This window comes from Cupressus sempervirens, chromosome 8 (assembly GCF_028749045.1).
Source record: "Cupressus sempervirens isolate cs-2001-9-10 chromosome 8, ASM2874904v1, whole genome shotgun sequence".
In the NCBI taxonomy this organism is placed as follows: Eukaryota; Viridiplantae; Streptophyta; class Pinopsida; order Cupressales; family Cupressaceae; genus Cupressus; species Cupressus sempervirens.
Window position 1 is genome coordinate 66,722,030 of NC_143125.1, and position 114,605 is coordinate 66,836,634.

At 34.3% G+C, this 114,605-nt stretch overlaps 2 pseudogenes; one reads left to right on the forward strand and one right to left on the reverse strand.

The window, feature by feature from the left end:
• The first annotated feature begins 2,397 nt into the window (after positions 1–2,397).
• On the forward strand, positions 2,398–12,919 carry LOC149541639 (disease resistance protein RPS4B-like; annotated as a pseudogene).
• Positions 12,920–15,552: 2,633 nt separating this feature from the next.
• Positions 15,553–67,589, reverse strand: LOC149541640 (uncharacterized; annotated as a pseudogene).
• Positions 67,590–114,605: the final 47,016 nt, after the last annotated feature.

Here is a 114,605-nt window from a genome sequence, read left to right on the forward strand (position 1 = left end):
TAGAGGGTTCATTTGAGAGATGGTTTAGCATTGGTTATCTCCATGTGCATATGTTATTATGTTGGTTAAGTTTGAGAGATGGTTTTATATTGGGCATATTCCTTGGATTAGGAATGGTTATTCCTTGGTTTAGGAATGGTTTTATGAGTTTGATCTTCTTGTGAGAGGCTTACATCCATGATGAGTTATATGGTATGGTTTGGGTGTTGTTGAGGCTTCTTGTTGGGGTTTTATGGAAGAGATCATACTTGCACAGTTTACATCTAGAGGTGTGTGTAGAAGGACATGATACAAGTTATGATTTGCATGGTTTCTCTGGTCTTGGTTATCTTCTTGGATGTTCAATTTTTCTTACATTGGATTTGAGATTGGTTAGAGATTGTGATCACTGATTTGTGCTCATGTATGTCATGTGAGAGATGACATGGTTATTACTTTATCTCTTTCCTCTGTTAGTTGTGGAGAATTTGGGAGACTATTGGAGACTTGTTATGAGAGTTTTTTCTTGTAGGATATTGGTTTATGTATTGTGGATGTCCTTGATACTACATGGATTCACTTCTTTGAGATGTGTTGAGTGGATTGGTTATAGATTTGACATTATCTTTTGCAGTGGGAGCTTCTTGGTATATATGTGGCAGGTATTTCTCTTGAGGCTTGTGATTGCAAGTTGTAGATTGGATATGTCAGTGATATGAGATTCACTTGTTATACCTTAGAGGTATGGATAGTTGGATGGGTTTGACACTTTGCTGTGGGTGCTATTTCAGCTATGGATATTTTGACAACTACAGATACATGTGATTACCTTTGGATCTGGTTTTTGTGCTTGGAATTTCAGTTGGTACAAGATTTTTTGATCTTCTAATGCAACAGTTTGGGTGGCTTTCTCTTTGGATGGCTTCTATGTATGTCCAGTAGCAGTGGCATAATAGGAGGTGAGATCATTCATGTTTGAGATGCTGGATACTTTGATTTTGTTGCGGGTACCAGGATGGAGCACTTGATGTATTTTGATCCATGATGGTGGATGTGCTAGGAGGGATTGTTCCCTTGTTCATTTATGTGGCTACGGATTGACCCTATGCAATGTATACAACAAGTGGGAGATTGTTGAGATAATGGGTGTTGCACACATTGCATAATATTGTTATTTTATTATTTTACTTTTTATTATGTAATGTTGTACCTAGATGGACGTGCAACATGTAAAGATTCTCATGGAATATTCTTGATGGGTTGTATTGTAACATTGTGAAAATATTTCATGTAATTATTTAATATTGGAAAAAAGAATTAAATGCCCAATATTAAATGTGGGGTCAGTGTGTTAGGTAGCACATGGTTTTAGCACATGGTTTATGTAATACCACTTGGTGGTTTTGTGGGACTTGCTACTATATAAGCAGCCACAAGGGTAGTTGTTGTATAGAGAGAGAGTGATAAGGAGAAGACAAAAGGCAAGAGTCGAGCGGGACAAGGCTTGACAGGTTAGCCAAGGGTTGTGAAGGTTGGAAGCATGGCATGGGATGTGTGGATTCATGCTTGTTCACATAGTTTGCTTGGTTGTGGCTATGGCCATGAAGGCTTCCATGGTTGTATGACAATGGTATTTTTGCTGAATAATACATGGTGATGGATGCTTTTGGAGGTTGGGTTTTTTCCCTCAATGAGGGTTTCCCAGGGTATATCTTGTGTCACAATTTTGTGGGTATGTTGTCTATTCTCTTGCATGTGGATTTTAATTCCGTGTTTATTTTAGATCTATTATGGGTTATGTGGAAACGGTTATATTCTTTGTTGCCAAGTTTCCTTACAGGTAGTAGTGGGAACCCAACAATCTAAAGGAAATGCTTCAGGTTGTGCTAGATTACAATCAGCACCTGAATCTAATAAAGCACACAAAGTATATGCTTTGAGGCTCGAAAGCTTTACAGTGAGTAAAAATGTAAGGCATGGATTATGCATACCTTTAAGATAACCAAACACTTGTTTTACAGTTGATTCATTTTCCTCCTGTTCATCCGAACAGGTTTCTTCTTTTTGACTTACATCATCCTTTTGTTCTGCTTCAATCAGGAGCTTGTCAAAAGCACTGAGAGAACTCGAAGCAGCATCAAATTCTTTTAATTCTTGTTGGACTTGATGTATTTCTTTCATAACATTAGCTTTACATTGATGATATGGCTCTGTACATCTACAATAAACAATAGGCTTTCACTACACCATTGTAGTTTTGATGGATTGAGACAGATACCATTACTTTGATAGATGTTGAGAAACTGTCGTAGATGACTCATATGGGCATTATAATCCTGACTAAAGATTAAAATATCATCAATGTATGGCTCTGTACATCTGTACATCAGATTAAAATAACCCTTTACGAAAGAAAATATGGCTTTGTACATCTACAATTCTCTACAGAAAGTTGGGATCTAGGCATATCTTGATTGTGAAGTTTCAACTGGGAGACTCAATTTTTTCCTCCATAAAGAACACCATTTTTTCTGCAATGGTTCACATTAACATCTTTTTGCAAAGATATGCAGAGTCTCCTTGGTACTTAGCTGAGCTTGCTTTAATGTTTCAAACCAAAGCCACAATTATTCCCTTGTTTTACCATGTTGAGCCTTCAGACTTCTACCACATCAAAGGAGGAGTTGCATATGCATTATCCAAACACGAAAAGAAGGGTAGATACGCCGATGATGGCATTCAACAGTGGAAAGGTTGCTTGCAGAACGTTTCAGGGATCATGGGCTATCAAATCAATAGACAAAATGAGTAAGATTGTTAACTAATGCCTTTCAGTTTCTATAACGCACTTCAATCAATGTCAAAATCTAATAACACTGGACACAATTTTGGGGAAGTAGGACAAAATTACCTCAATTACTTGCAGCCCTTTTGAAATTCAATCTTATGTTTCTGCATTTCAAATTTTCAGCAATCTGAATAGGCTATGTTGTGACATTGTGTTCGCCATAATTAAAGAGAAGGGAAAGCGAAAAATTCCTTTGGAAGTTGCAAAATATGCTATGGGACTTGATGAGCTTGTGAAAGATTTCCAATGTCATTGCCAAAGCAATGGGGAGATGAGAGATAAAATAATTGGCATCTATGGAATGGGAGGGTCTGGGAAGACCACTCTCACCAAAGATTTGTTCAATTGCAAACATTTAGAATTCAGTGGATCAAGTATCCTATTTGATGAGCAGGAAAATGATGTCAAAGACAAATTACCTTCATTACAGTGGAAGCTTCTTAATGATCTTTTTCCTGATGGTGAAGAAATGTTTTCTAATACTATAGAAGATGGAACCATAATCAAGGACAACAATCAGAAGACCCCCAAAGTAAAAAAACATTGGTAGTATAGAAGATGGAGTCAGCATTATCAAGGATAATCTTCAAAAGAGTCATGCATCAAATTTACTTTTATAGTTATAGATGACACTGATCATCAGAAGAAATTGAAAGCCCTAGTACCCTTGAATGTCCTTACTCCCAAAAGTTTGGTGACCGTCAAAACCCGTGATGAGAGGCTTCTTTTTCAGGCAGAAGTAAGAGTCCACTATAACATGAAACAAATGAGTCTACAACATAGCAAAGAGCTTTTTTGTTGGCACACGTTTCATAGAAACTCTTGTAAGACTAGATTTGAAGATTTGGTAGACAGTTTTGTAAAAGCGTGTGGAGGTTTACCTCTTGTACTTTGAGTATTGGGCAGGCATGGTTTTGGTAGTTGAAGGGAAATGAGAGCATTCCAGAAATTCATCTGAGATTAGTATGCACATCTTGTATTCAATAGTTCATTGAAGAGCTTCTGATAAACAAATACAAGTGCATACTACTATGCCATAAAAGTGGAAACAGACATAGTTGATTTCCCACGATTAAAATCTTAAAGGAAAGTGATTGCAATTTACAGATCAAAATAAATTTCAGCAGCATTATGACATGTAGATTATTAGTCTATCATCATAGAACTAGAATAATGAGATAGAATAAAGAGCACAAATATACGTGGGGAAAACCTTTCCAAGTAAAAACCCCACGCTCCAAACCATCAAGCTAATGTATTATTCAGCAACGAGTTACAATACATTTTCAGCCTTCACATGGAGATTTACATGTTGCTCCATTCTAGAGAAAATTCGACAGCATAACCCTGAGCAAAAACTTCTCATCTCTCTCTTCATTCTCTACAACAATGCTTTGTACTTAAAGTTTTCATATAAGAGAAAACAATTTCTAAAGTGTCTACATTCAATGGATCTACAAATTATTTTAAAAACTTCCTTATGCACAACCCTTGCATAAAAACAAAGCATATGAATAAATCATTAAAAAACAGAAGCTTTCTGTTTCTCTACTCTAAATTTTTTCTTGTGGAAGAATCCAACTTCATTTAGCAACTTTTCAGGAAAGCATAAATAAAACAATAAACTATGGTAAGCCTGAGTCACCTCATCCCAAGAAAAGACTAATTGGAACTTGCAGGGAGATGCTGTTAAGATGAGGCAACACAAAGACATAAAACAAACGCTTAAGATAAGCTATGATGCTCTCGAAGAGGATGAGAAACAAATTTTTATAGACATAACATGCTTTTTCATAGGGAAGGATGTGAGCGAGGCCATGAGTGTGTGGAAGGCTTCCAAGTGGAGAGCAGAGCATGCACTTCAGGCCCTCCAAGACAAGTGCCTCGTTGAACTGCAACTTTCTCTTGATGAAAGATTTTATCATCATGAGCGAGGATTTGTTGCGAGAAAGCATGATCACCTCCGTTAGATAGTAGGGGCAAGGTCCCAATCCACAAAGGAATCCGAGCTCCCGGGTTGGGCAGAGATATGGCGGACAATGGCAATCCTTGTCGGCTGTGGCGTCGTACAGGTCTTGTATGTGTTTGTGTGGCATTTACATTTACCCTTGACTTATAATTAAGATTTTTTCTAACTCCATAGAAATTTAAATGCAGACTGAAATGCAAAGCATTAGTACGGTAGCGGAAGGAAAGAATTTCAGATATTTTAATGATTATTCTCCTCAACTGACATATCTTTGGAGATTTTAAAGACAACGACTGATTTACAATGGCTTCAACATAAACGTCCCCATGATTGCAGTAATAACGATATTCCTGAGTGGATTTCTCTACAAAATTTGCAATGGCTCCAACTCAAAGTTCCCCATGATTGCAGTAATAAGGATATTCCTGAGTGGATTCCTCTACAAAATTTGCAGTCTTTAAGACTTGAAGGAGTATCACCTACGACCTTGTGGCAAAAGGATAACCAGGTATATACTTTTTCTTGATAAAAAATTGCCCGTTAGTCGAATCCGCTAATAGTTCGTTCTCTTAAGACTTTTTACCATTCAAAAATAATGGTCTGAATCAAAAGAATTGTAAATTTCAGATTCCACTCAAGCTGAAATAGTTGTATTATACTTTCCCAGAATCTAGGTTCGAAGGGACTTTAAATAATGTGGTGAATGCAATTAGAATGTTAAAACATCTTGAAGTTGTGTACTTGCAATATGACTATGGAATTTAAATTTTAGTGTGGAATTGCTCGCTAAGATCTGTAAGAAAATTCACCAAACTGAAAATTTTAACGTTGAAAGGCGATTACAGTTTGAGTAACAGGGGAGAGACAAGTGATGATGAGTTAGCAGGGGAATTCACTTTGAGTAACAGGGGAGAGACAAGTGAAGATGATTTGTTCCCTATGAGAAGCCTTGAAGCCATAACCATGTCTGCTGGACTCAATATAAGTAAGGTCTCAATAAGTGGAAAGTTGTGTCCCACCCTTAAATCTATCAAGCTGTATGACATAGATAATGAAATTGAAGTGAATTTAATAGGGGTAACCACACTCGAATGTCTGGTATTGTTAAGATGTACAGAGTTCAGAAAAGTATCGTGCAATGATCTGTTGCAGCTTGAAATGCTCCGCATTAAATGGTGCGATGCTAAGTGAGTTGCCTAATTTTGGGCGTTTCAGCCGTCTCAAGAGGATCTATATTAATAAGTGTTGGGAGCTGCAGGATATACCAGCTATTGAAAGACTGAAGGGTTTGAAGAGGATCTAGATTTCAAGTGTCCAGAGCTGAAGAATATCAAAGCTATTGAAGAATTGAAAGGATTGAAGAGAATGTGGATTGAACGGTGTGACCAGCTAGAGAGCGGAATTTGTTTTAAAGAATTGAAAGTGTTGAAGAGAATCTCCACCGGGACATGTCCAAGACTGCAAAGCATACAAGGAATTGAATCCTCCATATGTCTGGAGAGCTTTATCATTGCTGCATGTCCGAAACTGCAGAATATAAGAGGTATAGAAGAATTGAAAGGACTGAAGGAGATGATTATTTCCGATGCTTCTTCAATAAGTTCCGCTGAAAAGTTGCATGTATTAAAACAGATATGTATATTTTCTCATTAACTTGCCCACTATTTCCATTTAGTTCAGTTGCTCTTTTGCCATATCTTGTAATTTTTGTAACGGTTGCATCTGTATAAAGTCTTTCTGAATAATGCTGAAAATAATTTAGTGAGAATACTGTGGTTTCAGAGATTGCCGTGGAAGCTTACAATTCTGGTGGGGAGACCGGCTAGAGAAGATGAAGACGAAGACTCATCAACCATTCCATTTTTAAATGCAGATAAAATTTACAGCACATTGTTAATGGTGGATGATTTCTGTGAAATAGATCTGAGTACGGAAGAAGCAGAGGAGATGATCCATACGTTTCATATAAAAACCCAACATTCCTTCGGTACGTTCATCTTTTGCGCTATCCTTTGGGGACCCATTTTAATGAAGAGAGACATTTGTAATGGGACTGAGATTGTCTTTGACGGGAATTTTTGGCTGAAAGAAATAGGACTCTGCAGTTATCGTGCAGATTGGGTATACATTTGCGCTGTAAGGGTCCTTTTGGTTCCTGGAAGATGACAGGGATTGGCTTTTTCAAAATCTGGATTTGAAAATTTGTGCGTTTGTTTCAAAATTTGCAAAATGGAATTAGCATACGAGACTTCCAATTTTGTCTCAAAATCAGGTTTTCCGACTTCTTAAAAAAAGTAGGAATTGAAAATCAAAACCTGGTTTTGTTTTTTAAGGAGTGTAAAAATAATAGATTGGACTATTTTTTGAAATTTGCCTTCAACTCCAAGCGTACGCATAGAAATGTGTCTTCACATGCATCTTCCGAGTAAAACAAACCGTTTCAGGAAAATCTCAAAAATCGGAATGAAGATATACAAAACCTTGATTTGGCTAAACCAAAGTTTGTACAAATCCAGCTTTTTTAAATTCCACGAACCAAACGGACCCTAAATGAAGAAAGGCTCTCAAAATATGACTCTTGGATGACAACTGATTGTTCTATGGAGGTGGTGTTTTTAATGGGAGTGAAGGAAAGCGAGGAAAGGAAAGCCCTCGACATAATGCAGAGCTTATTTACTCAACTATGCATTAGCAATGGCGGCTATCATGGAAAATTTGACAAAGCCCATAGGGGACGTTATGCTGAATGTGATGATGTCATTGACATTTATGATTTGCATGAGCATGATGACAAGGATGATGACTGTGATTGCAATAATGATGATGATGTAAGCTAGTTATAATTGTAATTTTTTTTGTAAATAAGACTAGATATTAAAAATTGAAGTTATTTATTTTTAATTGTAGAGATTATATTTCATTATTATTAATATTTATGAAATATAAATTAAGTTATACTTGAAATATTTATGTATATCATTTGATTATTATTAATTAAGATATGTTTAAAATATAATAAAGTAATAAATAGATAAAGATCAAAGAGTTGTCTTATGTGATTGCACAATCAGAGCGACAAATTTAGGGAAGAACTCTTCATCAGAGATTGGGAGCCCATTTTGCAATTACTAGGATTTGAAGAAGCAGTTTTCAGAGAATGAAGTTTTTAGAAGAAAGGGGGTTTTCTCGTGTTCTTCATGAGATTGCATGTTTGCATGTTAGAATCAGATTTAGGTAGAATCTTGTGATTGATTTATGCAATAAGATTTCTATTTTCCAATCTTTTGTCTACTTTGTATTTGGATAGATTTGTTTTCAAATATTTGTACATTTGTTTGATATTATTGATGAAACCCTATTGTGAATCTTAAATTCCTCTTCGTATCGAAGCTATCTATGTTTGAGGAATGGAGTGTGTGAAACTTCATTTTATAAATTTTACAAATGGGTATTTTAATCAGATGGGGTTTTGGGATTAAAAAATCAAATTTTAGATTGTCAATTCGATTTTTTTTGGGTTTCCCTATCAGAGTATTGTTCATGGTTTTATAAAATAAAAAAATTTATTAGGGAGTGTGGTGTTTGTTTTATTAAACAAATTTTTAAAAAATTAAATTAAATTTGGTGATAGGCTGGGACCATCAATCTCCCCCACCCACCTTCTCACCCTCATGGGAGCAATTTGGTTGTGGTTGCATTTAATAGTTGCTATGGCAGTAGTCTCGCCCTTTAAGGGTAAGTCGACGGGCCTTAAACGGTTATTTTAAAATGCTTTATTTTATTTTAATTTAAATAATTTAATTTAAATGGTATTTAAATTTTAATTAATTTTAATTTCAATTTAAATAAGATTTAATTTAAATTTTAGTTTAATTAAAATTTTATTATTAATATATTTTATTAATAATTTTCTTTTAACTATTAAAGTATGTTAATTTATTAAGTATTTGCTTAAAATTTTTATGCTATTGGCAATTAATTTAATTAATTAATTAATATTTTAATAGGACATTAGAAGGAAATTGATTAATGAAATTCTTTTTATTATTTAATATTATCAAATAATTAGTATTTAATTATTTATTAGTTATTATTTAAATTTATGATCCTTATAGAGGTGTCAGTTTGGTGAGTTAGTGGTAGATAGGCATTCGATTTTAAAAGTAAAATTGATATTTTTATAACTTTATCGAATTGAAAAAATTACATCAAAATGAAAACATGAACCCTGATTGAAATTGAAAACTCTATAAATAGTCATACTTGGAAAAGAAAACTAAAACCCTGGTTATTATTAAATTTGTGTTTGAAAACAAAAATGAAAACTTGAAAACCTATAGTGAACATTGAACTTATGTGTTTTCAAAACTTAAAGAATTATGAAAAGTTACTATTGTATGTGTTGTATGCGATGTGTGGTTATTAGTGTTGGGATTTTGGGTTGACTTAACTTTGACTAGTTAGGATGTTTACCAGAGGCTTGGGGGTTTATTTTAGGATGTCAGGATGATATTTTGTATATGATCTTTTATACCCAACCTTGGTGATGTGACATGTGTATTTCTATGATAAGTTTGATTTAATGGCGATTATTGCTTTCTAGTGTTCTTATGTGAAATTGAGGTGAATAGTGTGACTTTCCTGATATAATCTTTGAGTCTTCAATCAGTTATCCTTGGTTGACTCAAGTAGTTGCTTGTATAGGACTGAGGTGATTAAATCATTTTTTAATTTTCTTATGTCATGTTATAATGTGGATTTAGTTTATGTCTACTTGATTTTGGATAATTCCTATTAGGATGAGCATATTGGTGGAATCTATGATTATGGTCAGTAATATTTTAGTACTTTTTAGTTGCTTGTTTAAGAATTGATGTATGGTTTATAGTCATTTGAGATCTTTTGCTTTTGTTGAGTGTAGGGTAAGTTTTATGTATGTCATGTTGGAAAATGGCTTGGAATGTAGGTTGAGGCCCTAAAGAGGCTAATGAGTAACTCATTGTAGGTTATTTTAATAAGTGATAACATTCATTAAATGGGTTTTAAATGAATTAATAAGATATTGGTACTACAAAAAGTCAATAGAGGGCAGGAGTATTAAAAGATTACTAGGGTGACCTTAAAGCTGACTTGTTAGTATTCTTTGTTTATACCAAAAGATACTGATGCTGCGTAGAGACAGTAGGGGATCGGATTATTAAAACACTATTGGGTAACCTTAGAGTTGGCTCATGCGATGACACTTGCCTACTTGCATAGTAGAGTTCCTACATGTTTATGTTGCTTTTAGGATTAGTTGATACTTGTGTCTTAGTACCCTTTAAGATAGCTTTCTTTTAGGTGATTCCTTGAACGTAGATGTTGGTTTTGACTTTTGAGTTTATTATCATGTTTGGGACTTGAGACTATCTCCTTAGTGGGGTGGGAGTGGATCATTTTGGGTTTCACAAGGTTGGGTGGTAGTACATTTTTTTTATATCATTGAGATCCAACCATTGGATGTTGTTGTTGGATATGTTTGTGCAGATATTCCTTTCTCTCTTATCTTGTATTTCTATGACAGATAGTTCCTATTGTATTGTATTTTAATTCATTGATCATAAGAGATGTTGTATATTATTTTATGATGTATATTCTTTTAGCTTTTCATACCTTGTGACCTATACAGTGGATGATTGTGTATTTTATTAATTGCCAAGTGACATCTTATATAATTATATATTATTTAAATGGATTTGTACTTGTTGTTATTCTTTAATAAGGATGTGTCATATATTGGAGTTCATATTAATTAAAACTCAAATGTGATTCAACATTATGGGACCCTTAAGAATTGTAATATGTTTTATGGTATGTGTTTATGTGAATGTTAATGCTTTTGCTAAATTATATCTATGGTTGCTAAGTTATTATCTTTCAAGAAAAAAATGTTTGACAAACTTAGTGAAATTTTAGGTTAATTTATTTTGGGTTCCCTTGCGAGGCATTACATTTGGTATCAGAGCTTAAGTTTCTACATTAGTAGCTCTAGGTATATTGGAATATCACTAGTTGATAACTAGTTGAACTAAAACAAAACTTGAATTTTTTGTGTATCAATTACAAACTTGAACCAATTGAACTAAAACAAAACTTATACAGTGTTAAGTATCTTTTACAACTTGAACACTTGAAACTTAAGACTCGATTTCTTGAAACATAGTCAAAGGCAAAACTTGTAAAATCCTTGAGTTGGATTTCAGACATATTTTCTTATGATTATGCTTTTGGGTAGTATGCATATATCATTGATCAAAGACTCAAACGTTATATCACGAAAGTCACACCATTCACCTCAGTTTCACATAAAAATAATGGAAAGCAATAATCACCATTAGATCAAACTCATCATAGAAACACACATGTCACATCACAAAGATTGGGTCTAAAAGATCATATACAAAATATCATCATGATATCCCAAAATAAACCCCCCAAGCCTCTAGTAGACATTCTAATTGGTCAAAGTTAAGTCAACCCAGAAATCCCAAAACCATAACCAAACATTGCATATAGTACATACAATACTTAATACTTGTTGAGATGTTATCATTAATACTTGTCAATACTTCTCAAGATGTTACAATGGATTGAAATAACAATAAGAATTGTGATTATTTCTAGAGATGTTTACTTGATCAAGGCTCCCCTGTTAGTGCCCTCACTAGTAATTGGTTCAAATGATCCGTAATTTTCTAAATTGACTCTAGAAATGCTCTCATCCAAAAGATTTTAGCTTATCTCTACAACCTTGGCAAGATTCTTCTTCGTAGAGATATCAAAAGAGGCATGTCTCCCTTCAACTTACTTGCCTAAAACAAAATAATGTGCTGGTGAAGACCACTTTTATATTTATATACCCAAATTTTGAGTTTCACAGTTTGTTTACATGGACTAGTCTTGCAATACAAGAGTGTATTGCCCACTATACAATGGATTTGTGAGAGTGAAATAGTTCGTTTATGCCACCTCACATGTGATGTTTGTGGAGAGAAGATAGATAAAGAGTGAGGTATTCTAGTCAAATGATTTAAATTCAGGGATATTATTAGAATAAATTGTATTTCCAAAAGTATCAGTTTATAATATTGTTAATGGTATGATTGATATTTTTTTAATATATGGAAAATGTTACATGAGAGATGAAATAGAGAGTTTGAATGCAATTTAATATAGGGGAAAGGACCCAACACCCTTACTTCGTGCTCATTAAAATTGATCATAATGATCATAAAAATAGCCAATTTTTTTATGACACCTTTGACTAGTCAAGTGCTTATAACTAAGGTTTCACCTTGTCATAATTTAATTTGATTTTAGTTTTATGTGTGGTAGTAGAATGAGTTCAAATTATCAATTTTCTAACCTCCTACCCATCATAGTCAACTACCCACCCCCCCACCCCCAATCGATAGTTGACCACATCCCAATAGTTGTACCTATTGTCACATTAAATTTTAATCACATATAAATAAAATATACACTAAAAATCTAAAACCTAAACAATATGACATTTATATATAAATATACATATTCTACTTCTATTTACTAATATTCTAATTATTAGTCAGATATTATCTTGTGATTGATATATCTAAATGTATAAATTAAATTAAAAACTCTTTTTTTTGGTTGTTTTTACCCTTAACCTTAAACTCATTTTCCTATCATTATACTATGTTGTTCATATCTCAGTTGATCTATTACCGCTTGGTGCTCTGCGAAGATGCTTCCTCGCACATAAAGAATGGTGATCATACATGGAAGACACCATGGTTCACATGCTCAAGAGGCCACAATTCCAATGCTTAGAGGTATATTTATTTTTAGTGTTACAATTTCTGCCCACAATTGATCGGCTATTGTAAAAATTTCTTCATGAAACTTGTAATCATTGATGAAGGATTATAAATAATTTGTGCAAATTTTTTTTATCATTATTGGGTGTATTTTTTGAATGATATTGTTCTTGACCATATCTTTTTGTGGGGTTTTTATCCTGTCTAATTTCAGATTTCTTCTTATTCCAAAGCCCATTGAAGGCATTGTCTGCTTCCCCATCAAAGACATTGTCTGCTATTTAGAAACTGGTGATGGGCGTTCAACTAGATCTTCCATTTGTGAGGAAAGCTATCAAATCTGAACAATCTTTTGTTTGTTTGTTTGTTTCTTTATGATTAGTAATATTTGATTTTTCCCTATTTTCAGATATATAGTCCGGACGGTGATTTGGTCAAAGTGTTCTACAATGATCAACACTACATAGCAACACTGGAGGATGCATCTGCTACCACACTTAAAGTTGGTAACTCTTGTCATGGAAGACTAGAATTTTGGGCTACTTGAATGACTGTTTTTCTCACATATTTGTGTGCATGTCATGAATGCAAGGCTGAATGTGGCTTGGTCGGTGCACAAAATCAACTGTGATGTAAGGAAAGGTGAATGTATCTGATATTGATGAAGCTCTGATGAACAATTCCAGAATACTGATGAGAGTTGGTTGGTTTGATGGAAATCTTGCCAACCAACCATTTGGAATCCTTGGACCAAGTGATGTTTGTATAGAGGAACAGTGAGAATTGGTTGCAGATGCTTCAAGGCAAGGGATAGTGCTACTCAAGAATGATAAGAGCACTTTTCCTTTTGATCAAGATAAAATATCTTCTTTGGCTATCATTGGACCCAATGCAAATGCTACTAAAGAAATATTGCAATTTTTGTTTGTCTGTATGGATATTTAGTTTCTTCTAGCTAGGAAATTTTTGGATGACCAACTTGATATTTTTGTTATTTTTTAGTGGATAATACAAAAAGGGCTTTGCATTATTTAAAAAAAATCTGGTCTAATTCTTTTTGTCTCCTAAAAGTAACACTGATAAATTCCCCTCTGATAACTTCAATCTAAATTCTTGCTTTTCATTCCTCACATGCTTCATCCTATGGGCTCTATCATGTTATCTCTTAACTTTGAAGTGTTTCTTTATTGATGTTATTCTTGTGCATATAGAAGGTGAATCATATAGATGAGAGATTGTGAAATTGAGAGACTTATGAGCATCCTTTCATTTAGTAGTCAATGAGAACCTAGACTGGCAGAGGGTTGCAAAGATGCCCTGCCATCAAAGGTTCCTCTCTAACCAAGTGTTGGGTTATTCAGATTTGGTAGCCAAGAACTTCTATTTTTTTCACCATTCATTTCACATCTTAATTAATTTTTGATAGATGAATTGCTGATAAATTTTATGTATATGCAAGTTGGGGAAAGAGGGCTTCAACTATCTATAGAATGTCTCTATTGATACAACTACATTGAAGAATTTGAGATCTTTTGAGCAAGTAAGGTCATAAAAGACCTTACTAGGCAATGACCCATCTATCCTTATTTTTTCCTTTTGTTTTGTTTTGTTTTATTTTTTTTTGTAATGGATTTTTTTTGATAATTTCTACTAAGTACAGTAATTTAGTCTACAATATTAATTTTGTTGATTTTAGTGAATAAATGTGATTGTTTCTATAGAAAGTAATCTGTAAATTGACATATGTAGATCTTCAAAGCAAGATTATCATTTATGTCTTTATGAAAATAGATATATTGCTATAATTATAATGACTATCAATAGAACATTACAAAATGAGAAAATTGTCAAGAAAAGGTATAATAGAAGGACTGGTCAATAGGATATAACAAAATGACTTGCTTGTGAAAATAGAGGACCAATCTATAGGATACAACAAAATGACTGGCTTGTGAAAATAGAGGACCAGTCTATAGGTTATAACAAAATGACCAGCTCTATAAATATTCCTTTGAACCATCAGAATGATTAAGTCTTCATTGCATTGTTCTTCAGTTTAAAAGAATCAGGCCTTCATTGTAGCATATGTCTTCACTACAACATCCTTAGTTCACCATGAAGCCAGGGAAGGGTTATGGCTCGTCCTCAATACTATCTACTGTAGGATTTTTTGGACTAACTGGAACAACCATTGGGGTGATGGGATTCATTTTCCCAAACATGTTTTTGTCGAACAACCTACCAATTTGGAATTATTTGATTAGAGAATGAGGGGGGCTCAAGTTATAAGCAGTATGCATGTTGTGAAGGGAAACATAGTTAAGGGATAGAATGTTGTACATATCCCTTGAAATTTGATGATGCTTAGGTAAGGGGGTTGTTGGAGTACTCTGTTGTCCTACTCTATTTGCACGTGGTTCAAGAGAAGTTGCTAAAGAACTCACTTCCCTAATATTTGCAAGTCCCCTACTGACTTTATCTTTTACTAGCTTAGCTCTTCTATAACCCTTCTTTTCTTTCCATTAAAACTCCCTCTCCTTTTGTTGTTGTACCTTTTCTTCTTGCTTCCTTTGTTTTATTATTTTCCTTTCAAGTTTATGACGATCTTTCCTTTTTCTCAACTTAGTTTGATGAATTTTCTTTTCCTCCAACTATTTTTTCTTCCTTTCTTTCAACTCTATAAGTTCAACCTTCCTTTCTTCTTTCTGCTCTCGCAATATTATGTACTCATTAGATGTAAGTATTTGAGATTTTCTTCCCAATCTAAGAGTGGTATTATCAGATGGTTTGAATCTCTTTGTAACCCTTTGAATTGGTAGCTTCAAAAAACTTCTTAATGATCCCTAACTACATAACCTTTGTTCATATTATATCTGAAAGGCTACATATGTCTTTAGTGCATCTAGGTTATGTTTAGCCTATCCATCTTCATCTACAAATGTCTTCAATGCATCTAGGTTGTGTTTAGCTTGTCCATCTTCATCTTCAGTGCATTCTAGATTTGAACCATATTGATTATGTTCAATGTGACCATCTTTACCCTCATTACATTCCAAAACTAAAGTCTCCCAATTTTTTGTTTCAACATAATAATGAACCACTTCTTCTCTTGGCATTGGAGGTGGAGAAGGAATAGATAATGAAATGTCTTCATCTTGAAACTCAATCTCTACTCCCAATTCCATTGCTCCTTCCTTAACCCAATTAGGTGGATCAAACTATATTGGTAAACTCATTTAATCATGCAAGTCATCTTCAAATTATCTCTAGGTAACATTTGCCAGTGAACTTATATTTTCATTTCCTGGTGAAGTTGTATTTTCATTTGCTGGTGAACTTATATTTCCATCTATTGGTAAACTTGTATTTTCATTTGCATCATCTTTCTGTTGTTTTTCCATTTCCACCACACAAATTTTAATAGCTTCACCATCATAACCAGCTAACCTTAAATTCTTTCAGTATCTACAACATCATTGTCATCTTCAATGTTGAATGCATTACTTGGCTTCATGTCATTACAAAGAGCATCTTTATTCAATGGCCAAATTCCAGTCCTTTGGAAGCTAGTTGTAATATTGTTAGGCACAAGGGCAAGTTTGAAAGTTTTCTTGCTAGTTTAGCCAATTTTTTTCTTCTTATTTCTATGTTTGGATGTTTGGCCATCTATTTTGACCTTTCAAATTTGAAATATGACTTGAATGGAGAAAATGCACTTACATCTAAAGGTTGCAATCAATGACTAGTGTGATAGGAAATGTAAGAAGATCTATGCCCAAATATCTTGCCTCTTGAATTGTGGCAAAGGTAACATGACTTCCATGTCCATCAAAAATGAGCCAATGCCTATTTTTGGATGAAGACCCACCTAGAATAGATCTAGCAAAATGATGTAGGTAATTTAAGAAAAGTTGTTTTTTCATCCAAGCATGTAGTTGTGCTACCATGCAAGCTCTTGCCTCACATTTAGCAATGTAATTTTGAAGTCTTCTTTTTGCTTTGAAAAGATAGAAGACTAGTATGCTCTGACCCACGATATTGATACAACATGGTACTGTGATCCATTCTCTACTTTTAGATAAGATTTGGGGTACACTTCTACTTCCCAACTTTGCAATAACTCACATTCCATTATTTCTATCTGTTTGCACAACTATTTCATCACAATTCCATATGTGTATTGGTTCATAATGATTATAATCTTACAATTTTGTCAAATTATTATAAAAATCTGCCACAATACTTGGTCATAGCATGAATGCTTTATCCCTATCTAGATCCTCTGTAGTCTGTATTGTCAAATCTAGATGGTGTTTGCAGAACCCAACCCACCATAGTTTTTGAATGGATTTGGCCTTGTTTGGTAGATGTGAGCCAGATGTGACTTAAGCTAAATTACCTCTAAACCACAACCAAGCTGAGCTAAATCTTTACACCATTGGACAACTTCTAGCTCTTTTTCCAAGGAGAGAATTGTTGAGGGTCCCTTGATTTTTGTTTTTGGGGGTACTGCTAATAGGAATTTCCCACTTCTTTGCTACTCCTCTTATTGAAAAACAATTATCTTCAACATCTTCAATGGCATGTTCCATATCCTCTTCTGTCCATTGATTGCCTTGGAAGGTTTTTTTTTTTTTTTTGACATTTAGAGGATTTGACAACACCATCTAGCCTATTAGTATTCTCCACAACATGATTGTGATTTTTTTTTATCAAGAGTTAGCTTGGATGAATTGTTTTCATCATCAGAGTCAACGACATGTAGTTTGACACCTCATGGATAGCGAGGTGTCAATTTTTAGGTAAATCTTTTACTTCTTCTCTTTCTTGCTATCATAATGCCTAAATAGAAAATGTCATATATTAAAAACCATAAAAACACATTATAGAGAGATTATCTTATAGCAAAAAAAAGTGAAACAAAAATTTTATAGGAAAAATTATTCCTAAGAGAATGACTAAACATTTATCTTGACACAAATGATATGTTTATCTTAAAAATAACACCATATTTGAACTTAACATAATTATTTAGTCACTCTCTTAGAAATGAAGTTTTCATAGATTTATCATTTCCATCATATAATATGTTGTTATCTTTTCTATGATGTGTTTTCTCCCAATAATAACTTCATGTTGTTTGATGGTTTGTAGTTCAATCAGTCTCGTAGAAATAAAATTTTTGTCATAATATTTTTTCAAATAACTTCATACTACACAATGGATTATGATAGATATATCTCTTACATTCCATCATATAATATGCTATTATATTTGGGAATGAATTCACAGTTAATCTAGAAATAATAACATGCATTAAATGATGGACTATAATAGATTTACATGGAAATAAAATTTTTGTCATAATATTTCTACAAATAATTTCATAGTACGCAATGGATTATGACATATCTCTTATATTCCATCATATAATACACTATTATTTTTGGGAATGAATTCACAGTTAGTCTAGAAATAACAACATACAATAAATGAAATTTTTGTTATAAAATTTCCACAAATAACTTCATACTATGCAATGGATTATGACAGAAATATCTCTTATATTCCATCATATAATATGCTATTATTTTTGGGAATGAATTAATTGTTAGTCTAGAAAAAATAACATACATTAAATGATGGACTATCATAGATTTACATAGTGGATCATGACAAGATGTTAATAGCATACATTATATGATGAAAATGATGTTAATATACTATGTGGCACATAAATAACTTTATGATATTAGACTAAAAGAAACAACATACTTTATTTGTTGATCTGGAAGACTTGGTAAACATATTCATAGTTAGTCTATGAATAAACAACATTTTCCACTAACTGAATACGTTATATGATGGACTATAACAAAGAATACAAAGAATGTTGATATAATTCCTTTACTAATTTGCACAACATGTATAATTATATTAATACTAAAAAATGAGTGGTAAAATACCTGGTCTTTTGGGCTTTTGATATCCCAAGCAATTGATGTTCTATCTAGTTCCTTTAAGTGCTCATAGAGAAGTCTAATATTCTAGCAAACTAGCATAGAGAATACAGAGAATATTGATAGATTTTGTGATTCTATGTTGATAGATTATATGATTCTATGCCTACAGATATCCTAAGCAATCGATGTTCTATGCAGTCCCTATAAGTGCTCTGAGCTCACATAGAATGTATGTTCATTTCAACAAAATTCTTTAACCATATGTAGTATTAGTAGATTTTTTTTCCCTCCAACAATTTTGGATTTGAAATTGACAATTGGCTCATTTGTGACTTTCCTTTCAAATCCAACCTCTTTTTTTATATACTAAATTTGCAAAGTGGTTAATCCGTGGTATTTGAAAGTTTGTAACTTGATTAGTTGGCAATTGATTGTGGTTTCCAAGAGAAGACTTTGAATTTGTTTTTGCATTAATTGTCTAATTTTGATGGATTAGGGAGTTCAAACATATCAATGTTTATGATGCAGGTACTCTTAACTTGCTTGTCAAAGACTCTAAGTTGCTTATCAAAGACTCCAACTCTAGCAATTGGGTTGGATATTTGTCAAAGATGGGATGAATTCTCGAAGAAATGTTTTCTTATTTATAGTTGTATATGCATTGGATGTTGAACAACAATACATTAGTAATTAATTGGAAAGAAAATAAGGAAATGATGTCTTATCCATGTGTTTGGACAACCTCTTTCAAAAAGTGTACAATATGAAATACAATATTTTATACATGTTTCTTTATATTGTGTAAAGAGTAATTTGAATAATAAAAAATAACATTTTATATTAGTTTATATGGAACATACAATGAATGTTCTTTATCTAAAAGTGGTATCAATTTTAGTAAATCAATGATATATACAAGAAAAATTTGTAATGAATTAGTTTTTTATAATTATTAATAAATAAAAACTTAAAAATTAGTACCTTATTGTTCAATCAATAGCATATATTGATACTAAAATTAGCTCATAAGATGTTAACCACCCTCACAACTATTGGTACCTGTTCAACTATGGGGTCCTTTCCCCTATTATCTATATAGATTGATTCTAGAGAAATAGTGGGAAATAGTCTAAAAAACTTATTGATATGACTTGTAGTTGAAGTTGAGAAATGACATTAGTATTTTTAAGATTTGCAAAAATTAATTTATAACTTTACATTAAAAATTTAACAAAATTTGCAAAAATATATATTGATAAAGTGTCAAAAGTTTGACGTATGATATTGGTATGACTAGAATTTGTATATAATAACTTGAAAAATAAGATTGTAAATATAACATTTTGGAAGAAAAGGGTAGAATTTCAAAAGGATGAAAAATGACATCAGTATGAGTAGAGTTTGCATTTAACAATATAGATAATGGGAGAATAAGTAGATAAGAATTTGGGAATATATGTAAGTGGTGAAGACATGGAATTTGTATGAAAATAATTTGCATATCATAAATAAACAAAGGGAATTTGATTATAAATTGAATAAAAATAGGTATTTTTTGGGTGATACTATCCATAGCCAGGAGAGAACCAAATGAATCATCAATAACCTAAAATACCCAATAGTTCCAAAACTGTAGGGGTAACTCAACAAGGTGGATCTAGCTTAGAGCCAACAATCCTACATTATTTGGGCATTGGAACCCAATCTTCACTTGCACAGGGAGATACTGTTTCTTAGGTTAGAACCATATATCAAAATTCCATTAGTAAAAGCATAAAGCATATCCTCCTTATTCAATAAACTAAAAATAAATAAGTTTTTAGGAAACACATTGAATTTCACACTATCTTTAACTTTTCATTGAGTTGAGACATGCTTTCTAAGTTGGTCAATAGTGGTTCTAAAAGATAAGTACTTACTCATCAATGAGAGCCCCAATTCAACAATGGACACATTCACTACCTCATCATAGATTTTCTAGCTTTACAAACACATATGTATCTTTTCTTTGTTTCTAGGGTATAATATATTAGTTGGGATAACACCCAACAACTTATTTGTAAAGGAAGAGGATTATGATGTTGGAGAAAGGATACATAAGAGGTCATGTAGATGGTAGGACTATTCTATAGGGACAAACCTATAACATAAGGGATAACACTAGTGAACCCTAACATATGAGAAGTAGGGATAGTGTGCCCCGCACTCCCCCCCCCCCCAACCCAATATTTCCCTCTTGAAAAAGGGGCAAGGATTGGGAGACCTAGGTTGTGTCTCATAACTTGGACTCCATCGATGGATAGAAAAAACTGAAGGAAAAGAGCCATTTCATTGTTATACTTGGTTGTAGTTATGAAAAGAGAATTGAATGAAAATTATTTCCTTTGCATTATGCTTCTCTATATATTTATAATATTTTATGCATAGATATTAGGAAATTCTACTAGCAACATGCTTTAAAATCAAGAGAAATTTTAATCTCCCTTTTCGCACTTCCAATAGATTAAGGTATAACATAACAATGGAAAATATATCTAAATAATCACTCTCTTAAGAAGAAAGAAATTGATTATCAACTTAATGTGCATTGTCATAGAATTATTAAGCACCATCTATTTAAGGTAGCATTAAAAAATTTACATAGTAAAGAGTCAAGAATCTTGTTATGCAAAGTATTTTTCACATTAGTTGACAACTCTATAGTGGAGGGTCAGGCTTAGGAATGTATGCATACTATATTATTGAGATCAATGATATATGTGTGAATGGATATGAAGCTTGATTTCTTAAATAAGTACACTGTGGAGGGATGCATTTTGGTGTTGGATCATAGTTTTGATGGCACTTGGTTTTATGAAAGAATTCATATGTTTGCTCTCTTTGCTCTTTGAATTGAATAGGTGAGATAAATTTTTGATTATTTATTAGGACTAAATATTGTTATGCTATTCAAACACTATTGAGCTAAGGTGTAGGGTAGATTTTCATTATATAATAATATTTATTTGATAATAATCATCCTAAAATTTCTTTAACGGTCAATTATTTTCCTCAAAAGTATTTTGCTACATAACTATAATGTTTCCTTTCATTCTTTTTGGCTAATTTTAATAATACCTTTTCTTATTTCATCAATGGTTGGTAACATTCTACGTTAATAGTAAGATCAAATTTGTTAGCTATCTGTTGTTATATTTATAATATTGTACCTAATGCATCAACTTCTGGAGTCATAACTTTTGACTAAAATATGGGTTTTGGATATAATTTTATAGCTAGTTGCATAAGGAGGATTTATTTGGATTTTCAATGAGCTCAACTTGATAGACGAAAACTTTGAAATTTTCTAGAAGCCTAAAATTTCGTCTTGACCTCCAAAATTGAGTTTTTGTAGATTTTTTTTTCTAGTTTTTGTTCTAGTTTTTTTTTTAATAAATCCAAAATCCATACTCTTGATCTTGTAGATTAGCTGGCAATTCATCTTGCCTTAGTTGGGGGATTTTCTTGGAAAAAATAGGGATTCGTAAGATGGATTTTTGAAATTTCCAAAAATGGAAAATTCCTTTTTTTTTTTTTCTTCTAAAAATCTGCCAAATATGGTAATTTTCAGAAATGTAATAAGTAGGTGTTTTCTTTCATTCTAAGGTAGAATAGAGTTGCAGAAGTTGAATGAAGAATTTAGTATTTTGATAATCTGTGTTGTGTTATTTTTTTCTAAGTATTACTTTGAAAAGGGTTTGGGCTACATCAGTACCCTATTTGTCCACAATCTTCCTAAATTTTCACTATCTTTGGAGTATTGGTCCTAGCACACCTTACATAGATAGACAAAGATGTGAATTTAAAATCATCAATGCTCAAGTACTTTTAATATTTGCATGACTATAATTCACAAATCTTACCCTTTCAAGAAATCCGCTGTTTGGTTGTGGGAATAAGAATATGGGAATAGGAATACATATTCTTGAATTGTTATTCTAGAATAGGAAATAACGCTATGTATTCCTATTCTTGTTTGGTTTAGTCAAAATTTGATGCGAAATTCACAGACCCATAAATTTATGTTTTCTAAGAAATAAAACTAGAATATGAATGCATATTCCAATTACAATTATTTAGGTACAATTGCAAATGCTAATTTTCAGGCCAAAATTGGAATATGTATTCCTATTCACAATTTTGATTTGGTGCACCCAAACATAGAATTTGAAATGTTAAGAATTTACATATGCCTATTCCACTCATATTCCCATTGCCAAGCAGACCTAGACTTCAAATGACTTATTGCACATGTTTTAATTCTATCAATGTCTTGCTTCAATCTTTTTTTTATTAACTTACATTCTATAAAATATTTTGACTAATATAATAAAATAATACTTTATTAATACACTCTCCTTATGACTTGTTTAAACAATTAAAATTTAGTTATTTTCATTTTTTAATAAACTCTATTAAATAAAAGTCAATTCATTTCATTAATAATTCACATATTAAAATATATTAATAATGACTTCATATGATCTCTTCAATTGAAAACAATTATTTCATTTTCTGATATTCATAATCGTATTTACTTTTTCTCCCTTTAATGCTTATTGTTTTCTCAAAAGTGTTTCACAACGTAATATAATGTTGACTTTCATGTTTTTTTGGCTAATTTTAAGTCCCCATTACACATCTTAATGTGAATGTAAAATTATCAATGCTCAAGTGTTTTTAGTAGTTGGATGACCAAAATTTGAAATCTTACTCTTTCAAGAAATATCGAAGACTCCATATGACTTATTGCACATGTTTTAGTTATATCAATGACTTCATTCAATATATGTTTTATTGATTTAAATTCATTAAAATATCTAGACTAGTAAAACAAGAGCTCTGATGAAGCTAGAGTCCCCACCTTATGTAGAAGAAGGAAGATAGATTTGTTGACTTGCAAGTACTTTGATTTTAGTTGCATAGGTACTTTCTTAAATCCGCATTTCATTGAGTTGTAATATTTAATAAAGTGACCTCAAATTTTTAGATCTTAATACATATTGTTCCATTAAAGTTTTAGAATTTTTTTAAATATGTGACATTCTGATTTGATTCTTTTATAGATATTTGACATCAAGATATCATGTCTATTATCGTATTTATCAATTTTCAATATCATGTCCAGTAACTTACAGTCTTCAAAAGTGATCTTTCGTGTCTTGGGTAATCAAGAAAGCAGAAATACCTCTGATTTATCAATATAGAAATGATTAGTCAATGGGTGGGTCTTCTCTTTAGTCACATGGTGTGAAGGTACACAAACAACTTTATTGCAAAAGCATTCAACTTGATTTACACATCTATACAAGCTGAAAACGAGCATTTCAGTTTCAATTTTAAGAGCTGGTTCCATGCTTGGATAGCACCATGATTACAAACTCTTTCAGATTTAATGCATAATATTATATCAAATAATATAAAATATTAGTTTGGAGCACCCCAGATCATATTTCATGATTGTGGGCATGCACATTTGTAATGGATAGAATCCCTGCTCAATCTAAGACAAAGAGAAACTTAGAATCATAGTATGATGAAAGTCAATAATATTATACAATCCTTTGAATATATGAACATAAAAATTCGAGTGACCAAAAATTCATAGAAAATAAATGTACAGTGAGCTCATTAATTTGTCTTTCAAAAGGTGTCATACCATTTTCCAAATCTAAGATGCATTTCTTAAAATTCTGCACAGATTTCCTCAACTCCAATGCCTGATTATTGTTCAATCTATCTCAATTTTACTATTTAAAAATAAATACTATTGACTCCATTGAAATATTGTTCACCTTTTCCAATATATTTTGAAAACAAAAATATTTTATCTAACCAATATTTTTGCAAAAAATAAGATATTATATACGATATATATTTGTTATGTAAAAATCATTAAAAATATATTTTAAAACAATATACATTATATATTTTTATATTTTATATTTCTAATGCTTTTATAAAATGTTTTAATATTCTAATGTATCTTTTCATAAATATATATATAAGAAAAGTAATATTAAAGAGAAAAATAATTACTTATGTGGAAGAGTACATACAATACTGTCCTCTAATAATGGTTAAAGTGACTGTGTGAGTTTTTATAGTACTTTAACTTACAATCATTATCAACATATATTTATGAAAGTATCTTAAAATTATCTAAATATAAATGTCAAATTCCTTCCAACATATATACAAAAGGTCATTGTTTAAATGTGAATTTTCAGTTCTATGCATATGACTCCAACACCACCATGTCACAGTTCATGAAGCATCGTGAGACGTCAGATAGGGATGAAATTTAACAAAGAGATGGCTTCCCATCCTCTTTTCAGAGCCTCTTCCACATAGGTTGTATCTGGTAATGCGGAAGATGACATGCAAATTGTTAAGAATAGTGGAGTCTTTTTCCGTGAAGGATCATATATATCATTAAAAATTGCATTGATAGTGTAAGAAGGAAAAAATTATAAATTTTGGGAATACATATCTTGAGCAAGCTAGAATCTTATACTTTGGCTCAACACTTGATGATAAATTAGACATCTTGGAAATATGGTTCCTATAACCTTCTACTTATTATCCTTCTATGATTAAACAAAAAATAATAATTTCATAGCCAACTCATCCTTTAAAGAGCATCAAATGTTTCCGTAACTCAATCTATTAGTTTTGAAAATGCATGCCCCAAAATACTTGAATAAGAACATAAGAGAAGAACATTTTTTTAAGAAAATTGAATAAAGAGCTTAAAATAAAATTTAATGCTTTAAATGCATATCAATTTCCCATTTCCCATGTAATCTCCCATTTCCAAAATTTACAAAAAGAAGCACTTTCTATTTCTATAGGTCTGGTTTTAGTAAGCCGGGTGATCCTATTTGGGCAATTTTAGCTTCTTTGGTCAAATTGGGTAATTTGATTTGAAAGGAGATAAAGTTTACAATTGGAAAGGAAAAACAATATTTTATTAATGCCTTTTCTCCTCAAGTAATTATGGGAAGCTATATTGGAGATTTTTGGGCAATATGAAGTGAAAATTAACTCCGTTACGCTGGAAGTGTCAATTGCCGCAATAGGGACAATTGAGTAATAGAGTATCTCAAGTATGTGAGCCTGCTCTTTTATACGCCACTTTGAACTCTCTGGCATCTTCAACATAAATGGTGGCAATTCGTCATAGCCAAGACTTACCAGATTTGAGAGCCTTTCCTTGGCCTTGTCCTGAGAAGCAAGCTGCATGTCCAGAAGCTTTTGCAAGAGGAACAATGGTATTTGATTCTCAAGCATGCTCAGATCCCTCATTATTGCATTATTGTGAGTGGCGCTCCTACCAGACGGATCTAAAACTCTTCTCAGTTGCTTCACATTAGAGGATACATGTGAAGATGCCTGATGTACATGTTTGACGTAGAACTACAAGCACCCCAATAGGACGGATGCATCCAAGGCCACCAGTCATGCCTGGGCTTCCTCCGTGTAGCCCAGATACTTGTGATAGAATGCCCTAATCTGCCTCTCATGCTTCTTCATCTCCCCGACTACATGAGACTCGAACGCATAGTCCACAGGAATCCTCTTCTGGAACCTTCGAGTAGCAGCCACTTTGTATCTCCATTTCAGACAAATCCGATCCCCAGTTCATGAAGTGGAGATTCTTGTCCTACGTCTCATGATGCTTCAATGCTCAGATGCATCATTATAGCGGTGGTCAAATACTGGCTAGTTTTGTAACGGAGGGAAGTGGAGGGCTGTCGCCTACGAATGGATTCTTCGAGGCTGATAACAAGCAACACTTGAATCTCACCATCCCAATTTCTAGTCACCATTCCTTCTTTCCTAGCATATGACTAGCAGAAAATCCGAACAAACTGTTCAAAGATGTTCAAGGAGTGAAGCCTATTGGCTTAATAAACTAATATTATAATACACATTTTCTTTCACACTAATCCAATAAATGATCATACCAATAGTCAATCATAGAAAGGGAATGATATTTATTGAAGATAATGTGAAATCTTAAAAAAATGTTGAAGGAATATATAAAATAATTATCTATTATTTACTCGTGAAAATATTAAACATAATGAACACCAAAAACACATGTAGAATTTTAAAGAACATTTATGTAACATAATTTGTATTAAATTCTTTTATAATAAGTTTTAAAAATTTTAGTAATTCTTAAACAATGATCACAAATGTAAAGTTATTATCTTATTAGCATTATCATATCTATAAAATTTTGTATTTATTATATATTTTGAGTTTAAATTTTAGTTAATATTATAAGATTTTATGTCTGATTTCTTATAGAATTTTATTTTCAATCTATAGTTTTTAAAATACAATTTTTAATAATATGAAATAAATAAATAATTACGTTCAATTAATTCAAAAAAGTCCTTAGATTATCTTAACCTTTTTAACAAATTCATCTATTAATCAAAAGTTTCCTTTTTGACCTAAAGCTTAAATAAATTAAATTAAATTAAATTCATCTATTAATTAAATTAAACTTTCTTACATTAAAATGGGTAAATAAAGTTACTTTCTATCTAAAGCTATACGTGCAATGCAATTCCAAAAACTTCGCTATAAAACCCATGATTCAAGCCACATAGGAATCACAATTCATATTTTATATATTAATGCCCAACCTCTCATTGCTTTTCTTATATGTTTTCATTATTTTTTTTTGCCATACCAAATTTTGTTCCACATTTAAAATCCTATCCCCAAATTGGCTTCTCTACGACTCCCTTAAGTCAACGGCGAACTGAATTGGGTGCTAACTGCGGATACTGTCCCTTTGAGATCGACGACTGTATCCTATGTTATAACAATCATAGTTTCTTTGATTAGGCAATGGATGGCATTAATTGCTATATCGAACATCGGATCTAAGGATCTAAAAAATGAGGGTTTTTGCCAAAAATGAAATCAGGGTCAATGGATTATCAACGAGCATTTATTGGCTTGCTATGATGGAAGCAATGAAAACAAAGCAATCTTTCTAAGCAAGAGAATGTTGGTGGATATTAATTTCTCCACCAGCCTGCCATTTCTGGGCAACGTCTATACAGCTACGAAAATGCACTTCCTTACGAAGGAGAGGACTTAGAATTTTTTTTAGAAGTTTGAAAAAGCAATGTAAAGGAAGTGCATTTTCGTGGCTGTATAGCCACGGGCCCATTTCTGAACTGTCCACAGCCCACAATAGCCAACAATCCACCGTCAACAATAGGCAAAATGTTGCATTTAGCCACCCAACACCATTTTAGAATTAGTCTTCAACTGCCAATAGTTGCCTATATTTATTGATATATATTAGTATTACATGTCACGTAATACATGTGTTTGATATTCTAGAGATTTCTTAGATCTCTATAAATAAAGGTCTTACGTAATGTATTTTAGCAGGGCAGTAAGGCAATGAAATAAGTTTTATTTCTATGTATTTGTTTATCTTTGCCTTCAATTTGGTATCAGCATTATGTAAGGATTTGAGTATCAGATGTTATCTGATCATTGTGGATCATGAGTGGATAGAATGTTGTAGTATTCTAAGGACTTGTAATAGATTTTAATTATGCATGAAGTGTTGTAGCACATTGTAATAAGTCTTTGTATTTTACATATTGAATTGAATGCTTATCTTTCAGTTGGTGTTTGTCTTTGATCCACTCCATCCACCTCTTTTAGAGAAGAGGCCTACTAGATGTGTGAGAAGGTAGCAAATGTGTTGAAGAATCAGATATACTCTTGAACTGTGGTCTCTATTGACAAAGTTTATTGTGTCATAGCTTCTCAAGAAGAAATCTTGGTGGAAGTTTTAGGAAAAAGCACTGGAAAAAGTTTCTAAATTTTGATTTTTGCTAATTTTTGTATCAATAAATTAATTTTACCCCAAAAATGATTCATATTGGCCAATCAAAATTAAGCAATTTATGTCTACAAATTAGTTTAAAAATAAATCTATTCTAAAACTATAATAGTTGAATGATTAAAGTTTTACAAGCTAATTAAGACCCTTCCTAGGAAAATTAGTTTCCTGCTAGGGACTAATAAAATAATAATTTATTTATGTACTCTAAAAATGACCTATTTAAAAAAATCTAATCTAATACCTGAGACTCGCAAGTTATTTAAGGACCATCTGAAATAATCATTTCCTTTAGTGCTTTCAGTTCTTCCATACCCCTTATATTCCGCAACTTTGGATAGACAACAATGATGATACTCTCCAGGCATATTAAAAATTCAATGCCTTGTATGCTTCATAGACTTGGACAATGTCCAATCAAGATTCTCTTCAACACTTTTAAAAATTTAAAGAAAATTTCTCCCTCTAGCTGGTCACATTTCTAAATCCAGATTTAGTTCAATTGTTCAATGGATTTTTAATTCTTCAGCTTTGGACAATTTTCAATCCAGATCGTTTTTAACCCCTTCAATCTTTCAATACCTGATATATTTGCAGCTCCCACGACAGTTTTTAATATAGATCCTCTTGAGACATCTGAAATGCCCAAAATTAGGCAACTCACTCATAGGATGACATCGTTTTATGCCAAGAATTTCAAGCTACAACATATCATTGCACAATACTACTCTCAAATCTATACAACAGAGAAACACTAAACATTTTAATATGGTTAGCCCTGTTAAATCCAATTCAATTACATTATCTATGTCAGTCTACATTTAAATTTCTCTTGAGTTAAACTAAATTTTAATTATAAGTCAAGTTTGAATGTTTTAACATCATATAAAAAATAATTCGTATAAAAGTTTTGTATGACACCACAGCCAACAAGGATTGCCATTGTCTACCATATCTCTACTCAAGTGGTGGAGCTAATCATGCATTCTCAAAACAATTCTTGGCTCATATTCATACCAATCAACCCGATGTTGTATTTCAAGAATGTGAAAAAGAAATAAAATAAAAAACTCAAAAATTTGCTCGGCACCAACTATTGCCAAGTGCCAATTTTGCTTGGCACCAATAGTTGCCGAGTGATAGGAGAAGTTGCCAAGTGAGCTTAGCACATGAAGGAGCCAAGTGAACTCAGCATGTGAAGGGAAACTCGACACCAATGGATATCGAGTGAGCTCGGCTTAAACTACAGATAGAAAACTCAACCAAAGACAAGACCAAGTGATAGATTTATAACATGAATATTTTCACCATTAAAACTAGAGAGCCAAAGCTTGAAGCATCCAACAATAATCTTCTCAAATGCAATGAATAGAGGAAGAAAAATGGATTCACGTATGCCTACTTTCTTGTTATTCAACTTTTATTTAAAACATTAGAAAATTTGGGCATTCAGATTCAACCAAAAAAATCCTAAAATAATCCTAAAACTTCAAATTGGTAAAACTTCAAACTTCAAACTTGTAGCTCTAATGGATGCATACAATGCTGCCTAGAGCAATCGCTACTTCACCAGATGAATTCAACAAACAACAAATTTATAGAATGACTAGAGAAGAAACACGTGCAATTGGAAGCACAAATTTTATTTTTTTTGTCTCTGCAACGACTAGATCTACTGATCACTCACTTTCTTCTTCTTTCTCTGCTCTTCTTTGCAACTTTTGATATGTTCAACTGGTTGATCGAATGAATATAGATCATTCCTTTTGTCTTCTGCCAAAAATATTTCCCCCCTCATTTTCAAATTTGAAAACTCACCTACTTGTATTCAATTTTCTGATCATTATTCAATCCGTTAAGTGGTAGGTGGGCATTTGGCTCTAGGGAAAAATGTCAACTGCAATAAATATTCCAACACTCCCCCTTTGTCTCGAGCCAAACAAAAAAGGATCACTATTGATCCAAATCAACTACACCAAGACACTCTCTTAGGTGTACAAAACTTCCAATACCTAATGGCTTTGTGAAAATGTTTGCTAGCTACTACTCAGACTTGCAAAATTCCATTTTGATATCCCTATTCTCCACCAACTCTCTGATGAAGTGATATCTAATCTTTATATGCTTGCTTCTTCCATGGAAGACTAGATTCTTGGACAAAGCAATTGATGAGATATTGTCACAATAAATTGTGGTTCCATCCTCTTGTCTTTCATTCAAATCTGTCAAGATCCTCCTTAACCAAATAGCTTGACATGCTACTAGATTTGCTGCTATGTATTCAGCCTTTGCTATAGATTGAGCAACAATAGGTTGCTTCTTGGATGCCCATGAAATTGCACTTGATCCCATATGAAACATGTATCTGAAAGTGCTCTTCCTATCATCTAGATTTCTAGCCCAATCACTATCTATATAACCCATGAACTTGAAATCATTTTCTGCAGTATACAAAATCCCAAATCCCTTGGTACCATTCACATATCTTAGGATCCTTTTTTCCACTTGCCAATGAGAATCCTTTAAAGTTTGCATGAATTTGGAAATTAGACTTATTGCATGCATTATGTTTGGCCGAGGTGCAGTCACATACATCAAACTTCCAACCATACTCTTGTATAGTGTTGGATTCACACTTTTGCTGCAATCTTCCTTGCTTAACTTCAAACTTATTGCTTTTGGTGTTGGGGCTACCTTACTATTTTGCATTTTGAATCTCTCCAAAATCTACCTTGCATATCGTTCTTGATAGATGAAGATGCCATCATGAATTTTTTTTACTTCTATGCCTAGAAAGTATTTCAAGAGACCTAAGTCTATCATTTCAAATTTATTTTTCATGTCCTCCTTGAACTCACCGATGAGAAAAATATCATTTCCAGTAAAAATTAAATCATCAACATATAAGACAACAATCAACACGTTATTATTTGTTGCCTTGATGTAAAGTGTGGGTTCACCATCCCTTTTTCTAAAGCCATTGCTCATCAAATATGAGTCAATCCTATTGTACCATGCCCATGGAGCTTGCTTGAGTCCATATAGAGCTCTCTTCAATCTATAGACCTTGTGTTCTGCACCTGCAACTTCATAACCAGGTGGCTGGTCCACATACACTTCTTCCTTTAATACACCATTTAAGAAGGCAAACTTCACATCCATTTGATATACCTCCCATTTGTGCTAGGCTGCAATTGCTATGACAACATGCATGGTTTTCATTCTTGCAACTGGGGCATATGTCTCATCATAATCTCTGCCATACTACTGCTTGTACCCGTTGACCACTAAACGTGTCTTATGCCTATCTATTTTTCTTTCAGCATTGCACTTGGTCTTATAAACCCATTTTACTCCAATTACTTTTTTCTTTGGAGGCAAAGTAGTTAACTCCCATGTCTCATTCCTTTCAATAGCATCTATTTCCTCATCCATGGCATTACACTATTTCTCCTCGTTTAGAGCTTCCTCAAAATATATTGGGTCACGATGAGAAAATAATAAAAAATTTACACTCTCATCATAATCTTTCTCATACCTTTTATCTTGGTATATCTCCCTTAGACTCTTTCTCTTTCTTGGTAATAGGGAGATGAGAGTGGGATCTAAATTTTCAGTATTGCTGCTGCTACTATTTGGGACACTAGCTCAGGGCTATCTTGAAGTGCTTGGAGCTATTGCTCGGCATGTTAAGGGCTACTTCCCTTTTTGCCTTTGTCTGCAATCTATGTTTGCTACTCCATCTTCTTGCTGATCACCAATGTCATCTTCTTCCTCTTCAATAGTAGGTATTTTACTTGAAGTGCTTGAGGATTCATCTATCGAGCCATCCCATGACTATTTTTCAAGAAACTCCACATATCTTGAAATGATGATCTTCTTGTTAACTGGATCATATAGCCTATAGGCCTTTGGTTCTGAGCTATACCTTGTGAAGATCCACTTCACACATTTATCATCCAGCTTCTGCCTTTGTTCCTTAGGCACATGTTCAATATACTACACATTCAAACACTCTCAAGTGCTCAACTGTCCATATGCCCCTTGATCAAGCTCAAGAGGTATCTTGTCATGAATTGATCTTGTAGGAAACCTATTGATCAAGTATACTATTGTTGCTATATCTTCTCCCCAATATTCAATTGGGAGTCCTTTTGCTTTCATCATGCTTTTTTCTATTTCAATAATGGTCCATTTTTTTCTCTCAGCCACTACATTATGCTACGGAGTATAAATGGTTGTCAACTCTTTTCTTATGCCATTTTTCTTGCCAAAATTTACAAACATATTGGAGGTATACTCCACTCTTCTATCTGATCTAAGGACCTTAACATAGTGTCCACATTCTTTTCAACTAAAGCTTTAAATTCTACAAATTTATGAAATGCTTTAGATTTGTTCTTCAAGAAATACACCCATGTCCTATGACTAAAATCATTTATAAATGTCATAAAATAAGTACTCACCTTAATAGAAGTAGTTTTTATAGGGCCTACCAAATCAGAATGCACCAATTCTAATGGTGCTCTAGCCCTTCTAGAATTTCCAGAATTAAAGGGCAGCCTATGTTGCTTACCCAATATGCAAGCCTCACACTTGTCATATGAATTTACAATGCTTGGCAAACCATCTACCATTTTTTTATTGGACAACAAATTTAAACCAACAAAGCCAAGATGTCTATACTTGAGATGCCAAAGCTTGGAGGGGTCTTCAATCATGCTCCTAAGAGTTGATTGTTGGCGTACTGTTGTGCATGCATGCTTGGGAGGTGCAACACTGAATTGAGAAGAGAAACATGTCTCTATTCTCAATGGGAACATCTAGTTTTTTGTCATTTGGACTGCTGCAAGTAATCTATTACTCCCATCCTTCTCATGAATGACACACTTGTCATGTTCCATCAGCACCTTGTATCCATTTTGAATGAGTTGTCCAACAATCATCAAGTTGTGCTTCATACCAGGGGAAAAATACACATTTTGTATCTCCTTCTTCTCACCTTTCTAGGTGCGGACCATAATAGATCCTTTGCCCACCATGGGAATGGTTCCATTATTTCCCATCTTAATTTCAGACTTAAAAGTCTTAATGAAAGATAATAAACTTTCATTACCACTCATGTGGTTGCTACATCCACTATCTAGGTACCATACCTCAGGGCTTCCTTCTTCACCAATGTTACACATGATGAAGGTTGTGGGATTAATTGGATTTCCAATGTTCACATTAGCCACATTAGAATTCTTCTTTGATTGATCACCTTCCTTCTTCTAGCATTCACTTACATAATGCCCATATTTATGATAGTAGTAGCATTCAACATTACTCTTATTGGAGTTGTTATTCTTCTTACCTCCTCTAGAGCTATTTTGAGAGGTGCTTGCTCCCTCTTGGTTAGTTAATCTTCTTGAGCTTTCTACACTAGCATTCATTTGACCATTCCTTCCATGACCTCTGCTTCTTGTGCCTCTACCGAAGCCATTTCTACCTCTCCCTCTGCCTCTTGAATTCTCTTGAGCCTTGAAGGATTTCTCTTAGGAAGTAGTAGGTGACCTATTTATCTGGTGCTCATGGGTTTGAAGAGTTCCCATCAACTCATCCATGGTCAATGTGGTGAGGTCCTTTGCTTCCTCTATGGTCATGACAAGATTTTCATATTTCTAAGGTAAACTCCTCAATATCTTTTTCACAATCCTTTGCTCATCATATTCTTCTCCATTTGATTTGAGCTAGTTTATCAAAGTGGAGATTTGTGAGCTGAATTCTGCAATAGGTTCATTATCCCTCATTTGAACATTTTCAAACTCTCTTTTGATCATCTATAGCTTCACTACTCTGACCTTATCAGTTCCCTTGAAGTTCATCTCAAGGATATTCCATGCTTCCTTTTCATAATTTGCTACTGCAATCTTGGGGAAAACTATCTCTTTCATAGCTGCGTCAATCAAACTTAATGCCTTACCATCCTTTCTCCTGGACTCTTTCAACTAAGCCTTTTGTGGATTTGTGAGAGCAACATACTGAGTTGGATCTATCACATCATTGAACCCATTTATCACAAAATCTCACAGATCATTTGCAACCATTATGGTTTTCATTTTCTTTGCCTATGTATCATAATTTTGTCCATTGAAGGATGGTGGTTGCTGCTGTATCTTTCCTGCATCTCTTGCCATGTCAAATATCCTAGAAAAAAAAATTTCCCTAACTCACTGTGGATGTGGGGCTTCAAAGCTCTGATACCATGTGAAAATAAAATAAAATCACAAACTCAAAAAATTTGCTTGACACTAACTATTGCCGAGTGCCAATTTTTCTTGGGACTAATAGTTGTCGAGTGTCAAGAGAAGGTGTTTAGTGAGCTCGGCACATGAAGGAGCCAAGTGAACTCAAAACGTGAAGGGAAACTCGCCACCAATGGATGTCAAGTGAGCTTGACAGTGTGGATACCGAGTGAGCTCAGTGACCACTGCAGGGTGGAGCTCGATAGAAGAAGATGACAAGTGAGCTCGGCTTAAATTGCAAATAGAAAACTCAACCAAAGAAAAGATCGAGTAATAGATTTATAACGTGAATATTTTCACCATTAAAACTAGAGAGCCAAAGCTTGAAGCATCCAACAATAATCTTCTCAAATGCAATGAATAGAGGAAGAAAAATGGATTCATGTATGCCTACTTGCTTGCTATTCAACTTTGATTAAAAAATTACAAAATTTCGGAGCATTCGACTTCAACCAGAAAACCCTAAAACTTCAAACTGGTAAAACTTCAAACTTTAAACTTGCAGCTCTAATGGCTGCATACAATGGTGCTTGGAGCAATCACTACTTCATAGGATGAATTCAACAAACAAAAAAATTAAAAAATGACCAAAGAAGAAACACATGCAACTGGAGGCATGTAAAAAAGTTCCTTCTATCTCTGCAATGACTGGATTTGCCAATCACTCACTTTCTTCTTCCTTGTCTGCTCTTCTTTGCAACTTCTAATCTATTCAACTGGCTAATCGAATGAATATAGATCATTCCTTTTGTCTTCTAGCAAAAATATTTCCCCCTTCATTTCCAAATTTGAAAACTCAACTACGCATATTCAAGTTTATGATTATTATAGAATTCGTTAGGTGGTAGGTGGGCATTTGGCTCTAGGGACAAATGTCAACTGCAATAAATATTTCAACAAAGGAGGCCTGCCAAAAAACCAACACAAAATCTTGGTTGAAATGCCAAAAACCAAAAAAGGCTTCCAATAAGATTAGATTGATTGGAAATCCCTTAATCGAACAAAGGTATGATTAGTTATATTACATTTGTTTCATGCACACCATTATTCTACCATACTATATTGATAGAATTGTACAATCCATCAATCAATAGCTGAAACATTAGTAAACTAACCTCAATTAGACCTCCTCCCATTCTATGAGTTCTACAAAGAACTTTGTAAATACAAGAAAGGTGAAAGGTTAGCTTTAATTTCTTCACTCACCTACAAAGGTTCACCAAAAAATTGGTAAATTTTGACATATAGATTAGGAACTATAGGTTCATGAAGTTAGCCTAGGTAGCTACTAGATTGTTTCTCCTCATATTTATACAAATAGGAACAAAAAGAAGTCTAGATCTCTTTTGGGTGATACTATCCATAGCTAGCAGAGAACCAAATGAATCATCAATAACCTAAAAAACCTCATAGTTTCAAAACTCTAGGGATAACTTGAGAAGGTGGAGCTAGGTTAGAGCTAGTGAACCAAGGTCATTTAAACATTGAATCCAAGTCTTCATTTGCACATAGAGATAATATTTCTCATCTTAGAGCCGTAAATCGAAGGTCCATTAGTAAAAGCATAAAACATATCCTCATTGTTCATAAAACTAAAAATAAACAAGCTATTAGCCAACACATCGACTTTCATTCTACGTTTAACTTCCCATTGAGATGAGACCCACTTTCTAAATAGGTCAATAGAGGCTCTAAAAGATAAGAACTTACCCACCAATGAGAGCTCCAATTCAATCATAAATGCATTCACTACCTCATCAAATATTATCATCATATATTTTAATACTTTGCAAGCACATGTGTATGTTTACTTTGTTTCAGAGTACAATATAATAGTTAGAATAACACCAAACACCTTATTTTCAAAGGAAGAGGATTTCTCTCACATAGATGGTAGGACTATTCTTTAGGGACAAAACTATAACATAAGGGGTAACACTAGTGGATCCTAAAATCTAAGAAGCAGTGATACTCTCATCCCCTTCCCTCTTGAAAAAAGGGGCAAGGACTGGGAAACCCTAGTTGTGCCTCACAACTTGAACTTCATGGATGAACCAAAAGCTATAAAGGAAAAGGGCCAATTCATTGTTATGCTTTATAGTCCCTCTTGTGTTTGCAGTTTGTACCCTATCTATTTTGATTGTAGAGATACTTGATACTCTTATTTTATGTACTTTGAGATGACTCGAGGGTCAAATGTTATACTTTGATTCAATACCATAGATGCTTTATTGCTATCCTATTCAGTTTATCATATTTGCATGTTGATGCCATTTTGAGATGATAGTAGATCTATGATGATATCTGATTATCTGGTATTTCGACATACTATCTGATTATGTTATTTGATAGATTTTATGCTATGGTGGTTTATGTCATTGTTGTTTCTTTATGATTTATGTGAATGTGAGTGATGTAAATGGATTAATTAGGTATATAATGCATTTTGCTTCAACTATGATTTTATAGTCAATTGCACTTGATCTTGTGTTTTTGTGTGGAGGAATTATATCCCTGGCAGTGGCACATGGAGTTAGTGATTTAGCTATTCATATTTTACCAATGCCATTCCTATATGGTCGACATATCCTTATTTTAATTGTTTAAATTAAAACCTTTTGGTAATTAATAAATTTGAACTAATCTGAATTATGTGATTAGACTAGTGAGCATGTCTGTGAATTTAGAGGTTCACATTGCTGCGAAAGTTATCTAGTGATTTCTATGGTTTTAGATTTTTGGACTTTAAATCTTCTCAAATTTAATTTCTGGTAGCTTTGCCTTAGGTGAATTCCCATTACAAGGAATAACCTATCTTCATTTGGGTTGATTTAGAGTCTAGCTAGTATAACTGACTATTTTCTGTAATCAACTATTCACTCAAAAAGTGAATAAGGATTGAAAAATGGATTTTATTATTCACTTCTCACTTTTTAAAAATAGAAATTTGGAGAGCTTTTCCAAAATCCTCTTTTGAAGGATTCGATTTTTGTTCATTCTAGGGGCTATGAGAATGGGATTTTCGTGAGATCAATCTCATTTGATTCGGCTCAGGGAGACCTTACTTTGTTGTGATTTTCTATAGTATCAATAGATTATTTATTTCATTATGTGGGTTTCAGATTCTACCCCTTTTTTTGTTAGGTAGAGCTTTCTTGTTTTATTGTTTTATCTTATGTTTTTGGTAGCCATTTGTTAGGAGGTTGAGAACTAGTGTTCCCCTCCATTTATGTTTTTTTGTTCTACCCTATTGGTCGGGTATGAACATTTTTCCTATTTTTGTGATGGGGGTTTGGTGTTTTGCACTGTTATACTAGCTGGTTTTGCATACAATGTTCAAACTCAATTGTTATTGCATTTTTGGGGTTTTTGGACCCTAAGGCCAAATGAGTTTTAATTTTGAAGTTTTAAAAAAAATTGAATTTTTTACCTCGTTTTGTGTGCTGCCCTATATTCTCAGGGTTTCATGGCATGAGTTGACCGTTGACCTAGATGATCTGTTTAGATGTTTCTTAGATCTTATTGCAATTTTATTTTGGTTTGGGATGCATGTCACATCTATCCTCCTAACTCTATTTTTGGTTGAGTGACTTTCTACTTTGTCTTCTCATCTAGTCCTTGTGTTATGATCTTCATGATGGTGGTGCACCACACACAAGTACATGTGCATACATTTTTTAGGTGACTTGTAAGTCTTGATCTTCCATGGTACTTTTAGAAGTTATGATCACTGGGGCTGGGTTAGGAATTTGTATGCCTACATAATCTCATCGTTGGATGAGCATGGGTAGGGTAGGGTAGCATATGGAAGGGGCTTCTATCTTGTAGCTTGGTGATCATGGTGTCATAGGTTGGTAGAGGGAGCTTTATATAAGTGATAACTAAATAAAACACTAGGTGGTAATATAACTTAAGATAATAAAAAATGTTCTATGCTTGAGCCTTCCATGGAGGGAGTTGAATCTATACAATTTGAGCTTGGGCTTGTCGATGCCAAGTGGCTCTCCATTATATCAACCCCTACTTAGTAGACAATTGATTGTCCAACCAGGACCTATAGTTTATGTATTGCCTATTTCTTGGTTTTAGTCATCATAATGCCTAACATTTGTGTTAACCATGGATGTTTTTTTGTGTGTGTTTGTGGTTGGATCAATATCTCCATTAGCATGATAGGAGTGGACCTGCAGGTTCCATGTGGTTGGGAGGCATAGCTACCTATACCACTACTAGGGACTGGTGTATAGAGATGGTATTTTGTCTTAGTGCTACCATTGTTGAATATTTTCACTTGGTGCTTTGAGTTCTGGGGTATGCTTTCTTGTGATTTATGCTTTCATTGGGATGCTTGTATATCATGTTTAAATTATGTTACTTATTGATGCATTTCCTTATTTTGATGATTAGCATATCATAGATGATGTTATCCATATTCGAAATATTTTCTTATGCTTTACCTTTAGCATGTTATATTTCTTTATGCTTATCTTGTAGCATGTTTTAGTAGTGATGTCCTTCTTATGATATACCAACAATCTGTTTGGTCACTTGGGATGTTATGTGTGGGGATGGCTAGGGCCCACAATGGACTTTGATGCCATTATGGTTGGGAAGAGCTGCACAATTAGTTTAGTTGTACTATTCATTGCAATGGTGTTTTTGTTTATTGTGATGATGTTTCTATACACTGTGATGTTCCCTTTTGTATTTTCCCTTTTTCTACTTGTCAAAAGGTTACATGTAGTTTTTATCTTTCAGTGGTGTGTTTGAGTGTTCACACATCAAATTGTGGATCTGGTACTTCACGGTGTGGTGGTTTTGAACTCTATTTTACCCTTTTGTTTGTCCTTAGGAGTTTTCTTGCTTTTCTTGGGAAACCATGTGTTAACATGGGGTGATACAATATTGTGTTGCATGCCCATTATGATTGTGTCGTGTGTTCCCTGATTATGTCACATGCCTCTTAGAGAAATGTCATGTGATACTTTCCAATATCACACCCTCATTGAAGAAGTATCATACAATACTTGTAAAGTATCATACACCCTTAAGAGAAGTGTCTCCCTAACCCTGAAAGTGTCACCCTCATTCTTGAGTAATATTGTGCGATTCTACAAAGTATTACCCAGTGTTGATTTAATGTATCACTTGGTATTTGCAAAAACCTATCCAAATGGATAGTGGACACTTTTTGGTAAGACCCAAACTTTTTGAGAAGTGTTTTTGATACCCTCTCAGGTGCTCTTCAATCCTTTGGTGTTGCATTTTGAATTTGGAATGTTTTGATTCAAATTCAATTATGTGTCTTCTATTTTTGGTCGTTTTGGCTAATAGTGGCATTTGGAGATCTATTGTTGTCAGGATGTTTAGTTAGTCTTCTATTGCAATCTTTATCATCCTTGTATGTTGTATGCCATGTGCATTCAGACTTGGTTTAAATTTTTTTTATCTTAGCTTATATTTATCCTTGTTTCCAAGGATCTCTAGGTAGGGCATTACATCTAGTATTAGAGCCCATGTTGAAACATTGGCATCTTTGTTTTTTTCTCCCACTATGTTTTTGTTTTCTGTTGTGTATTATTTTATTATGGTTGTTATTTTGATATATTTTTAGTTCATGGCTTTGACTCTTATGCTTGTGATCTAATTATTCTAACATTATATTGTTGTTCCCATAGCAATGCCTCTTGCATATAGACCTAGTGGCTGTGGTGGTACTCATAGCGGTAATCATGGAGAAGAACACCAAGAAGGGGGACATCAAGAAAGAGAGGGATAATAGGGTAATAATGCTAATCAGAATGGCATGGGGGTATTGTTGCTAGTACTCCTAGAGATTCTTGCTTGGTTGGGCCCTCATATTGAGGAGTGCCAACAGGATCAGAATCAAGAAGAGGGATCTCATCATGGAGATTCCCCTCATTCAGAGCATAGAGAAGAAGAACATGAATGTGAACATTCCTGTACTCCACCAAGTGGTAGAGAGCACCATTGGGGTGGTAGGGGCCACAAAAGTGAAGATTCCATCAGGTTGGATATCATGAAGTCTCCTCATCTATCTAAACTACCAGTGTTTGATGGTAAGGGAAGTGGCTTCGAGGCTAAAACTTAGTTATTGGACATGAAGGACTGCTTCACCATGTATCCATATGCAACCAATATGAGGGAACATTGTCTAATCACACAGTTGAGGGAACACACATCAATTTGTTGGAATATTAAGAGTCAAAAGCTTCAAATTAGTGTTGTATATCTCACTTGAGAGATATTTGAGGAGAGGTTTCGAGAGAGATTATTATCCCCTTAGTTCAGGGAGGCCTGTGCTGATGAATTCCATGCAATCCAACAAGGAAATATGACTGTGGATCAATACAAAATTTGATTCTTTTGGCTTAGACAATATTCATGCTACAACCATGATGATTTACTCCGAGCTCATCATTTCATCCAAGGCCGCAAGGATGCCCTCATTGGAGAAGTGCACATGCATCAACCTAGGACTCTTGTTCTCACTGTTGAGAAGGCACGTATTGTAGAGGAGAATCTAGCTAGAGGTTTTAGTAGTAGATATTGTTCTCAGAACCAAAGTGCAAGGAATTCATGGCAGGATGCACAATACACTCAATCCTTTAGAAAGGGTCAAGCCAAGTCAAAGCCTTCTCAAGATGGACAACACGATAGGGGTAAGAAGAGGTTTTGGGGAAAGGGTGGACAATCTTCTGGTACCTCTAGAAAAAAGGAGATAATCAAAACCAAGGACAAAAATTTTAGTAGGACCATCCTCCTCAAAATGCTTAGCAAAATTTTAGCAGGGGTAGTGCACCTTATCCTGGTGCTACCCAAGGTGATCAGGTTCCAACTTTATAGGGAATTGTTACTCTTATGGTCAACTTGGCCATAAATCATTTGAGTTCTCCATCAAACCATCTTCAAGGCCTAACAAGGGCGTAGTGAGATCTAAGACTACTATAGGAGATGTTGGTAGGAATCACAGTCTTTGTGATGATTGACAACTGTCAAGTAGATCATTAGGGTATAATAGTTGAGGCTACAGGTACATTGTATGGTATTTCAACTTCATTTTTATTTGACTTTGGTGCTTTAGAATCATTCATATCACCATCTCTTGTTCAATGATAAGGGCTAGTGGTAATTCGTCAAGTTGATAGGTGGTAGGTCGAGTTAGCCACAAGTTCCAAGGTGGCTATTGACTCGTTGGTTAGGAGATGTATTTTAAATATGGGAACCTTCACCACTACAATGGATCTATAGATTCTACCTCTATGATCATATGACATTGTGTTGGGTGTTGTTTCTTTAGCCTCCCATTAGGTAAATATTGATTTCTTCCATAAGATGGTACAATGTGTTGATGATACAGGTGGGTAGGTGGAACTTTTTGGAGTTTACCAACCAGTCTTGTTTCGTATGATCTCAACTAATTTGCTGAAGTAGAGTGTGCAGAAGGGTTTTTAGTTGTTTTTTGTTTCTATCAGTGATCTTGAGGAAGTCAAGAGTCGTACGGTGACACTTGATGATCACCCACTCTTTTATGAGTATGCATATGTGTTTCTTGATGAGATTCTAGGTATGCCACCACAATGTGACATTTATTTTTAGATTGATCTTGTACCAAGATTGGAGCTAATTTCATGAGCTCCTTACCAAAGGAATACTCAGGAGTTGAGTGATGTTATATTATAGTTGGAGAAATTATTGGCCAATGGCCATATTCATCCTAGTGTATCCCCGTGGGGTGCACCGGTCATCTTTGTGAAGAAGAAGGATGGTTCTTTGTGGTTGTGCATCAACTATCGATAGTTGAATAAGGTGATGGTGAAGAACCCTTATCCTTTGCCGAGGATAGATGACTTGTTTGATCATATGAAGGTAGCACGAGTGTTCTTAAAGATTGATCTTAAGTTAGGATACCATCAGCTTCATATCCAGGAGGCTGATATTCATTGAATAGCATTTCATACATGGTATGGGCATTATTAGTTCACAGTTGTACCCTTTGAGTTCACCAATGCACCATCAGTGTTTATGAGTTTGATGAATGGAGTATTTCACACTTATCTCAATTAGTGTGTCATTGTATTTTTGGTTAACATATTGATTTATTTCTAAGACTATGGAGGAGCATGAAGTCCATTTACATCAGGTATTGTAGTGCTTGAGAGACCATCAGTTGTATGGCAACTTGAGTAAATGTGGGTTCTTCTAGTTAGAGGTGAAATATTTGTGACACATCATCACTAGTGATGGAATTGTAGTAGATCTAGAGAAGATTCGTGCTATCATGGACTGGTCAGTACCCACTAATGTCTTAGAACTTTGTAGTTTTATGTGATTGGTAGGTTACTGTTGTCACTTCATGAAGGATTTCTCACGAGTAGCTCTTCCCATCACTTCTCTTCAGCGGAAAGGGAAGAAGTATGTTTGGTAAGACCAGTGTGAGGAAGCATTTAATGCTCTTAAGGAGTGTTTGACTAGTGCACTAGTCCTTGCAGTTCCTAATCTTGTAGGTGATTTCATGGTTTACACAAATGCTTCTTTAGAAGGCATGGGTGCAATGTTGATGTAGGATGGTTGAGTGATTGCATATGAGTCTAGAAAACTCAAGGACCATGAGCTTAACTACCCCACTCATGATTTGGAACTCGCGGCTGTAGTGCATGCCCTTGTCCATTGGAGGCATTTTCTTTTGGGGTACAGGTTTGAATAGCATAGTGATCATAGGAGCTTCTAGTATATCTTTACTTAGCCAAAATTGAATGCATGATAGCGTCATTGGATGGAGTTCTTGTGCGAGTATGACTTTTGTTGTTCATTACATTAAAGGGAAGGAGAGTGTTGTGTAGATGCTTTGAGTAGGAGGCAATATGAGGTATCAATAATGTCATTGGGAGTGGATTTAGGGGTCGTATCTTGAAGGCTTTTCCTAGTGACACTTGGTATCAAGAGGTGAGGGTAGAGATTGAGTCTGGACATACCTTTGAGGGGAGATTTACAATTTATTTTCTTAAGTCCGATGGACTACTACAACTCTTGGGGTGTATCTATGTGCTCATGTTGAGTGATCTTTGTACCTTGGTTTTGTTAGAAGCACATCATGCACTGTATTCCACACATCCCAATGTTGAGAAGATACATAATGATCTCAAACAACTATGCTTTTGGGTAGGGATGAGATGCGATGTCACTGATTTTGTTGCTAGATTTCTAGAGTGCTAGAGAGTGAAGGTAGAGCATGAACATCTAGTAGGTCTTTTGTAGCTACATACCATTCTAGAGTGGAAATGGGATACGATATCCATTGATTTTATCACAAGGTTTCCTATGTCATCACATAGACATGATTGTACTATGGTGACAATGGACAAGTTGTCCAAAGTAGCACATTTTTCACCCATGAGAGCATCCAACACAACTTCTTTTGTAGTGCATGTTTTCTTGGAGAGTATTGTACATTTGCATGGGATACCCCCTCGAATAATTTTAGATAGAGATCCAATGTTTACTTCTGTATTGTGGATGTCTCTCCAGCATGCTTTAGGCACACAACTCAATTTTAGTTTAGCTTATCACCTAGAGATCGATGGTCAGATTGAGAGAGTGAATTAGGTTCTAGAGGATATGCTTTGCATGTATCTTATGGATCTAGGTAGGTGAAGTGTAAGGACTATTTTTACCTTATTGAGTTTGTATACAATAATGGATATCATAGTTCTCTTGGCATGTCACCTTTTTAGGCCTTGTACGGGAGACTATGTCATACCCCTTTGAGTTGGGATTGCTTAGAGAACTGAGTTCTTTTGGGTCTAGAGATGCTTCAGGATATGGAGTAGAAAATTGTTCACATTAGGGAGCATTTTCTTATTGTTTAGGATAGGCATAAGAAGTATTCATATGCCCATAGGTTGGATCATCACTTTTCTGTTGGTGACAAGGTGTTTTTGTGAGTGCGTCCGAGGAAGAGCCCCATCCATTATGGGAAAGGCTCTAAGTTGGCACCATGTTTTGTTGGACCTTTTGAGTTCCTCAAGAGGATTGGTCCTATTACTTATCAGCTAGCATTGCTACCTAGCCTAGCACACATCCATGATGTTTTTCATGTTTCTATTTTGAGGCAATATATTCCAAATGTGACCCATGTTCTTGATTGGGATGCTTTGCAAGTAGTAGATGGGTAGCTTAGTTTGGAGCCCATTTGTATCTTACAACAATAGAGGCTAACCTTATGAGGTTAGGACATAGAGTAGGTAAGGGTCCAATGGGACCCAAGCGATGAGACCCCTATGACTTGGAAGGATGCTACATGATTGAGGGCACTATACTCCTATCTTTTTTCTGGCTTCCAAGAGTAAGCCTATGCTAGTTGGGGAGGATGTAGTGCCTCTCATATTTGTAGTTTGTACCCTATCTATTTTGATTCAAGAGATACTTGATACTCTTATTTTATGTACTTTGAGATGACCTGAGGGTCAAATGTTATACTTTGATTTAGTACCATAGATGCTTTACTACTATGCTATTTAGTTTATCATGTTTGCATGTTGATACCATTTTGAGATGACCATAGATCTATGATGATATCTAATTATCTATTATTTGGGCATATTGTCTAATTATGTTATGTGATGGAATTTATGTTGTGGTGATTTATTCCATTCTTGTCTCTTTATGCTTTATGCGAATGTGAGTGATGTAAATAGATTAATTAGGTATTTAATGCATTTTTCTTTGGTTATGATTTTATATGCAATTGCACTTGATCATGTGTTTTAGTTTGCAAGGATTATATCCCTAGCAATGGCACATTGAGTTAGTGATTCGACTATTCATATTTTACCAATGTCATCCCTGTATGGTCAACGTATCCTTATTTTAATTGTTTAAATTAAAACTTTTCAATGATTAGTAAATTTGAACTCATCTATGGGCGTGTCTGTCCATTTAGAGGTTTGCATTGTTGTGAAAGCTTTTTAGTGACTTTTGTCATTTTGAATTTTTGGGCTTTAAATCTTCTCCAATTTAATTTTTGGCAGCTTTTCCTTAAGTGAATTCCCATTATGAGGAATAACCTATTTTCATTTGGGTTGATTCTGAGTCTAGTTAGTATAACTGGCTATTTTCCCTAATCAAATATTTACTCAAAAAGTGAATAAGTATTGAAAAATAGATTTTATTATTCACTTCTCACTTTTTGAAAATAGAAATTTGGAGAGCTTTTCTAAAACCCTCTTCTAAAAGATTTGATTTTTGTTCATTCTAGGAGCTATGAGCATGGGATTTTTGTGAGATCAGTCTTGTTAGATCCAACTCAGGGAGACCTTGCTTTGCCATGATTTTTGACAGCATTGGCAAGTTATTTATTTTACTGTGCGGGTTTTGGATTCTGCCCCTTTTGCTGTCAGGTAGACCTTTCTTATTTTATTGTTTATTTTTTTGTTTCAGTTGCTGTTTTTGGTAGTCATTTGTTAGGAGGCTAAGAACTAGTGTTTCCCTCCATTTCTATTTTTTGGTTCCACTCGATTGGTTGGGTATGAACATTTTCCCTATTTTTGTGGTGGGGATTTGTAGCTTTGCACTGTTATGCTAGCCATTTTTGCATATAATGTCCAAAATCAATTATTATTGTATTTTTGGGGGTTTTTGGACCCAAATGCCAAATGGGTTTTAATTTGTTAGTTTTCCATTTTTTTTGGGTTTTTACCTCATTTTGTGTGCCACCCTATTTTCTTGAGTTTTCTTGGCATGAGTTTGATTGTAGACCTGGATGATCCATTTGGATGTTGATCAGATCTTATTACATTTTTATGTTTCTTTGGGATACGTGTCACATCTATCCTCCTAAGTCTATTTTCAGTTAAGTGACTTTCTGCTTTGTGTTCTCATCCAGTCTTTGTGTTATGATCTTCGTGATGGTAGTGTGGCACACACGAGTATTTGCACATACATTTATCGAGTGAATTTTGAGTCTCAATCTTCTATGGTACTTCTAAAAGTTATGATCATTGGGGTTCGGTTGAGAATTTGCATGCCTATAGACACTCATCATTGGATGAGCATGGGTAGGGTAGGGTAGTATATGGAGGAGGCTTCTATCTCATAGCCTGGCGATCATGGTGCCATAGGTTGGCAGAGGGAGCTTTATATAAGTGATAACTAAATAAAATACTAGGTGGTAATAAAACTTAAGATAATAAAAAATGTTCTATGCTTCTAGAGCCTTCCATTGAGGGAGTTGAATTTGCACAATTCGAGCTTGGGCTTGTCGATGCCAAGTAACTCTCCATGATGTCAGCCCCTACTTAGTAGCCCATTGATTATGTTACCAGGACCTATAGTTTATGTATTGCATATGTCTTGGTTTTAGTCATCATATTGCTAGGGTGTGTGCTAACCATGGATGTTGTTTTGTGTGTGCTTGTGGTTGAATCAATATCTCCATCAACATGGTGGGAGTGGGCCTAGAGGTTCTACATGGTTGGGAGGTGTAGCTACCTATACCACTACTAGGGACTGGTGTACAAAGACAATGTTTTGTCCTAGTGCTACTATTTCTAGCTATTTTCACTTGGTGCTTTAGGTTCCAAAGTATGCTTTCTTGTGATTTATGCTTTCATTGGGATGCTTGTATATCATATTTAGATTATGTTACTTATTGACAGATTTCTTTATTTTGATGATTAGCATATGATAGATGATGTTATCTATATTCGAAGGATTATCTTATGCTTTACTTTTAGCATGTTAGATTTCCTTATGCTCATGTTGTAGCATGTTTTAGTATTGATGTCCTTCTTATGATAGTACTAAATTTTTTTTCGCTAGCTTGGAACATTATGCATGGGGGATGGCTAGGGCCCATGATGGTCTTATGATGTCATTATAGTTGGGCAGAACTGCATACTTAGTTTAGTTGTACCATTCATTGTGATGTTATTTCTATTTATTGTGATGTTGTTTCAGTACACTACAATGTTCCCTTCTGTACTTTCATTTTTTCTACTTGTTAGATGGTTAGATGTAGTTTCTATCTTTTAGTAGTGCAATCAAGTGTTCATGCCTTGAATTGCTGATCCAGTAGTCCCTAGTGTGGTGGTCCTAAACTCTATTTTACCTTTTTATTCATCCTTAAGAGTTTTCTTGCTTTTCTTAGGTGATGATGAGTCAACATGAGGTGATGAAATATTGTATCACACACCTATTAGGACTCTATTGTGTGTTCCCTGATTATGTCACATGCCTCTAAGAGAAATTTCATGTGATAATTTCTAGTATCACAACCCCATTGAAGAATTATCATACGATACTTGTAAACTATTGTACACCCTTAAGAGAAGAGTCACCCTAACCCTAAAAGTTTTGCCCTCCTTCTTGAGTAATATCACATGATACTGGAAAGTATCACCTAGTGCTAATTTAAAGTATCACCTGGTATTTGCAAAAACCTATCTAGGCAGATATCGGACACTTTTTAGTAAGATCCAAACCTTTCAGGAAGTGTTTTGGATACCCTCTTAGGTACTCTTCAATCCATTGGTGTCTCATTTTGAATTTAGAATGTTTTTATTCAGATTTAGTTATGTGTCTTCTGTTGTCAGTCATTTTGGTTAGTAGTGGTGTTTGGGGATTCATTGGTGTCAAGATGTTTGGTTAGTCTTCCATTGTGATCTTTACAATCCTCATATGTTGTATGCCATGTGCATTCATACTTGTTTTAAAAAATATATTTATCTTGGCTTATATTTATCCTTGTTTCCAAGGATCTCCGAGCGGGGCATTACATGCTTGGTTGTAGTTATGAAAAGAGAATGAAAGAAAATTTTGGCCATTGCATTATACTTCTCTACATAAATTTATACCTAGGTTGTGTCTCACAACTTGGACTCCATGGATGGACCAAAAACAATTAAGGCAAAGAGATAATTCATTGTTATGCTTGGTTGTAGTTGTGGATAGAGAATTGAAAGAAAATTCACCTTTGCATTATACTTCTCTATATTAATTTATACCCAGGTTGTGTCTCACAATTTGGACTCCATGGATGGACCAAAAATAATGAAGGCAAAGAGCCAATTCATTGTTATACTTGGTTGTAGTTATGAAAGAGAATTAAGAGAAAATTCTTGCCTTTGCATTATACATCTCTATATAAATTTATAATATTTTATGCATAAATATTAGGAAATTCTATTGTCAACATCTTTGAAATTAATAGAATATTTTATTATCTCCCTTTTCACCCTTCCAATAGATTAAGTTATAATAGAAGCATGGAAAATGTATCTAATTCATCACTCTCTTAAGAAATAAGAAATTGACTATCAATTCAATACATCATCATAAGATAATTAAGCATGCATTTTGGTGTTCGATCATGGTTTTGATGACACTTGGTTTTATGAAAGAATTCATCATTTTTTTTCTCTTTTCTTTTTGAGTTGGATATGTGAGGTAAAGTTTTGATTATTTCTTGCAACTATATATTGTTATGCTATTCAAACACTACCGAGAATAAGGTGTAGGGTAGTTTTTATTATATAATAATATTTATTAGATTAATAAACATGAAAGAACTTCTTTAACAACAATTTTTTATATATCAAAAGTGTTTCACTACATGATTATAATGTTGCATTTCATATCTTTTGGCTAATTTTATAGCACCTTTTCTTATTTCATCAATGGTTGGCCACATTCTGCTTGAATAGTCAAATCAAGTTTGTGGGTATGTGCAGGATCATGGTGTGCCAAAAAGTGGCGATGTGAAAAAAAAAGAGTTTGAAGACGCCTAAAAGCGCTTCAAAATCTGCTCTGACCTTTTTTTACCTATCTAGGAACCAAACCTGAAAGGTTAAGCCAAGCCTTATCAGATATCCGATATCATATCGGATATCCGATTTTAAATCCAATATCCGACTAATAATTAAAATCATATAATAGTATGATATATTATTTAATATTATTATTATTGATATAAAATAATAATAATAATATTAAATAATATATCATACTATTATATTATAATAATAATATTATTATTTAATATTATTATTATAATAATTATTATACTATAATATAATAATATTATTATAATTATTATTATACTATAATATAATATGACCCCTATATAATATTTGAAATTGATGCCAGTATAATCGGATATCCGATATAGGAAAAGGACTTTTGGGGGGAAAACTTGCTAAGGTTTCCCTCCTTTGCCACAATAATATTAATATTATGAAAATATTTGGAGGCAAACAACTTTAATTTATAACTAAGTTAATAGTATATTAGTATTAGTATAAAATATCAATAATATTAATATAAAATAGTATTAATATACCTACAGTATCAATATTATTATTATACCTATAATAGTATTAATATTATTAATATAGATATAATAGTGTAAATATATAGTGTTTATTTATATTAAGCTATAATATATAGTACTAATATATATTATTATTATAGCTCTAATAGTATTATTATTATTACTATACATATAATAATATTAATATTTAGTGTTTATTTATATTATAATTATTATCCTAAAATAGTATAAATAGTATATCCTAAAATATTACGTTATATATACTAAAATATTACGTTATTATATAGATATATTAATAACATATATATTAAAATAATAAGATTTATAATATATATTATATTTAATAAACATATTACGTTGTTATATATATATTATATTATTATACATATTAATATAATAATATATAATACAAAGAGGGTCGTCATTTAATGGGTCAAAGGGGGTCATAGGTCACCCTATGACCCCCTTTGACCCATATGAACGACTCGACTATGTCCCTAGGGGTCCTAGGACCCCTAGGGACATACGTTGTCATTTAATGGATCAAAGGGAGTCACAGGTCACCCTATGACCCCCTTTGACTCATATGAACGATTCAAATATGTCCCTAGGGGTCCTAGGACCCCTAGGGACATATGTCGTCATTTAATGGGTCAAAGAGGGTCATAGGTCACCCTATGACCCCCTTTGACCCATATTACCCATTCGAATATGTCCCTTGGGGTCTAAGGACCCCTAGGGACATATGTCGTCGTTTAATGGGTCAAAGAGGGTCATAGGTCACCCTATGACCCCCTTTGACCCATAATACCCATTCGAATATGTCCCTAGGGGTCCTAGGACCCCTAGAGACATATGTCGTCTTTTAATGGGTCAAAGGGGGTCATAGGTCACCCTATGACCCCCTTTGACCCATATTACCCATTCGAATATGTCCCTAGGGGTCCTAGGACCCCTACCGACATATCTCGTCGTTTAATGGGTCAGAGAGAGTCATAGGTCACCCTATGACCCCCTTTGACCCATATTACCCATTCGAATATGTCCCTAGGGGTCTTAGGACCCCTAGAGACATATATCGTCGTTTAATGGGTCAAAGAGGGTCATAGGTCACCCTATGACCCCCTTTGACCCATATTACCCATTCGAATATGTCCCTAGGGGTCTTAGGACCCCTAGAGACATATATCGTCGTTTAATAGGTCAAGAGGGTCATAGGTCACTCTATGACTCCGTTTGACTCATATGTACGATTCGAATATGTCCCTAGGGGTCCTAAGACCCCTAGAGACATATCTCATCATTTAAAGGGTCAAAGAGGGTCATAGGTTACCCTATGACCCCATTTGACCCATATTACCCATTCGAATATGTCCCTAGGGGTCCTAGGACCCCTAGGAACATATGTCGTCGTTTAATGCATCAAAGACTCATATGAACGATTCAAATATGTCCCTAGGGGTCCTAGGACCCCTAGGGACATATGTTGTCGTTTAATGGATCAAAGGGGGTCATAAGTCACCCTATGACCCCCTTTGACCCATATGAACGATTGGAATATGTCCCTAGGGTCCTAGAATCCCTAGGGACATATGTCGTCATTTAATGGGTCAAAGGGGGTCATAGGTCACCCTATGACCCCATTTGACCCATATTACCCATTCGAATATGTCCCTTGGGGTCCGAGGACCCCTAGGGACATATGTCGTCATTTAATGGGTCGAAAAGGGTCATAGGTCACCCTATGACCCCCTTTGACCCATAATACCCATTCGAATATGTCCCTAGGGGTCCTAAGACCCCTAGAGACATATGTCATCATTTAATGGGTCAAAGGGGGTCATAGGTCACCCTATGACCCCTTTTGACCCATAATACCCATTCGAATATGTCCCTAGGGGTCCTAGGACCCCTAGCGACATATCTAGTCGTTTAATGGGTCAGAGAGACCTATGACCACCTTTGACCCATATTACCCATTCGAATATGTCCCTGGGGGTCCTAGGACGCCTAGAGACATATATCACCGTTTAATGGGTCAAAGAGGGTCATAGGTCACCCTATGACCCGGTTTGACCCATATGTACGATTCGAATATGTCCCTAGAAGTCCTAGGACCCCTAGAGACATATGTCATCATTTAAAGGGTCAAAGAGGGTCATAGGTTACCCTATGACCCTATTTGACCCATATTACCCATTCGAATATGTCACTAGGAGTCGTAGGACCCCTAGGGACATATGTCGTCGTTTAATGCATCAAAGGGGGTCATAGGTCACCTTATGACACCCTTTGACTTATACGAACAATTCAAATATGTCCTTAGGGGTCCTAGGACCTCTAGGGACATATGTTGTCGTTTAATGGGTCAAAAGGGGCCCATATTACCCATTCGAATATGTCCCTTGGGGTCCGAAGACCCCTAGGGAAATATGTCATCATTTAATGGGTCAAAGAGGGTCATAGATCACTCTATTACCCCCTGTGACCCATATTACCCATTCGAATATGTCCCTAGGGGTCTTAGGACCCCTAGAGACATATATCATCGTTTAATGTGTCAAGGGGGTCATAAGTCACCCTATGACCCCCTTTGACCCATATGAACGATTCGAATATGTCCCTAGGGGTCATAGGACCCCTAGAGAGATATGTCATTTTTTTAATGGGTCAAAGAGGGTCATAGGTTACCATATGACCGCATTTGACCCATATTACCCATTCGAATATGTCCCTAGGGGTCCTAGGACCCCTAGGGACATATGTCATCGTTTAATGGGTCAAGAGGGTCATAGGACCCATATGAACGATTCGAATATGTCCCTAGGGGTCTTAGGACCCCTAGAGACAAATGTCATCGTTTAATGGGTCAAAGAGGGTCATAGGTTACCATATGACCGCATTTGACCCATATTACCCATTTGAATATGTCCCTAGGGGTCCTAGGACCCCTAGGGACATATGTCGTCATTTAATGGGTCAAAGGGGGTCATAGGTCACCCTATGACCCCCTTTGACTTATATGGACGATTCAAATATGCCCCTAGGGGTCCTAGGACATATGTCGTCGTTTAATGGGTCAAAGGGGGTCATGGGTCACTCTATGACCCCCTTTGACCCATATGAACCATTCGAATATGTCCCTATGGTCCTAGGACCCCTAGGGATAAATGTCTTCATTTAATGGGTCAAAGGGGGTCATAGGTCACCCTATGACCCCCTTTGAGTCATATGAACGATTCAAATATGTCCCTAGGGGTCCTAGGACCCCTAGGGACATATGTCGTCGTTTAATGGGTCAAAGGGGGTCATAGGTTACCCTATGACCCCCTTTGACCCATATGAACCTTTCGAATATGTCCCTAGGGTCCTAGGACCCCTAGGGACATATGACTTCGTTTAATGGGTCAAAGAGGGTCATAGGTAACCCTATGACCCCCTTTGATCCATATTACCCACTCAAATATTTCTCTAGGGGTCCTAGGATCCCTAGGGACATATGTCGTCGTTTAATGGGTCAAACAGGGTCATAGGTCACACTATCACCCCCTTTGACCCATATTACCCATTCGAATATGTCCCTAGGGGTCCTAGGACTCCTAGAGACATATATCCTTGTTTAACGGGTCAAGAGAGTCATAGGTCACCCTATGACGCCCTTTGACCCATATGAACGATTCAAATATGTCCCTAGGGGTCCTAGGACCCCTAGAGACATATGTCGTCATTTAATGGGTCAAAGAGGGTCATAGGTTACCCTATGACCCCATTTGACCCATATTACCCTTTCAAATATGTCCCGAGGGGTTCTTGGACCCCTAGAGATATATGTCATCATTTAATGGGTCAAATGGGGTCATAGGTCACCCTACGACCCCCTTTGACTCATATGAACGATTCAAATATGTCCCTAGGGGTCCTAGGACCCCTAGGGACATATGTCATCGTTTAATGAGTCAAAGGGGGTCATAGGTCACCCTATGACCCCCTTTGACCCATATGAATGATTCGAATATGTCCCTAGGGTCCTAGGACCCCTAGGGACATATGTCGTCGTTTAATAGGTCAAAGAGGGTCATAGGTCACTTTATGACCCCCTTTGACCCATATTACCCATTCAAATATGTCCCTTGGGGTCCGAGGACCCCTAGGGACATATGTCGTCGTTTAATGGGTCAAAGAGGGTTATAGGTCACCCTATGACCCCCTTTGACCCATATTACCCATTCGAATATGTTCCTAGGGGTCCTAGGACCCCTAGAGATATATATCGTCGTTTAATGGGTCAAGAGGGTCATAGGTCACCCTATGACCCCCTTTGACCCATATGAACGATTCGAATATGTCCCTAGGGGTCCTAGGACCTCTAGAGACATATGTCATCATTTAATGGGTCAAAGAGGGTCATAGGTTACCCTATGACCCCATTTGACCCATATTACCCATTCGAATATGTCCCTATGGGTCCTAGGACCCCTAGGGACATATGTCGTCGTTTAATGGGTCAAAGGGGGTCATAGGTCACCCTATGACCCCCTTTGACCCATATGAACAATTCTAATATGTCCCTAGGGTCCTAGGACCCCTAGGGATATATGTCGTCGTTGAATGGGTCAAAGAGGGTCATAGGTCACCTTATGACCCCCTTTGACCCATATTACCCATTCGAATATGTCTCTTGGGGTCCAATGACCCCTAGGGACATATGTCGTCATTTAATGGGTCAAAGAGTGTCATAGGTCACCCTATGACCCCCTTTGACCCATAATACCCATTCGAATATGTCCCTAGGGGTCCTAGGACCCCTAGAGACATATGTCATCGTTTAATGGGTCAAAGGGGGTCATAGGTCACCCTATGACCCTCTTTGACCCATATGTACGATTCGAATATGTCCCTAGGGGTCCTCGGACCCCTAGGGATATATGTCGTCATTTAATGGGTCAAAGAGGGTCATAGGTCACCCTATGACCCCCTTTGACCCATATGAACAATTTGAATATGTCCCTAGGGGTCCGAGGACCCCTAGGGACATATGTCATTGTTTAATGGGTCAAGGAGGGTCATAGGTCACCCTATGACCCTCTTTGACCCATATAAACGATTCGAATATGTCCCTAGGGGTCTGAGGACCCCTAGAGACATATGTCGTCGTTTAATGGGTCAAAGAGGGTCATATGTTACTCTATGACCCCATTTGACCCATATTACCCATTCGAATATGTCCCTAGGGGTCCTAGGACCCCTAGGGACATATGTCGTGGTTTAATGGGTCAAAGGGGGTCATAGGTCACCCTATGATCCCCTTTGACCCATATGAACAATTCGAATATGTCTCTAGGGGTCCAAGGACCCCTAGAGAAATATGTCGTCGTTTAATGAGTTAGAGAGGGTCATAGGTCAGCCTATGACCCCCTTTGACCCATATTACCCATTCGAATAGACCTATGACCCCCTTTGACCCATATTACCCATTCGAATATGTCCCTAGGGGTCCTAGGACCCCTAGAGACATATATCATCGTTTAATGTGTCAAAGAGGGTCATAGGTCACCCTATGACCCCCTTTGACCCAAATGAACGATTGGAATATGTCCTTAGGGGTCCTAGGACCCCTAGGGACATATGTCGTCGTTTAATGGGTCAAAGAGGGTCATAGGTCACCCTATGACCCCCTTTGACCCATATTACCCATTCGAATATGTCCCTAGAGGTACTAGGACCACTAGAGACATATGTCGTCGTTTAATGGGTCAAAGATTTCATCATTTAATGGGTCAGAGGGGGTCATAGGTCAGCTTATGACCCCCTTTGACCCATATTAACGATTCGACTATGTCCTTAGGGGTCCTAGGACCCCTAGGGACATATGTTATTGTTTAATGGGTCAAAGAGGGTCATAGGTCACCCTATGACCCCCTTTGACCCATAATACCCATTCGAATATGTCCCTAGGGGTCCTAGGACCCCTAGTCACATATGTCGTCGTTTAATGGGTCAAAGGAGGTCATTGGTCACCCTATGACCCCCTTTTACCGATATGAACGATTCGGCTATGTCCCTGGGGGTCCTAAGGACATATGTCGTCATTTAATGTGTGAAAGGGACCCCCTTTGACCCATTAAAGGACAACATATGTCCCTAGGGGTCTTAGGACCCCTAGAGACATATATCGTCGTTTAATGGGTCAAAGAGGGTTATAGGTCACCCTATGACCCCCTTTGACTCTTATATATTAATAATATACATATTAATAATATATATATATTAATAATATACATATCAATATAATAATATATATATATATATACATATACATATTACATTATTATATTTTATGAAAATATTACGTTATTATATAAATATATTAATAACATACATATTAATATAATAATATTTATAATATATATTATATTTAATAAAATTGTTACGTTGTTATATAAATATTATATTATTATACATATTAATATAATAATATATAATACATATTACATTTAATGAAAATATTACGTTATTGTATATATTAATAACATACATATTAATATAATAATATATAATACATATTTTATATATATATAAATTACGTTATTATATTTAGTAAAAATAATAATAATATATATTATATTTAATAAAAATAATAAGATTAACATAAGATATTATTATATATTACTAGATTATATCTTGTATGTTTACATTACGTTATTATATATATATATATATATAAATATGCCTTTACATATTAATATAAGCGAAATAATTTTAAAATAAAAAACTAGAACGTTTAAATCGAATTTACCTCCAAAATTTGAAGATTTTTGGAATTTGACTACCGAGCCATATCGAATATCCGATGTCAAATCAGATATCCGATTTTGAATCGGATATCCGATTTTGAATCGGATATCCGATCAGGCTTGGTATTTACCAAGCCTGCCTGGTCAACCCCAAAGACGTGTTTATAGAGAGTTTTAGTGATACTCAGACTTCGGGTAGCCGTCTGACAATGTTATTTTGATCGAAATTGAATGAAACAAAATGAGTGTTTTAATATCGCTTTCTAGATTCCATCAATACAATTTCTGTCAAATTCTGAGTTCGATAAGTATTTATTAGTTAATTATCAATTAAAATTATTGTAAAGTGCTGATTGACATACTGAATGAAAAATAGCTATAACTTTCAAATGGTATAACATTTTTTAAATCTAAAAGTTGCATCACATTCTATACTTCGCCTAGTATAAGAAAAAAAAAAAATAAAAAAAAATTGATCAAATTTTCTATTAGTTAGGGTGGTCAGACACGAGACTTTTTTTAATCCGAAAAAGTTTTGGTAGAAAATTCATATTTAATTATTTATTTGGAATAAAAATATCAAAAAATATGCGTCACATCCGAGCATGAGTCTAGTTTTCATATCTATAATTATATTAAAAAAATAGTATGATTTGATTTTGATTAAGGTGGTTAGACATACACCTACTTTTTATTTTTGCCCTGAAATTTTCTTAGTATTGCATTAAAATTCAAACTTTTGACCAATCAATTATTTTTTTCTCCTGATAAGGCCTAGTAGTTTAGAAACTACATTCAATTTTCTACAAATTATTTTCTTACAACTTTTTTATATAAAGTCCATAACCACTTCAAAATTATGTGTCAAGTTGACATAAACCTGATTTGCTGATTTTTCACTGCCACTTAAGGCCATAGTTTGGTACACCATGATCTTGCAGATACCCTTGTTCACTATTTGCTTGATTATTCATTATAATACTTTATAATGTATTTCTCCACAATAATTTTCACTATCTTAATAGTAATGGTCCATATAGACTTTACATTACTAGACAAAGAGGATGTGAATCTAAAATCATCAATGCTCAAGTGCTTTTAATAGTTGCATGACTAAAATTCATAGAGCTTACCCTTTCAATAAATCAATAAAACTTTATGTGACTTATTGCACTTTTTTTTAGTTCTATTAACAACTTTCTTCAATCTACATTCTATTAACTTACATTCTTTAAAATATTTTGACTAATAAAATATAATAATATTTAATTTATGCTCTTCAAAAAAAGCTATTTAAACAATTCAAATTTAATTATTTTCATATTTGAAAATGTTCTATTAAATAAAAACTAATCAATTTAATTAATAACTCACTTGATAAAATTTATTAATATGATTTTTTATGATATCTTCAATTTTATATATATATATATATATATATATATATATATATATATATATAAAATCTTATTTACAACTGAAATTTCAATTAAAACTAAATTACATCATGCGGAGATCTGAAGGAGAATGTGGAGAAGCGTTGGCTGCCGGCTGGGTTAGGGTTTTTCCCTTAGCCTGTTCTTGGTGTTTGATCTTTACTATTTTTCTGTTCTGTTTGGATTGCTAGCTACTGGACATAATTTGCGTCGGTGTTTTTGGAAATCTTCTGCAGTCAATTTTGGATTGAGGTTTTATTGTTTGCATGGCAGGGCCTGGGATTTCTTCTTCCTTGGTGAGAATAGATGGTTCTTCTCCAACTATGCATGCAATGCGATCTGAATCGTTTTATTCAGGGGAGAGCTCCAAGTTGAAAAAAGTTAATGGTTGTTTTTCACGTAGTCATGATTGCCCTGTTCTAGTTATTCCACCAAAGGCTGTAATGGAGGACATTGATTATTGGACCAAGCATGCTTTGATATGCAAATTTCTTGGAATCTGGATTTCCCTATCTGCTCTTGAGGCATGGATCCGCTGCTCATGGAAGGTGGAAGGTGATATGGAGATTATGTTGGCGGGGAATAGTTATTTTTTTGTTGTATTCTCTTGAATGTCTGATCGGAATCATGTTTTTGAAGGAGGCTCTTATTTCTATAACCATGTGGGGTTATTTGTCAAACCTTGGCATTCAGGTTTTAATTCTGCTAAGGATCTCCCTTCAACAGTGCCAGTTTGGGCTTTCTTGCCTCGTCTTCCCTTGGAATTTTGGCATGAAGACATCCTTCGACAAATTGCTGCTTTGTTGGGGAAGCCGGCTGCGATCGCACATCAATCCCTCAATAAAAAGGTTATTTCTTATGCTAGAATTTGTGTTGAAATTAATTTGAATAACCCATTACCAGTTTCTTTGGAAATTTGTATGGGGGATTTTTCTTGAGTGCAGCAGTTAGATTATGAATCTCTCCCTTTCTGTTGCCGAATTTGTCATGAGTATGGTCATTTACTGCATCAGTGCCCCCGTAACTCAAGTTTCAAAGGAGTGGATGGTTCTACAGCTGGCAATACTGGTGGTTTGGCAAATACTACAGGGAAAGGACAATCTCAAATGGCTAATACTACCAAGGGGATGAATCCGCAAGATGCTACAGGTAAGGGTAAGGCTCAAATGCAGGATAAGGATGGATTTACCCCTGTTCGCCCTCATGCTAAGCGCCATGGTCAAAAGAGGCCTTTGAAAGAAAGATTATCTGATTCAAGTTTTAACCGCTTTGAGGTGCTGGATAGTATGGTTCTAGAGGAGGGTATTCCTTCTCCGATCTCTTTTGATCCAGTTTGCCCAGATGAGAGATCTGTTCCTAATGATGCTTGTGGGGCATCCCAAGTTGTAGTATATCAGAACTGTGAGGGCCCTGTAGCTCCTGTGATAGAGGCTCTGGTGACTCCTGCAGTGTTGGAGGATAATGATGTTGTTTTAGCTGACTTGGTTAAGGATGTGCTACCATCAGGTAAGGGCAAGGGTTCTCCTCTCCCCTTGGGGTTGATGTCTCGACCCTTTAAGTGGGCTTCTTCTACTCCTCTAAGGAGTGAGCGCAAAATAGACCAAGAGAAGATTAAACTCACAGGCGATATATTGATTGAGTCTAGTTCAGTGAAGCCTTTGGATTCTCATTTTTCCAATTCTACCCAATGATGATTATTCTCTTATGGAATGTAAGGGGGTTGAATAGCATCCCTAGACAAAAGGCTATTCATAACTTGGTGGTTGATCATAGCCCTGATGTTTTTTGTATCCAAGAGACTAAGCTCTCTGTGGAGTCTATGGTCCAACATGCCTCTAGTATTTGGTCTCGTGGCCAATGCCAGTCTGTTGGGGCAACAGGTAGTGCGAGTGTTTTAGCTATATTTTGGGATCCTCAAAAAATTTCTCCTCTTGGCTGGATGTCTTCTCGCTCAGCTCTCTCTATGGTAGCTTCTGCTCTAGACTTAGGAGAGGTAATCATGGTTACTAATGTGTATGCACCTGTTGATCTTGTGGGAAAGGAGGAACTTTGGGAACATATTCAATATGTTAGAAATTTTCATCCTTATCATCCTTGGGTGTTAGCAGGGGACTTCAATTCAGTTTTAAGTCTGGAGGAGAAGCATGGTGGTTTGGCTAGATTGGGGCCTTCTTCTGCTCTTCTTCAGCAACAGATTATCTCTTTTGCATCTCTCTGATGTTAAGCCTTCTAATGGTCTCTATACCTGGAATAATCACAGGACTGGTGTTGCTGCTATCTCAGAACATCTGGATAGATTTCTTGTTTCTTGCTTCTAGGTTAGTGGCACCCTTACTATCTCTTCAGAAATCCTTGATTGGAGGGGTTCAGATCATTGGCCAATCAAATTTTCCACTATAGGGGCTTATGTTCCGAAACATCCTCCTTTTAAGTTCCAGTTGATGTGGCTTCGGGACTCCTCTCTTCATGATTGTGTTTTCTGTTGGTGGAAAGATGGTGCTCCTGCATATTATACTGCAATGTTCTCATTTTCTAAAATTCTTCAATATGTTAAAAGGCAGCTCAAGATATGGAATAGGGATTGCTTTGGGAACCTTCACTTTATGAAAAGGCTTGCTCAAGAAGATCTTGATGTCATCACAAGGGAGATTAGAGATCAAGGTTTCTCAGAGGCTCTTGGCAAGGCTAAATCCCTTGCTTCTAGAGCTCTAGAAGAATGAGAACTTCGAGAGGAAATTTTTTGGAAGCAAAAGGCTAGAGTTGATTGGCTCTAGGAAGGTGATCGTAACACTGCCTTTTTTCATAAAACAGTGCAATCTCGTCGGAATTAGAGCACTATCTCTTCTTTGGTTAATTCTCAAGGTATCCAACTGAATTCCTTGCCAGCTTTGTTCCAGCAGGCTATTTGGTACTTCTCTACCCTCTTCTCTGAGGACTCCCCTCCTGCTGATAATGAAGAAAATCTTATTTTGTCTTGTATTCCTTCCCTTATCACTCAAGAAATGAATGATTATCTCATGCATCCTATTTCTTTGGAAGAGCTGGAGGAGGTGGTCTTTGGCATGCCTAAGGGGAAGGCTCCTGGTCCTGATGGCTTTCCAGTTGAATTCTTTCAGGAATTTTGGGACATCATTAATCATGATTTGTTGGCGGTGGTTAAAGAATCCTATGCTAGCAAGAAGATGCTTCGAGCTTTAAACTCTACATTCTTGACTCTTATTCCTAAGAGAGAGGGTGCTAATCAATTGGAGTGTTTTAGACCAATTGCCTTATGTAATGTGGTTTACAAAGTTATTACTAAATTGATTGCTGAGAGATTGAAAAGGTGGCTTCCCATTATTATCTCAGAAGAACAAGGTGGTTTTGTTGCTAGCAGTCAAATTTTGGATGGGGTGGTTATTGCTACTGAGGCTATTCACTCTATGGCTACTTCCAGGGAGAGATCCATGTTTGTTAAGCTGGATATGGCTAAGGCCTATGATAGAGTTAAATGGAGCTTCCTAAGGAGTATTCTTCTTTCTTTTGGATTTAGCTCTGACTGGGTGAGTTGGATTATGAGTTGTGTTACTTCTGCCTCTTTTTCAGTTCTTATTAATGGTCAACCTTCTCAACTATTTGGTGCTTCTAGAGGCCTCCGCCAGGGTGACCCTCTCTCCCCATATCTATTCATCATCATGGCTGAAGGCTTGGGCAGATTCATTAAGCATCAGGTGTCCCAGAATTCTATTCAAGGCTGGTGGTGGGGTAATGGCTTACCTTCTCTTTCCCATCTTCAATTTGTTGATGATTCTGCTCTTGTTGGTCTTGCTAGGATCAAGGAAGCTGAAGCCTTTCGACATGCTTTGGACGTTTATTTGGCAGCTTCAAGCCAGAAAGTTAATGAGCACAAATCTTCCATTTACTTTTTTAACACTCTTGATTCTATTCAGCACAGGATTGTTGGTATCCTAAGGTTTCAGATAGGATCAGTTCCTTTGACTTATCTTGGCATCCCTATTGCTGTTTCCAGGAAGCCATGTCTCTTCTAGCAAAATTTGATTACCAAGCTTCATGATAAGGTAAATCATTGAACTCATAGATGGATTTCCACTGCTGCCCGGGTTACTCTTCTTCAAGCTGTTATCCAAGCTCTTCCTACTTATCGAAGCATGGTTCACGCTGCACCTATTTACTTTCTCAAGGAGTTTGATGCTCTTTCTTGACAATTCCTTTGGAGTGGTAATTTGCATAGTACTAAATGGAGCCTGGTTAATTGGGCAACTATTTGTAAACCTAAAAAGGAGGGTGCTCTTGGTCTTCGATCTGCTCTATTGAGTAGTCAAGCTTTGGCTGCTAAACTTTATTGGCGATGGTGCTCTGCACAACATCAACTTTGGGCTCGTATTATCACTCATAAATATTTTCATGGTGTTGATCCTTGCTCTGTTTCTGCACTTCCTCTTGAAGGTCGTGGCTCAATGGTTTGGCATACTTTGAAGACAAGTGCGATGTTGGTAAAGAGGGGTCTTTTTTGGATATGTAAAGGAGGTTCTCAGGCTTTGTTTTGGTCTGATGCTTGGGATGGATTCCCTTCCATTTTATCCATATACCTTCATCTTCAGCCTCTTTGTGACTCTTTTCTTGCTGCTGGATGGGATAAAGTGGCTCATTACAAGACTCCTTATCAATTGGGACCTGTTGTTGGTTACAGATGGAAGCATTCTTCTGATTGGCCTCCTGGAGGTACAGACATGGATCATCAGGAGCTTTCTCAAATTCTAGCCTCTAGAGAGTGTTCTTCTTTGCTTGGTCTAGATGTTTTGGCTTGGGGCGGTACCTTGTCTGGTAAATATCATGTCTCTGCTGGGTATCAAGAGATAACTAGACAATTATTTGGGGATGCTAAGGTCCCTTGGTGGAAGCAAGTTTGGAATAAAGTTTCTTGGTCCAAGTGCAATTTTTTCATTTGGCTAGTGGCTCACAACCATTGTCTTACCTGGGATAATCTTTGTAAACGTGGATTTCAGGGCCCCTCTTATTGTGTTTTGTGTGGTAATGGAGAGGAGTCTATCTCCTATATGTTCTTCCATTGCTCCTATTCTACTCAGATATGGCACCTTTGGTGGAGCGCTTGGGGTTGCTCTTGTCGGCATGCTTCCTCTTTGCCTGAGTTTTGGGCCCGCTTGGGTACTGCTCCCTCTAAGTCTTCTTTTCTCCATGCTGCTTGGATTGCTGGCCCATCTTTCATGCTTTGGCATATTTGGTTGGAGAGGAATCGTCACATATTCCAAGATGTTCGGCTTGGTGTTTTGCATCTTTGGTGGAAAATATCACATTCTCTTCAGGAAACTATTCTTGTGAAGTGTGAGCTTGATGGGGGTATGGATCTGGTTGATCTTGCTATCTGTAATCGCCTCAATTTTCATCTGCAGGATGGGGTTGCATCTCATAGGTTTCCTTCTATGTCCAGGCAGCTTCACCATTAGAGGAAGGGTCGGGTTAACCAGGATGGGCACTGGACTCCTCCTCCCTGTGGAGTTCTGAAAATTAACACTAATGGTTCTTCCCGTGGGAATCCTGGTCTGGCTGGTATTGGCAGAGTGGCTCGTTGTAGTTCTGGGGATGTTAAATTTTTCTTCTCAGTTCATAAGGGTGATTATACTAACAATCTCATAGAAGCTCAGGCTATTTTATATGCTGTGGAACAGTGTTGCTTGCCGAGATGGAGTAAGATTATCTGTGAGTCTGATTCCCAGGTGGTGGTGAACATGCTTTCTTCGCAAGAGCTTGAGGATGTTAGTTGGCAGCTGGCCACTGTTGTTAAGCAGATTCTTTTCTTCTCTTCCTCTTTTCAGTTCATTAGGTTCACGTATATTCCTCGTGAATGGAATAGAACTACTGATTGTTTAGCCAAATGGGCATCTAGTCATGATCCGGGTTGGAATATTAGGGATAGGAGGCAACTGTCCTTTGAGATGGTGCAAGAATTTGATGATCTTGTTGCTCAGGATCGAGCTCCTTGTTGATCTCTCCTTGTTGTATTTCTTTCTGTCTTAATAAATGTTTACCCCTCTTTTTGCAAAAACTAAATTACATTATCAGACAATCATGTTCATCATCGTTATCATCATATTCATCATCATCCTCCTGATTATAATAATCGTCATCACAGCAATCATACTCATGGAAATCATCAATGTAAAATGTCATAATAAATTTTCTCATTATACCGCATATAGACTTGGTCAGTCATTTCATGACATGTGCCATTAGTAAGGCATAGTTGAGTAAATAAGCTTTGCAATATGTGGAGGGCTTTCCTTTCCTCGCTTTTCTTCACTCCTATCAAAAACGCCTTCTCTATACAAAAATCTATATTTGATGTCATCCAGGAGTATATTCAATCTTCACCATAACTACAGAGTTGTGTTTCTTTTAGCCCACTATTCCCAGCAAAGACAATCACAGTCCCATTACAAATGTCTCTCTTCATTAAAACACGGCCCTGAAGCATAGCGCAAAAGATGAATCTACTGAGTGACTTTTGAGTGTTTATATGACACGAATGGATCATCTCCTCTACTTCTTGCCTACTCAGATACCTATTCTCTGTTTCACAGAAATCATCCGCCATATACAATATATTGCCAATTTTATCTGCATTTAAAAATGACATGGGCGATGAGTTTTCATCTGAATTGGCCGGTCTTCCCACCAGAATTGTTAGCTCCCACGCGAATCTCTGAAATACTTTCACTAAATTATTTTCAGCAGTACATTGATAGCGAAACACTAAGAAACACTTTAGAAAGATGCAATCGTTCAAAAAGTGATAAGAAATTGCAAAAGAACAAGTAAACTTTATGGAAATAGTGGAAAAGTTAATGAGAAAATACACATATCTGGTTTTATACCTGCGACTTTACAATGCAAGTTATTAAAGGGGCATCTGAAACAATCATCTCCTTCAGTCCTTCCAATTCTTCTATACTCGTTATATCCCGCAGCTTCGGACATTCAGCAATGGTAAAGCTCTCCAGGCATATTAAAGATTCAATGCGTCGTATGCTTTGCAGCGTGAAACATTTCCTGATAAAGATTCTCTTTAACCCTTTCAATTCTTTAAAACCAATTCCACCCTTTAGCTGGTAACACCGCTCAATCCAGATTCTGTTCAATCCCTTCAAATGTTCAATAGCTTTTTTATATTCTTCAGCTCTGGACAATTTGAAATTGAGATCCTCTTCAAACCCTGCAATCTTTCAATAGCTGATATATCCTTTAGCTCCCACAAATTGTTAGCAACTTATGTTGAGAATTGTGTTTCAACCTTACAAGCTTTTTTCAGAAAACTCTAGAAAATTGTAATCGGAAAACTTAGAAATTTTTAGAATTTTTTTTGTAGTGGTTTTCCACATGTTTATAAATTGGAAAAGGTGTATGAGTTGTTAAGAATGCATCTAATCTCTAGAACAATGTAGAAGGGCTATTTTTAGAGTGTAAACAACTCATTTTATGACTTTTATGGGGGTCTAAACTAGAGGAAAAAATTATGGATGAAAATGATATTCTTGGAGTTATAAATTACAAGTGGGTAGCATGTGGCATGGTTGTTTTTCCCATGATTTTGTAAAACCAAAAATAGCTTCCGAGCGACATATCACTATAAAAGGAGGACTTGGAGAAGTGTTTGAATCATTGAGTTCAGTTTGTAAGATTGGTGCTAGAAGGAGTATCTCTCTGAGTCCGAGTCCTAGTCTGAGTTGTGGTGATGCGCTCTTGTAAGAACTTGCATTGTAAGTGTATTGTAATCTTCCAAATTTGAGAATACATTGTACAGGTTTTGGAGGGTGGGGTTTTTCTCTCGGAGGGGTTTCCCCATGGTAATCATTGTGTTATGAGTTCATTGTTATTTTGATTAAGTTATTATGCATTTTTTTAGAGCTTTGCAATAGTTAGTTGAATTTGCATAATCGTCCTCTCAAAAATTAGCATAGGAAGCGATTCCACACACCTTTGCTTCCTTACAACTTACTCATATCATAGCAGCCTTTTATGTGGACCATTTCAAGCTGCACCAAATCACTGCATAATACTTTTCTTAACTCTTCACAATCAAGAAACACCAGACATTCTAGTGTAGTCTCCCCTGTTAAATCTACTATAATTACACCACCCATAGGATAAAGCTTAAGAGATTTAAGGGCAGGACAAAACTATCCACTTATTGAAAATTTCCTTGTAAATAATCCAATAGACAGAGTTATGGCTTCAAGACATCTCATAGGGAACAGATCATCATCAATTGTCTTTCCCCTATTACTCAATGTGAATTCCCCTTCTAAAAACTTCAATGTTAAAGTTTTTAGATCGGTCAATTTTCTTAGAGATCTTAGCAAGCAATTCCAATCTAAATTTTGACTTTTATCCAGTAAATATTTCACGTATAGAGCTTAGGGATGTTTTAGCATTTCGATCGGGCTCACTAGATTGTTTAAAAGACTATGAAGCATATATAGCTCTTTCAGCTTGAGTGGAACCTGAAATTGACAATCACTACTTTGGTTTAAACTATTGCTTTTGAATGGTAAAAACTCTTAGAAGAGTGAACTTTTAGCGAATTCTAGTCTACTCGAAGGAGAATATCACTTGTTGTCCCTTTGCAACAATCTTGCAGGTGACACATGTTCAAGTCTTAAAGACTACAAACTTTATAGAGGAATCCACTCAGGAATATCCTTATCACTGCTGCCATAGGGACTTTTAATATGGAGCCATTGTAAATCAGTGGATTGTGTTTGAAATCTCCAGAATGATCATTAAAATATCTGAGATTCTTTTCTTCGACTATCTTAATATCGCTTTCGATTTTAGTCTACATTTAAATTTCTATGGAGTTAGAATAAGTCAAATGTATATGTTTTAACATCGTATAGAAAAGAAATCATTTTGATAAGCATGAAATTAAGGGCACTCAAATCTGAACGATGCCACAACTGACAAGGATTGGGATTGTCTGCCATATCTCTGCCCAAGTCATGGAGGTGGTCATGCATTCTCAAAACAAAACTCGAATTTATCATCATTATAACTATAAAAATAAAGTTGTTTTTCAAGGAGGCACTTTTCTTGGAGGGTCTGAAGTGCATGTTCAGCTCTCCACTTGGAAACCTTCAATACTTTCATGGCCTTGCTCACCTCTTTTCTATGAAAAAGCATGCTATGTTCATGAAGATCTATTTCTAATCCTCTTAATAACAAATAAATACCTATTCTACTGGCTAGGTAGACACTTCCCTCTTCCAAAGCATTACAACTTATCTTAAGTGTTTCTTTGATTTGGCGGAGGTCTGAAGTTTCAACATGGTAAAACAGGGGAATAATTCTAGCTTTGGTTGGAAACATTAAAGCAAGCTTGGCTAAGCCCCAAGGAGACTCTACATATCTTAGTGAGAAGATGGAAATGTGCACTATGGTAGAGAAAATGACATTCTTTATGGCAGAAGAAATTGAGTCTCCTAGTTGAGTGAGTCTCTTCACAATCAAGATGTGCTTATATCCAAGCTTTCTTCAGAGAATTGTATGTCTATAGATTGAGATTTTCTTTGGTGTCTGGGATTCGATGGTTAATGAAAACATCAAACTATTTAATAGACAAGGAGGACTTCATTTTTTTGTTGGGAGGTTCAAGAACCACATATGCATTTGTTGCCTAGTCTTCTCAACCATATGTGGAAGTGGAGGCCATAAACAGTAAAATAAATTGATGCTAAGGTGAAAAAGAAAAAAAATCTAGAATGGATATGAAAAACCTTCTAATTGAAAAAAAAATGATGCTAAGGTGAAATAGCCGATAAACAAATAGGTCACAACCACTGGGTTGTTTCTATGTTGGTGTCTAGAAAAGAGTATGAGAGGGATCAAAAGTGAAGTGGGTGGTGCTATTCTAGGTCACTTAATTCATAAAGTGGGTATCCAGTCTATTTAACCTTGGTGGATTGACCGGAAATGGTATCCTCCCACTCCCTTCACTAGCTACAAGCCAAGTTTGGGATATTGATGGCTTTCTCCCCATGTGTCGATGGTGGATACCCTTAGTCAAAGATGGCATTTGCAATCTTCCCTTTCTTAGTGGAGAAAGTGCTTTGACACTATTTGGAGCGCCATTACAAAACCCAAGATTGCTCATTTTGCTTGTGCCTAGCTTTTCAAGGTCTTCCCCTTAGGCCTCAGCTTAAGAATATTAGGGTTCCAAATCTTCAGTGTCCTTTTTGTGGCCAACCAGAGTCTTTCCTACATATTTTCTTGTTATTTAGATGCACTCAAAATTATTGGTATTAGATTCATGATTTTTTAAGCTATTTTGGCTTGAACCCTTTTCTTGGCACATGATTATTTTGGGTGATTCCCCTAAGATCCCTAGAAAATTTACCTAGATTTGGTATACTTTCAAGATGGAGATTTTGTTCATTCTATGGAAAGATAGAAATACTATTCTTTTCACTCACAGTTTTCTTGATATAAATATTGTTATATATACTAAAGCATGCATTTGTAATAATGTAATGATGCAAATTTTAGTTCAAGCCAACTAGGTGGCTTTGGAGGTGACCCACCTTTAAGAGCTTCTCAATCACTAGGGCAATGCCCTTGTATGGTTGCTAGAGTAACTCTAGATGCCTTGGTTGATACCATGCTGCCTTGAGGCCATTGTCGAGGGTGTGGTTCTTTGGGTTGCCGCTCGCACATGCCGCATTCATAGGCTTCCTACCACCACTCTCCCAGTGGTGGCAATGGTGGTTAGCATCACCACTTGGTTTCCCCACCCTGTGGTGTCAACGGTTGGTCCCCAAGCCCAGTGGCTCCTCCTCCTAGTCCTCGGTGTATGGTTTTTGGAAGGTGGCCCTTTTTCTTGGAATTACCCATCTCACCTCTGCAGCTTGATACCAAGGATGCTAACTAGGCCCCTGATGATGTTGTTGATGGCTAGACTATTCCCAGCCTACTTGCCAATCCCAAGGATGACTAAGGATTTCATGATTAGGATGAACCACCCCCCTCAGCTAGCACTGCTTAGCTGTCTGAGGGTTGTTTTTTTTTTTTTTTTTTGATGAATAGTTCTTGATTCTGACTTTGGTTGTGTGAACTCTCGCGGGGTCATCTTGTATCCCCTGACCCTTTTTTGTGCATTTTAATCTTACAATATTATTTATTAATAGAAAATGACTATTCATAAAAAAAAAAAAAAATTATTATTATATTTGGCTACAATAGCTAATCTTTCTCACAATAAAGAGTATTACTTATTTTAGAAGTTTTTCTAAGAGTACTTTCTACATAATATGGTTATCTTTTATACAAAATATCTTTTAGAATAAAAACAATATTATTAGCATATGATCTCTATGGTATACACCCGTTGTGTTATAAATTCACAAAAAAAATGTGTTAAAAATAGTGCGACTTTAACATTTATAATTTTTTTATTTAAAAAATAAATTAATTTCCTATGGAGATTAGTGAATGCCCCTTTACACTTTACACTATTTTTTATGGGTTTTCTTTTAGTGGATGAAACCAAAAGAGTAGAGATTTGATGTGGTATTGTACTTATAGAATTCCTAAGTGGACCGGCTGAACCAATAGATTTAATTTTAAAAATTTTGAAATGAATTTTGAAATAAGCTTACTAGTTACGAGTTGTACCAAGCTAGGAGAGATAGTTTTTCCTTATTGGCAATGACTTCCCTCATTTCTCAACCTAGAAAATGTAGATATTTTAAAGCAAATTCTATTGACCTAGGCATAAAACCAAATTCTACAACCTTTGCCAATATCCTTCCTACTTGTGTGTTAAAATGAGAACTTTGAAATAAGACATAGACATCCATAAGATGTAAATAATAAACAAATTTTGTTGTAGGTTGTAGTTGCAAGTAGAGTAGTAGCTTGATGATAGAGAGCCATATAACATAGTGAAAATCAATAGATTTAAATAAGAAATTTTAATAGTGAAGATGTTTTAGTCATAGAGTGGCAAAAAAATTTCCTTTTTTTTATAATAAGATGAATCTTGGTTAGAGAATGATTTCTACGATTATAAATCATACATTAGAAGTTTTTATTTTTATATAAAATATAGCAAAACTAAATTATATTTCTTTTTATTTGGAATCACTCTATTGATAAATCATTTGAAAATAAATCTAATATTTGAATTGTGTGAAGGTTTGTGGACATGCATGAAAAATGTAGAAGCACATACAATGCACTTGGATGTTTGAAAATATACCATTAACAATGAAATAATTGCAAGTTATTCACAATGGATTTGTTAACTAGACTTTAATTTTTGTTGAAAATTCAATTATGGCATATAGCCAATTTTTGTGACCTTTTCGATTTCGTCCTTCTCACCTAGGCCAATTTGGAGCTCTAAAATAGGGCATGTAAATCATAAAAAGCATAATGAAAAGATATTTTTTCTTAGATTGCAAAAGTTCTATAGACCACTATGTAAAATAGGGAAGAGCTAATAAGTTATATTGACTATTTGATAGAGTAGCTCTTGTGTTTCATTATGAAATCTATTTGGTGGAAGACACTACAACATTTGGGATTATTTTGCAATGGGAAACTGTCACAATTGGGACACCCAACCATCGCCCCAGTGATAGACTTGCTCATTAGACTAGTGAGGGCATTCCTCATAATGGTGATAATGGACAAAGTCATAACTTGGAATAAGGGATGGACAAGAGTTTATGTTCATGATGCCGTGATTGCAATAGTGCTCTATTGTAATTACAATGGTTATTCATCGAAACTTATGTTGTAGTTGCGATGCTTCTACGACAATTGTGTTTTGCAAGGGATAGATTTCTATTGGAACTAACTACCACTTTCAAGGGAGGTCTATCATAATTGTAACATCTAGTTGAATTATTAAAAAAAAAATTATTGCAAACTTTGTGGTCAAGATTATTTGTAGGGTATGTTTAGAGATTTCTACTACCTAGTTCTAAAGGATCTGTTCTACAAGAACCCTGCTCGAATGTCTCCTCATCACATTGATTTGGGTCCAAATTTTCCAAACTCCTTTCCAAAAGAAGTTCTAGTCTTGATAAGAGAAACTTTCTCAACATCAAAAGAACACTAGGGTTATTTTTGTCAAGGTAGGTAGTGTTGATAGTGATGGGATTAATGATGGCCACCATATTTTTAAAGCCAAAAATAGATGTGCAAGGCATGACCAATGTACTCTCTTTCTTCATATCCACAGTTTTCCTTTTCTTCTTCTCTTCCAATGATGAAGTGTCGACCTTCATCGAGGAGTGCTTCATATTCATAAGGGATTCTTCACACAATACATATAGAGCCTCTTCATATGTAATATTAGGCCTCATAACCTACCTTCCCATTTTATTTAGTTAGGTAAGGGCATAAATTTTACATAAATATATCATATTGCAATTAAGATTTAACTACATAGTTTTCGATTAAGTTTATTGATATATGTTTGATAACTAGAAATTTAGATTAAGTTATATGTCATAAGAATGAATGGTGCACTTACAATTCATCGTATCTAGATAATATTCACAAAGATGAAGCATTCATCCTTTCTTAAAGGCTTTGTATCTCAATATTAGTCTAGAACTCAAGCACCAAGTATAGTGGAATGCTTGGCCTCTCAAAAGACCCATTGCTACACTTTTGTCCACATTGCCTAGATGCTAGTCTACTATCCATTCTAAAAAAGTTTAGTTCTCACAAATTACTACTAATAAAACATACATCAATGAATTTGACTCAAAAACTACACAAATGAATCATAGTAGTAGCATCATAATTTAACTTGTTATGGAAAATATCTCCCACATCATAAATATATTTGGAAATTGTACTCAAGCCAAAAAGAAGAAAAGTTACCAGAAGTGATGACTGGTACACTTAGCACTAGTAACATTTAGATGATGCTTACAAAGCTGAAGCATTGAACCTTCTGCAGAGGTCATCCATCCCAATATTACTCCAATTCAATTGCTACATTAATTAGAATGAGTGACCTTCCAAGAAGGCTCACATCTATTTATATCACCTAGAGACCATATGTTATAAGTCTACCATTCATTCTCATAAAAAATATTTTCCTATGAACCACAACTCGTAAAACATGAATCAATGAATTTGATTCAAAAACTATAGAAATTATAGAAATTTTTTAAGTACAAAAAATAAATATACGTAATGTTGGCATACATTGATCAACTAATGAAGAGGGTAGGTTGTCCTTCACATTGTACATACATGTATTGATTTACTCATAATTTCTTGTTTATAGGCTCTACCATATTTCATCATAGTGTGGTTCACCTTGAATCTACAAGGAGACTTCTACTACTTTGTACTTCTCCTCTTTGTCTCTCTTATTACCACCAATTCCTTTATTGTGTGTGTGAGTTCGGTGGTGCTTATATCCTTGGATATGCCACATTTATTGCATTCACTACCATGTTCTTTCTATTATGTGATTTCTTCGTTCCATGAGAGAGTATTCTAGTTGGATGCACTATATTTCCACAATCAAGTATTCCTATAAAGGTATGATCATGAATGAATATTTAGGAGATGCATGCTACAACTATAGCTACAAAAAGGATGGGGTATCTTGTATCTTGTATCACTTTGATTTTTTAACTAGTTTGTAATCGATACAAATAAAATGAGCAAATGGGTAAACCTAACATCTCTTCTTGGTTGGCCGGCCATTTATGGGATCTTTTTTTACATTATTCTTTATTTTTTCTCCTAAAACTAGAGGACATGATAAGCACCCCCCAAACATGATGGGATTATGTTTTAGAGTGACAATTAATTCATTTGAATAAGGTTAGGTTTCAATCAATTTTGATTGTTTAGTACAAGTCCCAACACTAAAATTCTTTAGAACAAATAAATGTTAGCATGAATGTTGGTGATACTACATTGTGGGAGTATCCTAAGCATTGGAGAGTATTGATATGTTGCATTCATGACTGTGTTTGTCATTGATGTTAACATAGCATTATTTCTATTTAAAGATTGATAGAGTAGTAGACAAAGATCTTGATGGTATGTAAAATGGTTTGATTGTATGTTCATTCACAATTATGGATAGGTATAACATAGTATACCGATAATGTGGTTAAGTGTGCATATTGTAAATCGATGACTTATAGAAGTTTTACTTGGTTCACAAAGAGCAGTTCAAAGATAGAGTATTGGGAAAGCAATTCTTGATGATTGTTGTCTATCTTACATCTAAGATGTAATGAAGTGATGCACCATCAGGAAATGATAAAGGATAGTTAGGTGATGACATCAGAAAGTGCACAAGTCTCAATATCTCACGTCTCAAGTTTTGTATAGACTGTGAGCTAATAGTGCTATTGGAATTGTAATTTAATTAATTGTCTTATTTTGATTAATTGTGAAAGCTTGAAGGCTGAATCAATGAATTATTATGAATATAAGGTATAAAGGAAATATTTTTTCCTTAATTGTCAAGAAATGAAGTATTTGTGGTTGTTGTTCAAGTGTGAATTGTGAAAGGGAGTAGACTACTTATTGAATGTGTGTAAGTGATTCAAGGGATTATTGGATGCATAGTTTGAGATCTAGTTACACGATTTGAAGGAGTAGAAGTCTAGTTGATAGGATAGAGACAAAGGAAGGAAGTGTAAGGAAGGAAAGGTGCTTGGAATCAATTCCTACACTAATCTTTGAGAGGACGGCTATGCAAATTCAACTAACTATTACAGAGATCTCAAGAAATGCATAATAATTTAATAAAAATAACAATGAACTCATAACACAATGATTACCATGGGGAAACCCTCCCACGAGAAAAACCCCACCCTCCAAAACCCACACAATCTATTCTCAAATGTAGAAGATTAGAATACACTTGCAATGTAAGTTCTTATAGGAGCACATCACCACAACTTGAACTCAGACTCAGACTCAGAGAGATACTCCTTCTAGCACTAGTCCTGCAAATTGAACTTGATGATTTATACACCTCCCCAAGCCCTCCTTTTATAGTGATTTGGCACTTGAAAACCATTTGTGATTTTACAAAACCATGGGCTAAAACCATGGGCAAAAAAATCATGCCGCATGTTACACACTTGTAATTTGTAACTCCAAGAATACCATTTTCATCCATAATTTTTTCCTCAAGTTTAGACCCACATAAAAGTCATATATTAAGTTGTTTACACTCTAAAAATAGCTCTTCTACACTGTTCTAGAGACTAGACACATTTTTAACAATTCATACTACCAGAAACAAATTCTATAATTTTAAAAAAGTTTTCTAGAGTTTTATGGCTACAATTTTCTAGAGTTTTCCAAAAAAATATCTTGCAAGGTTGAGACAAAATTCTCAACATTCTCCCACTTGTTAAACACCTTGCAAGAGTCAAGGGATCCAAAGTATCATGGAATTAATTGCTAGGGGCTTAGATGCCCATAAGCATCAACAACATTCACCAAAGTCTCCACCATTTCTAGCTTCACCTTGCCATCCTTGACCATATCTCTCACAAAATGATATTGTACATCAGTGTGCTTGGTCTTGGCATGAAATCTAAGGTTCTTCGCTAGGTAGATTGCACTCTGACTGTCACTATAAACTATCACTATACACTGTTTGAATTCTATATGTAAACACAGTGTCTTTAGCCAGATAAATTTCTTGCAGGCATGAGTAGCTACCATATACTCTGTCTTTGTAGTGGACAAAGTGACCACATCTTATCACTTGCTCATCCAACTAATTGCACTACCAAATAATGTAAAGACATATGCACTAATAAATCTTCTACTATCAACATCACTGGCCCAGTCCAAATCTACATAGCCTCGAATATCTAGGGAATGCTCTTTTCCTATTCCATGAAAACATATCAAGTACTCAGAGGTACCCCACAAATATCTGAAAACTCTTTTTATTGCATCCCAATGTGCTTTTCCTAGATTAGACATATAACAAGAATGTACTCCCATTGCTTGGGCAATGTCTGGTCTTGTGCAGACCATAGCATACACCAAACTTCCAATAGTAATTTGAAATGTTACTTGGCTCATCTCTTCCATCTCCAATGGGGATGAAGGACATTGTGAGCTAGAAAGCTTGGTTCCCATAGTAATAGGAACACTCAATGGTTTGGAATCCTATACATTGAATCTTCTTAGAATATTACCAACATACTTACTCTAGCCTAGCCAAAGCTCCCTATTTTTTCTATCTATGATAATCTCCATTCCTAGAATGTACCATGTTGCACTAAGATCTTTCATTTCAAACTTGCTGATAGCTAAGATTTTCATTCTATAATCAAACTTTTTCCTTTGTCAATAAACAACATGTCATCAACATATAAGGCAATACGTAGGAAATAATCACCATCAGACTTGTATATACAGTGATCATATTTGGATCGCACGAATCCCAAACTCAATAAATGTCTATCAAACTTCTGGTACCACATCCTAGGACTTTGTTTTAGACCATACAAGGATTTCTTCAATTTACAGACCAAATGACTTTTACCTTTCACTTCAAAGTGCTCTAGTTGTGTCACATAAAATTTTTCTTCCAAATCTCCATGAAGAAAAGTTGTCTTCACATCTGTCTGCTCAACTTCTAGATCATAAGTTGCTATAATAGAAAGTAAAAATTGAATGGATGCCATTTTTACTACAGGAGAAATTTTTTTACCATAATCAATTTTTGCAACCTAAGAGTAACCTTTTGCAACCAAACATGCTTTATACTTCTCAATTCTTCCATCTGAGCCCATCTTCCTTTTGAACACCCATTTATAACCAACAAGATTTCATCCTTTAGGAAATGGTATAAGGTCCTATTTGTCATTCCTCTTAAGAGTTTCCATCTCTTCTTCCACGGCTATCCTCCAAGACTCTGAATCATTCATACTGAGAGCCTCTTCTACAGATTTTGGTTCATCAATATTAGTGTTAAAAGAAAATATACACCTCCAATCATCAGGAGAATATCCATACCTTTCTAGTGCTTTCCTCTCTTTACTAGATCTTCAAACAAGATCTAGTTTAGGTTTGGGTTTAGGTTCATGATTAGGTTCTCCCTTTTCCTCTAATGATTTAGAACTCATAGAGCTCTCTTCAACAACTTGTCTTTCTAAGGGCCTCGATTCAACTTTCTAAGGTGTAGCAGGAAGTTGAATCACATCTTTATTTTATTTTATTTGTTCTAGCTACACTATAATAGAAGAAGGCTCAGTTTCTCTAAAATAACAATTCTGGATCAAAATACCTTTTGTGCAATAGGATTCGAAAGCTTGTATCGTTTCACACCACAACTATATCTGATGAAGATACATTTGATAACATTGTTTCTTAATTTTTTTTGCTTCTCCTTTGGCACATGAGCATATGCCAAGCACAATAAAAAACTCTTAGATGTCTAAGTGAAGGCTTGTGACACAACCATGATTCTATTGGTGTCTTATGAACAAAAGGTTATATATGAGACCTGTTTATTAGGTATCAATCAGTGGCTATAGCTTTGGCCCAAAACTTTTGTTCCAGTCCAGCTTTACCCAGCATACTCCTAGCCTTCTGCATCAAGGTCTTATTCCTTCTTTTTGCAACTCCATTTTACTATGGAGAATACAGAGTTGTCTTCTCTCTTTTAATAACACAATATTTACAAAATGTGTCAAAATCATTGCAGTAATATTCACCACCATTATCAATTCTCAAATGCTTTATCTTCTTTCTAGTCTGCAGCTCAACCATTGCTTTAAATTCTTTTAAACAATTGAAAACTTTAACTTCACTTCTAAGAAAATAAACCTATGCTCCTACTAAAATCATCAATGAAAGAAACATAATAAATTGATCTACCAATAGAAGGAACATCAAATGGACCAAATACATCTGAATGGATTAGATTCAAAATACATGAGGACCTATGAGAACTTGAGTAAAGTTGAATGTCATTTTATTTACCATAGATACAATGCTCAGAAAAATCAATATCAAGATTTTAGTCATTCAACCCATCAACAAGGTTTTAATTATTTCAGGTTGGTAGACCTTTCTCACCTATGTAGCTAAGTCTGTGGTGCCATAACATAGTCTTCTCTACAGGTAACTTTGATTTAATATATAGAGCACCGTTGGGTACCCAAAAATCACAAACATTTGTAGAAAGAGAAACCCTCTCCTTCTCCAACAAAGTAGTCTTCTTCACATTTTTATCAGAAGTACTATTGCACTCAACCATGCATGCATCAAGTTAGTACAATGTACCCAATCTTCTTCCTCTTGCTATTACCATAGCACCTCTCACCATTTTCACATTTGCTTCAAAAAACTGTACACACACAACTGCATCTATTAGTTTGCTAATAGATAAAAAATTCCTCGCTAGTCTCGGGATATGCAAGACACTATCAAATCTTCTAATTCCTCCATCAAAAAATTTAACATGAATACTTCCACAACCAACAATATCAAGAATTGTGTTATCACCCAAATACACCTTACCACCATCAAACTTTTCATATTTAGTAAACACATTTCTATTACGAGTTATGTGAAAAGATGCACCTGTGTCTATCAACCATGCATTGTCACTTGCATGAATAGCTAAGACTACAGTGAAAGCATCTCCATCTTCCTTCTTAGACTTAGAATGACGATGTCGCTTCTCATTCTTGCCTCTTTCCTTTGGTCTTCCTAAAACACTTAAAGTTTCTTTGGCATTCAAAGAGACCTTCCTTCTCATCTCTTTAAAAAGTAGAGAACCAACAACATCCTCCATCTTGAAGATGACTGGAGTGCTCCTTATGGCCATAACAAGGCTACCCCATGAATCTGGTAACAAACATAGCAATATTTGGCACCTTTCTTCTTCATCCATCCACATTGCAATTGAGGTCAACTGATTGACCAACATATTAAAACTTTTAAGATGCTCAAAAATTTGTCCACCTTCCATTATAAAGAAATACAACTTCCTCCTCAAGAAAATCTTGTTCACAAGTGATTTCGCTTGAGAGATCTCACTTAGCTTCTTCCAAAGCTTCTTTGTTGTAGGTTCTTCATAGAAATTAATCAATATAAAGTATGCAAGACACAATCTAATAAGACTTTTAGCTTTTCTATCTCTCACATCATACCCTACAAATGGAGTTGGATCTATGGGCCTCAACTTCTTTTCATTGACTACATCCCATAGATCTCGATCAACCAATAGATCTTCCATCTTCAGCTTTCACAATTCAAAATTTGTGCCAGAAAACTTCTCTATATCAGTCCTTCTGGATATGCTTTCCATCTTTGCAATCCTACAACACAGAAAAAAAACCTCTACACAAGCTCCTATTCAAATGTTGATTAGCTCAAAAAACCCTGTACTTAGCAAATAGAACCACAATTGACTAGGCTCTAATACCACTTTTAAGGAAGCATAGGTGATTGGAATCTCTTTCTAGACTAATTGTTGAGAGGACAATTATGAAAATTCAACTAACTATTGCAAACATATCAAGAAATGCTTAATAACTTAATCAAAATAACAATGAACTCATAATGCAATGATTACAGTGGGGAAACCCTTCCAGGAGAAAAACTCAACCCTCTAAAACTCATACAATGTATTCCCAAATCAGGAAGATTACAAGACACTTGCAATGCAAGTTCTTAAAGGAGGGCATCACCATAACTCAAACTTGGACTCAGGCTTAAATAAATACTCCTTCTAGCACCAGTTTTACAAACTAAACTTGATGATTTAAACACCTCGCCAAGCTGTCCTTTTATAGTGATTTGGCACTTGGAAACCATTTTTGGTTTTATGAAATCATGGGCCAAAACCATGGGAAAAACAACCATGCCACATGTTACCCACTTGTAATTTGTAACTCCAAGAATACCATTTTTGTCCATAATTTTGTCCTCTAGTTTAGACCGCCATAAAAGCCATATAATGTTTTGTTTACACTCTAAAAATAGCCTTCGACATTGTTTTAGAGATGAGACACATTTTTAACAACTCATACACATTTTTCCAACTCATAAACATGTGGAAAACTACCACAAACAAATTCTAGAATTTTCTTAAAAATTTCTAGAGTTTTTCGACTACAATTTTCTAGAGTTTTTTGGAAAATAGCTTGCAAGGTTGAGACACAATTCTCAAAAGGAAGTACAATTTAATTCTATTATTTTGCAAGGAATAATACATAGATCATTTGGATAGTGGGTTCATTAATCTTTGCCTTGAAGCTATTTTGGCAGTGGGCCTAGCTATCTTCCACAACTCCTAATAAGGTTGGAATCTCCTAACAGGAATTCAAAGTCTCCTAACAAGCACTCATATGTACTGAATGTTGACTCTCTTCACAATCAAGATACACCTATACCCCAACTTTCTTCGGAGAATTGTACATCTGCAGAGAAAAATTTTCTTTTGTGTCTGGACCTCAAGGATTGATGAAAACATCAAAGTGTTTACTAGACAAGGAGGACTTCATCTTTTTGTTGGGAGTTTCAAGAACCACAAATTGATCCATTCCCTAGTCTTCTCGACCAGATGTGGAAGTGGAGGCCATTAACAGTAAAAATGAATTGATGCTAAGGTGGAAAAGCAAACGTCTAATTGAAAAAAATGTTGCAATATTAGATTGTTTCTAATATTGAATTGATTCTTTTCCTAATTCTTTCCTAAATTGGTTCTTTACTTTCTTGTAGCTTTCCTATAGTTCTTTCCTTTCCTGTAGCTTTATGTTTTTTGGCATGCAACTATATATGTACCTATACAGTTTTATGTGAATACAATGAATGTAAAATATTCTTCTTGATTTCTGATTTTCAAGTTGGTATTAGAGCTTTGAAGCTTGAATTATTTATCCCTTCATTGAACTATGGCCGATCTAGATTAAGAAGTATTTGAGAGAAAATCATTTGAAAGAAAATCTGCTTCCATTATTATTCACTCTAAAAGTTCATCATTCAAGGAAGGGATTACACTCGATGAAGAAAACTATGATTTGTGGTCTCAAATCATGGAGATGTATATTTCTGAGAAAGAGAAGCTCTCTTTCATTCGTGGTAACTCATAGCCACCTACCGAGAAGGATGATGGATATGAGAACTGGTATGGGGACAATCAAAAGGTCAAAAGACGATTGTTGATATCTATGTCCCCAAAAATGATGAAGTGATACATTCACTTACCAACTACTTGAGATATTTGGAAAGCTCTTTCTAAGGCTTTTTATGATGGAGCAAATGAATTGCAAGTGTTTTTCTTGAATCGGAGTGCTTTCTCTACCAAAAGGAATGGCAGAACACTCTCTATGTATTATCGAGAATTAACCGAGATTTTTGATGAGTTGGATCATCGTGATAAAGTGATCATGGAAAGTGAGAACGATGTTGAATCTTATCGAAAATTAGTTCAGCAACAAAGGGTGCATATTTTTCTTGCTAGATTAGATGGTGACTTCAAAAAGTTCGTCATAAAATTTTGAGAAAGGATCCTATTCCCGAATTAGAAGCATGTTATGCATTGGTCCATCATAAATTTGTTTGACGCAAAAAAATGATTAGAGAACTAGAAAAGACTGAAGCTTCAGCCATGGTGACTTGAATCCGATCTAATTAGAATGGGCCTCCTCAAAACTCGCCTAAGATCACTAATGGTACTGATAAATCCACCTACAAATGCACCCATTGCAATCAAACTGGTCATACCAAAATTCACTGCTTTGAACTTATTGGGTATTAGAATGGTGGGATCATAGCCACGATTCACGGAAGAAGAATTCCAAGAAGACCTCCAGTGCAATGTTTGTTGAAACAAAGATAGAGGATAATGTTGCTAGATAGTTCTCATCATTAGCAGTAGTGACAAGAAATGGTGATAAGTCTTTAAATATGTCTACATTTGTTTCTAATAGTGCATGGATAATTGATTCCGAAGCTACAAATCATATGAAATTTGACTCTAGAGAGGTCTCATTGCTTAAACTGTCCTCACAAAATTTTTTTTCCATTGTCAATGGCTCTCTGACCCCAGTTATTGGAGGAGGATCCTTACCTCTCACTGATACTTTGAATCTAGATTCTATTTTAGTGGTTCTATCTTTGGATTACAATTTGTTGTCAATTTCCCAAATCACCACTACTTTACTTTGTGTTGTAATTATTTGGCCTAATTTCTGTGTGTCTAAGGACATTCAAATGAGGAAAACAATTGGTTGTGGTGTTAGCCAAGGGAAACTATATTACTTGGACTTGGTGTCAAAGAGTTTGGACAAGCTGCATCAAGCTCTAGTAATGGATGGCTATGAGGGGGACAAGAAAAAATCTGAAATTTGGTTATGGCATCGACATCTGGGACATGCCTCCTTTAGTTACCTAAAGAAATTATTTCCTAATTTATTTGCAAAATTTGATGTTTCTAGATTCTAGTGTGAAGTTTGTGAACTTACGAAAAGCCATCGTGCTTCTTTTCCATTGACTTTGAATAAAAGTCTACTTCCATTTATGATTGTACATTATGATGTTTGGGGTCCATCTAAAGTCACTACCTTGGGTGGATCACATTGGTTTGTTACTTTGATTGGTGATTATACTCAGATGACTTGGGTATGCTTAATGAAGTCTAAAAGTGATGTGAACTTGTTATTTCAAAAAAAAATTAACATTATTTGTACTTAGTGTAATGCACAAGTTCAAGTTCTTCATAGTGACAATGGAGGCAAATATTTGAGTTCTAAACTTCAATAGTATCTAGAAGCTCATGGAACTATTCATCAAACCACTTGCTCCAATACACCTCAATAGAATGGGGTAGCCGAGAGGAAAAATCATCACTTATTGGAGGTTGTCTATGCTTCTCTGATAAAAGGCCATATGTCATTATCCTATTGGGGCGAAGCACTTACCTTTGTAGCATATTTGATCAATCGGGTACCCTTCAGTGCTATTGATTTCCAAACACCATCCCAGGCTCTCACTGAGGTGGTTGTTGCTTCTGCTATCCCAAATTTACCTCTTCACATCTTTGGTTGTGTAGCTTTCATACACCTCCATAAGCATCAATGCAACAAGTTATCTCCTTGAGCTTTGTGATGCGTCTTTCTAGGATATGCTACTTATCAAAAGGGTTACCGATGCTATCATCCTCCAATTCAACAAATTTTTATTACATTGGATGTAGTTTTTCATGAAGACTTGATGTATTTTTCCTCTGAGCCTAAACTTCAAGGGGAGTACTAGAAAGAAATTCAGACTTTAGACTATGATGATCACATCTCTGAAGATGTGGATGCTCACATCTTTAAAGATGTAGGTAGCTTGGACATCTCTAAATATGTGGATAACACCTCTGAAGATGTGGATGTTCACATTCCTGAAGATTTGGGTACTTTGGACATCTCTAAAGAAGGGGAACTCTATGAAATTGTTAATCAAGAAGTAGGTGAAACTTTGGATCGAAGCAGTGATGAACACCAAGAAAGTGAAGCTGTGGGTCCACCTCCATCTGAGTCCCTTACACCACACCAATCGCTTACCAAAGATGTTCCTGAACCATCTAGAAAATAGGCACCTTAGCGTCTCACCAGAGGTATCCCTAAATCCACATATGAACCCAAAATTTCTAGTCAAGTTAAATATCCTATGAATCATTACGTGTTTAACCATTGTTTGTCAGAATCAAATCAGTCATTTGTAAATCAATTATCTATTGTATCTATTCCTAACAATGTGTAGGAAGCCTTAGCTAATTCAAGGTGGAAAGCTGCTATGAATGAGGAGATGAAATCATTATAGGAAAATAATACATGGGAACTTGTTGACCGCCCACCAGGAAAGAAATTAGTTGGATGTCAGTGGGTTTATACTGTTAAGTACAAAGAAGATGGTACAATTGAATGCTTTAAGGCGATACTAGTGGCAAAAGGGTACACCCAAACCTATGGGATCAATTATACAGAGACATTCACACCTATAGCTAAAATTAATACAGTGCAAGTTTTGTTGTCTCTAGCTGCGAACTTGGGTTGGCCATTACAATAGTTTATGTGAAGAACGCCTTTCTATGTGGAGAGATTTCTGAAGAAGTCTACATGGAACTCCCACCTGGCTGCATGATACCATAAATACATAGTCTGAAGGTGTGTAGATTAAAGAAGTCACTATATGGGTTGAAACAATCTCCAAGGGCATGGTTTGGAAGATTCATAAAGTTAATGAAAGCCTTTGGTTACCATTAGAGCAATTCAAACCATATTTTATTCATAAAGAATCAGTAAGGTAAGATCACTACACTTATTGTGTATATGGATGACATAATAGTTACAGGAAATGATCTTGAAGAAAGGAGGGCTCTCGAGGATTACTTGTTCAAAGAATTCGAAATGAAAGACCTTGGTCCCTTAAAATATTTCCTTGGGATCGAAGTGTCTCGATCTGATAAAGGAATTTTTTTTGTCTCAAAGAAAGTATGCCTTGGACTTATTATAGGAAATCGGTATGTCAGCATGTCAACCCATTGATATGCTTGTGGAAGAACGATTGAAGTTATGTGTTTAGTCTAATTAGGTACTAGTTGATAAAAGAAGATACTAGGGACTTGTAGGAAGATTAATGTACTTAACAAACACAAGGTCAGACCTTGCCTATGCATTAAGTATTGTTAACCAGTTTATGCATAATTCTAGAGAGCAACATATGAATGCAATTATGTGCATTTTGAGGTATCTGAAGTCTGCTCATAGAAAAGGAATTTTATTCACTAAAAATGAGGACTATCAAAGTGTGGATGCATATACTGATGCTAACTAGGCCGGAGCAGTAGATGAGAAGCATTCTACTTCAGGTTATTTCACCTTTGTAGGAGGTAATCTTGTTACATGGAGAAGCAAAAAAAAAAATGTTGTTGCACGATCAAGTGCGGAGGTAGAATTTAGAGGTATGGCATTTGGAGTATGTGAAGGATTGTGGCTAAGATTTCTCTTGAGAGATTTGGGCTGTCTGCTTAGGCGGCCAATTCAACTATATTGTGACAATAAAACATCATGTGATATTGCTCATAATCCGATTCAACATGATTGTACAAAGCATGTGGAGGTAGACAGATTCTTTATTAAAGAGAAGTTGGATGAGAAGATTGTGTAGCTGCCTAAGATTCAATCAGAAAATCAGCTGGCCGATATTCTTACCAAAGCAGTTTCAAGTCGATTGTTTTCAAAAATTTTGCGCAAGTTGGACATGTGGGATATCTATGCACCAACTTGAGGGGAAGTGTTGCAATATTAGATTGTTTATAATATTGAACTTATTCTTTTCTTGATTCTTTCCTAAATTGATTCCTTCCTTTCCTATAGCTTTATGTTTTTTTGGCACACAACTATATATGTACCACAGTTTTATGTGAATACAATGAATATAAAATATTCTTCTAGATTTCTGATTTTCAAATAAAAATTAATGCTAAGGTGAAATAACCGATGAACAAAGAGGGCGCAACCGCGGGGTTGTTTCCACATTGCTGCCTAGCAAAGACCACGAGAGATATCAAAAGTGAAGTGGGTGGTCCAATAAAGAAGAAAATTTGAGTAGGCAGAAGTCGATAGTCCTGTCTTTTCTATGTAGAAAAGCATAACGAGAATACGTACTACAGGAAAAATATGGCCTTCCACCATCGCATCGTTTAGCATAAAATCACCAAAGATTAAAGTAAATGTAGAATCGCGCCCGAAACGGACTGGTGCATCGAATGGGTCAAGTGCACGGCTCGAAGTCGTCGCCGTTATGCGCTGGGGATAGATGTTTCGAGATGTATGCCGGAGCGCTGCCCCCGGTCCGACCGAAGAAAAGAAAGCGGAAAGGAATTCTCCATTCGGCAGCGGTTCATTCCGTCCGTTTGCAGCTACTGCACCTATCCGGTCCTACTATTCATCCCGGGTCGATGCCTTATGGTCGGTGAGGCGCATCGGCAGATTCCCACTTTATCACATGGCCTTATGTTTGGTTCGGCCTTTTCACAATAGAGGAAAGTGGTATTTCTTTCTTACTTCGAGAGTTTCGAATACTGATTTCTATTATTTCGAAGTCGGCAAAGAATTTAATGCTCTGTGTGAGCTGTTTTTTAACTTTTGGATTGTATCTGCTCAAAACTTTATTAGATTGTAAATATTTACAGTCATATAGCTATTATAAATACACGTAAATAGTAAAAAAGAGTGCGCAGTAGGTGCGATAGTTTGAGTCTTTCAAACAAAGTGCGTAGTTGATGAGATGTTTCCATCTTCTTTGTCTTCCTTTTGTTTTCATTGTTTCCACGGTCTTGCCTGGGAAGAACTCTAGAAATAAAAGAAGTGAAGTTGTATTGGCTGTGCTTTCACATTATTATGTTGCAATGACCAAGAAAAGTGGGCATGGCTGTGCAATCAAACAACTCTCTGTACGAAAAGGAAAAACATATGGTCCTTCATCACAACAACATCTCTCAGTCCGAAAAGGAAAAACATATGGCCCTCCATGACAACATCTGTTTTGTGGAATATTGTATACGAAAAGAAGACAAAATTAATGTGCCTGGCTACAATAGTTAAGCTTTCTCGCAATAAAGAATATTCCTTATGTTAGAAGTTTTTCTAAGACTACTTTTTACATAATGTGGTTATCTTTTATACAAAATATATTTTTATAATAAGAACCATATTATCAGTATATGAAAAGGTCACTATTCATAAAAAAAAAATAAAAAAAGTATATGATCTCTATGGTATGCACCCCTTGTGTTATAAATTCACAAAAATATGTGTTAAAAATAGTGAGACTTTAACATTTACGGAATCATACCTGAATTAGGGGCACTATTGAGAAGATCAACATGGATAACATTAGTCATGTTGTTGAATTGGTTTATTCTAATGTTGGTCATGACACTGTGTTTTGTATCAAACATTGATTGTCCCCTTACACATTCGACTAGAGTTTAGTAAATCCATGGAGATTGTAATCTCTCTTGATTCCAAGAGAGCCCTATTGTACATTGTCTCGTTACCCTAGTTGATGTAGATAGCATATCCTTTGATGATGATGCTTTAAAAAAGCCTAAGTAGGTCACATGTCTTGCATGTTTTGATGGTTCATAGGATAATTGAAGAACTTGCCACAAGTTCCCAAGCCAAAAGCCTTTGTGAATTACCCAAAAAGTAGCTGTTGTTTTTGACCAAAAATCACAAAATTCAGGATTTTTGTGAAAACTAGTCTCAATGATTTTTCTTATGTAATGTTAAATATTTTGCATGATTTTAACTTCTATCGACAATGAATCAAAAACACCTATTTTTGTTCTTAGATAGTGAAGTGACATTGCCCCTCAATCCTAATAGGGGCAACCACATGAAGGAGCATTGCTCCTAAACCTTGTTAAGGAAATAGGATCTGGGTAGAGAATATGTTTGAATTCAAATTTTAGGTAACACTGAGATGGAATACTTTGCAAGACCTTCAATGATATTGCCTAGAAACTATCGAATTGTTAATTCAACAACTTATGTAAATTTTGATCTTTTACTTGAATATTAATCTTTAGTTGAACAATACTAACCTTTCATATATATATATATATATATATATATACATATTACAGGAGAATATGCAAGTGTAGATTGAAGGTATTAACATGTGGTGTTGATGTGTTTCCAAGCACTATGTTATCCTCAGTGATTACATATGGGGAGAAATCATAACAAATCATAACACTTTATTGTCCTTGGTGATTACAAAAAGAACACTTGCCTATACCTTTACAAAATGGTATGTGCATTTGGCCAAGGGTTTCTTGGGTTTTGGTATAAAATCTTTCAAGTTCATAATAAGATGTAATAGTAAACACATATTTCTTATTGAAATCTAGTGTAAGTGCTCTAGGGTGTGCTTGCACAAGTACTTAGGAAAGCCTTCTAACTTTCCCATATGATCCTTAATCTCCTCTAGGATCTAGTTAGGCTTAGATTATTAACTAAGTCCCACTCACTCTTCGAGAAGAGTCTTACTCCTTGTGCTTCACCTTGAATGACAATCACCCTTAGATTTCTTCAACTCTTCCTTCTATAGTTAGAAGATTCCAAGTGCCAACCTCAATCAACTCATAAACTTCATTGCAGGGGTTCTTATCTCTCCATTAGCATTGATGTTTGTTACATTTGGATCCATTTTGAGGGTTCTCCAAGCCCTTTCCAACCAGGTTCAAATTCTTGCCTTGTAAAGGCCTAAGATGACCTACTAACAATTAGGCCTAATTAAAGACCTTTTTGCTCTTTTCGCCAAAACTTTCCAAATAAGTTGAAAAACTACCAACTCATCTAGATACCCTTTTGGATTTTATGAGAGATTTTTTTTCTGGTTTTAGACTCTCAAGGCATCCGTACATAGGTATCCTAACATCTAGGGCTAATAGGGCTAATAGGCCTAGTTTATAGGTCTTTGCTAGTTTCTTACTCACAACTCACCATAATGGATAGGCGAACTGCTAAAAATTCACATACACCTTCCTTAGATCATAGCATACATGCACATGTGGTTCTTCTATATAGTACCTTCAAACCCTACAAGATTTTATCATTTCTTCACCTACAAACATCTAACTAGGCACTACCAGCTCGCCTAGGGCTTTGTCTCAAAAAATCATTCTCCTAAATCCCATGAATGCTATTCCTAGATATTTACAATTAATTGACTCCCCTAAAATTTCCATCCAACTTAAGGGTTTTCCTTTGGTTACATTTCATGGGGGAGCCATGACAACACAAACTGGTCTGGACTAGACCACTGAACAACCTAGTTACAAAATAATTTACTAAGACCACTAAACTATCTCTAAGCTCAAAGCACAAACAATGAGAAATTCTTGAAACTAATCCTACTATACATAATTCCAATGTGAAATTTTCTCTTACAATTCATACAACAACACAAGTCCTCAAAATGCTTGGTTTGCACACTAAATCATAGTCACAGTCACTATTACTTGCATAAAACTTGTTACCATCTAACTCTCCTCCTCAAGATTGAGTCCCAAATATGTAGTAGATGTCTTTTATCAAATTCTAGGCCATCTTAGTAGATTTTCCACTCCTCATGTTTAGGGGATTCAAGGTAACCAATTTGCATGCAACATTTGCAATAATTTGCAAATGTTGTCATGACAACTTTTTGACAACTTTTGGCATCTTTGCACTTATGCCATGATCCCTATTTCTAGGACCTCTAACCCCTCTAGATCGATGTATAAATATCATAAATGACCTTAAAGCATCTTTTCCACCTCTTCTATGCGTTTAGAGCACATTTACAACTTAAATCCCTTCTTCTAGCTTCTAAGCCTAAACTTGCTAAAATAACTAACAAAGACTAATTAGTGACTTTGGCTCTAACACCAATTCACCTAGTCCACATAGCAATACCTCCTAAGGTCTAAAATAAACACACACTAACTAATCTAACTTGGCTAATATATATTATAAAATGTATATACCTAGCAAAAACCCAATGCAATTCGTTCATTAGACAATCAAAAACTTCAAAGCCACATTTGTGATAATTGCATTCACAGTTGTGATGTCTAGCTTCTAAAATTCAACATAATATAAGAAAGAGTTTTTTTTTTTGGTCGAAGGAAAATCTAATCAAATTGATAGATATGCACCCACAACAATCTAAATGGAGCCCTCCACTATCACTTTAAGTACAGACTAACTCAACTCAAGGATTCAACAAGTAACTTGGAATCAAATGAAGGTGTTAGTCCTACTCAAAGATCAAATGGAGTTACCTGACTTTGTAAGTCATTCCCACAACCATACTCATGATTTCATTATCACTTTTCTTTTTTCCAATCTCCCCAAGTATCAATACCCTCTTACAGACTTAGTTCACGTAGTCCCTCCAACACACCAAAACCCAAACCAAACTTATTACCTTGATTCCAATGTTATGGATAATCTTAAATGATATATTTACCATTATACAACTTCCTATTCAATCCAATAAAAACATCTTCAACCTTTTCTCTTCTATAGCATTTCTAGGCCTACCTAGTAGCCCTCTCAACACTAAAATCAACAATTTTCTCCCAATACTCCCAAACAACCTAGAAATATTTTTAGACTTTCAAATATCCTTTTTTATGTTATTAAATTCCTAACAATCTTAGGCTCTCACCATTTGATCGGTGAACGCTTCTTTCACCCACTACCTCTTTAATTAGGCCCAGTTAACCTTGCTCAAAGAAGGAACTCTTATATCCCTTGACTTCTAGGAACCCACAACCCAAAATAGTCTTATAAAATGATTCAAGATCACTAATTTTCAACTTAGAATGATCCCACATACTCGTCTACTTCCCCATTCACCAAACCCTCACTTCTTGGGGGTAGAAATCAAGGGTTTTAGAGAAATCGATTATCCTAGCAACTCATAACTAAGATGTGCTAAGAAGCTCCATTGATACTTAACTAGCTTTTGGTAGTCTTCTTTAACATTGGAATATGTAATTTATTTTTGAGTTCCCTTGCTACTTAAGATGTGCTAAGAAGCTCCATAGATATAGAAAACCAAGATAACAATTAAAATACCAACCCTATTCGCATTACTGTAATGAGGAATGGTCAATTTGTTTCTATCCTTGGGCTTCTACACTTATTGGAATCTAAACATAGAGCATGTGGCATTTTGTAGAGAATGGGAAGAGACATATACCAACTTCTCTTGTAGGCAAACAATGAAGTAATTCCAAAAGGATTAACAATCCCCAAATTATTACCCGATCTTATTACTGATATGAAGGTGAATCCATATGATGCGAAGACATTCTCTTTGAAGATGAAAGAAATGGTATGCTTTAAATTATTATGTGTTATTTTTGGAGGTTTTCACATGAACTTTATTTGCTAGGTTTTTGTTCTCTGATACCTCAATTTTTTTCTATCCTAGGACCTCTACTATTTGTTTTTTTTTAAACATAACTGATCATCACTCATTTTGAACCATTAATCAAAGTGTTCATGGAATATCAACGCCTTTAGAATAGTAGGGGCCCAACTAGGCCCTATGATTCACTTGGGCTTTTAGCCATAACTGTATAGGGGGTTTAGCATTGGTTGCCATAGAATTGTAGGGGTGAACCCTTCCTATTTCCCCCCTATAGTTCATGTGGGTGGAGAGTCATTCTGGTATAGTGGTGGATGCATGCAGAGGACAGATCTATGATAGGGTGGGGAGGGCTACCATTCTATAGGTAGGTGGTGCATCTGCCTATAAAATTGTTGGGTAGAGCCCCCCACTATTTTAAATAAAGGTGGACCAATTTATTTCCATCCATTTACATGCATCATCATGCATCATCTGCTATATTTTTAAAAAAATTAGATTTGTCAAAATTTTGACCAATTCTTTGGATGTGACTATGGCATACTTGTCATTGTGGTGTCTATTTCAAATAAAGATTGGTCAAAATTTTGAACCATCTTGGCTAGCATTTCGACCAAGGTTGGTCAAGATTTTGACCAATTCTTTGGTCATGAGTACGACATCCTTATCATTTTGGTGTCCGTTTCAACTAAAGATTGGATGAAATTTAGACCAATCTTTGTTAGAATTTTGACCAATATTGGCCAAAATTTAGAGCAATCCTATGGTCATGAGTATTGCATCCTTTTCATTGTGGTATCCATTTCAATCAAAGATTGGTCAAAATTTTGACCAATCTTGGCTAGCATTTTGACCAAGATTGGTTGAAATTTTGACCAATGGCTAGCAATAATGGCCATGACAAATGTGGTCCATTTTGACTTGGTTCAAATTTTGACCAATTCGAAGTTTCATCAGATTTTTGATGAGAAAATTTGTGATGTACCACTTGGACACAACTTAACCAACATCAGTCAAAATTTTGACAAAGTTTCATGAAAAATGGGTCAAAATTTACTAGTAATGCTATAATGAGATGGTAGTGTCTCCATTTGACATCAGTAGATTGTAACTAGTCACATATGATCCTCCAACATAGTATATAAGTATCTCAAGGTCCATAAGTACCATTTGAATAACTAAACATCAAATACTATCTTTTTTGTTATCCTGCCTTAGTTTAGGCTCTATTGTATACTGATAAAGAAAATTACTAGTAGTTCAATATACTAATATAACAAACTTGCTGAATGTAAACATGTAAATGTAAATCAATAAAAACATTCAACATAAGTTTGACACTTGGATTTAACGTGAAAACCTAATTCGAGAAAAGCCAACAACAACATGTCACCACTTCTCCACTCTTTTGAAGTTAGCTCTATTAGAAGCCAAACTTGCTACAGGTTACAATACACACTATTAAATGTGACTTGGTTAGAGGATTTAATCACCCTATTAGGAGTCATATTGTTAGAAGACTTTGATCATTCCATTATAATGTGACCTTGCTAAAGGAGTTACATACATTGTTAAGTCCTTAAATGATTGTTAGGTCAACCTTTGATTAAAAGGATTTCATTACAAACTATTTAGAATTATTAGAAAGAAAATAGTAGGGTTTAATATGTATGATTACAAATCACTTTTACAATTTCAGATCTCTATTAGGTTCATGTTTTGATTCCTTGGTAAGCCTTTCTTGTCACCTCTATCCTTGGTCTATTTTGCAACCCTTCAAGTATTCACCCTTTCTTCTCATCAAACTCAACCCTTCTTCTTAGATTTTCTTATCAAACTTAGTAGCTTTATTCCATCTCATTGGAGAAATGCATAGAATCCTTGTTCTATCTCTTTGTGTCTCACACTTCATGCTTATATCACCTTCTTCATGTGCTCCTTCACACACTTTGTTATTGTGCATTCAGCCTTGTGCACATCTTATCTCACCAAAGTTTAGCTCTGTACCTCCTTAAATAGGTAATTCTGGTCTTTTCCCATTTTCATGATCACTGTAGATCTTAGGGTTTACAATCTAGTTCATTATGTTTATTGTATCTATTTACCTTCCTTCTTTTCTAGAAACTTCTCATCAAACTTGATGATTAGATATGATACCTAATTCTCTCCTTGAATTAAATGATCCAACTCATCAATCTTATCTTCAAAAAATTTCCTTATCGAAAGAAATCATATGAGTTTTCTTGAAATCATAGCTTTATACACAAATTCAAAATACAAGTCACTCAACTTTTACCAAGTTCTGACACTCAGTCATCACTAAATTTCTCAGTGACTATAGAACTTCTAGCTCAGCATCTACTTGTTTTCTTGGTCAATATTGATGCTCGGTCAACATTGAATTTTGTCAACACTTACTATGGCTCAGTAGACACTAGCATCCCTTGGCATGAACTTCAAAGTTTGATCTTTTACTCTCTTTGTCAGTCATGCTTTTTATTAGTGATATATCTTGACTTGTATTCTAAAGGCTTGAACATCAACATGATATAAACAATCACTTGGTCTTGTCAAAGTCTAACCAATCAAATGTCCATTGTAGCTTCGCTTTTATAACTCAACCTTTTCTATAGGTGTTGTTGTTATGAGCAACTTCTCAATCCTCTTCACCAGTAATATAGATATGATATTTATATTAGATAACAACATGTCTCATAAGTAGATTTGACATCAATGATAATACAATAATTATTCCAATTGTTGTTTCCAACATATAGTTTCTGAAAGAAGAACTAGGTTTATTCTTGATTGTGCAAGTATACTAGTGATTGAGAAAGGGGTTTCTTGAATGTTTAGGAGTGAAGGTATTAGTATTATTATCTATACTCTCAATAGACTTCAACCAAAGAAAGGAACAAACAAGAAACCTTATGAAATGTGGTATGGTCATACACCTAAGCTATTTCACAATATTTGGAAATAGATGTTACATAAATAAGGATAAAATGATGCAAGGGGGGATGAAAAGCTTGGGTCAAAGGTACACCTAACTATCCAATCACCTTGTTGATTAAACACAATAGAAGAAAAAAAATAGACAACAACACCAGGGAGAAAAGGAACAAAAAATACTTTATTAATTCATCTAATAATCCACATACATGCCCAACTGTGAGACCTTCCGGGCTATGACCAACAAGATTTACAAAATCCCAGACTTAGAATTTTCACAGGTCCTTAATTAGGACTTCTAGCTCTCTCAACTTTTCACTCTCCATCTCAACATACCTATCCTAACCTAAACAACCCTATTTATACTTGCCAAAAAAAATTAAAGAAGCTTCTATATTATTACATAATAGAAGGCCATCCTAAAAAATGGTCTACACATATCCCAAGACAAGATCCATACATTAATTTCATGAACCAAATTAATTATAGAAGTGAGCTCATACTAGAAACTAATCATAGAAAAACTTAGTCAAAAAAGGAATTGAACATTAGAAAATATCAATGTCACTCAACACATGAAGGAACAATTGAGCCATCAATGGATAACTCAACCAACATTGAACAAATCAGCAAAAATTGTAGCTCGACAACTACTAGAACTCTGCACTAAGAAGAATAATAAAAATAGATGAGAATGATAGCAAGGCAAACCAAGATGCTCCTACATCATAAAAGAAATGAGAAATTTGATTCTAATAGAGATGAAGGTATTTTCCTTGGGTATTCTTCCAAGAGGAAAGCTTATAAATATTTGAACAAAACTACTAACACAATGATTGAAAGTGAAAAGTTGAGAATTGATGAGTTTACAGAGAAGAATGATGAGAATAGAAATAAGATAATTGATGATTATAGTATGTTTCTCTATACCTATGATGATACACTTGATATAGTACCCAAGAGACAACATATAATACCTAAACTATAGTGTAGTGCTACAAAGCATCAACACAAAACTACTGAATGCTAGACTATTTTACCAAAACCATATACAACACAACCCAAGTAGAATGAAGATCCCCAACTGAGTGGAAATAATATTGGAGATGAAAGAATTTAACCTTTATTAACCAACTAAGTTTGAAAAAACTATCCACTTAAATAAATTATTGAGGTAGAAGTGCTAGAATGATAACAAGAAGTAAACTTTGAATGATGGTACATGCTTAATTGCTGATTTTGAACTAAGAACTGTTAAGGTTGTAGTTGACAATGAAGACTCAATCAATGCTATGAATGAAGACATTGATTAGATCAAGAAAAATAACACGTTGACACTTGTGCAGAGACCAATTGATAAGAATTTGATTTCAACAAAGTAGATTTTTAAAAACAATCTGGATGAAAACTTTATGAAGTTGTGAGGAATAATGCAAGATTAGTTTGCAAAGGTTATGATGAAGAAGAAAGAATTCACTATGTTGAGAGTTTTGCACTTATTGCAAGATTGGAAGGTGTCAGAACTTTATTAACTTATTCTACTTACAAGATATTCAATGTGTATCAAATGGATGTAAAATCCATATTCTTGAATGGAATACTTGAAGAAGAAGTCTACATAGAACAACAAGAAGGATTTGTTGAACTTGATCAAATCCACATGGTCTACAAATTAAATAAAGTATTGTATGAATTGAAGCAAGCACTGAGAGTTTGGTATGAAACATTACACTTTTACTTTATTAACATTGGATTTGTAAGAACTTGTAAAAATAATAATTTGTTCTTGAATAGTTAATTAGAGAACATGGTATTGATTGCTGAAATTTTTGTGGATAATATTATGTTTAGTGGACATGATTTTCTATGTAAATAATTTTTTGATTAAGTTAGTAAAGAATTTGAAATGCCTATGTTTGTTGAGATCTAATTTATCATTGGATTAAAAGTTCATCAAAAAAATAATTATATACTTGTGACTTAGTTGAAGTACAGAAAGGAGATCTTGAAAACTTTTGGGATGGACTAATCAAGGCCTGGCGATACTCCTATAGTGACTAGATGCAAATTATCAAAAGAGGATACTCCAACTAAAGTAAATGATACAAAATATAGATCAAAGATTTGAAAGATACAATATGTTGTGCATAGTAGAAATGATATGGCACATGTAGTTGGAATTGTTGTAAGGTTTTCTTCTAATCCTAAGGCAATAAACATGACTTCTATTAAGAGGATATTCAAATAACTTAAAGGGACCCTTACAGTGTAATATTGGTTTAATTATTTTCAATCATGTTATATTTTGATTAAGTTCATAACTAATGAGTTGGTGAAAGAAAGAATAAAATATTTCTCAAGCTACTATAGTTGTCACCAAGAAGTTGGCAAAGAGAAGCTAAAGTTTAGTATTAATTGAGTGATTCTAGTGTTACCTAAGCATAGTGTTTCCCTAGTGAAGAGGTTATGTTTAGCGAGTATGATCTAGAATAAAAAGTTAAGAAAGAATGAATATGACACAAACTTATTATCAAAACAAAGAGTGTTCGAGAAGTTCAAAGGCTAAAGTCAATGTTTGTTACAAGATCTATAGCTAGAAAAATGGAACAAAGATCTAAAAAAAGATATTCAAGTAGGATGAAAATGAGCATAAAGTTCACGTAAGTTCCATCTTATGAATGTCTAAATACAATGAATCTGAGATCTACTATTGTGATTAAGTGGAAAAAAGTAGACAATCCTAAAAGAGTGAAGTGTACTATTTAGGGAGGTGATCAAGACTATTTTTGGTTGTTGGTCAATGTTAATGAGAAGACAATTATTGCTAATTACTTTTTATATTTCTAATGAAGTGTAGACTATTGTAGGAGAACAAAGAGTAAGAAAAGGAAGCACAAGGTAAAAGAGAAAGAGGAAGGAAGATCAAGCAAACGAAGTGCAAGGTAAAAGAGAAAGAGTGCAAGTCAGCTAGATAGAGACCAAAAGGAAGAAATCAAGTGATGAAGAGATCTAAACTAGAAATTCAGTACTAAACCTAAACAAATCATTTGACTCTTACTTTGTTTCCATTGTAGTAGAAAATATCTTAATTGATTTGATGTAATGAATCTATGAAATGCTATATGGTAACATTGATTAGTGGTGTATGTAACTCTTTTAGAGTAGGCCACTCTTTAGAAATGTCGAGTGATAAGGTATAGATGATCTTTTGTTAAAATCCTCTAACCATGTCACACTAAAAATGTGTATGTAAACCTTTAACAAGATTGGCTACTAGGAGAGCTCACTTTAGAAGATTGTATTATTGAAGTCATTAGTCCCAGGTGTTTTTTTCCCCTTTATAGGGTTTCAACATTACAAATTTTGTGTTGAATTGTGTGATTGCTTATGTGTTGTAGAGTTTATTTCATGTTTCATATTTAAAAGTACAACTTCGTATATGATAAATCGTTACTCGGATACTGAGTATAGTCATAAAAATCAAAATATTAGTTTGAAGTAAAATGTTGATAAGTGAAAGATGAATTATTAAGGTGGTTACCAGTCTTGTGATTAGAAAGTATATAAATTTGAATTAGAGTTGAATCATTTTTAAGGCCTATAGGGATAACTGGACATACCTAATTCATGTCCCCTCTCAATTATCTAATAGAAAACACAAAACCATCTAAAGTGTGTCTTAAAAAATAAAGCCACTAGAAACACTCCCAACTTTAACTATGAAATTAGGGGAACAAGGTAGCCAACTTTGCCACTTTGAAGAAATGACCATAAATGCAAAAAAAAATAGAAATAAAACTATTAATAATTTTTCTAGACCCACATAACATAAAAGGTTTAGATCTAGGGATCAAGGGGGAATCCACCAAAAACCATTAGTAGAAACCCAAGAAAATCGAGGAACTCCTCCCCAGCACCCAAAATGATATACCCACCTCAATAGGGATAATGGGAGGGAGGACAAGAGATAAACCTATTTTTGTTAGGATTGAACTAGTCACACAAATTTCTAGAGAAAAAAGTAGCCCAATAGATCCCACTCCAAACTTGATAGGCTAAAACCTAGCCATCAATATTGGTTGAGCCTCCACCTTTGAAGGAGAATCCACCTCAATGCAATGCAACTTCAAAGAGAAAGGGAACAATGAAGCCAAAAAAACTAATGTTCCAAATAGTGAGAATCTCTCTGAATAGGGATTTCAACCATCAAAAGAGAGATGCCGCCCATAAGAATCCTACTAGGAATAAAAGTTTTCAAATGAAAAATATTTGAGAAATATAGGTAGAAAATGAGAGAGGGCCAAATCCAAGAGACCCAACACTGAAGCCTTAAAACAATCCCCATAACATGATGAAGGAAATCCCCATCTCAATATTAGATATTTCCCAGCTAAGAAAAATAAGAACACCTAAACCCCTCAGCATGAGACTACACGCTAGAGGAACTAAGAGAAGAAGAAATCCAACACACCACCTTTCATAAAGTACCAAACTCCATCCTTTGGACCAAACAAGCCAACAACCCAAAAGGCCCCTTGACCACAAGCAGGTACAGACCCTAACGTCCACCTCCATGCCTTCCTTGATCTTGATGTTAAGGATGAAATTACAAAAATATCATATTACCACCAAAATGAAACCAATTTAGTTCCAACCATATTGCCTTAACCTAAAAGAATATCATGCATAGTTAAAGATGGAGATCATGACAATTTAATTATATAAAAAAATTCATTTTTATAATACTTGATAAAAATATTAATTTATTTTATTGTTTGAAATATTTTAAGGAATATGAATTAAATATTATTTAGAGTGAAATAATTAGTTAAATTAAAATTTGTGCAATAGAGTTTTGCACGTTAGATACCAAGATGCAGATAAAGTAAGAACATAGACTAAGAACTAGTATAAATATCTGGAATACATGCATTTATATAAATAATATCAATTTGAGTTTTTATTATTATCTTAAATTAATAAGATTAACCTGAAGAAATGTATGAATTTTCCCAATATCTTAATTTCATTTTAATTAGTTATTGAGTGGTTCATATATTTACATAATTCACACACCACTATAATTATTAATAATCAATATATGTAAAGTATACATACACATACCTACATATAATTATTACAATTAGTTAGATTAAATTTATTCTAAATTGCCTTCTAAAATTATATTTCAACATAAAGAGTCTTAAACTTATAATTTGTGACCAAATTTAATAATTATATTTGTATAGATATTTACATAAAATGGAAATAAAATGATAAGTACTTAAAATATTTTATTGTCGTATACTTCTAGTTTTATAGTGGGTATCAGGTTAAGAGTACTTCAATTGGGGTTATCTTATCTTTTAAACTAATTACATAACTATTATTATAATATTATATAACATCTGGATAATTGTAGGAGTTCCAAACCTAACAATTTTAATTAGTCTATGTAGTAATGAAATAATGATTAGGTATTTAAAATTGTTTAAATTTTGATTAGAATGACTATGAGAATCTTCCATTCATATGGAAAACTCCCCTCCGTTGAACCCATTTTGCAGAGTCAAGGAAATGCTTGAAGTTGTCCTTGTGATTTTCCTTTGAGTTATGGGGATTTCCCTTGCACTCCATCATCAAGACAATCTTGGAAGTGATTATTTCCGCTAAAACCTAAAAAGAAACACAACCAATAGTAACCTTCCCATTAACCTAAGACTGAACAAGCTTCTCAAAAAGGCTAGGGTTATAAGCATCCAATCCCTCCACATTACTATTGACATGGAGCTCCTAAATAATACTCCAAACCTTAGGATCTTGCTTGAACTCATCATATTTATTAGGTTCAATCTGGTTTAAATCCCCACCCATGGTGTAGGCCAAACAAACGCTGCCAAAATAAACTCTCACTTTAACCAGATAATAAAATATTTCTTACTAGTTATTATTATTCAGATATATAAAAGTGCTATTCACTAATTATTATCATCACTAAATATTGAATCCATATTAAGAAACCATGAATATCCCCTTTAAAACAACATATTAAATTATCAATTATTTCTATGTACTTCTAAATATATTATTCTATTGTAAAGGCTACTATATTGCATACTTTTACTTAAGTACACTTATTTATAGAATTTGTACTCAAACTAAGTTCACTTTCCAACCGATTAATCCATTCATGGACATGACCGATACATGTGAAATGCTACATATAAAATGAGATCAATTACACGGTTTAGAATAAATCTAAGACATTAACTTCCTTAAAATGACATGACACTTCAACTTAGTAGGTTTCATCAACTATTGATTTAATAATAAATAATTTTATTGTTATTCAGAAATTGTAGATAGAAAGGATATAATAAGTAAATATTAAATAGGCATTAGTCAAAGATGTTAAATTTATGATGGTCCTTTTGTAAAGATGAGACATCTCAGACCTATCTTATCAGAGTGTAGCCAAGGCTTCGTCCAGCTGGCCACTTGGCAATTTTATGAATACAACACAGCATCGATCTCTGTTCTTTTCATGTCGTCTGATTAAAAACACAGTACAAATGCGAGTCAATTAAAATAAAATAGTTGTAATTGAAAAGTCCGGAAGGAAGAGTTGAAGAAAGCAACAAGCGTGATGAATATTGTTTTATTGAGTGGGAGTCCACATTTATTTTATGCAGATGCTCCTGTGGTGGAGGCCACTTTTCTTGGTCATTGCAATGCAATAATGTGGAAACGTCTGAGCCAACACAAATTTCACTTTAAAAAAAGTGTAAACCACTTTGAATTATTGGGAAGGGGAACCCAAGTAACCCTCAGAGGAAGTGAGAAATAGCATCCTTTATTGTGAAAAAGCTTGACCACATAAATTCCATTATGCCACTGTGAGAATTTACTTTAACTTTTGCTTTTCGTACACAATATTCCGTGATTTAATTTCCACCAAACTCGGTGATCGATTTTAGAGCCCGCGCCATTAATTTCCATCATTTTTCTCTCGATGTTTGATGCAAAGAATTCTAGTGGAGAGAGCCTTGGTTAATTCATGAAAAAAATATGATAGATTTTGTGTCTGGAGGTGTTGTTTGTAGGAGTTTTGGAAAGAAATAAGGAGTGGGGAGATGGTGGCATAGGAACCGCAGAAGACGGTAAGTGCTACACCTCCACTTTGTGCAGTTTCCGAAGAATTTTTCTCTTCTTGAGAATTTTTTTTCTTAATTTTGCTTCCTATACTTTCTGATAAACTTGAATTGTCAGCGTTTAGGATTGGTTTCTTTATCTATTATACAAATGGTGTCAAAAAAATCTTTGATCCTTATAGTTGAAAAATGGCGACAATATTAACATATGAGCTTAAAGATTTCAATACAAAGCGGCTCCCGTGGCCTAGCCTTTGTTGTTTTCGTCTTCGTAGCTTGTTGAGATTCTAAAGAAAAGTCATGACGATATGCATGTATTGACACAAGGTGAAAACGATATAAATGTTAAAACGATCATTACTGCGTTAAGTCCCAACAGTTTTTTTTAGAACATTTTTGAGTTATTTAATCAAACGATTAGGGGATATCAACTACTGGATCTTTTAGAAATGGATCTGAGTTTTTAATGCTACTTTTTTTTCTAGTAAGTCAAGGACCTCTCGTGAAGACGTAGGAGGACTTGAGCAAAGCCTAGGTTGCCGCAATATTGTTTAGATTAAATGTGTTGTTGACAAATGTAGTCATTGGATCTGCTGATCAGACAAACTTTTTGCCATTTGGTTATAATTGTGATTAATCTGATTTTTAGGAAATTGAAAAAAAAAAAAAAATTCTCTTATGAGATGAACCATCTCTACGGCCATCCTTATACTTAAAAGATATATTTAATGTTTTATTTTTGAAAACATAAATGATAGGTTTGTATTTTCATTCTTTTGTGGATAGCTTCCATACAAATTAACAAAAAATGAAATTTGAATATATTTAAATTTATAAATATTTACATTTATTAGAAATACAAATGCTTGTATGTATGTGAATATATATCTAGTCACACAATATTAAAAATAAAATAATTACATATAAAATTTTAAAATATAATTAATAATTTTAAAAATAGTTACAAATTAATAGATAAGAAATGGTAAAAACAATTATTATTTTAAAAATTAAAATAATTTTAGTTTATAGTTTTAGTCTTCCACATTTAAATATTTAAATTGTATTTGTTTATATATTTGATTGTTCTCTATTCATATTAATTTTTTTGAAAATACTTAAATTTAATTCTTAAGTTAATTTGACATCAAGATTAAATCATATAGTTTTGGAGTTGGTATAGTAGATGGGTAGCCTGAAGAATTGTCTATCTTACATTAAGGTTTCTATTTAGAAGTAAAAATAAATCTTAATAATTGTCTATGCGCCCTCCTAATTCATTTAAATCTCTTCATGTTTCTTTTCCTCCAATAAAACTAAAGAAAAAATGCAACACTTCTAAATAAAATAGTTTTTTGTAAAACTTACATAAAAAATTCAATTTCAATGAACTCTAAATCTCAACAAAGAAAATAAACATCTATTTTCCTTTCTAAACAATATATGTTGATATTTTTATCTCAATGTGTATTACCTACACTAAAATAAAGATTACCTTTAGTGGCTGAAACAAATTTTTATAATTATCAATGTGTTCTACTATTTATAGCTCTACCTATTTATCTTCATCCTTTAATAAAACTAATTAAAACATTCTAAAACATCTAAGTAGAAAAGTATGTTGTACAATTTACATAGATTATTTGATTTCAACGAAAAATAAAATACAACACATAAAAACATACATGTATACCAATTAGTATATAAACATCCCTTCTTATTTAAAAAAAAAAAAGATGTGTGTGCTTCTCACCATACTATTTCTCTTCCCAAATTTACATTTATCTTTACCTTTAAAACAATGTGCTATTGTTAGAAAATTTGGCATTTGGTATCTCATATTTTTAAATTGAGAATTAGATCTTTTTTATAATTTCTAAGGATAAGTTTTTTTCTTCTACCAAATTGTTTCATTGTTTGTAAATTTTGTAGAACTAATTGATAACCATCAACTAGAAAAGTTTATCACTACATAATGCACATACATATAGATTACTATTTCCTTGAAAATTTAATTTCAAGGAGTGTCTATTGTTATAGTATGGATTTGTAAATATACATAGTTTTTTGTAGTTTATACTTGAAATTTCCAAACCTACAGAACCATAAATCTATAACTTTTTATCAAGTTTGAAGAGTGGTGTGACATTATGTAAAAAATTTCCCCATTTGTTTTACTTGTGTGCTGGAAGGGAAAATTTCTTGAAATGAGCTCATTTGAGAAAAAAGTCCATGATATTTAGACTGGCTAACTTGTGTTAGTAGAAGTACTAGCCCAATAAATGGTTGTTTTATTAAAAGCATTTGTTATCCATTAATGTTTCCTAGAGATTTTGAACATAATTGTGTTTTTACTAATTTTGAGGTAAGGATGACTACATAAACTACAATAAATGACCTTCAATAGATTATTTTGAGGGGTTAAAAAATGTTAGTCCTTTGAAAATAACAACTATCTAGTTAGATAGATTTGTGTTCCATTTTGTATTTTCTATATTTTTTAATCTTTGTTGATATGAAAGAGAATGATTTTTGTTGTATAATGATCAAACCTATCACTAAAAGGTTTCTTTTGATGGTAGTTATTGAAATAATTATAAGGATTCAATGAAATCACATTTTTACTAAAATTTTGTACAATTCAAGGAAATGTTGAAATATGTAGAAGCATTCTTAGTTTAAACATTTTAGTGTGGTTAAGTTATAAAATTTGATTGGTTATTGTAATTGAATGTATCTATGTAAAATCATTTGAGTGTGGTTAAGGTATAAAATTGATTGGTTATTGTAATTGAGTGTAGATGTAAACATGTGAAATAAAAAATTGACATATAGATTATAGAGGTTTCTTAAATGTGTAAAATGTGTTGTAGTCTCATATCAAATATTATTGTACTGTAAAATGTGTTGTAAAATGTATTGTAAAATTTGCACAGTTAATTATTGTATTGCAAGGGAGAAGCTTCTAGCAATTGCATTAATTATTGGAAGGGGGAAACTTCTAGAGAATGCAACTATTAAATATTTTATTTCCTTCTACAAGGGTCAAGGAAAAGTATAAAAAGGGGTGAAAGCTTCATTTTTTATCATCCAATTTTGTGAATTGCATTTGATATCAAGTTGGGAGAAGAAACTAAGGTTTCTAATTTTGGTTAGCCATTGGAGAATGTCAACTCTTCAGTGTTGCAAACTTTTCAGGTGGTGAAATATCCATTGAATTTGGTATTTGGGAGAGATTCAATTTAGGAGTTCTATTTTGTGCTTAAATTGGAGAATAAGTTTTGATTGTTATAGTACACATGCAGGATGCCACGCTACAATGTCTATGCTTGATTCATTCCCATTCTTGGACATCACTATTATCATTATACTTCATCAGCATATGATTTTGCTATAATAATTTAGAATAAATTTTTTTGGCATCATTGTTTGCATCTTGTTTCCATGTATTTGCACTAATAATACCTAATTAATTGCATTTGAACATTAGTTCCTTGAGGGGTTACTACACTAAATTACTAGAAGCTTACCCCTTCCAATAATTAATGCATTCACCAATAAATTAAATTAATTAAATATAAAGTCACTTTTTTTTTTGACTTTTTGACTTTTGACTTTATAAGAAATTAATTTAATCAATTTCTCCTTATTTCTCCACTTAGCCTTTGGAGAATGTAAAGGCTAAGAACTCCATTGATATGCTAAAAAGGTGGGGACATTAAATATATGGAATTTTAAAATTTTAATGTACGAGGCTTATGCTCTCCCTCACAATTGATTTATTATAATCAAATAAAATCATAAAACAAATTTACAAAAGATTGGAATCTTTCTTTTCTTAAAAGAAATAATTTAGAGAAGATTATTAAGTCAAAGTAAATGGATGAGAAATAATTAATTTTTTCTTCTTTGGATAATATTAAATTATTTATTTCTTAGTCAATGGAAAAACTTCTAATTTAGAATGAGATTTACAAGAATTGATGAGTAGGAAGCAAAAAAGTTAGATGTAGGAAGGTTAGTTGTGTATATGATCACCATGATGCAAATAGTAGGTTTCATGATTGGGCTAAAGGCTAGACATGGAGAGGTTGCGAAAGTGAGTGATCATTTTTCATAGATTTCTACTTAGGATAGATGTCTAAATCACAACATCAAACAAGTGCATAGTCTTGACCTTTTTCCCTAAGATTGCAATGCTTGATAAGCTCAACAAGGAAAAGTTAGAGAGCTTTAGAGGGGGTTCCTAGGTCAGTGTTTCCTTACCACTTGTCTCTTTTTTAGTTACTTATAGATGTACGAGATCCTAGGAGAAAATCTTTGATAAAATCTCATCTACCATGTTAAGAGGTTGTTTAGTTAAAATGTTTGATGCTAGAACTTGGATCAAGGTTCCCTATACTTTCTTAGACTAGTCTTTGGCTAATATGCAAAACAAATTAGTAAGAAGATTCAGAGGTCAAGAGTTACAAAACTCTCTGAAAGTGTTACTTTTTCTTCTTTACTGCCTTGAAGAAAGACTATAGTCATATCCTTACTACGATGCCGTGTTTCTCTTGCAAGGGATATCTTAAATTATGCAAATGGAGTAGTAGTTTTCATCATATTGTGCACCTTTTTGGTGCTATGCTATCTTAGGTTCATCTCTGTGGTCTTTCTTTAAAATTTTGAGGTGAGGAAGTGATTGAAGATATTGCTAGATCCTTCACTAAATTCTCAAAAATTAAAGATATTGATATCAATTTGAGTTAAATGTTTATCTTAAATTTATGAGATTAACCTAGAGAAATGTATGAATTTGTCCAATATCTTCATTTCAATTTTACTTAGTTATTAAGTGATTTGTAAATTAAAATGATTTACACACTACTATAATAATTCATAATAAATATATGTATAATATAAATGCACATACATACATATAATTATTAAAATTAGTTAGATAGAAAAAATTATAAATTTCCTTTTAAAATTATATTTCAACAAAAATGAGTCTTAAACTCATAATTTGTGACTAAATATAATAATTCATATTTGTATATATATTTAAAAAAAATGAAATTAATGATACGTGCTTAAAATATATTTTTGAAGTATATAGATAGTAGCCAAGAGTGATAGGTGGCTAACCCTAGAATACAAAAAGGTTGAAAGTTCAGCTAGAGGTTACCTCCCTATCATCTAACCAATACCAGTTTTATAGTTCAAAAACCTAACATAATCCATAATAGTCCTAACAACATTAGTCCTATTGTGATCAAGCAGATAAATAATTCCAGTAGTAAAATACCATACTACTACTATTACTCTAGCAATTAAACTTATACATATAACAAAAGGCTTCGTAGGGCATCAAGTTTAGATTACACAATATCATTAAAGAAAATATAAAAAAAACAAACTAGGATAATTTATCTCCTTATCTAGTTCCTCAACATCGTTTGCCTCAGGTCCATCCCTGTCCACTATCACCCCCTTCTCCTTAACGGGTTTGTCTAGGAGGATCTTCATCTAGTCCTCTGCCAGGAAGCCATATATTGAGTGGGAAGTCTCACTTTCCTTTCCCAGGTCCTTCACATATTTGTTCACCTAAAGAAAGTAAAGGTAGGTAGCTATGACATACATCATTTTAGTGGAGAACTCAACCAAGGTTTCAAATCTTTTCCATATGCTAGTATCACTATCTACCAAATCATTCATTGACTATTCAAGCCTGTCAACTTGAGCCTTGTAATTACTCTAGTCATGGCTATGCTTTCCTTTTTTCCCCACTTTAGGAGTGTCCTTCATGGGGAAAGTTATGTCCCCACAATCACTTCTAGTTAGGGAAGGGTTAGCCTCCAAGGTATAAAAAATATGGGAGGGGATGGAAGGATTGGAGCTAGACTTCTTGCCAATTTCTTGGTGGGGTTTCTTCCTCTTAGGGGGTTTAATGTTAGTTTTAGTAGACTCTAAGATGAAGACCTATTTGGGAGGGGACTTAAACTTCTCCATTTGGAGGTGTTTGTTGGATCTACGGGCACTTTATTTTCTCTTCCTAATATCAATTTTAGAGTCTAAGAGTCTAATTTTGACCTCAAGATTAGGTATTTTCTTGATTTTTGTATGGCTAGGCCTAGGGCTAGGGTCAAGAGAGACTTGATGGGTAGCAATAGCAAGAGGGTTAACTAGGAGTGGCAGATTGTGGGCAAGGTGATGGGTACACAACCTATTCATTAAACTCTGGTGGATGAGGTAAAAGGGTTTTTCCTCCCCCTTCTTTCTCCTAGCCTTGAAAACTATAGTATCTTCCAAAGAATTAAGAAGAATGAATGAAAAAAGAGATTTGATCTAGATTTCTAAAATGGTTGAGGATGGGGAAATGGTAAAAATAAAGTACCTAAAACTAATCCTCTAGAGTTATGTATCTCATGATAGTATAGCATATGACATGGACTAAGTCTTAGAGAGGTGTTCCCTAGAAATCCCACCTCACATATGAATCAAATCTTTATTAACCTTGAAGAATTTCCACGAGCTAGTTTCAATGTGCATAATATCTTGTTTGTGCAAGTTTTTGCCACCCATGAGTAACCCATTCACCCTAACAATAAGATCCTTAGTGATTTCAAAATTCATCCCATTGATGACAACCCTTTCGTCATTCCATGAATTGAAGTACTACATAGAGATGTTTTCCTCATGTTTTATCATCCCTTCCATAAAGGGTAACAGGTCGCCCTCCTACAAATAAATAGTCACCACTTTACTCTTGTGAATGTACTCCTCTACTCCCACAAGTTCAATATTATCACTGGTGCCCATACTACCACCCAACTCAACCACCTACTATTTAAATTTTTCTACCAACTCCTCTAAATTTTTCGACATCCTCGAGTTGCAGGTAAGACAATTTTTAGAAGTTAAATAAAATATACACAAGATGCAAATGTAGAGGTAGTAGAAAGCTGTCATAAGGCCACAAGGTTTTGTGAAGTCCAAAAAATCTCTTTCCATGGCACTTGTGAATTGCCCCTTTCTTTCTATAATCTCATGACTCTAGCTGTAAATGTAGTGGGGTATGAGAGAGGTGTCACTATTATCTTTTACAGTTAGTTTTTTGAATCTAATAAAATCTATTAGCTTCATCCTTTTGTGGAAATAAATAACATTTATGACAAGGAGATCATCAAAGTGTATCCACATATAATCATTCCAAATGTAAACTTTATGAGACCTTTTGCTTTCCTGCCCATGTGGAAACTTGGAGACATGCCACTTGGTGTGATGATTCATATGACAATGTTAGAAGTACATTCATGTTCCATCAATAGTTTAGTTGATGATGGAATTAGGATAATGTCCTCCCATTTAGTTAGCCTTGATACACTGTGTCTAAATTTAGCCAACTCATCTACCATGCCATTACCTTCATGGTAAATATGATCAACCTACATTTCCTGGTATTCCTCCATCATCTTAAAAATTTCCTCAATTATCACCTTGATTACACAACAACTCTAACTATCCTCTTTAGTGGCTTTGATATTTAGTATTGAATCCCCCTCAACCATCAGCCCGCTAATTCCACATTTTCTTAAGAGTCCCAGTATCCATAGAAGTGCCAAGGCTTCTACTTCATTATTTGAGCCAACCCCACAATTTTTAGAAGAATCCATATATCCATTTTCCCTATAGAATTGCATAAAACACCCCTAGTAGAAGAACTTCCCATCATGGTTGAGCCATCAGAAATAAGCTTAAACCATGTCTTAGGGGGCAGGTTCCACACCATATTCTTCCTAGCCAAGGCTTTGAAGTTATCAAACTGTGCCACCATATGGCCCGCTCCCTAGGCAGTGGGCTTCTGCCTATCAATTCTACACAGGGGGTTCAGCTGGGAGGGGGTGTGGTTTCCACCACTAGATTTTACTACATTCCTTTGGTAGTAGCTTTATCCTTGAATATAATGTTATTTTGTTCCTTCTAGATTTCGTATGAAATGTTGGGATGAATTATTAACCATAAGTTATTTAGTTATGGGTGGGAAGACATGAAATTCCAATGAATTAAGTTTTATAGTGGGTGTTGGGCTAAGAGTATTTCAATTGTTGTTATCTTATATGTTAAATTAATTACATAACAATTATTATAATAGCATAAAACATCTAGATAATTGTAGGAGTTTAAAACTTAAGAATTTTAATTAGTCTAGGAAGTAATAAAATAATGATTAGGTATTAAAAAATGTTTGAATTTTGATTGGAATGGCATGATGACCTTCCATTCATATGGTTAAATCTACTCTATTGAATCCATTTTGCATCTTGGGCACCTTTTCACCATGGTCAAGAAAATGCTTGAAGTCCTTCTTATGATTTTCCTTGGAATTGTGACGATTTTCCTTGCATTCCATTGTCAAGATAGTCTTGGAAATGATAAGTTTTGCTAAAACAACAAATGAAACACCACCAATGGTGACCTTCTCATCAGCCTAAGATTGAAAAAGCTTCTAAAAAAGCTTTGGATTATAACTGTCCATCCCTCGACATGACTGTTCACATGGAGCTCCTAGATAGTACTCCACACCTTTGGATCTTGCTTGAATTCATAATATGTATCAGGTTCAATTTGATTTAACTCCCCATCCATGGTGTAAGCCAAATGAACATCACCAAAATATGCTATAACTTTGACCAAAAGATAAAACATTACTCAGTAGTCATTATTCATAATCGATATATAAAAGTGTTACTCACTAGATATTATCATCAATAAATATTGAATTCTTATTAAAGAACCTTGAATTTCCCCTTTAAAACAACATATTAAATTATCAATTATTTTGATATACTTCTAAATATATTATTCTATTGTGAAATCTACCATATTGCATACTTTTACTTTAAGTACACTTATTTATAAAGTGTGTACTCAAACTAAGTTCACTTTTAACCCTATTTATCCATTCATAGACATACCGACACATATGAAATGCTACATATAAAATAAGATCAATTACAGAAATAAAAAACAATACTATATACTAAATGTTTGATTTAAAAGAAATCTAAACCATTAATTTCCTTGAAATGTCATGATACTTCACCTTTATAGGTTTCATCAACTATTGATTTAATAAATAATTTTATGTTTATTATGAAATTGTAGATAGTAAGCATACGATATGTAATATTAAATAGGCATTAGTCAAAGATGTTAACATTACTATGGTCCTTTTGTGAAGATGAGACATCTCAGCCCGACCTTATCTTAGAATAGTCAAGGTTTCGTCCAGCTGGCCACTTGGTAATTTTATGAATACAACATAGCGTCGATCTCTGTTCTTTTCATGTCGTCTGATTAAAAACACAAAAGTGCGAGTCAGCTAAAATAAAATAGTTGTAACGGAAAGATCTGGAAGGAAGAGCTGAAGAAAGCAACAAGCGTGATGAATATTGTTTTACTGATAAAGCTTAACCATTATGCCAGGGTGCGAGTCAACATTTACTTTTTGCAGAAGCCCACTTTTCTTAATATTTTCCTACAGAGAGAAGACTAGGCGATGATTTTACAGCCATCGCCACTTTTCTTGGTCATTGAAATGCAATAATGTGGAAACGTCTGAGCCAACACAAACTTCACTTTTTAAAAACTGTAGATAGGCAATAATGTGTAAAACACTTTGAATTATTTGAAAGCGGAACTCAAGAAACCCTCAAAGGAAGTGAGAAACATCATACTCCTTTATTGTGAAAATGCTTCACCACACAAATTCCATTATGCCGGTGTGAGAATTTACTTTATCTTCTTCTTTTCGTACACAATATTCCCTGATTTTACAGCCTGCACCATTAATTTTCATCATATTTTTTCTAAGTTTGATGCAAAGAATTCTAGTGGAGTTTTCAAGGGGAGCGTTGGATAATTCGTGATAAAAATATGATAGATTTTGTGTCTGGTTCAAATTTTTTAAGTTGGAGTAGTAGATGGGTAATCTTGTTGGAAGGCTTAATAGTTGAATTTTAGTAGCATCACCTATATAAATTGAGTATTGAGTAGAGTCCATTCTCATGGGAGAAGGTTGAACATGTGAACCACTATTCATGAACCTTCTTTCATTCTTGAAAAAACTAAAAAAAAAAATCTGATCACATGTGAATCAATACTCATCAATTTTCTTCCATTACCAAATAAAATAAAAAATATTAGATGTTTCTCCTTGTTACTACAAAATTTCTCCTCCTCACTTCATCTTTACTTTTATCTCTTTTAGTGTCATTTAAAATTTCTATCTCTTTATAATTTTTTTCAAGACACTTAATTTAATTTCTTAAATTATTCTCACATTTTATTATTATTTAAATTTTGAAGTACTTCCCTAACTGATTTTTTTGGTCAAGTATGAGTATTTTCCACATGTCAAATTATATAATTGTTATCAAGATTAAACAATGCAATTTTGAAGTTGGAGTAGTAGATGGATAACATACTAAAATGATCCATTGCTTCACCTTTGGAATCATCAACTAGATAACCTAAGTAGACCATTCATTCTCATTAGAGATGGTTTCATGTGAATTACTACTCATGAACAATATATCAATATGAGTTTGAATTCAACCAAAATTTTGAATCCAAAGTATACATTCTAGAATCAATTTCAGATTATTTTCATGATTTTAGTTTCTAATAAATACTAATCCTCTTTTAAGACTTTCTTTGTTTATAAAACAAATGATTTAAGGTTAAGATCTAAAAGATACAACATAATCAATAGTCTATTCAAACTATATGTGTGAAACTCTTTGACTCTCAATGTGCATTACCTATCCTATAATAAATATTCTCTGTAGAGATTGAAATAAATCTTAATAATTCTCATTGTACTCTACTAATCCATTCATAGCTCTACCAATTTCTCTTCTCCCTTCAATATTACTAATTAAGATTTCTCTCCTCCCTTCAATATTACTAATTAAAATAGTCCAAAAAATCTAAATGAAAAAGTCTATTGTACAATTTACAAAGATCATTTGATTTCAACAAATACTGAAATACAACATAGAAAAACATACATGTATACCAATTAATACATACATATCCCTTCTTAAAAGGTTTTTTAAAAAGAAAAATATCTTTGTGCTTCTTACTATACAATTGTTCTTCCCAATTTTTCATTTATCTTTACCTTTAAAAAATGTGCTATTGGCACAAAATTTGATGCTTTGTATCTCCTATTTTTAAGTTGAGAATTAAAAATTTAATTATGTATTGGGATAAGATTTTCATTCAATCAATTTGTTTGGTTATTTTTAAATTTTGTAGAAATTAATGAGCATACATATAGATTCTTTATTATTTCCTTGAAAACCAAATTTAAGGTAATGCCTATTGTGATATTATGGATTTGTAAACATACATATATTGTTTTAGTTTATACTTGAGATTTACAAACCAAAAGAACCATGAATCAATTTTTTTTTTTTTTTCAGGAGGTATGAATAGTGGTATGACATTGTGTAAAAAATTTTTCTATTTATTTTACTTATTTTTTTGGAAGGGAACATTTCTTGAAATGAACTAATGTGAGAAACATTGATTTTGAGACTAGCTTGAGTTGGTAATAGTACATTTTAGTAGAGATGGCCCAATAAATGGTCCTTTCATTAATAGTGTTTGTTAGGTTTAATATTTCCTAGATCTTGAACATAATTATGAATTTAATAATTCTATATGTAAGGATGGTTATAGGAACTATAGGAATTGACCTTCAATTAATTAGGTTGAGGAATTAATAAACAATATTTCTTTACAATTAATAAATATCTAGTTAGATAACTTTGTGTTCTATTTTGTATTTTAACTTATTTTTTCTCTTTCCTAAAATGAAAGAAAGGATTTTTGTAGTAGAATGATCAAACCTATTTTAATATTTAAAAAAAAAAATGTTAACTATTAAGACAATTATAATGTTTCAATGAAATCATATAGGTTGCATTATCAATGAAATGTTCTTTTTGAAATTGTTGTACAATTAAGGGAAAAGTTGAAATATGTAGAAACATTCCTAATTTAAACATTTGAGGTGGGTATAATACAAATTTTGATTGGTTATTTTAATTGAATGTAGATGTAAACATGTGAACTAAGATATTAATATATAGGATATGGAGGTTGTTTAAATGTGTAAAATGTGTTGTATTTTTCAAATCAAATATGATTTCCTTGAGCCTCCCTTATCTCATGTAACACACTCTAGTAAAACAATAAATGCCTATTATCTTTTAGTCATTCAAATTTATTTCTACCAAGTTTAGCCAATATTTTTTATGGATTTTGCATCTGTATCCCCAATTTGACATCCTCGTTTATTATAAATCACCTTCATGAAGGCTTTAATTTAAATGATTACTTTCTATTTTTTAAATTTTAAACTCACAATATTTTCAAAATATTGTCTTTCATGCAATATTGCTTTTATATTTTTAACACACAATTGATTCTAATATATGAGGCACATAACAATTTGAACCTTGAATGATCAACCAATCTCAAAACTAGTTCAAAGTTTCAACTTCAACATGAAATTTACATTTCTCAACATACTAATCACTAAAACATGTGAGCGTGTGACAAATTAGAATGATGCACCATTGAGTATTGAATAAATGGGCTACAAGGTTCAAGTTTATTTATTGAACAAAGAACACTTAATGTTCACTTCTTTTTAAAAAGAAATCCTAGAAATATACATCCATGATGTTGAACTATTGAACCAATACATCCTTGAATTTTTACATAGTTCCAATTATAAAACATTTTTAAAACTATTATTTAAAGGTTGGAAGAGGTAAAATAATATTGAAATGACTTAAAGAAAGATGAACCAATATGCAATTAAGATAGCCAATTTTTGCTTGATATGGAAAAATTTAACAAAAACAAAAGTGTAATACCTTTATGATTCATAGGTTAATCACTGTTTCCCAACCTGTTTGATGCAAAGCAATTACAATAATGATAGTAAAATAATAAAAGACACAATTTACAAATGAACCATATGGAAAACTCCACTTGGCACTTCCTACTATTGGACAGTGGCCTTTTATACCATGAAATGGTCAATACCAAAGGGAATTAGCCCCAAGAATTCTCCAACACCCGATTCCCAAATCTTGTCCTCACACCCTTGTAATCTAGGGCTTCTCCAATCTCCTATCAGAATGCACTCCTGCATGCAATTAGTGAATGATTCACCATCTAATAAACATCATAAAATGTTTCAAATTGTAATATCCATCCTTTATTGGATAGAGTATTCACTGCCACACACTAGCCACCATCTTCACTATTTATTTCACTATTCTAGACTGTGACCGCTTTCAATCCCCATAATTTTGCATATGTAATGTTATTGGTTTATAATACAATTTAAGAATGGTCATTCCATGAATATTATGCCTATATATATTCATGGAATGATTCTTATTTTCCCTAAACCCTACTGTAACAGAGACTTAAGAAAAATAAATGCTATTTCAGAATCAACTGGTGCACCACTAAATTTAGTTTAATATGAAACACACCAAATAAAAAATAAAGTAATTACTAAATGCCTATTAATGCATGAGAGTTTTGAATGACCAAATTGGAATTATATAAGCCAATCGAGTTTCAAGCAACAAATAGTTTTATTGTTTCTTGTTGATCAATACATACACTAGTCTCCTTTATTGTCTGTTGAAAAAGATCTCACCCCAATATATATAGATTCCTATTAAATAAAACAGCTGTCCCAAAACTAATTCAACCAACTTCATCATTGGGTTGAATAGTTAAGTTTTAACAAAAAACTTCCCTCTATTTCCTCAACTAACTGTTTATGTTTGAAAATTTGAATTTCAATATCATAAGAGGCACACTACAAATTAATTGAAGAAATGCATTATGTTAATAACATTATAGGTGTCAAGATCCTCCATTTGATTTTTTGACCCAGTTTGTATAGTCCATCCTCCATATTTGCTTTGAAGGTCTTGAAGGTCAGCCTAGTCTTCTTCTCCAAATTGATTGTGTGGGGTGCTCCTGCACCATTGATTTAGGAGTTCCTATAACCATCATGATTTCATTGAAGGCAGCCCCATAAGCGATAATCCTA